The following is a 142,290-nucleotide window of genomic DNA, read 5'->3' as shown; positions in this document are numbered from 1 at the left end:
ATGTGCGACTGGTCAAATTACTTTAACAGTAATATTCCTTATAACATTCTTCACCTAAAACAAATGAATCTGTTAAATAATCAAGTCAAACTTGTAAAATCTGTTTATTCACCTATTTGTTCATTTTATAGATGAATCTGGACATTATGTATGACGACGAAAATCCCCATTGGGTGAGAAGTGGACAGATGAAGTGGCAGCTGAAATTTGGACAGATCACTTCATCAGAACTGCCAAAAATGGAAACCCAATCTACACAAAATACATGGATTTAGCACTATAAATGAAATAATATGGATTTTTTAGATGAAATATTATTTGGGAGCGCACTAGGAAAGTTGAACATTCCATCTTGTGGATTAAAAATTAAAAAGCGAGTCATTATTATTTCTTATATTTGTTTTTATATAAATGAATTCAAGCTAAAATGATAATGATTCATGAGTATAATTTTGATTGTGGATTTGAGTGAAATTTGTAATATCTGTGGCGATTGTGAAATAAGATTTTTGTTTTGGATTTGTATTTTGAAATTGAATAATCCAATAAATTCAAAATTGTAGTGGATACATTTTTTTGGACTCAGAATAGTGTGTGAATTAAGTTATGATTTTTGAATAACCTCTAGACTGTGCATTACAAATTAAGGTTTAGAGCAGTTTTGGGCGAATGCCTGTTGTTTTTACCTGGATTATATCTATTGTCTATGAATAAATAAATAAATGAAATAATAATAATTATTGTAATGCATATTCAAAGACTATTATTATTTTCTGACTTCAATAACTGATATACAGTGAGGAATTAGACATAATTAATCTAAAATAGTTATTGTGGAAAATAAAGACCTACCACTGTAGGATTGAGCTATTGTCAAGATTCAACATCGATTTCTGGTAAGCACATTCATAAGAATATAAGACATCATCAAAAAGTTATCATTTTAATAGGAAAATCTGAATACAAATTATGAAAAATATGGAATATTTTATCAGAAATTGCAGTTAACCAACTGCTGGAACTATTTATTACTTAATAATAAATGTTTAATTATCCAATGAAAGCTATGTCGCCAACAACAGTGAAACTGAGTCGCTTGAATGTAGTCTGAAGCATTGGTCCATAAATCACAATATTAGACTTTTATCTCTAACAGCATTGCTAAATAGCTACTCTTAAAACAAAAACATGCTTCACCAATCTTCCACATGATGCAAGATCGCTGCTCAGAACCCCCCGACCCCGAGAAGTAACTCTGTACCACCACTCACATCTTCGTTTGGAATTGGGTTTAAAAAAATGTCCCGTTAGTAGCCTTCTAAAAAAAAGGTTTGTTTAATGAAGGTTTTTTTCAATTCCCGTTTGTATACTTGAAGAAATATATTCGGAAAGGTTATGAACCCTTAGACTATTTGTTTAGTAGGACTTTAGACTATTAGTTTATTTATTCCTGTTCCTGTGTACTCTTTATACAATGTAGACTGTTGCCTACTACCATCAGCCCTTCAACATCTTACCATCAATTGAATGATTTATTACTTCATGTTGATGAAAATGACTACATTGTGTGTGTTGAATCTTTTTTCAAATTTCACAGTTTGAACAAAGATTTTCTATTAGACCAGGGATTATTCTTTCGTTCACCTATATTGATGTCGATTATTTACTTGAAAGAAAAATATTTGTGATTGTGAGATTCACAGGGCAGGATGACTAACACAGAATTGTTGCAAAAAATTGGTGGATATAGGGAGATTCGAAAGAACAATTTGGAAAGTGTACCTTCCCTAACACCTTGTCTAAATTCACGAGAAAAAACTTCTGATAAAAGCCAGACTGAAACTTCTTCAGGTATGAAATGTTTCCATTGTATTCTGGTTGAGTTAAAAATACCAAAATTTAAAGTTATTTTTAGAATTTCTTTTGTAGAAGTGGTTGTAGGATTTTGTCAAATGCTATACTTGTGTAGGATTTATTGCATTAATTGGGAAATTGTTTTTATGAAGATTAATCACGTTTTTTGTCGATAATCTTGTAAAGGGAGGAGGCTCTATTACACATCGAATCGATGGTACATAGACCCTCCTTATGATAGGTAGAATATTTACAGGAGGTTCTATGGCCCATCGAACCTGTGAGAAGGTGTGGGTTCACGTCTGAAGATTCCGTCATAGTTAAGTAAAGTGTAAATCAACCTATCTTGCTTGTGAACAATGTTAAGCAGTTCGTTATGCATAATTTTTTAGATGTCAAAAAACTCGAATCATGGTATTAATCACATTCAACAGAAGATTTCGCTATTTATCATGCGGTAATTTTGTAAGGTTGCAATCTAATTTCCTAGATGTATTTTTATAAAATAGTTACAACTTTCTTACTTTATTATAAATGAATAAAATTTGTAAATTTAGATTATTTTGTCCAGGATTATTATTGGCATGAATAGTGTATTATTGTTTAACGTGCATTTATCTGTTATCTGTTATCTGAATAGTGTATTATTGTCTAACGTGCATTTATCTGTTTCGTCCACCCATTTTCAGTTTGGGCAAGTGCTTATCATTATCGTTGGATGATAAGGGCGATAATTGTTATCGCAGAATTGTAGTTACTGGAAACGATGATGAAGGAGCCCCTTTCCTCACTTAATGTATTTGGATCATTCTGACTCCTAGAATTTGGCTTCTAGACCAATTTCTTATATTAGCCAAGTAGCGCTCTCATTACAATCTGATGTTCAAGAGCCTCTAGTCTATACATTGGCACTCGAGATCATTGGAGTGTCACAGCACATTAGTTTAGTTTAGTTTATTTCATCCTGTGATCTCCTGTGAAAGGGGTAAAAGGATTTGTCAATTTTTCACTGAAATTCAGTTTCCCAATTTAACGAATCGTTAGAGTTGAAGTCGATTCTCTGGTGCCAGCAAAGTGATCGTAGAACTCAGAAATGGAATAGAAGCAATGCTTTACCAGCTCCCTCTTCAACTCCATTCTGAATCTCCTCGACTCCAGCCCATTCATGTTATCCGGCAAGGCATTATAAAGACTAATACCCAAACTCCTAACCCCCTTACCATACAGTGTGGTTCTATGCTGTTCATCTCTGAGATGGTGACGTTTCCGTGTGTCATAAGAATGTATCAAAGACCCTCTAATCATATTATTTTCGTTCTTTTTATTGAGACAAATACATTCTAACATGAAAAGGCTTGGAGGTGGTAGTATTTCTAGCGTTTTGAAATATGGACGGCAGCTTGTCCTCATTATCTCACCCATCATCACCCTTACAGCCCATTTTTGTAATCTAAAAATCTGGATTGACTCAACAGAATTTCCCCAGAATGCTACTCCGTAAGAAATCAAGGAATAAAACAACGCGTAGTATACATTTTTCAAATTATGAAAATTCAACAGAGACCTTAAATTTCTTATTACAAAAACCGATGAATTCAGCTTCCTTCGAAGATATTCTATGTGAGGTCTCCAGGACAATACATTATCAATCATCACATTCAGAACTTTAACTTCTTTAATACATTCAATTTTGTGGCTATGTATTTCCAGTAAAGCGCTTTCCGCTGACCTGAAGCTTATCTCCTTCATCTTTCTGTAATTCAAGGCCAACTCGCTCTGAGCCTTTCATCAAGTATTTTAAGAGATGTGTTACAATCCAGTTCCATATTATGCTAGTTTCTATTCTTCACCACAACACTTATATCGTCAGCATACATGACACAATCGGCAGGACCTAAATAAGAAGGCAAGTCGTTAATGAAAAGGATGAACAAAACAGGTCCCAAGATCGACCCCTGAAGAACACCAGATCGTGCTTTCAATCATACCGAATAATTCACTTGTTGAACACACTCCAGCTCTACTCTCTGAAATCTATCTGTAAAATAAGAATCATTGTCCAGAACAACCTTCAAACCCTACAAATTTTTTATCAAACTCAGACACCAAGAAATTTTTACACCTTCAAAATAATAGTATTTTTCAAAATTAATTTCCACTATAGACTTCTAGCTCCTCCTGCCCATTACAATTTCAGGTCACCAATAATAAACCAAATTCCCCGGTTCAATAATATTTATGGAAAAAGATCTCTGCTCTACATAATACCTTTCCTTTTCAACAAACTACCCGCAAACATAAGAGACTACTCAAAAACGGATGTAATGATCTATGTAATAAACAATCCCAACTTGATTTCAACCCAGTGAAATCGAAATGAGAATAAAACACAGTGATAATAGTACTCTAAATTCTGAAATAAACAATAAATATTTATTATCATTATTTGAATAATAATTTCTAATAGGCCTGCGTACGATGAATTTTCTTTTTCATCTTTCAAATAGCCTATTCCGCTGGTTTTAAATTATTATATATATGTTGTAAAGTCACTGCCGCCAGCCTGAACGACTAATAATTTAGTAATATTAATATTGTATAAAATACTTCCTACTTTATTCCTTCTTTTATTCCTTTTAGTTCTTAATTAACTCCTTATTTATCATGCTTATAATAATGTTATTTATCAACTCTATTACTCTTACTTCTGATTATTATGTTCTTTTTTATTTTCTCTTTTTTTATTATTGTAATTCCTTTTTTTTCATTTCTTGTATTCACGACAAATAGCCTAATTTTATTTTATTTGTACTTTATTTTAATTTAAAGTTGTGAAAATTTTGTTTTGATATGGCACCTGCTGAAAAACCCATGGGTTTAGCAGGACCCAACATTGTAAAAAATTATTTTCCAATAAAATTGATTGATTGATTGATTGAACCAATCAGGACGTGCAGTGGGCCATACTAATTGTAAGACAGTGATACTGATACAGTAGTAACTGTAGTTGATAGGGCTAACCAACATATAAGCACCGCTAACGCCAAATTACATGACTGCATCTTCCAATTAGTTAAGGAACATGAAAGGGTCAAAATGCTGTCTTTACCAGATGAGTATCGCTTTGTAAATCATCCAGTTCATTATTTATCTATTCCATGAAAACATAGAAAGGCTCACAGATAAACTCCAATACGAGCCTTAATGACATATTTGATAACATTACAATTAACATACAAAAAAGAAAACAAAAGAAAATAATATCGCACTTCATTTAATATTTACGATTCAGTATAACTAATAAGATTAGAATCTCGGTATTTGGGTTAGATTCCGGAAAGTTAGTAAATGGGTGTAGGATGAAAGATATGTATAATTATACAACGAAAGAAGAAACAGTTGGAAAAAGGAGAGTTAGTAGAGCTCAAAAATAATAATTCAATCATCAATAATTGAAAACATGAGCAGCATGAGTTTTCACAAGATTTTTTGAATGTATTGTAGCGGTCATAGAATGGGGGGGGGGCGGATCAAGGAATGGGTTTAGTCTATTGTTCTATTTAGGTAGAAATTGAAATGGTGAGCGGTTCTGACAAACGGTATTTGAAATAGCATATTAAGTCTTGGTCTAATGCATGGAACTAGGAAATTTTACAAATTTATGAAATCTGGCATGAATATATTATCATTTAGAATTTCATATAATAACATTAACACTCTAATGGATCTTCTAGTTTTCAATTTTTGTACTTTAAATGTTGACCTTAAGGTTTCAGTGGAAAAAGCTATTGGACAAAATGTATTGTACTTTTCGAAATAAATATACCTCAATAATTTATTTTGAATGATCTCCAAATCATAAACGGCAGTGCTCTGTGATGACTCTGTACTCATCACCATAGTAAGGCTGAGTTGAGGTTATTAATCATATATCACTTAGATTGGCATCTCCAACAACGACCCCATCTTGGTTTGTCAATACTATAAATTCCAAAAAAAAACAGTGCGGCAGAACCTCCCCAGTCTACATCTGCTTAAACCGAAGAGTGACTGAGAGGACATATTGACCTGCCACTGCCTTCTCCACCGTTTCAGTCAGTAGACTCCAAATGTGATCACATCAATAAGATTAAGATTAAGATAACAGCTGATTATGATTGCATCTTGGCAGACAACGTGAAGTTACCGGCCAGCTAGTTCAAAGCAGATGACAGCTCAGTTCAGTAGCAATAAATGCTTGACTGGTGAGTGCAAGTTAGCTTTGTCAAGAATATAAACACACTCCAATCACAAAATACAGTGTCTAACTAAGTTGCTAAAGCCACTATCCAGTCATCTAACACTTTTCAAACCGATATAAATAACCTACGTGAAAACTTACAAAATTCACAGTGTTCAGAGCCAGTGAGCCATCCCAGTCTATGTCTCCTTGAACCGAAGAGTGATGCTTTTCTGGAGGGCAGAGGCGGTGATTCTTCCTGTTGCCGGCCTATGTGGAGAAAGAGATGGTCGATGTGCCAGCCGACCCTTCATCATCATCATCACCACCCAGTCCACCTCCACCACTGTAGTGCTAGAACTAGAACTAGAACTAGAGATACCTCCCATAGTGAGTCCCAGGCATTGATGGGGTGTGGGAAAATGTCCTTAGAGGCACGAACACCAGCGGGAGACCTCACTGAGACAACTATTGTCTATTCTGCGAAGGAGGTCGACAGCCTCCCGGATCTGTAACCGTTACGTTTACATGCTCATAAATAACCTGATGCTCTACCGGCTGAAGAAAACTTCCATGGACAAACTTGGTGAGTCCGTTCCTTCATTACAAACCAAATTATAAGGAACCCTTAGGTGTATGTCAGTTTACACACAACTCGTAAGTAATTGTTTGGTAACACATTTATTGGTTTCGGCCACAATCAAAATAGGTACTTTAGCCTTTCCTGTGTTATGAAATGCTTGCAAATGTCGCTCTTTGGATATTTTGGCCGTCCAGAAAATGTCACATGAATGTAGTCACATGTTAACCCATGTATTTTTTTTTTTTTTTAATTAGTTGGATTATACTGCTACCATACGTCAATCTTGGCAGAGGTGACCACAACACCCTAGGCTAGGCGATTACTTATGTATCCAAATATAGTAGTAATTTAGACTTAAAACTTTGATGAACTGCTTGAATAGTGAATTATTCATTCATTATCCTCATTTTATTTGTGAAAGTAACATTTGGTTTATTTCTATACTTCTAAATTACTTCTATACTTTTCAAAATATTATACTTTACAAGGGATGCCGGAAATCTGCCACCACTTGACTAGTATTACAGTATTGATATATACAGTATATATTATACAGAGTGTTTAACAACTGCCTACCAATACTGTAGGGCATTGTTCCTGGGTAACAAACATATCTAAATATCATATTTAAATTGTCCGCAAGTCTTCAGTTTCACACACAGCGGCCATTTTGTTTTTCACTTATTTTTTCTAAATAATGGTTAAACATACGAAATTGAAACTTTGCACAAGCATTTTTAACATTTTTAACTAGACAAAGCTACAAAAAAAATAATTTTCCAAATTCATGAAACAAAATGGTGGCCATTTGAAATTTTGTTTCTTAAATAACTCGAATCAAATCAAATCTTTATTTGTCCCAAAAACATAATTACAATGACAAAAATGGTTATAAATAAAAAAAATAAAGTACAATATAACATGAAAAATAAAAATACCATTAATAGGGTTATACATAACTATATTAAAAACGGGAAGTCCCTGCAAGGTTCGAGGAACCTGAGCGCAGAGGCCGAGTGTTCAATGCTTAACAGTACAAGGAAATAATAATGGGATATTATTAAGAAATAGGGAAAAGAAAAAGTGAGTGAGGAAGGGAAGAGAAAGAGCAGAGTGAAGGCATAGGGGAAAGTGAAGAATAGTTGAAAATTACATAAAAAACATGAGAAGTCTTTATACTAAGCTATGAGGAAATTAAATTGCCAAAATTACATTGTTCGAGAATATCCATGTTTGAATTTCAATTAGCAGTTTTCTATTTAATTTACTAGTGATGAAATGGTTAGGAATAACTCATAAACCTTGATTTAACACAAAATTTACAAGAATAACTTTTTTTAGTAGGTAAATGGCAAGTTAAAATGTCCGGGCTCTAAAAGCTATCACGTTATTTTGATTGGATGACAATCAGAGTTTCAGCACTCGTTTATAAATGGGAAAGCTAATACCATACTTCATCAAAAAAGTGTATTATTCTACAATATAGTATTTCATAGTCAAAGAAGAGACATCGACTCACATGCAGCGCTAGTGTCGTACTTGGAGTTGAAATCGGCCATTGAGGGGGCAACCTGGAGATGATTACATAACAAACCTTTGTACTCTATAATATTACAAATATATATATATATACATATATATATATATATATATATATATATATAATATATATATATATATATATATATATATATATATATATATATATATATATGTATATTATATAATGGTTCGTGCTAAAATACCTCAATGGCAGCCTTCAATTTCAAGTAAGAGCTAGCATTTGGGAAGGAATAGGCATTGTGGGTCTATACCTCTTTAAGGTCTTTGTTCATAGTATGTTATAGTACATTATAGTATTTTAACAGGTCCGTTAACCATAGCATCCACATCAGATCCATTAAAAGAGATTGCTCAAATAATTATATCACATGAATAACGCATCAAATCTTTGTAGAAGTGGTGTTATTTTGAAAAATGTCATTGGAAACTAGAATCTGATGATTGATTTATGAGTTCTTGTAGATGAACACCTCGTGTGGCCTCACCCTATTTCTGTAATTCTAACATGATAAATGAGTACACTGTCTCAATCACTGATAAAATTATCATTTATAATTCAAGAGCATAAGCCTGTTTCTTGAAAATTAGATTATGAGTTCGAAATAAGGTCAAGTCACTTTTTACTTGTCACTAAATCACAATTTTTTGTCCGAAAATATAGCTTTACTTGAAATTTAGAATTTGAAGATTGAATAAAAATTAATTCAATGTTAAAAACATGATACAACTCTTCAGCATGGGAGTTACCTTGTTGCAAAACCATCTATGATAATAGCTTCTTTCATATTGAAAATTCACTAGAGGAGAATAGATATTTATAAATAATTACCTCAGCAGTAGACTCCTCATTGCCATTATCAGCAAAGATTTGGTTGACCGCATCGAAAATTGGCTGGTTGCTGGACTGCTCCTCGTCTTAAATCACATTTCTATTGTCACCTGAAATAAATAGGATTGTCCAAGTTCATATCACTCACATTGAAAATCTTAGTATAAATTTTCAAAAATGATGTAGATCTAAGAATATATATATATATATACCTACATGGATATATGAATTAGATTCCTTCTAGGTTTCAGGTAATTCGTGTGGGTTCTTCGTTGATAAATAATTAAATATAATAATACGGTATAGGTTAAGTACCGTACCTTGGATAGATTTATCTTCATCTCCATCATCATCATTATAATTATCATTCAGCGCATACTAGACATTGAATACTCATGTAAAACTTATCTGGAATGAATTAAAATTGATGGAGATTACTGAGATATTGCATTTAGTTAAATGCTAATGAATGAATTATTATTATTATTAAACGAAAATCCAAATTGAATGCTGTAAATCACCCCGAAAATTTGGATTTTTGTTTAATAATAATTATTAATTCATAAGCATTTGAATAAATGCAATATCTCAGTAATTTTCATCTGTAGACTGGCTGGCCGCTATGGCTTCGTATAAAGTGGGCGGTGCTGTACAGAGATTGTAAGTTTGGTGTAAGGGTAAGCATTCCTGACCAGCAATTAGGAGAAACCGGGTTCGATTCCCGGGCTGACAAATAATTTTTGAATAGTAGCGCTCATTGAATTTCCATCTAGCTCTTTACCCTGTTGTCAATGTCTGCAGTAGCAGAAGTCTTCGGGGTGATTTACTGCATTAAATTTGGATTTTCGTTTAGTAATAATTATTAAAATTGAATGTGTAGTATACCAGATGTTATGCAAAATACATGATATAAATTAGTTATAATATTATATAGTTTGTTGATTTGGAATTACTCTCTCTCTCTCCTACATGTTATGATGAAGATTACACACGTTAAATACTCAATCTTGATATTTATTTTATTCTAATATTCTACATGGAGCAGTCTGTGAATAAAAGTCACAGCAAATGTCAACCATTTGACGGAGCAACCGGAGATTGGATTTATTGGCACGAAAGATTCAAGATTTTCCTACGAAATGGAAACATCAAGAACTAAGACAAAAAGCGAGACTTACTACTTGAGAATCTCGGATCGCAACCATTCAAGATAGTTTTCGATTCTATGCATCCGACCCCCATAAACAACATTGGATTTAATGATGCTATGGAATTCTTAAAGAAGCACTACACGAAACCACAAGCACCTCTATCCCAGAGAGTTTGTTTTTCTCGACGATTCCGGAATGAAGGTGAGACCATAACTCAATTTGAACTAGATTTAAAGTTTCTTCCAGGAAATTGTAATTTTGGTGATAATCTAGATGAACGTTCAAGAGATCAGTTCATATTGGCTATCAACAACAATAGTTGGCAATTGGAGTTATTGAGAATACATGCATCAACACAAACAACTTTCACAAAGATAGTAGAATCAGCAAAATTGCTAGAAACTTTTAACCTTCAACAGCAAGAAATTAAGAACAGTTCTACACATTTTAATACAGTGTAAATTTCTGATTAACATTAGGCAATGGAATCTAACCCTCAAAAGTAAAACGAACAATATGAAAAGAAATCGAACAAAAATTGAAACAAAAATACACATTGTCTCCGTTGTGGAAACCGGCGACATTCTGATGGTGTTATGTGCACTGCAAAGGACAAATTTTGTAAAGCTTGTGGAGGTAAGAACCATTTTGCTAGAGCATGTCTAAAAGTAGAGAATGCTATAATTATATGTTCAATATCGGAAAGCGACAGGTTATCGTCTTCTATTGATAAATTTTCGCGAACCTGATTTATCTGTTTGTCTTTTACAATTATAGCATTCTCTACTTTTAGACATGCTCTAGCAAAATGGTTCTTACCTCCACAAGCTTTACAAAATTTGTCCTTTGCAGTGCACATAACACCATCAGAATGTCGCCGGTTTCCACAACGGAGACAATGTGTATTTTTGTTCGATTTCTTTTCATATTGTTCGTTTTACTTTTGAGGGTTTGTTTTGAGTCTCCAACCAGTACTATCTCGTCTGCGCCTGTCAGCTCAGAGACGAATCCCACGAAGCCGGCGTGCATAAGGACAGCTTCATCGATGAATACTCGCTTATATTTTTTGTGGCAGCCATTAATTAGAAACGACGTCACGGTTCTGTAATTTGAATTGATGATTGAGTTGAATTCATTTCCGTGTTTCTCCTGTATAGTTGATCTTATTCCTTTGATTGCGGCTCTTGTTTGAGTTAGTATGAGGTCTTCCATTGGTCGATGTTTATCAACAATTAGATGTGTTTTTCCGCTCCCTGGAACTCCATCAATCGATCTGATTCTTGGTATCTTGCATCGAGATATATCAATTTTCGAAACAGCATCCAGCAGTTCCTCATTAAGCATCACTTGAGTGTCTCGACTAACCATAATATATTTTTCATTGGTTATAAATCTGCGAGAACTGTTGTCAAATGATACGTAAGCTCCGCCTCCCTCCATACTGAATCCCATTCTATATTTTGAAGTAGTTGGTGGAAGGAACATTTTCAATTCATTATCGTAAACATTCATACTCCTCAATTCAATTTCTCTGAAGACCGACGATGAAGCATGAAGATTTTCGGTTCAAAGTGTTAAAAGAGCTTCTTTGAAAATATCTGCGTTTATTTTATCATATTGCTGTAAAAGATTTTTCAATTCAATCATGCAATTTAGAAAGTTATGGTGCTTGCTATCTTCTGGTAGATAACCTCTTGGGCATACTTTTTCTTCTGGCCGATCTGGTTCTGGAATATTGAGAAAATTCATGCTGTTAGTGCCCCTATGATAAAATATATATTTCAAATGATTAGTTTATAAGATAAAACTGAGTAAATCAATTGAGGATAATTCTGCTAGCTGGCTGAATTCATCTATGCCTACGACAAGTGGATAATTCATTGATGCCCATTCATTTATTTCCAATAGCACTTTTTTAATTTCTTCTAGAGCATTATAATCATTCACTGGCAACAAGTAATTCCGAATTAATTGTTTACTGTCAGGCGTGTTGATTGTTTTCAGTAAGATCGCCGAGCATTTGTTTTGTAGACTAATTGGCTCAAGGCTACACCACTCCTTTAGCGTCAGCGATTTTGACTTGAGTACGTGCGAGAATCCATCTGAGACTCGAATCTTATTTTCTCCTACGTAAGCAAACAATAAATTAATATCGGAATATTCACCGTAATTCTGAATTAATGATACTGTTCTACTTTTTGACGTTTGTTTATTTACATGTAGCTTATTTATCTTTTTAGAGATTTTTCAATAGTCGACGGCTCTCTTCTATTGATGCTAGGCTTAATTGGAGTTTCATTTTTCAATATCCTATTTTTCATTTTTTAAGCAATCCCATAGTTCGTTCTATCAATAACTTGTTGCAGTGCTCTTCTATAACATGGGCATTTTGCGTCATTGGCTTTATGATTAGCTGGCTTATTATTCTTTTTACAATTTACACAAGTTGGAATTTCCTTTTCGGAAGGGCAGTTTTTAGAATTATGTCCTATAACTGAACAGTGCCCGCATACATCCTGTAGACCTGAACGTGGATTTCGACGTGATAGTCTTAACGGAATGCTGGATTGCTGGTGGTGTTTCCTTGAAATCAATTAATAATTATACCTGCCACAAAACAGAAAACAATATTCTACAGAATGATGGAGTAATAATTTATGTCAAATCCGACTACTTTGTCGAAATAAAAGAAATTGCAGTTAGGCAAGCCAACTGTTTGAATATGCATTTAAAAATTGGGAAAGATACTTTTGTTATAACAGCGTTATATAGATCTCCATCACACTTGGACTTAACAGAATTTCTCATTGATCTGAGGCAGATTTTGGATGATAATGGGAAGCATTTTCACATCGTTCTAGGAGATTTGAACATCAACACAAAATAACCAAATCAGCACAGGCAACTGGAAGACTATGATAATCTACTCAGTGAATATGGATTCCTACATTGTATGAAGAAGGCAACTCGTATTGGAAATAATAGCGCTTAATGTATAGATCATAAATTCTGATAAACTTTAAAAAAGATATAATACCAATAGTTTTCCCAAATTCTATCACAGATCATTTTACAACTATTCTGGGAATCAAATATGATGCGGTGGAACACAATCACAACAGAAGAAAACAATACTATGAAAGTATTGATTATAATAAACTTTCATTAGCATTAACGAATGAGACCTGGAATTCCGTGTACCTGCAGGAATGCGCTGATAGTGCTTTGAAGAGAATGATAGAAATACTGAAGAAATACACAGAAGAATGTAAAGTTATTAATAGAGTATCGCACACAAAAAGAAAAATTAAGCCTTGGATTACAAATGGATTAATTACATCAATAAGGAAGAGAGATAAATTACACAGGCAAAGCAGGAATAATACAGCGAATCTACAGCTTAGAGAGTATTATAGAAGGTACAGAAATCTACTAACAACTGTAATAGAAAATGCGAGGAAACAATACTTTTCAAGGCGATTTGAAACTTCCAGCAACTCTAAGCAAACATGGGAAGTAATAAGAGAAATAACCGAAGTGCAACGGCCAAGAACACAAATCCACCAAATCAACTTGGAAGGGAGAGAATTGAAATTGGGAGAAGATGATAAAGATATGGCAAATTCTTTCAATGAATTTTTTATTCAGGACATTCTAAATAGCGATTGTAATGGCGCAGATGAGCATGCGGCAGCTGATCAGATAGTCTGCCGGTCATTATTCTTTACACCTGTCAGTGAGGACGAAATGATAAAAATCATTAATAATCTTAAAGCTAATAGTGCACCTGGACTCGATAATTTAAAACCAGATTTTTTCAAACAGAATAATACTATACTTGCCAAACCTTTAACACATATTGCAAACAGAATTTTTGAGGAAGGTGTTTTTCCACAGTGTCTTAAGGAAGCTGTCATTTGTCCAATCTTCAAAACAGGAGATAAGAAAGATATTGCTACAGACCCATATCATTACTCAGTACATTATCAAAAATTTTTGAAAAGTGTATCAAAACAAGACTGATCAGCTTTCTTGAAAAAAATAATCTTCTATCGCCAAACCAATATGGTTTTAGATCTAGTCGCAGTACAAATGATGCTATCCACTATGAGACCACTCAGATTGCCGATAAAATAAACATTGAAGAGAAACCATTAGCTGTATTCTTAGATTTAAAGAAGGCTTTTGATACGGTGTCACATGACATTCTTCTTTCAAGGCTTGATAACTATGGAATAAGAGGAGTCGCATGGAATCTTTTCAAGAGCTACCTATCAAACCGAACACAATGTGTCAGAGTCAATGGATGTATAAGCAACAAGCTGACTGTAAAGTTTGGAGTGCCACAAGGAGCAGTACTAGGACCAATTCTTTTTCTTCTCTACATAAATCCATTATGCAACATGGAAATAAATGGATCAATCACCACCTTTGCAGATGATACTGTTATACTGTTCTCTGAACCGACCTGGGAGATGACCTGGAGAGAAGCCGAGACTGGACTTCAGAGGGTGTCTCGCTGGTTGGCTGAAAATCTGCTAACATTGAACCATGAGAAAACCTTCTTTCTGACCTTTTCGGCGACTCAACATGGACAGCCAACAGGAGATGAGATAGTAATCAAGAATCAACGGAATAACACTTCATACACAGTTCACAGGAAACAGTCACAGAAATACCTGGGAGTTACTAAGGAATCTTCTCATCACCAGTGTTGCAAGGAAGGCACTATACCAGAGACATTTCAATCATTTAGCACCAAAATTATATAATCTACTCCCTGCAAACTTTAAACAGATTAATCTTCCTAGAAAGTTCAAAGCAATAGTACACAATTGGTTGATGAGCAAAGGAAGACAGAACATAGAAAACATTATTTCAAATAACAACTAACCACCTCATGACTTACTAAACACTAACTAATTGATAATACACACAAAAAACTAACAAAACCTACTCTAGAACATGGTACGCCATAGTGGAGTAGGTCAATTTCCACACAGAAAAAACTAAACAAGTAGAGAACACATTATAAAAATCTTTTGTAACTAACTATTTTTATGTAATATTGTAATTTATCTAATATTATTGTAATTGATGTTGTAGTTTTAGTTTTTTTGGGAAATAAACATTTATTTATAAGAACTCTGGAAAAAGGCTGTAAAGTAATGGTGAACGTTGAACTCAACAACAACACAGTAAAAATGCTGTATGATCCAGGCGCTGCGTACAGCATTATTAACGAGAAATTATGGGAAAAAATTGGAAGTCCCACTCTGAAACCGACAAGTAACCTCACGGCATACACAGGGATTGACATTGAAACACTTGGAGAAACACATATAAATATCAATGCTTTTGGTGACTCCAGGAAACTACCAGTAATTGTTATAAAGAAAGATGACATACCTTTGTTTGGACTGAATTGGGTCCTCAAATTCAATCTACCCATACCCGGTGCTGAAATATGCTCAGTAAAAAAACTGTTTTTTTAACTTTTGAAACTGATGAAGAAGCCAAGTGTCTGCAATCAGATGGTGATAATATTATGCTTAAAGAAATAAGATAGAACATTACTCCCGCAATTATAAAACAGGCGTTTCCAGCAAGAGTTTTCGAGGCCTCATCGCCGCCTCCCATGCTTACGCAGTTTTAAATGTCCAATAATGGAATACCTTACCATTTTAAAAATTGGACTGCCTTCTTTCAGCTTCAGGCCGCTCCTATGCGCGTCGCAGCAGAAATATATCCAGTTGCTGCATACATACCTTCTCAAGCGCCCCAGGCGTACGCACCGATGATGTATCCAAACCCGCAGCCGGTTTACATCTCAAATCAATATCCGCAGCGGTACCAGCCTTTGCCCAATCCGAAGATGCTCACGCAGCAAATGCCTTCGTTGACAACGGCACGGACACGCCTTCGCCGATGTCCGCCCTACTTTGTGCCGCCCCCGGCTGCCGGCGACTACTACATGCCCCAAGTCCCCCCCTACTACATGCCCGACCAGTAATCCACCTACGGTGCCCCTCCTGTCATGGTGGCCGCCATTCCCGAGCAGCCAGCGCTGCAGTACTGGCACCTCACAAGAAAAACTGAAAAAGTTCCTATTCGCTCATACAACGACCCCAAAGTGGACAACAGGAAAAACACCCGCTTTTATGATGTTCGGTCGCTGCAAAATAGATCTATTGCTACCAGATGTTAACGACAGAGTAGACGATAAGTTAGTTAGACAAGGGAACAGCAAACCGAGAGTCAACGTAAAGGTGTTTGGAGAGGGTGATGGTGTATGGGTGCTAGACAGATCAGGCAAAGGCCATAAAAGGGGAAAAATCGTTAAAGTAAATGGACCATACTCCTACCTAGTGAATGTTGAGGAAACGATCAGAAGATGCCACGCAGATCAACTACGATATGCAGATTGAACTTAAGAAGAAAGATGGAAGATGTAGTATACCAGGTGTTATGCAAAACACATGATATAAATTAGTTATAATATTATATAGTTTGTTGATTTGGAATTACTCTCTTTCCTACATGTTATGATGAAGATTACACACGTCAAATACTCAATCTCTAATTGATATTTATTTTATTCTAATATTATACAGAATGGGCAATAGAAAGTTGGTAACTATTAGATTTTTGAAATTGGGATTATTGGGACTATTGAAAGTACTATTGGATTTTTAACTCACCTGACAATAGAGCGTCACAATCATAAATATTTGTGAATCTTTCCACACTTTTTTTTATTATTAGATATATCACTCTGTCAATCGTTGGGTCCTCTCTGAGCTCATTTAGAGGACCACCACCTGAAAGGAATGTTTAGCCTGTTAGTTATTTGGTTTATCAGTAAAATATAAAAAGAAAACATGAACAACTTATTCAAATAGAAGGATGAAATGAAAGGAATTTAAACAGGATGAGTAGCAAAGTACAATGATTAACGTGACTACGTGACAATGATTCATCCTGAGACAGTGATAAGTGAAGTTTTGTGGTGAACGATGTTCAAAAAATATGTAAATTTCAATCATAGGTTATGGTACTTGAAAGAGAATCAAAGCAGGAAATCAGAAAACATCAACCCAAATCAAAGAACCATCAAATCTGGAATAAAATTCTACAAGAAATCAAATTAGAAATACGATTCTCATATGTTCTGCTACAGAAACATATATACCTAATTCAAACAACAAACATTAGGCCTACTAAAAAAACAAATACGAAGTACGAAACATAACTTACCTGCAGCATGTTTGTTGCTGTTTATAATCGTCATTGTTGTTTTGGCCTTTTTCTCATATTGTCCCATAAAATCCTTAATGAGCACACTTCCCTCTGAATATAGTCTGTAGTAGCATTAGAGATGAAAATTCTCCCTCTTCCGAACTTGTACATCCTGGAGACCGTATGTTTCATAGATAGGAACAAGAATAAATTCAGAACTGGCGCACATCTCCACAATTATAGAACAAGACGTAGGGAAGAGGGAAGAGTTGCGAGATGATACACACAGGACCACCATGTATGAGAGAGGAGTAAAGAGTGCTGGGATTCGACTGTACAATAAATTACCAGCTAACATAAGAGGAAATACAGGACGTAAATTCAGAGTATTGATGAAGGAGCAGCTTTTGAGCATTTATGCATACTCAATTGATGAATTTGAAGCACATTACGAGATAAGTTAGGTTGCTAAGTATTATTATGTAGCCTATATATTTTTATGTAATTTTGCTATGTAAAATAATTGAAATACGACTTGATTTGAATACCGTACATATTATCGAAATATCCAAATACCCCTTCCGTGGGTAATGAATTGGACGAATAATAATAAAACTCTTGAGCAATTATGAGCCACTGTTGGAACTTTGCCTTACTGGACACAGCATCTGTTTTTTTTACTTTAAACTATTTTTTAGTATTTTTCAGTAAGATTCACCAGATGCGCTCATTCACTGTTCATGAATGTTGGGTCTCTTTTTCTTTTGATAATTTTTAGGCAACACGACATTGACAGAATGACTAGAAGACATCCTGTCATCCTGTGGCTTTTGAAATTTTACTATTTTACTTAGTCTATTATTTACAAAAAAAAATCTATAGAGCAATTGTTAAAACACTACAGCCTAAACTGGACGTGCGATTACACCTTGAATTTAATAAATCATACAACTAAAAAAATCTGCACTATAACACTTTGTATTTATTACTATAAAATTTGTACCTATCAATTTGGTCATCTCGTGGTTTCGGAATCTAGTTGGATAGGATTTTCTAGGTTAGGTTTTACTTTACATGCTTAGAGCGTGAAACAGCAGCTTCTCTTTGTCTCAGAAACAGAGTAACGGCCAGCAACAGTCACAGTTATAACATAGTTATTCAAAAGTATTCTTTGAGTATCTATAGTGAGGTCCACGTTATAATGGTAGTATACGATTTGCAATGGTGTTGCTATCCTTGTCTGTCGTTCAACAAATGTGAAAGTTAGGGGTTAGGTTTTATTTAGGTTATATTTAATAATGTTTTATAAGGATAGGTTAGGTTTTTGCTTCAAAATTGCAATATGCTAGAAGGGGCTAGGGTCTAGATAGAGTTATGTTTTTTGATGTTTCAAAAGTAAAAGGATAGGTTAGGGGGTTAGGATTTTGCTTTGAACCACATGTTTATGTTTTGTTCTAAAGATGACGAATAAATTCAAAGTATTAAATGTGAAAGGGTTAGAGGTTAGGTCTTATTTAGGTTATATTTAATAATGTGTTATTAGGATAGGTTAGGTTTTTGCTTTGAAATTGCAATATGCTAGAAGGGGCTAGCAGGTAGAATAATTTTTTTTGATGTTTCAAATGTGAAAGGATAGGTTAGTGGGTTAGGATTTTGCTTTGAAAACTAAATTATTAAATGTGAAGGGGTTAGTGGTTAGGTTTTTTTGGATTATATTTAATAATGTTCCATAAGGTCAGGTTAGGTTTTTTCTTTAAAATTGTAATATGCTAGAGAGGGCTAGGGTCCAGGTAGAATATTATGCTTTTTGATATTTCAAAGGTGGAAAGATAGGTTAGGATTTTGCTTTGAAATCGCAATATGCTGGAAGGGATTAGAGGTTTTCACAAATAGTTATGTTTATTGATGTTTTAAATGTAAAAGGGGTGGTTGGGGGTTCGGTTTTTGTTTTGAAATGACAATATGCTGACTTAGTTATAGTGTTTTTTAACATCAGTTTAATAACAACTGTTATATTTTATTAATTATATTTTTCAAAAGTACTCTTCCTTTCATTAAATAAAATGATAATATATTGATTATTATATTGAATCTAATGATAAATCATCATTGGATAATAATATCTTCATCAAATAGAATGACGATTGGCTCCAGTTACAGTGCTCGGTAACCATCATCACGAAGAACGTTACATTCAAAGAACTGACTGAATGGAACGGGAAAAACCCGTTGCTAACGCATGCGCGATACGGTGCTGTCTGAGACTGAGAGTGGTTTGTCGTGAAACAAGTGTCATGGCGGCTCAGGTTCACTCTTAGACCAGTTATAGAATATACACGTTGGGAAGTCTAGCCTCTGATGCCAACAACTACTTCCATATCACCATATCGTGACGTCAGCATCGGATAGAAAACTATAGGGAACTATAAATACCAGGTACTCGCAATCGCCATTTTGAGTCACAGAAGAAGGAGCCAAATTCAAATTACATCCGTATACGCTATGTTGTATGGTTTAGGACAGAATTTATATTGACATCACTGAAGGACTGAAGCGGCTTATAAAATTGATGAGAATATTTTTCTAACAAGGATACATTCAAAAAATGAACGTATTGTTCAGAACAAAATGAAATGATTTGTATAAAATTAAACAAAACCCGGTACCATACAAAACTAGTCCAGCTGTAGTCTTTCAACTTTGTGCCTCAACATTATTAGTTTTGGAAAGGTGCAGTCTTCAGAAAAAAGTTTCTATCAATCATAATTAATAGTCTACTCACTACTGCATGGATTATTATTAGATGTAAAAATTACCAATACCAGAGTAGGCCAGTAAATTATTCATATCAGTCCGATTTTGGATGAGAAAAAGATATAGGCCTAGGCTATACTACTGTAGCTTGCACAAGCTTAGAAGACTCGCCGTTACTAGTGTATTGTAATAGTGAGTCTTCTAAGCCACTAGGATCGGTATTTTTTTAAGACAATATTAATATTCATTATAGAGAGTTCATGATATCAAGGAGAATTTGTTACTAGGTAGTGATAAAATTGTAAACCAAGCTACTGCTCAGCTTCAACACTTACCTATATTAGGTACCTTATAATAGGTATGGTAGCCTACAGTTTGTAAGTTCACATTATAATATTGTCAATTATCAATGCAACATTGTTTTGAGATAATCAATTGGTAAAATAGAAAAAGCTTTCAACGTGGTGAGTAATAAATTTTTGTGAAGTACCTGGACAGTACCATACCCAGTGTCTTTGACTCATGAAAAACAAATCAATATAATAATGCTCACAAACAGCTCATGTAAGAGTAAAAATAAGAAAATAGACCTTTGCAAACAGACCGCATCATTGCATACCAGTCAGAATCAGCAACCATCAGTGATACCATATGCAAACGAGGCAAAATATGTTGGCATTACTCTGGATACCCAGCTTCGGTGGAAAAACCATGTTAAGAAAAAGTTGGATGAGCTCAACCACAAGTACAGTAGAATGTATTGGTTGATATGAAGAAATTCAAGATTATCAACCTACAATACAGACAAATTCTGAGGCCTGTCTGGTTGTATGGTGCACAACTGTGGGGCTGTACAGCAGAGAGCAATATTGGCATCATCCAACGATTCCAAAACAAGTTTCTTCAAAATGATGTCAATGCTCCATATTTCATCAGGAACGCCGACCTTCATAAAGACCTTCAGGTGGAGACAGTCAAGGAGATGATTGTAAAAACAGCAAGGACCTATGAAGAGGCTCTACATCACCACCAAAATGTTGAGGCAATCCAGCTTTTGGACAACTCAACATTAATGAGGAGATTGGAAAGGAAGAAGCCAACAGATCTGGTGTAAACCATCAGGAGTGCTTAGTGAAAGTGGAAAAAATTAACATATCTATTTAGTGCAGTTATTATGAATGAGCTAATTTACAACAAGGAGAATCTATTACAAGACTCTTCTTGTAAAATGAGTTGAAGTAATTATTTAGGATAGAAATAAACTTATCGTTTGTCCTAGTACTAATAACAGTGATATTCAATTAAAAAAATAATTAAACTATTATACAAGACTTTAATTGCTCAAACACTTTCAAGAACCTTTTCAAAAAACCAATAATCTTGAAACTGAATGTTGTTTGAAACTGATGACTTAGCTCCACTAATGGCTACAGACCTAAAATTACTAATCTCATTTTCTTTGCTTGATTTATAAATAGGAGCGATTTTAGCTTCTTTCCAGATAAAAGAATTTGATACTGAGAATTAGAAAATATTTAATTGAATGCAACGAAAGATGAGGAGAAGAAAAATGCTGGTCTGATACATTACGCCATTTTGGTTGATGAAGGAAAAAGGAAAGAGGTTTGCAAGAACCCACATTGAACGACAACACATTGATGCAAAAAGTGTAAGTAAAAAACATCTAGACACAATAGGAATACTCCAAAATAATATAAAACTATGACAAAATATACAATAAAACTAATGTAGGAATATAATATGACCAAAGCTGATGGAATTTGTGAACTACAAAAGACACAGTGGAAGTGAGCTAATGACAAAGTGAATAACACACTAACGCAACAAGTTGGGACAGAAACACAGTGCATAGTGCGAAATCTGACATAATGAATTGTTCTTTCACGTGATGTGTGGTTTTTTATCTATACTAGAAAAATATCAATGATGTATAGGGCAGAAGTGGTAGGTTTGCATAATTTTAAAAACCCCTTAGAAAATACCCTTTTTTTGAAAATTCGTAGCTCCAGAACCAAAAATGGTAGAATCCTGCGCGACCACTCAATTTATTGGAAATCTTATTCTCTCCAATTTTGTTAGGAATGATTTTTCTTGAGAAACTCAGGGTTCACGAGATAAAATGGAAAAATTGAAAAAAGTCTGAAATTTTGAGGGTTTTGGGGGTGAAGCCGCCCTCTGAAGTGTCAGCAAATCTTAGATTCAAATTCAGTGCCCCAAAACACATATAGAACCATCGAGAAAAATTCTTTTAGGGCTGTTTTCTGAAAAACGACCATTGACTGGACTACATTGTAATGTGGACCTCACTATAGTGAGGTCCACATTATTATGACAGTATTTGATCAACTTTGGTATTGCTATCGTTGTCTATCATTCAACAAAGTCGGTGGTACTATCCTTTTCTAGGTCCACAGCAATGCCAATTATGTTTATGACAATATAGAAATATAATTAATTAATACAGAGAATTGGCATTGCTATTCTTCTATCTTTATATACTGCCATTATAAAATAAACCTCACTATATATATCCCAATCACTGCAATCCATATGGTAGCCTACAGTTGTTTTCCACAAATCCTTATCAGTGAGAAGTCAGTGGTATTCAAGTTTTATAGGTATATTAATAATAACATTGGTAATATCAATTTTGTCCAAATACTTTTTCAACCAGAGCCATTGATAATGCATTTGCTTTTGATAATGCTTAATCATTCATAAATAATGATGAGAAAATACATAAATTGGAATGACATAATTTGAATTATGGTCAATCCAAGATGGCTAGTGCGGGAAAAAAGTGGCGACAGAGTGTACCAATGCGATATCCTATTGTTTCGTCTCCACGTCCACGATCCTCCATGGTCTGTTCAATTGTCTGTTTTGTTTTTGTTGGTTCTAATCTAAACTTACTTCTGTTTCCAAGTTTCCGTTGAATTCAGTTAGCCATTATAGCTTTATAGCCAAATAGCCATAGCCTTTGCTAGTGAAAATTCCATTTATTTTGTAAAATTGTATCGCTTTCCTGTTTTGAAGTTGTGGTTGGCTCAATATAGAGAGGTACGTCAAGCGATTATTGTTCTTATAATATAATTGTAATATACCAATGAATTAAAATAATATTGAGATTTAGGCTAAACTGTCCTAATATTTCATCTACATCTACCTTACTTGATTGAAAACATTTGTTTTAACCCCCAAGTGTCATTGCAAATGATTTCAAAATAATTGGTAGGTCTATAATTATTAATGTTTTTTAAAGTCTCATTTTATTGTGAAATATTCAGATAGTATTAATAGTTCACCCCCATCACAAAATCATTACAAATTCCTGACTACGCTACCGTACTAAGTTATGAAATGCCAATTCTAAAAAAAGTTTTCTCACAAAACTTTGTACAGCATGTGGTTAGGCTATATCTACATTGAATCATCATATTCTTATTCTCTTGTATCAGATATTTTAAATTCATATTCGAAACTCACACTACCTATCTAAGAACTTATTATGACCAATAAAACCTAACGTGCAAGGGTAGCATAGGTCTATTTCATTACACACTGAAATAGTATTTAGATTTCATTAAGCTAGTTACTAGAGATCACTTACTTAGACAGTTAGACTACCTCTGGTGACGCCCTTTAGCGTATTTAGATTAAGTCTAGTTTAAATTAGTTTTAAGTCTAGCGGTAGTTGTAGTGGTGAAGCCGGCAGCTGCTGCGGCCTAGCGGATAAGTTAGTATTTAGATTATTCTATCGCATAATCGTCAGTTGAGGTTGTCGGTTTGGATCGGATGGTGAAAAAACAGGATCGTTGCTGTTTTTTTCGATTGTTGCCGTTGAAATTCAATTTTACATGTTCGTCGTTGTGTTAAAATTATTATCAATATATTAGCTGTCCCAAGTTGGGGAAAAGTACAGTTTTTCCTTGTTATTTGTGAATATATAAATTGAAATATTCAACTAGTGCGATCGGACTTTGAATTGTACAGCAGTGTAAAGTAATAGTCAATATAGTAAAGTTATCTTCCAAGCAATTTTCGGACTGAGCAGTAATTAAATTGATGCCAGAATTAACATACATCGGATAGGGGTAGCAGATGTACAAGAGAGGCCAACACCTTTTCCCGACTCCATCTTGTCCTGCCACAAACCTAATTCCAATTCCTGGATTAAGTATTTAGTATTTGAAGAAAACTATGTGCTGGTGAGTAACCAAATAAGTCACTTCTGGTATAAATTTAATGCTGAAAATATTACTTACTACATTCAATCTATTAATTATTGCCCTCGTTATTCTAGCATATTATCATTCAATATTTTGCTCTTTAATTTTATCGACAGTCCTCTGCTCTTCCTGTTGGACCGGATATGAACCCAATTTGTTTCAAATTTGTATTTTTTTCATGCTAGAATTATTTTGCGTTACAATTCTAAGTCCGTATTGTACAATTATTTTCTTGTTAGAGAAAGCTGCATGTCAGCGATTGTCGACTTCTTTCATTGAGCATAGTTGCTAGCCTTGCGTTCAAGCAATGCTTATCGCATTATCGCAATACAATGGACTTCTTTGTTTCAGATAAGTTATCTGTTTTGTCCAGTTGTAATAATAACTTGTTCATCGAATCGTTTTCTATTCTATTGAAAAATTAAATTGAATTACAATGGAAACTGCTTCTGATGAGCCGAAGCTGGCTTCGCCAACTGAGGTATCATTGCAAATAAATAAAGCAAAATTAACTCAGCTATTTTCAAGAGTTCAAAGATGTTATGATTTAGTTAAGTATGTAGGAACTAATAAAAAAGTTGCTAGTCAATTCCTCACATTGCATAGATTGATTCCAAATACTGTTATTGAATATGAAAAAACTGAACTTCTTATCAATGAATTCGAATTAAGTTTGAATGATCAATTCAATCCAGCATTCAATGACAGTTACTTGGTTATGGTAGCGAAAATATATGAAACAGCTGAACTTCTTCAAAAAATTAATTCAGTGCCTACTGTCAAAGTGCAATCGGCACCGACAACCTCACCTACTACTGTGTCAAATGAATTACTATTACCGAAAATTTAGTTAGCAAAATTTAGTGGTCGTCAGTCCGAATGGGCTGTCTTTTATGAGTTATTCAAAAATCTCGTTCATGAAAATAAAGCATTGTCTGACCAACAAAAAATTCAATATTTAACATCAAAACTTACAGGTGAAGCATCCAATATTTGTAGGCATCTCCCTATCGTAGCTGCAAACTATAGTTTTATTTGGAATGCTTTAGTTAATCGCTATAATAATCCAAGAGCTCAGTTGGAAACCTATTTCGATGAGATTTTTCAATTCAAAGGGCTTAAAGTAGAAAGCAGAGAAGGTTTGACTTCGGTATTAGACCGATTTTGTAACTCTGTTACTGCTGTAAAAAGATTGAAAAATAATGGGCTTGACAATGCTATATTCTTACATTTTGGTTTGAGAATTCTTGATACTGTAACTCGTAGAGAATTTGAATCATCTCATAGAGATAAAGAGGAGCCCACTTATAAAGACTTTGTAAGTTTCATTGAAAAACAAGTTTGATCATTTTCGATTGATAAAAATAAGGGTGATAGTTTTCATAGTGGAAAAGCGTTAAAGGGCTCATCAAACTCTAAGAATTTCCCAATTCAGTCAGGAGATAAAATTCCTAGTGATAGTCGGGGAAAATCTCATTGTATAAGCTGTAAGGGGAGTAAACATAAGTTGACAGATTGTGAGTCATTTTTGAAACTCTTGCCATGGAATAGATTTCGTCTCATAAAAGAGAAGTCTTATTGTCTAAAATGTTTAGTGGGAGGTCACTCAGCTCGTGAGTGTAAAAGCAATGCTTCCTGTACTCAATGCAAAAATTCACATCATACGTTGTTGCATTTCGATTTCAAAAATCAATCTGAAGAGAGTGGTGTTAGTTGTTGTAGTACTAAATTGGTAAACAATGAGTCTGAAAATGATAAAACTATTGTTTTATTGTCTACTGCTATCGTTCTGATCAGAAATAAGAGAGGGCAAGAATGTCCCCTGCGATTTCTTATCGACTCTGGTAGTGAGAAGAATTTTGTAACATCTCGTGCATGTTGTCAGCTAGGCTTGTATATTAAACCTGTCTATTCAACTGTCACTGGGTTTGGCGGTCAATCAAGTAAGGTTCAAGGTCGAGCGTCGTTCACAATTCGTTCTCACGCTGACACTACATTTTCGTTTGCTGTTGATGCATTGGTAGTTGAAAAAATACTTGACAGATTACCATCTCGTGAAGTTGATGTAAGTTGTCCTACTTGAAATCATTGAAATTGGTGGATGATAAATTTTTCATCCCTGGAAAATTGGATGGTATTTTGGGTGCCAAATTCTTTCCCAATCTTATCAATAATTACCAATCTCATCAAGAGGTAGGTTCAGTCAAATTAGTTGACAGTAAACTGGTTTTATTGTTATGGGTCGAGCCCCAGTTTTGAACTCGTCACAAAATAAGCAATTCAATAATTGTTTGCTCGTCTCTAGTCCACCTTTTAATGACCTAGTACAGAGGTTTTGGGAGGTTGAAGATTGTCCTAAATCGGGGAATGATCTTAGACCTGCCGAGTTGGATTGTGAAAATAAATTATGATGCAAGCGCTAAAACTACAACTGGTTTGTCATTGAATTCGATTCTCCATGCTGGTCAGAAGTTACAGACAAACATTTTCGTGTTGCTATTGAATTTTTGTCTTTTTGCAATAAATTGGAGTGACAGGTGATTTGAAACAGATGTATCGTCAAATATTTGTGAGTGAATCTTGTCATGAATTTCAGCAGGTGTTATGGAGATTTTCGGTAGACGATCCTGTTGAAACCTATGAAATAAATTGTGTCATATTTGGTATCACTTCCTCTCCGTACTTGGCTTTGAGAACTATCCATGAGTTGGTTGAGAGGGAAAGCGATAATTTTCCGGAAGCTAAAGCTCGCATTCCTATTCCTACAGATATGTTCATGGACAATTTGGTAACGTCTGTCCCTTCTGTAAGTGACACGAAAAAATTGTGTAGTCAGGCCAAAGAGCTGTTTAAAGCTGGTGGATTTGAATTGACTAAGTTTGCGTCGAATTCGGAGGAGCTGATGACATGTCTCAATGATAGTGAAAGGTCCTTGTTGTCCAAAGAATTCAATATCGAAAATTCATTAGCCATATTAGGTATAGAGTGGCAACCATTTTCCGATTCGTTTCGTTTTTTCGTCTCACAGGGTCACTCTATTGCCACAAAACAGAATATATTATCCGCTGTGGTGCGAATCTATGATCCTCTAGGACTAGTGGCTCCTCTCACATTGTTTTTGAAATGTCTTATAAAAGAATTATGGCATATTGGTTCAGATTAGGATGAAAAACCGCCTGATTCTATTTCATCTCAGTGGGAGATATGTCAAACAGAATTTCAATCTTTGTTGAATTTGTCCATTCCTTGTCACTTAGGAGTATTTGTTGGTTCCAAGATTACATTAATTTGTTTTTGCGATGCAAGTCAGTCTGGCTATGGAGCTGTGATCTATTTGAAATCACAGGAAGAAAAATCCCGCCGATTGTTTATTGCGTGGTCTTAAACCAATGGATCTCATTAATCACGAGACATGGTGGACAGGACCCCACTGGTTGACTATGGAGGAAAATCACTGGCCTGTAAAATTTGAAATTGAAGAAATAGAGTGTCCACCTGAAATGAAATCTTCAAATGTTGTCACGGTTGTTCAATCTGAAAGTGTTTCAGATAATGTAATATATAATTTGATTGAGAAATGCTCTGACTATCAACGTTTGCTTCGTATCATGATACTAGTATTGAAGGCAGTGCAAATATTGCCAAAAGCAGGTGAACTGGAATTCGATGCAGCGGAGAGATATTTGTGTAGAGTCGTACAGAGAATTCATTTTTCACATGAGCTCGTTCAACTAAAAAAGGGTAAAGATTGTGCCCCCAAATTTCAGCATTTGTCACCATTTATAGACAAGGAGTTAATTCGAGTTGGTGGTTGTTTGCCGAACTCAGACATGGATTTTGACAGCTGTCACCCTATTGTCTTGCCTAAGAGTGATCCTTTCATCACCCTTCTTGTCGATCATTATCATCAAAAAAATTGTCATGCTGGTCCTCGTCTATTAATGTCGTTAATAAGACAGAGGTTCTGGATATTTTCTGCTTGTGTGGTCATTCAGAGTCGTATTCAAAAATGCAATAGGTGTTTCCGATGTCGGCCTAGCGTAACACCTCCCAAAATGGGTGATTTGCCTGCATGCAGGGTACTCCAGAGTAAACCGTTTGGACAGTGTGGTGTTGATTACAGTGGGCCTGTACGCATCACAATGGCTCAATGCAGAAATCCACTCATCCTCAAAGCATACATTTGTCTATTTGTTTGTATGTCAACAAAGGCTGTGCACATAGAATTGGTTTCTGACTTATCTACACTGATGTTTCTTTCAGCATTTCGCCTATTTTTATCTCGACACGGACCTTGCCGTGTAATTTATTCCGATAATGGTACAAATTTTGTTGGTGTGCATGCACAGCTGGTACAGTTAGCGAAATTATTGGATTCGTTGGAATTTCAAAATACAATTACTAATGAGCTGGCTGATTATCAAGTGGATTGGAAATTCATTCCCGCTGCTTCCCCAAATTTCGGTGGAATTTGGGAGGCCAACATAAAATCGGTCAAGTCGCATTTGATAAAAGTGATTGGCGATCAACTATTGACCTATGAGGAGATGAATACTGTGTTGGTTCAAGTGGAGGCGGTGTTGAACTCTCGGCCGTTGTGCCCTTTGAGTGAGGATCCGAACGAACCTCTCACATTAACTCCGGCTCATTTTTTGTAGCTGACACTGTTGACGGCTTTTCCAATGAAGGATGTGACCGATATTCCCGTCAATCGTCTCACTCATTACGAACTCATCGACCAGCTTGTTCAATCGTTTTGGAATAGGTGGAGAAAGGAGTATCTCCATGAATTACAAGTACGTGGAAAGTGGTCCAAGTCATCACCTCCTCTCACTGTTGGAACGGTTGTGATAGTGGATCAGCCTAATCTACCCCCATTGAAGTGGCCTCTAGGAATCATTGAGGAAGTGTTTCCTGGAGCCGATGGTGTCATATGTGTGGCAGTAGTACGTTTAGCTACTGGTCATTTCAAACGTCCTGCCACCAAATTGTTTCCATTGCCCACACAATAATTCTTAGGATAAGAATTATTGTTCGTTTTGTTGTGTTAGCATTTTTTCTTTTGTTGTCTTAATTTTCTTTCGGTTTGTTTTGTTTTGTCTAGTTTTGGCCAAAGTTGTGGCTGAAAACTACGGTTCAGGGTGGCGGGAATGGTGACGCCCTTTAGCGTATTTAGATTAAGTCTAGTTTAAATTAGTTTTAAGTCTAGCGGTAGTTGTAATGGCGAGGCCGGCAGCTGCTGTGCCCTAGCAGATAAGTTAGTATTTAGATTATTCTATCGCATAATCATCAGTTGAGGTTGTCGGTTCGGTTCAGGATTGTTGCTGTTTTTTTCGATTGTTGCCGTTGAAATTCAATTTTACATGTTCGTCGTTGTGTTAGAATTATTATCAATATATTAACTGTCCCAAGTTGGGGAAAAGTACAGTTTTTCCTTGTTATTTGTGAATATATAAATTGAAATATTCAACTAGTGCGATCGGACTTTGAATTGTACAGCAGTTTAAAGTAATAGTCAATATAGTAAAGTTATCTTCCAAGCAATTTTCGGACTGAGCAGTAATTAAATTGATGCCAGAATTAACATACATCAGATAGGGGTAGCAGATGTACAAGAGAGGCCAACACCTTTTCCCGACTCCGTCTTCTTCTGCCACAAACCTAATTCCAATTCCTGGATTAAGTTGGTATTTAGTATTTGAAGAAAACTATGTGCTGGTGAGTAACCAAATAAGTCACTTCTGGTATAAATTTAATGCTGAGAATATTACTTACTACATTCAATCTATTAATTATTGCCCTCGTTATTCTAGCATATTATCATTCAATATTTTGCTCTTTAAATTTATCGACAGTCCTCTGCTCTCGCTTGTAATTTGGGCTATCCAACCTCTTTTAACTTATTTTCGGGAATCTATGATCTGGCATTACTAATATTTTTGTTAGAAACTAAACGTTCAAAGAATTTAAAATTGTCCAGTGTTCTATCAGTTTCCAGGCGTACGGTAGGCTATAGTGCCCGATTTAGAACGAATAATCTATATTAGGCCTATATTAAAGCTGCATCTATCTATCCATATTATATTGAAGCTGCAAATGAAAAAAAAATCATAGCCAACACAGCTTTTTGTCTGGAAAAACCTTCCTTAAAATCAGTACTAAGAGGGCACACTGGAGGCTACAGGAAAACCTCCAAATCTGGAAATTTCATCCCCTGGGACCCCCCAAAACTTTTCGACATATTTAAATCAACTTCATACAAAAAATACTATGAAAGCTATTTTCTCAGCTGCCGGAGATCCATGAATAAATGTCCATAAATAACGGCGCTATTTATTAAATATTAAGATTCTACTGTACACCTCTGAAATTTCGTATTTTAGTTCCGCCACTTCCCACTATGACAGATTCAGCACTGGAGAGAGTTCGTTTGGAGGAGTAAAGACATATTGGAAGTCTAGAAGTGTCTCCCCCACCAATTGACCATTGCTACAAGTGAGCAACAAAAAGGAGGGAGAAAGAAATGACAAAAACCTCTGTCTCCATTCATGATTTCTGGTTCTGGAACAATGAGTCACGTTCCAACCAAGACACGACAAAGTATATTTGGCTACTACGTTATTGAATGCTAGAAAAGGGACAAAGCTATTCTCATGAGTGCTGCTCGTATCTTGAAATGCAACATTCCAACCTATTTCACACCAATTTGAACAAAATCATTGCTAGATTCTCTATTATATCAGTAGGCCTATAACTGTTATACAGTATGTATAAATCTGTTATACAAAAATAATTATTTATATTGATGACTCTTGGCCTTGTAAATGAGCAAGTAACGAAAAATCTTTCATAACAGGCATTTGTAAATTTAAAAATAAGCTAAGTTCTTGTCAGGTTCTGAATTGAAAAAAAAACAAATTCAAATTCAAATAAAATTTATTTCCCTAAAATAATACATTGAAAAAATTATTAGTTTTGTAATCTACAATCAATTGTACAATTCAAGTCAAATCTAAATCGAATTTTTAGCATTATAGCAATATACATAGGCTACAGTTTACAATAAATCAAACTTGCATTAACAATAAATCAATAATAAATAAATATACAAATAAAATGAAATACACTATACTGTTACTAGAACTACTATTACACTAGAAACTGAAGCTACTATTATACCCTACAACTTCAAATTTATAAATATCAGAAGAAAACTTTTCTTTGTGAGTTTTCTCAAACACAAAATGTGTGCGAGAAGTACAAACTCATTACTTGTTTTAAAATGGAAAAATTAATCTAAAAAAGTATTATTAATAATAAAAAAATAATATAAAAGAAGTAATTGAAAATATATTTCTATGTATTTTAAATATATATTTCAGCGGAAGTTGAGACAGATAAGACGATAAAATATTTTGGTCTTCAAACAATATTACGTGAATTTTGAGAAATAATAAGCCTAACTTCTTCTTGTTCTCCTTCTTCTTGTTCTCCTTCTTCACCTTCTCCTCTTTCTTCTCCTATTCCTCCTTCTTCACCTTCTCCTCCTTCTTTTTAATCTTTTTCTCATTCCTCCTTCACCTTCTCCTCCTTCTTTTCCCCTTATTCTTCTTCTCCCTCTTTTCCATCCACTTCTCCTCACTCTTTCCGTTCTAAATCTTCTCATTCTCCTCCTCGCTCTCACTCGTTTCTTTCTCTTTTTCTCTCTGCACAAATGCCCTTACCGGTGCAATGAACAATGAAAAATGAAGCTTTATTACTCAAATTACAAATGGAGATATATTGATTGTTATGGTTCTTGATGAAGGAAATTATGGATGTGTATCAAATATTAGCTTACCTTTTGGAAGCCCAGTATTGAATTAACGCTGTTCCTCTTCGTTTAAGCGGTTTCGCGCTAAGTTTCAATCTGCGTCCACTTTTGTGTCTAAAGCGTCAGCTACTTTGATGAGGCTTTGGCGTTTCGTCCATTTTTTATGATAAATAATTTGGTCGCATGCACTTCAACATTTTTATAACATTTCACGTAATTCGAAGTCAATAGGAATAGAATAGAAAAAGTATTATTCACTAACAAGGATTGTCTAGAATAAACAAGGCAAAACGTTTCTATAAATGAAAACCCATAGTAACTTATCACAAATGACTGGATGAACTGTCACTGTCACGTTTCAACGAACTAATAAGTCACACATGGCATGGATATGGCAAAAGCTAGCTGGAATTGAGAGACAGAGAGAGTGTAACAGACTTCTCATCTATTCCCCTCCCATTCCCACTCTTTCTTGTGGTCATTCATTCAATTCATTCATTGATACACTGCTGGGCAGTCTTAGTATGTAAGTAGTAGGTGGTGGGGGTTATGTTTCAACAGTAGAGCTCTCTGGAGAATAACCCTCAAACTAGGTTGGCAATGTAACGGTTCATTTTTGGTTCAAATTTGCAATTTAACGACTCAGTTTATTGCAAAACTATTAGGAATTTGAACAAAATTCAAACGGATTTAGATTTGTGTTGTTATTCTAAAGGTCACTGTATTTTCAAATTCGTTTCTCGATGCTTCTTTTCCAAAATAGCAAATTCATGTTTAAATAGCTAAAATAAGAAAAACTTGAAGAAATAATGAAATTATGAAAAGCATATGCTCTCTGTAAAAGCATATAGTTGAGTCCTACGAACTTTCAAGGAAATAGTTCAATCCATTCTTGAGGTATGAGTGTAAGCAATATGCTTACTTTTCAGCTTGTTAGGTGGGTGTGCAGTAGAATCTTAACCTACATTGTCCTCATGGGACATGATTTTGTTGTTCGGAAATAGCCGACTGCTTCTGCCCACTCTTGAATCAATTAGGCTACATGTTTACAAACTGAAACTAGCCCGTTGGGCTCACCAGTCATTAATAATTATTAACCCATTATTGTTAGGGTTATAATATAATTGCGCGTAGCTCACTTCTTGCTTTTAACCAATATTTTCACTTGCAGTCCCATAATATTTTCAAGTCCCATAATTCCAGGAAAATTAACACTTGGCACAGAGATGTTGTGGAATTTCTCCATATTAAGGTGACTCAGCCTGAACACTGATGATGGTGCCAAGTGCATCAAAACTAGTTTGGACTCAAATAAATTATGTGGAATTGACAATATCCTTTCATTTCACCTTAATTCCAGGAAAAGTTGGAATAACAATGGAGTATCTCTTAGAAACAATAAACATCAATGAAAGCACTAAAACTGGATTGAATCTTGCAAAATAGCTGTGAATAGCGGTTGATGGTATAGTGTACTGTTGCAGTATGTATGTGCTATCTGATGTCAGAGACGCAAAACGTGCTTTCCGGGGCATGAACAGCTTCAAAACATTATAACTGACAGCTATATGAAGTTTCAAGACAATAGGGCTGAATTTTAAATAACTAGAACAAAAAAGATACAGGCGCAGAGCTCACCTGTAGACCAACGCATTATTAACAATAAAATTAATTATAATCACCTTCAATGTGTTACAATAATGCCAACAATTATCTCTCTTGTGCGTGTTTAATGGGAGGGGTGTGTATGTGATATGAAGATAACTCTTTAGGCAGCCGAGACCGACGAATTAACGTGTCAATTGTTGGCAATCTGTAGTACTTATAATAAAAGTAATAATTCTTATTTTCTATTCTCTAATTGTATAGCACACTATATAGCACATGCTAGTTTCCATACAATTCAGAAATAGTAAATTTTGATTTAAGTAGTAAAACCATGAAGATGTGAGTAGGCTACACTGATATAAATATACAGTAGAATGATTTGATAGCATGCCAATTGAATGAATATTATTGTATTAAAAGATGGGTTGAATTTTGATGTAAAAGTTAATATTACTATGGTTGAATTAGTTTGCTCACACATAAATTATTTACTCGAAAACTAAAGAGAAACCGGTGTAAACCAAACATAGGCCTCTGTAGGCCACATGTTCTCTTTTTTCATGTTAATTTAATCTATAACAAAATTCATTTTTGAATCTCGTTCTGCAATGTTGAAAATAATTGTTTGTTTCACATTAGGTACTGATAAGAAAGTTTTATGACATGGATGTAACAAAAAATGCTCCAGAGCATTGTGGTACAAGGCATAAAAAAGACTGAAGAATAATTTAATTGAAGAGGATAGTACAAGAACAGATACTAGCAGAGTGTTTTCTTCAAAAGTTGGCAATATATCTGTGGATAGCTGTACAGTCATAGTCCTAATTGTAGTAGTACAGGATATAGTTGGTATGATAATGATGATTTGTTAATGAAAAACTCAATTTAGAAACGTAGGAAACCGACCTATATCCATGCCAGGTACAAGTATTGATGTTGGAGAAATATTACTTTCAATCCAAATTCTGATACTGAAAGTGGAAGCCCTGAATATTATGTAAGTTCACTTGAAAATGAAATCCCCAGGACTTGTAAAACTCTTGTACCTAACAATTGTAAATAAAACTAAAATTTTACAATTATGTATGAAGAAGATAAGTAATTTTCTCTAGACTTATTTAATAATAAACTCTCTTCTTGGTCTGTAAAGGAAAATGTAAGTCATGAATCTGTGAACAAATTTTGAAAATATTGAAAAGTGTTCCAAATTTAATATTGAGTCTATTTCAGTATATTTAGTGTATGAAATGATAATTTGGAATAAATTTAGTACATCGTGTATGAAACGTCTGTTTGTTATAATACCTTCCATTCTTGATGTTCTGTTTCGATTTGTATGATATATAACCACTTTTGGTTTTGATTCATCTTATAATATTTTGTACATTTGAATCACACTTACTGCTGGCGAAGAAGTTTCACTTATACCAGTAGTGCCTTTTTATTATGTCTATAAGTACTGATTGTATATTGTTATGGCAAATAAAATCTTATCTTATCTTATCTTAAACAGTATGCCTGATTATGCTCGCACTTGTCCATCTCGCTACAGTTTGTCCATTAATGAATAGAGAATATATTCATTTATTCAGGTATTGTGAATAGATTGAAAAACTCTCTAGAATCTATTAGTGACCTGTATTCTGGATTGTCACAAAGCATTTTCTGATCAAGTATTAGTATTTAATCGAGAATATTTTCCAATACAATTGATTTGTGCACAATTTAAAAAAAATTTACTTAACTTTATTAATCGAGAATGGTTAGAGGATTATAGAGTTCAATCATAAAGGAATATGTCAACAGACTAATAGAAATATTAGTGAGTGATTTACTATACTCTATGTTAGAAAATTATGTCATGAAAAATCAAACATGTCTGAAACTCCAACAGATTCTACCACTACTTCTACAAAATTGTAATCAATAATTTGTAATAAACTAAGACAACCAAATTAGAATAAGAAGTCATTGGAAATACTATAGCAAATAATAAAATATGCATTAATAATATTGTAACAATAAATAACTGATAAAAAAAGTGAAATCAAGAAAAGTTTCGAATTGTATCAGTATAAGTTACTACAACAGTTTTGTTGAGTTTATTTCAACTACAATACTAATTTTGATATTTTTATTTAGAAAATAAGATATGATATTACGATTTTAAGTATGTTATATTGTAATAATCCCTTGCAACATCATGATAACTGCATCAAGAATTAATTTACTATGGAATATTGAGCAGGTAACATATTTCAACAAATTTTACCTCTACTTCTACAATACTCAAGTCTACACACAATTTGTGATTCACATCAATCAAAACAAACAATATAATTGAAAATATTTAAAGGCCTACCCATGTAACAATCAGAAAATTAATCATTCCAATAGAAAAATAGAAAAACTATGAAAAAATCTAATGCTATTATTCGATGACAAGATTATTGGTTCCTACAAAAAGGAGTACCTACTTCACTTTGGATATAAGACTAATATTATGATAATAGATCCTTGGTGGAAATCACTAGTATAGTATTGTTATGAATAATGTGCCAATAGAAGTGAAATATTGAGTACTTTATTGAGTACCTGTTGATTACTTCAATAAAATGGCATAATGAAAATGGCTGCTTGAGGGCAGATACCACTGCATTAGCCACATCTGATGGGTTCAGAGTCTCCACACTACTAGAAAAATCAAATTTTCCATCAAAACTTTGACAGCATCTGATGTGATATTGACAATGCGGCCACTTTTCCTCTCAGCCATGCCTCCAACAACAGCTGCCAGACAATTGAGCGATCCCTTGCCATTCACATCTTCCATCTTGCACCACTTGACAACGTCGCAGTTCTTCATCACCTGATAATACATGCAGTTCCCATTGTCCACTAGAATTTCAACTGGACCCCAGCACCTTTCAAACATTTTGACTGCATATTTCACCTCAATTGTGCTAGTAACATCAACCTTCTTAGCGAGCACTTGGGTAGCTCCAGCCTGCTCGAATTTTTCTTTCAAATTGTCCAACTTCTCCAAATTTGTATCAAACATTGTGACCTTGGCATTGCACAGAGCCAGCTTCTCAGCAATGGCGGCTCCAATATCTGAGGAAGCTTCACTCACCAAAACTATCTTACCGCTCAGATCTGTGTCAATCTCTGCACTTGCTTCTGACTTATTGGGACTATTAGCGGCCACAGGAATGCATCCCAATTGGTGGAGATGGTCAAGGTATTTGCTATAGAGCTCAGCATCGGCTACCGGGTATGTCACCTTTCTCTTTTCAATGAAACAATTCAGTCTCTCTCTTTTCAATTCAGCCAGATTGGTGAAGTAATTTTCATTCTTGGCCAGGGATTGAAGTAGATGTGACAGAGGTTTCAAGTCTTTGTTGGCATGCACTTGTTTGGCCCAGTCGTTGTAAGGCAGTGATTTCAAATTGTAGCCTCTTCTCTCCATTAGTTTCCACAATTCCTCACATGGAAGCTGGTCATCATCTACAAAATGGAAGATTTCCCCCATTATGTTATTCAGATCCAAATACATCTCCACAAACATTTCTTGCACAAAATCAATTGGTGTCATTTCAATCTTCCATTTGATGTCAGGCACTGCCCCAGTTCTGATGACACCCTGGATCATGTACAGAGTGAAATCTGACGGATTACAACTGGCTCTCTTAGTACTGCCTGATAGATTGCCAAATCTGTAAACAACACATGGCAATCCAGATTTAGCAGCGAGCAACACAAGTTGCTCGGCCAGCCATTTAGTTTGGCCGTAACCACTTTGAAGACGATCCACATGTGCAAACATGTCACTGTCCTCACCGCAACCCAACATACCATCGGCAAATACTGCTTTTGAACTTATGTAGTGTATAGGCTTGACTTTGTTGTGTAGAGCAAACTGAATGATATTTTTGGTGGCCTTCACATTATCTTTGTAGAGCGAGTGAAAAAGAAATATCAGATTGACTTCAGCTGACGCATGAATTATAAAGTCAATTTCTGGTGCAAGGAGATTGTAGGCATCATCTGAGAGGCCCAGATTCAGCAGAGATATGTCACCATCAATAGCAATAATTCTCTTCATAAGAGTTTCATCGACTTCAGGCAATCCAAAACGTTTCTGAGCTTCCATTGCTGGGCATGTTGGACTCTTCCAAACAATGCAGTATATGAGACATGAGGTTTGTTGAGCAGTTCACTGATCAAGTGTGATCCAAGAAATCCTGTTCCACCAGTTATTAGAATATTTCCAAAATTTCAATTATTTTTCTTCAATTCCAATGATTCCCTGAAGGCTCTCAGTTTGGAATCAAGGTCTGAGGAGTAAGACATCTGAATGGAGTCCAACTCTTCAACCAACTTGATAATCTCACTGCTTCCATTTCCCAGCACAAATTTTGCCTGACTCTGTACAGTTGGGTACAAGAATATTGAGCTGGTGTCCAGTTGAGCTGGTATCCATTATAGAGCTGGTGTCCACCCCTCAGTGGTGTCGCAATGACCATGTATGTGCAGGGTGCGGTCGCTGAGCAGGAATCCCCAGTCGCCGATCCTGTACAGTCTCTGCCCCACACACGCACTCACATTCGCCAGTCGCTCTATCAAGTGTGTCGCATTCAGGCCAGTGTTGGTTCAAGTCCAGTGTTGGACTGCCTATGTAGATCTCTCCAGGCTCTCCAATAGCTTTGATGTTTTGGTGTTCATCCATGATGACAGCATGAACCTTTGGAAGCAATTTACCCACGGGACAATATTTTCCCGCCTTTCCTGTTGCCACTGATAGCGAAATATCAGAAATGGCCACATCAAGACACTCGGAAATTCTGTAGAGGTTGAGCAGTTGTATCCATGGCAACAAGTGTTTTGTTGTAACCACTTCTCCATGCAACCAGATTCGCCTGACAGATTTAAGCTTTTCTTTCAAATCAATAATGTCTTAGAGTTCCAAAACACCTTGCAGCAATGAAGGAGTGAACAGTACTTGAGTTATTTTATAACAATGAAGGTAATCAGCCAATCTCTTGGGGTCTTGGATTACATTGTCAGTGAAACTGGCACTGAGGCCGGTGTCATCTTATTGCAATAATCATTCCATTTGATATATTGATAATATGGAAACCCATCCAAGTCAATTACATGACTCTTCTCCATTTTGTGAAAGCGATCAACTAATTTTGTTGTGGAACAGACTGTGATTGGTGTTGCATCTTCTAGCACAGAATCCAGTAGATGCTGAGGGTAAGATACCTCGAGAGACAAGTAGGCTGCTCCAGCTTTCAGTATGCCCAAAACGGAGACAGCATACTTCCAAGATCTGTCCATTAATATTCCAACCACCGTATTCACTCCGACTCCACACTGTCCAAGTTTTACTGCTAAACAGTTGCTCCAATAATCAAGTTCTTTGAAGGTCATATAACATATGCCATAAGCAACTGTCACGTTATCGGGAGTTTTCCTCGCTTGTCTCCGAAAAATCTCATGGAGACATCCTTGGCTCTCATAGCTGTACATATCCATTTTCATCAGATCAACCATCCAGTGGATTTTCACACCAAAAAATCATTCACTCGAGTTGCCAACACTAGCAATTTCCTTCACTATTGAAACTCTCCTTAATTCATAAGGATGCTATAGTGAGGTCCACGTTTTAATGGATACGAGAACAGCTTTGCTGATTCTCTGCCTTGCCAGATTATATTTCTACATTGTTGAATAACAATCTGGTAGCGTAGTGGAGATTCACAGGTTTCCTTCCATCTGAATTAATTATTAAAACATATATAATGCTGCTTAACTAAAACGCCTTTTACAAGAAAAATATTGTCCATTTCCTAATCACGGCCTCGGCCACATTAAGGTTAAGAAAGACAAGATCATGAATAAAATTGAAAATCAATAATTGTTACCCTTTCTAAAACAGTCATTAACGACAATTATTCTAGTTAAGTGATTCACAAATCTATAATAGAATATAATAAATACAATATGTCAAGAAATAAAAAAAAATTCAAGTACAGTATCCTTTTTATAAAAATCACATGTTTCAACATTATGTCAGTTTCAAGTGAAAATGTGTTTGAAAAGTACAAATTACATGCATACTTTACATTACATTAGGCCTAATATAAATTGGAAATCGACTGGAGAATCCATGAGAGTATTAGAGTATTAGTATTCAAACACAAATATATATATATATTTGAAGATAATTGATCTGTACACAATTTCAAGGGAAGTTGTACTTGACAGTACTTGTAGTTGGATATCATCAAGTGGGGAAAGTACATTATATGAATTGGAACAAAGATGATTAGAGACCTGTATCACTGAGGATAACGATTCAAAAGTGAGAAATTTTGAAATAACCCTCTCAACAGGAAGTTTGGGTAGCCTAGACTTATCTAGAGTCTGCTTCAGTTCTTTGTAAGTACAATTTTAAAACAGATTTGCTAATTGTTGCATGAATTGAACTCTGACTGGGCTTTTGGCCACACCACTGGTGTGGACGGCAGGGGTTGGGAGGCACAGGGGGCACGAATCCCAACAGCATCAATGAAAAAGAGGCTGAATTCGCTGCTTCTGCTGCGCAGGCTACACCAACTGCTAGTAAGGTTACTCAAATTTTGATTCAGTTTTGTGTGTCAAGCTGGTGAAATTTATCAAGTGTCAGGATGAGTTGAGAGCAAATGGGTTTTGAAGGCAGACATTTCAATATAAAAATAAAAGCTTTTATCTGTGATGTTCCGGCAAGGTCATTTGTTAAAAAAATCGAAGTTCATAATGGATATTTTGGCTGTAACAAATGTTGTCAAAAAAGTGTCTGTATATGTTTTGTTTTTTAAGAACCAATAAAGAATTTTGAATTCATGAAAACCCATGAGCAATTTATAGAAAAAGCAGTTGAACATTATGTTAGTGGAACAATTTTGTAAAATATTTTGAATATACCAGGTGTAATAGTGTGAATATTGAGTGGGTGTTATTGTAGTTGTTTGTGTGAATCTTATATTATTTTTCAGGTTTTAGAACTGAAATGAACTTTGATTCTAACTGTATGTTGAACCCTGCGTTTTTAGTGTGAGATTTGATTCTGTTTTGTTTGAATTTGCTAACTTGTTGCCCAGTTATCAAAATTAAAGCAATTTTCGTGCATTTTCCAAGTGCAGTTTCAATTTCATGTCGAAAAAGCCACTGTATTTGAAAATTGTACGAGCATTGACCTTTTTGCAGCTTTGGCTTTTCCACTGGAAGTTATGCTCAACGCTCGTGGAGGGGGAATAATTTTCAGTGAAAAGGCCACTGTTGGAATTGAGACGTAACTGGGAAAACATGTAACGGTGTGCGAGCCTCGGTCCTCTGAATGGGACCATTTCCCATTCAGAGGGACAAATTGTTATGTTTCAGTTATCAGTAATTTTGATCCAGTTGAATAGGGAACCAAATTTTATAGAGTTAGTAGGAGTAGAATCAGGAAATTATTTGTGCGTGTGAGTTAAAGTATAGTGAGTTTTATTAAAGCGTATGTGAGTGTTTCTGAAGAGTCCAAGTTTGAATATTGTTAAAATGGTGAGTGCCGAACTTTTGTTGTTTTTCTCATTAAGCTCATAATTTAATTTCATAGAATGACCGAGGCCCAAATTTAAATGCAGCCCAATTTTTAAAGTTAGCAGGTTCCCAGAATGTATAGATTAAAAAAATTGAGTATGTCCTTCTGTTCTGAATCGATTACTGAATAACTTTGTTCTGTTTGAAAATTCGACATGTTACCTGACTTTTATTAATTCGTTCTATTTACTTAGAGTTCAATAAACCTGAAGTTAAATTTTATTAGTATTTTTCATTGAAGCTGAAAACAGCTGATTTGAATCGGAACTTCCCCTTTTTATTCTACTAGTAAACTTTAGCAAATATTATAGAACAGAAGAAAAAACAACCCCCTCCGTTCACATTGGTGCCCAGCGGTGGTATAGTCTGCAAGAATGACTATTGAACCACATGTATTCTTATTTATTTCATATTTTGGAAGATTAATAAATAGAGACAAAGTTATATGCGGTTACAGAAATGATTTCAGGTGTGGTGTAGGGTTAAAAATACCTCCACCGGTTACACAGGCTTGGTCAGAGATTTTCCATATAATTTTGTTTTGATGTGATGCTGGACTGTCACCTTTTATCTCTTTATTTTATTAATCATCTCATCTGTAGATTAAATAAAATCAATTGGGAGAAAATCCATTTGATCATTCCCAGTAGTTTTATAAAGAAATTGCTATAATCATAAAATTCTGTATTATTAATTATATACTGTAGGCACAAAGCTACAGTAATTTATCAAATTTATTTATTTTTTTTTTTTGTTGCGGGAGTCAGAGCGATCACGGCACACATAGCAAACACCTTAATTGTGAGGACAGAAAATGTACAAGCTTTTGAAGGTATTTTCCTTATATTTTCAAACTCTTTCGAAGTTGTCATTGAAATGACTCACCTTGTAGATGAATCTCAAGCTAGATCACTTGATCCTTGAGCCTGTGCAAAGGCTAAAAATAAACTTTCTACTGGTGATATTTTTCAAAGTTTCTCGATTTATATATCATTAAGCTATCAAAATGAAAAAATTTCCTCAGGAAAACATTTTTTCCGATCATTACTTTTTACGAGCGCCTAAAGTTTAAATTTTTGGGACAGAACATTTCAAATTCGGTAAAAGATAAATCCATGAGATTCAGAGGATTGATTCTTCATGCTGTTGTTGATCTAGTAAAACAAACATTTTGTGAAAATATAAATTTTTGAGAAAGTTATTCCATTTACCAAAAATGATAATGAAATAAATTAACAAATAGTTATTTGTGCAACTAGTGCGCAAAGTAACAGTTTGCTGCACCGAAAGAAATGTTTACGCACGAGTCGTAGGCGAGGGCGGAATGGTTTCTTGAGTGCAGCAGAGGAACTTTGCTCATGTATTTCACATTACATTCTTCCTACAGTTACCATTAAATATGAGAAGTGGTTGATTATGGGTGAAATGATGGCAGAAATCCATCAAAAGTTTGTCTGTATAATTTTGTTATTAATAACAAATTTAATTTATTCTAAACTTGATAATCCAATTGAAAATTAATAATGGATAATTTATTCAAATTAAGAATTAAATTAATCCAATTAATTTGAAAATTTGAATAATTTTGAGTGAATCTTTATTTCTAAATAGTTTTTCAATCAATCAATTTATGAATGAAAAAATATTATTTCAAATAATGAATAATTAATAATATTCAAAATGTATAATTTAATAAGTTTTTATTTTTATGCATTTGAAAATCAGAAAAAATATTGATAGAACAAATTCCTATTCAAAATACACGCCAAGAATGTCAACAGCGGATTGGGATACGCGTAATACACAAAGTATTAAGAGTACGCAAAGTAATACTTTGCGCACTAGAGCGGAAAAGTGATTCTTTGCATTCTGTAATCAGTGCAGGAATGGTCACTTTTCAAGGTAACTGTAGGAAAAAGTTATTTTTGGTAATTTCTAGCTGATGTGTGGTATGAAAACCACAACTCTTGTTGAAATTTTTTCATCATATAGCTTATTCCCTAATTTCAGCACCCCAACCAGATTAACTTCAATTTCTACTACCTGCATTGATAATATAATATTTTCTAAAGATGATGTGGAAGTTAACAATGGCATTGTCTTTAAGGGGATGTTTTTACCCATTTTTGAGAAAATCAAACCTGAATCAAGGGGGCAAATTTTTTTTGAAAATGAGAAACTTCTCTACCAACAACTCCATTGGCTAGAGCCATCATATTTGTTGTCCTGGTGATTGAACATTCCAACAGAAAAGAAATATAATTGTCAAGAAAATTATAGATCAGATCCATCGAACATCCAACTGTTGTCTACTATATGATTTTAATCAATTATCAGTTTCAACAAATAATAATCATAAACTTTCTAATAAGTACATAACAGGGAACTATAATACATTAAAAATGCCTGCAAATCTCAATTGAATCTGGACAATAAGTACAAGGGATGCTCAATACGTTTTTCCCCAAGTTTGTAACTCATTCATTTATTAATGCCAAAGTTGAACCAAAAATGAAAACTTTGGCATCAAATGTTTCTATCTAAATGTATGACTAATCTGAAGCAAAGTTATATGAAAAATTTATTCTAAGCGGAGAATACATTCAAATACAAAATTATATTAGTGCGGTTTGGGGAATGATAAACGAAAATAGAAAAAAATTGACAACTTTTCAAGTACAATGTATTAAAAGAATGAAAATGAAGCATGGAAAATTCATTAACAGTCATGTACGAAAAATCACATCTTTCAAGTAGGTTAATCATTTTATTGGTGCACTGTTGGGTTGAAGAACATTCACGATAATTTCCCTCTGTCAAAATTTGTCTCTTATTTCCAGCAATCTTCTGACAAAATTCATTTTTTATTACATTTAGAGTCCAAAGTATTGATTCATAAAGTTGTTTTAAATATACACATTAAAATTATTCATATTCATATAAATTTGTTAGAATCTCAATGAAAATGATAATTTCTTGCATTAACTTTCACTCACGATCTACTGTTTAGGTCATTTTTCAAGCCTCAAGATTATAATTTTTAAATGAATTCTATATGGGAGAAAGGCAAATGCAAAACTGCCCATTTCCCACGACATTAATTAATTAATTTGCATCTAAAATGCTAAGAAGAGTGATACTTTTGAAATGCTTAAATAGGTACAATACAATCAGAAAAAATAAAGAAGTTTTTGAACGCCATTGATCAAAAAAATCAATAGAAAATTAATAATGATGTTTACATAAAAATTCACTAAAAAATCTATTGGAAAAATATATTTGGGATCCCAAAGAATACATACACCCTTCAGTGAAAATGTTTTCACATAATATGAGAAACACGACAAATGTTAAGTTAACGTTTAAAACAAAACTCTTATATGGGAGTCTTAAACTTAATTAGGCTTTAAAAAATTCAAGTACTATAGAGGTGGCTTAGTCAAATAGTTCGTGACTCATAAGTTACAATAAACAACACCACGAAAAATGATCAAAGAAATATTGGAAGCAGTTAGTAATTGTGCACAGACTAAGTAAGTTTTCCATAATGTGAGAAACTTCTCACTTTTCACAAGGTGTATAAAGCAAAATGTCAAAAATGTATCTATATCATAGTAATCAACTAATTATCCTCCTAAAATGAATAAATGTTTTATAGTAGCAAGTGAGAACATCAAAATGCATTAAAACGTCAAATGGTAACAACAAAAGCAAACACATAACAGATAAATAGAACAATTAGGTACTATACTAATTCTAATACAGAATTCTCTGATCTCAGTGTAATAATCGTCTAATAAGGCTATTAATACACTTCAAGATTTATTTGGAAAAATTCATTGATTGTATAAATACAATTCTTTGACAAAAATATCTTTAATTTACTTTTAAATTTTGTAATATCCAGGTCTCTGATGGGAGGAGGTAGAAAATTGAATCATTTTATTGCTCTATAGATGAAATGTTTTTGAGTCCTGGTGTAATTGAATTCTATCCTGTGTTATAGGTCTTATCAGTCTGGGGGGACTGATATCGAAAATCATTAGGCTACCATTTACAAGTATGAGCCATGGCTTTGTTAAACCTGGTACTGAGAAGATTGGGTTTCAAATTTAAGATGCACAACCGGTGGAGGGCAGAACCTCAAGGCTCACAAGGTATGTAACTTGAATTAAAAAAAAACGTTATGTTGTCACCGTTTGAATATAATGGAGTTTGGCACTGAGTAGTTTCCAATCTTCCCCGTCTACTGGCGCACTCTAGTGCATAATTGTTTAATTGTTTGGTTTGTAGTTTTCCGTTTAGTCGGCTCACATAACTGCCTCCGTTGACAGGACATTTCGACTCATTCGTTGATTTGCTTGTATTTTTATTAGAAATTATTAATTGTAATTCCATGTCTCCGATCGTAGGGAGTAATAATTGATTTTAAAGTACAGTGAGAATTTGAGTATTTTTTATATTGAAAGTAGTAGTGAATTAATAGTAAAATGGAGCAGCAGAATTCTATACATGATTCAACAACTCTCTGCAGTGCCTGGCTACATCATAAATCATCAGAGGTGAAGTGATTTATTTACATTTCTCTATTCCTTAATTCTTTCCTTTACCTTTTTACCACCCAAACCTATAGGTAAAAATCACTCTTGACTTACAGCATAGCTGGGGTAAGTTTTAATAATAGAGATTTTCATTGCATCATGAATGGATTCATTAGTATTTTTTTGCCAGAATATTTAAAGAAAGTTATTGGGCATCAAACGTAGAAGTCTGTGTTTTTCTACTTAGATTTTTTGCATATTTCAACTTTCTTCTCAAAAACTTCTCACACTACAGCTTCCAGACTAGTTTTATTCAATTTTTCAGATATTTTTCCATATGAATCCAGCATAAGTTTTTCAAAAACTGGTTCCCAAACAATTCAGCATCGGTGTATTTCACCAGAGGAACTGAATTCCGGGCGAAATCTTTCACTCTGTATAGCTCGCTAATGAAGTGTTTATGGATATATGTTTATAAGAACTATTTTTCTTATTTTTACCTCTACTATCACATATTAAATTATTTTACCATAATTATGAATCACCCTGTATAATTGGGCCTGCAAAATTGAATGCCTTAAAATCGAAATTGATATATTTTGTCTTTGCAACGTCATTCTATTTATTGTGCACCACTCTTGAAGGATTTCCAAGTCATAGATAATATTATCTTGTACAGTCTCTTTATTTTTATTGGAATAAAAATGCAATATTGTCAGCAAAAGCCTGAATGTGACCATGAAAGTTTTTTGTAAGCAAATCGTTGATAAATGAAATGAATAAAATAGCAGAGGATACGGATCCCTGAGGTACCCCGACAGTGACTGGAAGAGGCTCGCTGAGGCAGTTGCCCACTCTCACTCCCTGCTCCCTACCAGTCAGGAAGCTGCGAAACCACCGCAACGCTAATCCCCTTATCCCAGCCGCTTCAAGCTACATCAATAAAATTTCATGATTAATAAGATCAAAAGCTTTTGTGAAATCTACAAATAGCCTGGTTGTTTTATTGCCATTATTAAAACTAGAATAAATTAAGTTGGAAAAATTGAAAAGAGCATCTTCTGTCGATTTTCCTCGTTGAAAACCATATTGGCTTTGGGAGAAAAAATTTAATTTGTTGAGATAACGCTTGATCATTAATTTTTCTAGAATTTTTGAAAAAAAAAAACAGATAGTAGAGTAATAGGTCCAATATTATTCAATTCCAAAGAGTTGATTTTCTTATAGATTGGCGTGACAATACTTTGCTTTAATAAGTCAGGGAAAATTCCATCGTTAAAACTGAGGTTAAAAATATAGGTGAGGACGGGTGCAATATAAGGGGCAATCTTTTTAATCAAAAGCACGTTAAAGCTATCAAAACCAGATGACTTTTTTTTTAAACTGCGTATTGTTATCAATACTTCGTCGATAGTTGTTGGCTCTATAAAGAAAGATTGACAGTGGTGATGAAGACCCAGGCCGAGAGAAGAAGGTGCAATATTATCAGGCTGTACAAAATTCATGAGATAGTTATTAACTTTATCATCTACGCTTTGTGGTTCACAGTCTAATTCTCCGTTTTCTAACTCAATCTTATCAAATTTATTATTTCAGCATTCACCAGTTAAGCTGTTTATAATTCTTCATTGCTTTTCTGGGTTGCCATCAGCACAATGAATACTATTAGAATAATAACGTTTTATATTGTAATCAATTTCAACTTTAAGTCTATCATAAAAATTTGTATAATAAGACCGAAAAGTTAAATCATATGGTCTTTTCTTTACTAATGCATACAGTTTCTTCCTTTTCTCTATTTTCCTTTATAGGCTAATCGTCATCCAAGGACTTAGGTTCTTAGCTCTAGCAAGCTTTCTATTAGAGATAGTTGAAGTTTTTGAACATTTATTCACAATATCAGATAGAATAGAATGGAACCTTTCATAACTTAAGTTAACATCATCAATAGAATAAACTACATTCCAATTCATCGTTTTTAGAATATCAAATACGTTATCAATATCCACATATTTTTTAGCTAGGGTTTCATAATTTTTTCCTCGACAGTTGCGAACTAGATTAAATTTCAATCCTAACAAACAATGATAGTAGAGGGGTTTAGATACTTTGAAGCCACTTTTTTGCTTGAAATCCCCTCCCCCCTCTCCCCCTCTCCCATCGCCTGTTCTAAAAATAGATTTTCCCTTCCCCTGCACAAGTGGAGATGAGGGGGATGAAGAGAGAGAAAGAGATATCTCTCTCTCACTCTCTCTCAAAATAGATTTACCCTTCCCCTGCTCCAGTGGAGATGAGGGGGATGAAGAAAGTGAGGGAAAAAATAATTTCCCTTTGAGGGGAAAAATTCCCTCTCTACATCTATACTGACAGATTAAAGTGAATTGAGAAATTCCCTATCTCCTCTCTCTCTCTCTCTCTCTCTCACTCTCCACATCTATTGCTTAATAATCTATTGCTATACTGTCATATTAAAGTGAATCCTTATCTCTACAATAATCTAAGTTCTATAATATCCATATTATGTTTGGTTTCCAACTGACAGTCAAGAGTTCAATCAAACTGTTTATGCTTGTGTAAAAAATTGAGCTCTTTTGCTGTACAAACATCCCAGTCGTTATTGTTGAAGTGTTTTCTCCGACAATATGTAAGTATAATTGGAATGAGCTAGCATATCTAAAAATACTTACATATTCTCAGACCTATTTCACTCGGGGACGGGCTATCTTAATACTCAACGCCTATAGTTACCATGAAACTGTCTTAAGAATATACGATTCCCGCTCGCATTCAATTCCCATGAATGAGAATTAAAACTTCTGATGTTATCCTCATTCAAAACCACTAAATATTCTTTCAGCAACTTAATAGTGTGTTTAAAGTCACCTTCACTATCAATATTGATAATTTTAAGGTGAATTTCACCATTATCGGCAAATGTTACCTTCGTTACTACAAACCAATCATAAGGATAAAATTCAAAACCCCAATCGGCTAGTGGATTTGCTTCTACAGAGAACTCATTGAAACTTCTCCAATCAAAATAGTTAGACATCATGTAAATTTGTCGCCTCAACTGTTTAGACTGAAGTGATGCGTGCACACGCGCGCGCGCGCATGCTACGCTCCCCCTTGTTGAATGTTTCTCCAGAGAAATGACACGTGTGCTACGCTGCTCCCTGCGAGGTGAATGTTTCCCCTTCCCAAATTCTATAGATAAGAGTGAGTTCATATAACTCCTGCATCGAAAAAACCGTTACATTCAATCATAGACACATGAAAAAATGTATAGTCTGATTTATCATCTTGAAGCGGCATGTGTTAGCAAGAAAACCGTTAAAGTTCACTGTGCTTCAAATTTCTCTCTCTCATATACCAAGTGTTATCCTTTCACAAGATTTTATGTTTTCGGAGACAATACAAACCCTTTATACTGGGCTAAACCCATTTTGGTAGTTATAATTTCGGCAACCTGATTTTTGGAAAGGTTATGTTGCTTAGCTTCTATCCAATTCATATTAAAGCTGACACATGCGTATCCACTCACAATATCGTAAGCTATCTTATGGATGAATAAATTAAGATAATCTATGAATGCAGCCGAACATTGCAGTCTCATAACAGACCCCTCTTCCGAATTTTTAATTGCCTCAGCTATTTTATCACGAATGCTTTTCACAGCGACTTCCATCTCGTTTTTCTTAATAAAATCTCCTATATCATTTTTAGTTGCATACTTTTCTGCAATTTGATTAATCAGAATAGCAATAGCATCTTTTGTAATGAATTTTTCAATACCATCCATAACATTAGCTTTTATTGCACTCGCCATTTCAGATAATCGTTTTTCAAACTCTTCCTTTGTTAATGAAGAACTAGTCAATTTCTGCAAAGTAGATTCTTAATATTGCTTATCAATTGACGATGGGTGTGTTTCATTTACTTTAGTAAAAATTTCTGTACTAAGCTGTTTTAATTTAGTATTGAGGTAGTTTCTGTCCAACACCTCCAAATTCTTAATTTTATCTGATATGGCTTTTAATTTCTCATCTAAATAACCTTTATCAACTTTATCATTGTTAATACTGTCCAACTGGGATGAAAAGCTGTCTGTTAAAGTTTTCTCTTCTCCTAGAGCAGATTCTAAAGTTAGAGTTCTCTCTGCAATAGCTTTATCAATATTGGCACTAAAATTTTGTAATGAACTCAGAATATGTTCTCTTTGAATTATGCTCACACCGATATTCTTAGTATTTTCCGAAATGAGTTTGGTTATTCTTGAATCTAAATAAAATTTCACAGCTTCGCTGATTCCTTGCTGATTTATCGATTCAATTATTTTCTGTGTTATCGAGTCAATATCGCACGTAAGATTAGCACTACTAGGTGTATCAATCTGACCGAATCGATGCAAAGACATCGTAACACTAAACAATTAGTTTTGCTTCTTTTAGCTCTTCAATTATAGATGCAATCTCAACATCATGTCCAGTGTTGCCAGAAGCTTTTGAGGAATAGAGTAAATTTAATCTTTCCACTAATTCGTCAAAATTATCAAAGTATTGATAAATTCTATCATGAGAATTATTTTTTGCAAATTTCAATAAACCCTATCCCTTCTTTTTACTAATTTTTTTACTGGGAAATAACTTCTGAATCATTTGCGATTTAATTCCCAGATTTCGTTTTCTTATCTCTCTCTCTTCTCTCTCTCTCTCTCTCTCTCTCTCTCTCTCTCTCTCTCTCTCTCTCTCTCTCTCTCTCTCTCTCTCTCTCTATCTATCTATCTATGTATGTACGGTATGCATTTGTATGTGTAGGTCTATACATGCATCTGTGAACATATATGTGTATGTTTATTTTTCTTCTTAAAAATAATAATAAACTATTAGACGGTGCAGTACTTGATCAAAATCCAATGCAACTCGGTCCCCGCGCACAGGCACAGCCCATGCGGGGACCTTCCTCCTATTCAACAGTTATTTGTGCTAACAGCAATAATAGTTATCAATGTTTATTAATTTAACAGTCACAGTTTTTGTTAATCATGGTCATGTATTTTTAGAAATTTTATTTTATATACATTATAATATCAACATAGGCTACTAGGCTCATAGTCATGTTATAATTCTGTGTATATCTTGAGTTTTATTGCTGCTATAACATGTATTGTCTTTTTGTTTTTGAGGAATAAACAGTTTGATTTGATTTGATTCGTTCAACATACCCTCTTCGATCTAAATGTATGCCTGTAAGTGTTAAGATTTTTTTATACTTATCCAGATCTCTCTGATTATAAAGATTCAAATTCGGTCTTGAACTGAATAATAACTCAAGTAGACCATGTGTTAAACGAAATCTTTCATTATAAATATCTATATAACCGTTATCGAATATTACTTGCTGATTTCCAATATAATACACATCATCTTTAGAATTGTATGAAATTCCATAACTAATTGAATTATTCAATTTTTCCGCATGAAACTTTTTTAGGTATTGTGACAGCAGCTCATCGTTTTTACTAGAACCAAGTAAACTGTTTTCAAATTTAGTTGAGCTTAAAAGATTCCCTGTTGAACTCTCATAGCTTTTATCATAACTCGACTCCTCATCATCAATCTCCATACTCTCTTCTTCCTCTTTTACTTCTTCCTTTTTTGGTTTTACACCATGATTAGAGTGGAAACTAGATTTGTTTTTTCCCAGTTCAATTATGGGCTCTATCAACGGTGAGAGCGTTTTCCTATTGTATTCCTCCGATCGTTTTTCAAAATTAAGTAAGCTTTTATGCTTGTCGCTGATTACTTTTCTCAATTTCTTAATCTTATCGATTAAACCAACGTTCTTTCTATTCAGTTTTCTGCTGCATGTTTTAGACAACATGACTGTACAAAGAATTAATCTCTACTGAACGGTAAGAAACGTATCAAGCAAATCTCGGTACTTGCCGCTATTAATTTCACACTCGGTCATAATAGTTACAAAATTATGAGGTTTACGATTCCAAACTTTATGACAAAGTTTACTGAAATCTTTATAAGAAATATCTCCTCCAACATGATCTCTGTGAATTAATTTGAGACTCAATAAATCTATCTTGAAGATTATAATCATATTTGCATTGTCCCTAGCGAAATGTATCTGTGTAGCTCCATAACTCTGAATTAAATATGCCGTGTCAATATTACGATGTCAGCCCATAGTAAAATATTCTCTTATTTGAAGTACATGATTAAGTTGTAAATCGTCAAATATAACTAAAGAATATTCTGATATTTTGTTCGGGTGAGGTATAGATTCGGAATTGTTGTTTATATGAAATTCAACATCTTTCATTTTTGAAAAGACTTTTCTCAAAAACAAGTACTTATCTTGATACTCACTCTTCGTATGCAAGTATATAGTTTTAAATCTCAACCCATTCTTTGAAAAAATTAAATTAAATAGCAAATTGGTCTTACCACAGCCTGAAGAGCCTATTATAAGGATCCTTGCATTATGAGGTAACAACTTACCATTTTTACACCATGTTGGGATTTCTTCCTGTCTTATAATATTGTTGAAATTCACTATCGGGATATTACTCATGTTAGACACATGTACAGCATGTGATCTGATAAGGAACTAATCATTTTTTGTAAGTTATCAAGGGGGAGGGTGTGTGCCACCCACCACATGGGTGTCTGAGCGTGTATGGGTTATGACATCGGAATGCAGTCGACATGTGCTCTCTGTCACTCTCCCCTTTCACAGCAATGTACTACCAAACTGATAGAAGTTTCTCACTTCAATATATCGTTCCCTCTCTCTCCCGCACCCTCTTTACGAGAATGCATCTGCTGCTCCTCCTTATCTAAGCCTTAGCGAAAGCAAATTATGAAAATGAAACTACAGATTGAAATGAAACTGAGAAGCATTTTTGATAAAGACGTATTATATTTACACCAAATCTTTGTGACATTTACACTGAATGGAATATATTATGATATGATATTACAATAGATTATTTTTCATCTAATAGTTGACTTCTACTAATATAACTAGGTGTTAGCAATCCTTTTTTGTCACGCTTTAATATTTTTTCAATCAGATATACTTGTCTCTCCAATTCGTTTAATTGTGTTTTTTTTAATTTCTTCTCCGTAAAACCTACCACTAATTACTTCTCCGTTTAGATCTCGCAAGCTGTATGTTACAGGTTGAGAAGGGAATATAGAATGAATCACAAAATACTCTGTGCTCCAATTTATGTTATAAGATTTATTGAAAAAAACCCTTTTCTTTGAGATTCGTACAACATCTCCTAGCTTAAATTTTGGTTTTGAATTTTTCAATTTATATTGCCTATTGAATGCAGAATTCAAAGACATTAAAACACAATTTCGATCTTTTTTCCTCACATCTTTAGGTTTCATTCTAATTGAAGTGTGCATTGTTGCATTATAATCGCGAACCAAACTGTCTAACTGCGATATCCAGTTTTTGGTTCCACGTTCAGTTAAATATCTATAAATTTTTGCTTTTATTGTTCAATTAAACCTCTCAACTATGGAAGCTTTCTTATCGCTAGAAACATGGTAATGTTTAATACTGTATCTATCTAATAGCGCTTTAACTTTTGAATTAAAGAATTCTGTTCCCTGATCTGATTGAAACAACTTAACTCCCTTATTTTTAGAAATAATTGTTCGAGTGCATCAAATACAGATTGACTTGACTTGTCTTTTAATGGTACACAATATGCGAATTTTGAAAAACAATTAATAACAGCTAAGATATACCTATAACCTTTATTAAAACGTGATAAACTGCTTATCTCAATGAGATCGACTTGAAGCAAGTCTTTTTCACTTTTCAACTCATATTTGCGAGTGGGATAGTTGACACGTGGTATGCTATGAAGTTCTAACGCTATCTTAGATCTAATAATATTAATATTAACAACACGAAATCAAAATTAGTGGTGATGGATGATCGTTGCAGGACATACTGAGCAATCAGTTCAGAGCGTTGTTGGCACTCTATAATGTCCAAAAGGCGCAAAGTGTCCACACCGTTCTCTGCAATGTATCTCTTATCGTCATATGGACTCAAGCAGATTTTTGCACATTCAATCTGATATATGGTGTGATTATAGGACCTCATCATATTGAATTTTTCAATGTGTTCACAACGTTCAATCAACGATTTCTCATATAAATTAAAATTAAGTTTTCTACATTTCACTCCGGTCTGTACACCCTTTGCTACACATTTATTTACAGGTTCTTCATTCTCATTATATACTAAATAAGAGTAAAGTTTAGATCGAAGCCCTATAAATTTGTGGATGGGTTTTGAGGCTGTCTCATCCTTGAACTTTCCTACAACTTTATTTCTCTCCATGGAAAAGCAGGGGTGGTAAGGAGGGTAGTTACTAGTGTTGAAAAGGTTCAAATTTTCTTTAATCAACTGATACACGTCCTCCACTTTTACATTTAAAAGAAAACTATCGGTATCGGTCATAGTTCCAATCGGTCCGAGTTCCATCGGTCAGAGTTCCACGCAATCCCACGGTATAATTTTTTGTAATTTACAATAGAAAAAATCATACATATGGAATTTACTCAACTCCAGTATGGAAAACCCGGAATAGACAGGCTTGTTCATTTTTAGTTCCAACTTACGAGAGAAAACCGCGATCACGTTCGGACTAATTATTTGCCAGCATTTGCATAACGGATTTGAAATGTACTTATCTAACCGTTTTTCATCTGTGATAATTTTAACATTGATATGCTTGCGAACTGATTGTATAGTTTTTCCAAAGATAAGATTACAACAGGCCTTAAAGAAGGATATTTCAAATTTATTTTTCGTGTTCTGTCTATTGCGGATATTGAAGTCAATGTAGCTTTTCAGCCAGAGAGATTGGGAAAAGCTAATTACGCTATGTACTTTCATTAATTGCAAACCGAGCTGAAGGTAGAGTTTTAAATTGAGGTAGTGGACAATGTACTTTTCATGGTCAAAAAGTGTGTTCATGAGCTTTTTGGTTCCAGTTTGACTGTTCTCATTTGTTTGATAGTTTGACAGCAATTCGTGTGGAGGTGTTTGGTAGAGAGGCGCAAGTGGGAAGCTGGCATGCTTATCATGTAACTCTTTCAGATACTTGAGATCGCATTCTATTACATATCCAGTTTCTGAATTGCTGTCCAAATTCGCGAAATCAAGCTTGGAAATTTCTTCCTCTGTGAGGAATCTGAAATTTCCAACAGGTAAGTTTTGGCTCATAGCTTCCGAGTATAAACTGTTTGCATCGATATAAAGAAGATAATTACTCGGTTTTGAGGGGTCATATGTCTCAGGTAGATGTTTGTTATTCGCCTCACAATAACGTTTACCGATAAATGAGACCCCGCCCCTCATCACCGCCTCAAACATGAGATGCATGTCAGGATGAGTAATCAACTCTAGTTCAACTTTAGTATGTTTCAACATGCAATTCCAGGTAAAGTGTGCGAGGGAAACAAAATGAGTGACATCAAGGCTGTATGAGCTAAAAAGTGTAGACCTCATAGATTCAAAAACTTCCGCTAATAGCATCACATCCAAACATAAATAGAAATTGTGATATTCATCGAGCGATTTCAGCTTGAATGTCGAGAACAATCTTTGTGCATGCTCATATTCTTCGCGAGACAGAGGTGTATCAGTTAAATCATTATGAAAACATTCGATGGGAGGAAGTGATGTTTCTGCGAATTTTTCGGGACAACTCATGTATGAGTAAGGATATATTCCTTTTTTCAACAAGAGTTGTCTGTGTTCGCGCGGTGGGTGATGAAACACTGAAAATAAACGTTCAAACTTCTTTTCTATGTCTGTACTTTCTACCAAATTATGCACCAATACTTCCAAGGATTTGTTCATAAACTTGTAGGAATCTAAAAATTTAATTTTGCCTACTGAAAGTGTCAAAAATCTCTGTGACGTATTTGTGATACAGGAAATTTCTTTTTTGCATTTACCGAGCACTTTCAGAATGAAATGTGAATCAAACCCAGAGAAATTGTGAAAATAACATGAAATGTACTCCGGAGTACGAGCCGATAAATTACATGAAACGTGTGCCACACATAGGTAATTTCCGGTTTCATGCGCATGGTGACGACATTTAATATCGGTGTCTAAGAACGGTTCGGCGCAAAGCCCACAGTTTACTGAATTTTGAAATTCGCGCTCTTGACTTTCAGATAAATGTTGCATCAGAATTTCACGTTTCATATCCTCATACAAAATGTCGCCAAGATCTGTAATTTCCTGAAGAAATTTCTCCATGATTTTTTCATCTAAACTACTCGATCTATGGAGTACAGGTCCGTAAGCGATTTCCCCGTTCACATCAATAACAACAAAACAATACCTGCAGGGAATATGTCTTGCTGTTTTCTTTGTATAGCTATGAGTGATTTCATCCAAATCGGATTCATCATCATCATCATCATTATTATCGATATTAACAACCTTAGTTTCTAAATCCGCGTAAATGGTATACTTTTTCTCCAACGTGGCACCTAGTTTCTTAAATTTAATTGTGTCTCGACATTTAGGATATGAAACACGCTGTGATTCAAACTTGGAACAAAGCTGTTCATGTTTCATCAAATTTGCTTTGCCATCACAATTTTCAGATTTGTTCGATATAAATCTATGAAAACAGAAATTACAAACGTGTACTTGACCCTTGTGTTTTGAAAGGTGAGAGAAAAGGCACGATAATCTGTTTTTCCTGTTCGCGGTATTAATTAAACAGAAATGCGTTTTTCCTGCATCAGCTTTCAGCATTAAAAGATTAATTTGGTGCTTATGAGTGCGGAAAATGCTCATGCGGTAGGGGAAAAACTTTTTGTTGTCATACGCGATGATGTGAATTGCAATATCCGGATTCAGTATTTCAAATTTCTTAATATCGCGTGTCGTCACCGGAAAATTTACACCCCGCGTATTAAGTGTGTGAGCAAATTTGCTAAAATACTTTACAGTCAAGCGTGAGTTCCTTGGTTTCTGATTGAAATATGCAAGGACTGACCATAAAAAGCATTTTTCGTCAGACAGATTTTTGACATTTATAATACAATTTTTGTTTTTAAGAAACTGCGGTGTTTGAATGAAACTGGATGTGAATATTGGATTAAATTTAATCACGTTCACATCCAGTGAGTCAATTTTCTTCAAAACCCAACCGCTGCCATGTTGAACAAAGTTGTCAAAAGATGACAGGATTTTTCTTATGGCCAACATGAAATGATCGTTAAAATCTTCATAATACTCAAGCACGTTTAGTGCTATGTTGGAGTAACTATGAAGATTTATGTGAGATGAGACAGTCTCACTAACCTCATCATCCATCACCACTAATTTATACAATAAAACATTCAAGACAATGAACCATTTTACATTGCCATCATGCCGTGCCGCATGCTCTCTGATTATGTCGAAAACATGCCATTTCGATCTCTCGATCACGTTCTCAATGCTGATTTGTTTGGGATCCTCAATGGTTATATGATGGCGGACTGCGCTGGAATTCACGCCATGTACTCTTTGTTCCCTCGGCATGATGATGATGGTGATGTTAGATTCTGAAAAACGAAAGAATAACGATCAGTATGATATAGAATTAGAGTGATAGAGTACAACTGCATGTTTTTAAATCAGTTGTGAATTGGCATTGGTAGAAGAAGGCTGTGTGAAAATGATATCTCAAGATCACATAATGTTGCATGAAAGATTAAGATTATTATCTTTTGATAAAAGATGGACGAAATCTTCTCCACATTTGTTCACGGAAAACATGGCGAAAGAGGGATTTATATTCGCATGTGTGCCAGACATTGTGTGCTGTGTATTTTGTTCAATTTGTTTGGGAAAATGGGAAGAAAGTGACATACCAGCAATAGAACATGCAAGGTACAGTCTGAACTGTGCATTGAGAAGGAAAGATAATATAACAATTGATGAGGAGAATTTCGATAATAATATTCTACGCCAATATGAAGAAAGATATTTAACTTTTAATCGTGTAGAAGATTCATCCGTTCAAGGAGAGTATTTTGAAAAGTATCATCTACATTGTGACTATTGTAAATCAGAGAGAGAAATGCATGGTATATAAACAGAAGTAATGAGAGGAAAATTGTCATTTACATCAGAGCCAGATTTGAGTGTACTTCACTATGGTACAAGATGAGTTCTCCATCATCATCATCATCTTTCATCCTCCCAGATAGCCCACCAGCCCATCGGCATATCCTCAACTACTGGCAACAGAAAGCTACCCTTGCTGCCAAGTCGTCCGCTACTGCACCCACTCCTTCTCCACTTACCGTGGAACCACCATCGCTGGGCGAGATCATGCTGGGAGACAGTCCGCTTCAACGTCTGGCTCCACCTGCTACCTGGGCACCGCAGCGAGCGGTGCTAACCACTCCATCCAACAAGATCAAGCAGAAGCAGGGGAAGAGGAGGTTGGCGTTTGAGAAGCCTGAGGTTAGCGGGGAAGAGGACGAGGAGACAATCTACTCACAAACAAAGGTTAGTTTCAACAAATATTATTAAGTTGTATGTGTACAATTTTTTTTTTTTTTTTTAACGATTATGGAAAAAATCTGTACACATACAAGCCTTTGATTATTATTATTTGATAGCAAGGAAATATTATTTGAACTGATTAGAAATTGAATTACGAGATATTAGTGTTTAAAGTAATCGATCATACATAAATTATTCGATAGCAAGGAAATATTATTTGAACTGATTAGAAATTGAATTACGAGATATTATTGTTTAAAGTAATCGATCATGCATCAATTATTTGTTAGCAAGGAAATATTATTTGAACTGATTAGAAATTGAATTATGAGATATTATTGTTCAAAGTAATCGATCATGCATAAATTATTCGATAGCAAGGAAATATTATTTGAACTGATTAGAAATTGAATTACGAGATATTATTGTTTAAAGTAATCAATCATGCATCAATTATTTGTTAGCAAGGAAATATTATTTGAACTGATTAGAAATTGAATTACGAGATATTATTGTTTAAAGTAATCAATCATGCATCAATTTTTTGATAGCAAGGAAATATTATTTGAACTGATTAGAAATTGAATTACAAGATATTATTGTTTAAAGTAATCGATCATGCATCAATTATTTGATAGCAAGGGAATATTATTTGAACTGATTAGAAATTGAATTACAAGATATTATTGTTTAAAGTAATCGATCATGCATCAATTATTTGTTAGCAAGGAAATATTATTTGAACTGATTAGAAATTGAATTACGAGATATTATTGTTTAAAGTAATCAATCATGCATCAATTATTTGTTATCAAGGAAATATTATTTGAACTGATTAGAGATGGAATTACGAGATATTATTGTTTAAAGTAATCGATCATGTATCAATTATTTGTTAGCAAGGAAATATTATTTGAACTGATTAGAGATGAAATTACGAGATATTATTGTTTAAAGTAATCGATCATGCATAAATTATTTGATAGCAAGGAAATATTATTTCAATAACTGATATTACTCACTTTATGTAGAGAATGTCTTGTCAATCTGATGATATCAAGTTGAGATTATGACAATAATCTGTTGATCAAAAGTAGTTGATAATCTGATGTAGAGAATGTCTTGTCAATCTGATGATATCAAGTTGAGATTATGACAATAATCTGAAACAAATTATAATAAGTTACTAATCAAATATTTTCCAACAGAAATGTGCTGGAATGGAGGACAACTCCTCCATGGTTCCACTACTAGAGGTGGTGCGGCGAGGGAAGGAGGATGACATGGACTTTGTAGCAATCGTTAATAGACCCAGGGCTAAACCGTGGATGCCTCTCCGCGAGCTGGCAGAAGATGTATCATCTTGGCTCGTGAGGAGACAAACCACCACGGCAGACGGATAATATTAAAAATAAACATTTCATCCACGAAGAAAATCTCTGAAGTATATCTACCTCAGAGATTTTCATCCATAATTTCTCCTGCAAAAGTTATTAAATTTAATGCTAATTGTAAGAATTTAGGAATAGTGGTGGAGCATGTCACTGCTACATGGACTGACATTAAGATTGTTAAAATTTAACAATCTTATTCTCATACCATGTTGTGGTGAGATGCTTTACAAGTAGTAGTAGTATATAATGTAGTGATTAATAATAAATTGTGTATATATTTGATAAAGAATTGTTTTCAATTCTTACCTGTTGTTGTTGATAAGTTCACAATGAATAGTAGAAACACAGAAGAATGGTTCACCTTTCACCTGCTTACACTCTGTTGTGAATGATAAGTAAAGAAGCTGAGCTCCCCTTTTATAGTTTGTTGCGAGCATGCTCAGAGGCTCAGTAGTCTTTGCTACTACACACACAGACACACACACACACATACAGCCAAGCAGGTTCGGTGAGTTGATGCATCGCTCCCTCCCACATCTGTTTTGGCACGTGTTCCTACAGATATGGGCGGGCGCGATGACATCATTTCCCCCCTTTCAAATTGCATTCACCTTTTCAGATTTGTTATTTGAAATAATATTCTTATCATTCGAGCAATGTTATAAGCACATAGCAATCTGATACATGGTGTGAATTCATTTCCAACTCGATTGAAAGTTAAACCAATTCAATTTTCTTCTGATTAAGTTGGTGTAATGATTAATTAATTAATTAATCTCAGTTAATGTTCAACCATTGAGTTGAAAGGTAAGAAAATGGTATGTAGGAGAAAGCAAAGTTCGAGGAAACGAGGTAAAGGAATCTTGAGTTCAGCGGCAAAAGTTTTTAAGGGTGTGTCAGATTTGGCAGGTAATGTCACATCAACTATTCTAAATAAGCTAATTGACAATCAGCAAGATGAAATTCACATTCCTGGATACCAGTGGTGTGGCCCTGGCACAAAGGTTAATGAAAGGTTAAAGAGAGGTGATCAAGGTATAAATTCATTAGATAGAGCCTGTAAGGTACATGATATAGCATATACATGAAATAGCGATAATAAAACTCGAGCGCTAGCTGACAGGGCTCTAGCGAACGCAGCGTGGGACATATTCAAAAATCCACAAACACCCCTTGTCGAGAAAGCACTTAGCTATCTTGTTACAAACGTCATGAAAGCTAAAGCAGCGTTTGGTGGGTCTTTGAGAAAGAAGAAGAAGAGGAAGAATGAGAGGAGAAGATAGTAATGATATTAGACGCAAAGCTATAGCTCAGTTGAAAAAGCATATTGCAGGAAAAGGGTATTTTTTGAAGCCTTTTCCTCAAATAACTAGTGGGGGGAGAGTTTTAATCCCACCCTCTTTATCACCACCACCACCACCTTCATCATATGGAGTGAGTTTATTCCCCCAAAAACAAGTTATGAAACGTAGAACAACAAAGAAGAGTAGGAAGAAGAAGAAGAAGACATGAATATTGAAGGAGAATTGAGTAATTATGATTTGATTGATTGGTCGAAATTATTACAGATTCGGCTAAGAGGTATATATATGCTAGATGCATTACCCAAAAAAATTCTAAAAAACAAGAATGCCATTGTGAATTTAGCAAGGGAAAGCGAGGATGGCACACATTGGGTTGCATATAAAAAAGTCGGTTCCAATGTTTGGTATTTTGATCCAATTGGAAATTTACAACCACCATACGAATTGGACAAATATTGGAAAAAAGAAATTGGAGTAAATATATTTTATAATGTAGAGCACATGCAACCATTAAATAGTGATTTTTGTGGTCATCTTACGTTATTGTTTCTTGCAAATCAGTTGTAATTAAGTGTTTGTGGTGAACACACACATTACAAGATGGTTGTTATTACATTAAGATCTAACACAAATAACCTCTATGAACATTCACAAGAAATTATAGAATTGGATAAAAATCGTGAATGGGAAATTGGATTGATTAATTTTTGTAGCTACAATAGTATTGCAAACGTTAACAAAGGAACAAATTCCAGCTTCAAATATGGTGATAGATTAATTGAGCTGGATACGGGTGCATATGAAGTTGAGGATATTATAAAATCTTTAAAGAATAAATTGAATATTGATGAGAAGAAGAATAAACTTATTATACGTGCAAATGCAAATACTATGAAGATTGAAATTCATTCTGATAAAGCTATTGATTTAACACATACTGATTTGATTGGTAAGACACTTGGTTTTGATAATGTTGTTTTGCAACCAAATAAATGGCATTATTCTCAGCATTTGGTTAACATAACAAGCATTGGTAGTATTGTACTCAAGTGTAATTTAGCATGTGGTAGTTACTCTGACAGAAAACAAAAACATATAATCTACAAATTTTTGCCAAAGGTTCCTAGCAGCTTAATAAATGAAGTACCATCACCGATTATTTATGTACCTTTGAATATGCATCGAATTCAAACTATTAATGTAAAGGTAACAGACCAGAACAGATCGTTTATTGATTTCAGTGGAGATACAATTACAATTAGGTTGCACATACGTGAAAAACAAAAGTAAATGTAATGGGTTATCTTGTTTTCAATCCATGTTCAAATAAGTTGTGTACACACAATGTCATTAGAGAGACAAACATGAGAGCGTCAACACCTAAAAACAAACGTGCTTTGTCGGCTAAAAGTGTAAGAATATTAGAAAAGTTAGGTTTTATAGTTGATTGGCGGAATGTTAGGAGGAGCAGCTGCAATTAGTGAAATTCTGGACGTGGAGACAGACCTTCAGTTTTATAATGATATAACCAAATTCCAATTTCACACTCATACAGTTTATTCGGGGCAGGAAATAAAAAACTCTGACGAGGCATGTATTGGCATAAATTCTTTAGATGTCTATTCTTTACCTTGCAAATCATTTATATTTATTGAGGGAACAGTTAACTGTACAAAACCGGGAACAGAGCCAGCTGATCCACCAGTTGCAGCAGACTATAAATTAAGCAGTAACGTAATCGGCAACCTTTTTGACGAAATATGATATGAATTAGCAGGTCAGCAAATTTCTAAATCAAGATTGATTGGATTAACATCCACAATTAAAGCTATATTGGTGAAAAATACTCTCGATAAAAACACATATCACTTGGCTGGTTTTGACAGAGCAGGATATGAGCTAACGGATAATACATTCACTTTCTGTGTACCGCTGAAATTAATCCTCCCGTTTTTTTGAAGATTTTCAAAGAATAATTTTAAATTTGAAACAGGAACTCGTCTTATTGAGGTCACCGACAGACCTAAATTGTGTTGAGTCTGCAACTGGAACAAGCGTTAGTGTGAAAATTACAAAACTGCAATGGAGAATGCCCTACATAACTTTAGAAGATCACATAAGACTGAAATTTTTGAGACTGCTCGATGCTGACACTCCACTGAAATTAGGTTTCCGGCATTGGGAAATTTGTGAATTACCAAATTTGCAAAATTCACTTAACCATTCTTGGGCAGTCTGCACCACATCGATTTTTGATAGTCCAAAATATGTTATAATTGCATTTCAAACTGATCGTAAGAATAAAATTAAAAAATCAATATCTAATTTCAATAGCTGTGGTATTTACAATGTTAAAGTATATTTGAACAGCGAGTATTATCCATATGAAAATCTGCTAGGTAAAAAGGAACTATTATACCGGATGTTTTTGGATTTTGCGCCCTCGTATTATAATCATTCAATCAATAGTGAACTCGGAACAGAAATTGACTTTAAAACGTTTTGTGATTCAACACCGCTGGTTGTTGTGGACTGTTCACACCAAGCAAGTCATTTTAAATCATCGACAGATGTTTGTATTGAAATGGAATTTAATAGTGCAGTACCTACAAATACTTCCACCTATTGCGTTTTAATTAGCGATTGTGTGATGGAGAACACACCTCTGATGAACATGGTGAAAGAAGTTCTGTAATTTTATTGATAGAGCGTACTGTGTACAATATTATATAAGGTGTGCACTCTGACAAATTTGGTTCATTATCAGTTTCACCTTTGAACAGGTAACATCTAAAATGTCCTATTCTTTGTGTTCTGATATTTTGGACAAAGCGCAAACTCAGTCTATTGGTATCCAGTGTGATCTTGATTCTGATAGTTTCTATTATGAACCAAGGTGCAGCACACCGATCCAGAAGCCACAGGAGGTGGGGGAGGAGCAGAAACGGGAAGAGGAGGAGAGGGAGAAAGACGGAGGATTCGACGAGCCCACCGAACAGAAAGAAGTGGACAAGCAAGCGAGTATGAAAATTGCTACAGTTGATCTTCACTGGTTTAAACAAGATTGTAATCAAATTATTGTGAAAGAACTTGCCATAATTGATCAATTTAATAATTATATTGTATTCCATTTCAAATCACCATTTGCAAAGACAGAATTGAGTGCAAAATTGTATAACGATGTAACATGGTTAGAACGTCACTATCATAAAATAAAATGGGAGGATGGAGATTTAGAATACACTGACTCATTAATACGTGATTACCTTGTAGGTTATGAGAAAATTTTCACAAAAGGAACTGAGAAAGCAAAGTTTTTAAGAAGATTACATACTAACGTTCAATGTATACCAGAGGATTTTGCAAAACCCGATTTCAGCTTTTTCACTAGTTCATGGTGTTATGGTGTGTGTAACATTCATAAAAATAGACCAGATGGACAGTGTGCTTTGTTCAGTGCTCAACATTATAATTCTTTGTTGTTTAAAAATATGTATCAAACAAATAATTTCATGTGTGAAAACAATCGAATGCAAAGTATGAAAATGGCTGTGATGTACACGGATTCGCAGAAAAGAAACTTTGCTCGTTATTGATTCTTCTACAACGGAAAAGAGATTCAGTGCGTTTATTGCATGCATGCATTGAGACTGCATAAAGCACATACATGTTGTCTGTCTGCAATTAATGAAGAAAGACAACTTAATTACTCTATAATAGTGCCAGCCTACACTTAGTTTTGTTCATTCGCTTATCATGGATCCGAGAAAGTGGTTGGCTGCTGACAACGAGTTGGAAGTGAGGTTAAAAAACTGTATTGATTGGTATGATGAGTATGAAAGTGCAATTAGGAAATCAACTCGTGAAAATTATAGTTTGGCGAAACAAAAGACATTTTTCTAAGCACGGTTAATTTAAATGACATAAGAGACTATCTATGTTATTATCATCCTCATAATTTGTGTATAGATAAGTTAATTAAAATTGAAGATGAAATTATGAATAGTTGTGGTGAAATGTGTAAATAAACTTTTTCTGTGTTCAAATGATTTTTCATTCCAATATCCCACTCACTTTTTAGTTTAGTAGCCGGTCAGAGCTAGACCTGACAACAGCAATGCGTGTGCTGTGATCTTTTTATACAAGTGAGACATGAGCCCCTTCAAGCAACTGTTGTTCCTAATAAGTACAGCATGTGCACGTTGTCAATTTATAGAACAGAGACACATGTCAAACATCTGGGAGAGCGTTAACATGCAGTGTTATGGTTTTTCAAAATTCAAAAAATTAACTCATCTCTTGATGGGAATTTCATTTAACGAATTTGATTCAATTGCGATAATATTAAATTTTCAACAGGATGTCAAGATGCTGATTTACCGTTAACAAAAACAGAAAATGTGCACTTTCCAATTTTATCTGAGATATTCGAATTACTCGCGGACATCTACATTATGATTGTACAAATGATTCGCCATTATCTGTTGTTAAAAATTCCGATGAACTTTGGAAATGCTTGTACGATATTGCAGATAAAAAATGTAAAAGAACTTAGATCATTGACCTCTCTGTAGAGATATGGATTCACTTTAATCTGTCAGTATAGCATTAGATGTAGAGAGAGAGGGAATTTCTCAATTCACTTTAATCTGACAGTATAGATGTAGAGAGTGATAGGGAATTTCTCAATTAACTTTAATCTGTCAGTATAGGATGTAGAGAGGGAATTTTTCCCCTCAAAGGGAAATTATTTTTTCCCTCACTTTCTTCATCCCCCTCATCTCCACTGGAGCAGGGGAAGGGTAAATCTATTTTGAGAGAGAGTGAGAGAGAGATATCTCTTTCTCTCTCTTCATCCCCCTCATCACCACTGGAGCAGGGGAAGGGTAAATCTATTTTGAGAGAGAGTGAGAGAGAGATATCTCTTTCTCTCTCTTCATCCCCCTCATCACCACTGGAGCAGGGGAAGGGTAAATCTATTTTGAGAGAGAGTGAGAGAGAGAGATCTCTTTCTCTCTCTTCATCCCCCTCATCACCACTGGAGCAGGGGAAGGGTAAATCTATTTTGAGAGAGAGTGAGAGAGAGATATCTCTTTCTCTCTTCATCCCCCTCATCACCACTGGAGCAGGGGAAGGGTAAATCTATTTTGAGAGAGAGTGAGAGAGAGAGAGATCTCTTTCCCTCTACTAATGATCTGTCACATACAAATCAAATATTGCATGTGTGAAACAGTTTTTTTGCCTATGTTTGATAAAAATATGATCAATCAGTGTTCGAGACATTTCAGTGATTCTAGTTGCTTTATTAACTATGGATGAAAAACCATTGTTCTCCGTTAAACTTAAATAGTTACAAGAAGCATTTTTTCCATCTAATAGATCGATATTTACATCACCCACTACAATTGTATTAGATGTAAATTGATTAATTTTTTATTCTAATTCGGTTATAAATCTGATTTCAGTGAATTCTTGAAGTCTGTAAACACAAAATAGTTTAAAATTGTGATTTCTAATTTATACATCCAGTACAAGAGTGTCAGCTGTTTTCATGCTATGGACATCTCCTTGTGTAGCACATACAGAGTTTAATGTGTAGCATATCACACCGCCCGCTCTATATGAGTCGTTGCAGTGAGCAAAAATATTGTAATTTGGGATATTATACAATTCAACTTCATCAGAATTGATTCATACTTCACTCAGAATTATAAACGTGACAGGGTTTCGAATTTGAGAAAATTCAGCCAAAAAGTTATTGAAATTTGTCGCATGCTTCTAATATTACAATAAATAAGTGTAAAAATGTTATTCTCTTTTAAATTATCAATTTCGATGTAACATTCATAGCATGTGATTATATATCAATTTCCTATAGGACTGTATTATAGAGAAAATATATCTTTATTATTATTTATTAATTGATTTATACAATAAGTTGTGACAATTTTTTTATAGATCAAGAAAACCCCAAATAAATAATTTGGCTAGATGGAAATTTTCTACCTAAACTATAGCTCTAACAATGAAGGCAGAGGCAATTTAGTATCTTGTGATAAAATTACTTATCAATGGTTACCATTATAGATAGCAGCATCAAACCAAATCTCTCTATTCAATTATATGTTTATATTATTTATTATATTAATTGTTATGTAATGAGTAGAATTTTTGAGAGGAGGTGAATTAATTAATTTTTATTATACCTCATGATGCACCAATCTAAATGATTGAACTTTGGACTCAATGGCGTGATCAGACTGAATTTTCATCAGGTTTCATTTTTTCTAGAAGTAGGGGTATTTCAATTTTCTCTAGTGTGGGAAATGGACTATTGCGTTCTAGAAACTAATTGTGCATAATACAGCATATTCTTTTGCCTCGTGGAGAAAATACTGCAATCTTGTGAGGCTAGGGTATCGTTCACGGACGGCCGTCGAGCCAGTCGGTGATGGACTCTTCAATGAAACGGTTAATCTCAAATCACGAGAAATAATTAGTTGAGCAATTGTTAGGTTTTCGAGTTTTATTGAACTTAGTTAATTGTATTATTTTGCGTGTGAAAGCTAAAGTTTAAACCAGAGTCGAACTTAAGATATTAACAGACGAATCTATGATTTCCAAAAAGGGTCTTATCCCTAAAAATCATGAAATGAGTTAGCTACGGTACTGCCATCAACATTAATTTCTGCGTCTATTGGTGAAGAGCAAAAATTCCAAAAAAAAATCTTATCCAATAGAAATGGATAAGAAAACTTTAGCAGATGTTCCAAAGCACAGCCTTATCCATTCATTGCATGTTCCAAATTAATGTCTTATCCACAATTTTCCAAAACAAGTTTTCTCCCTCATAATTACAATGGCGATCATAGGAGGGTGTTCCAAAGAAAGTCTTATCCTTTGTATGAGCTCGTGTGCACAAGCTTGCTCTCTATAAAGTTATCTGATTCATTCCATGAGAAGGTGTTGTGTTGAAAACGTGTGTTGTCTTGAAATCACTGAGTGGAATTTCGAGTTTTTATTTTCAAATTAATGTTAAGATTCTTTCTAAGATGATTCAAGTGATTAATTAGACATGGAAGGACAGGACCAGAACAAGAAAATAGAGAAATCTGATGTTGGAAAGGCGAGGAAACGGCAATTCAATGAAGAAAACTGGAAGAAAACGAAAGCTAAATTAGCAAGGTAAGCTTCCCCTTCACTCTCATTTTCAAATGCATCAGTGTAGCATTCTACTTATCATTGCTCTTTCACAATAAATGACTTCTAGTTAGTTGAGAATAAAATACATTAATCTATCATTGCATTAAATACAACAACTTAATCTACAAATTCCCAACCAAGCCTCTAACTCAAACTGTTACCATAGAGAAACAATAGCGTAAGTAGATATCCCATGGTATAGGGCGTTTATGTCGCAACTTTTACTGTTATCTCAAGCCGATTACTGTCGATTATTGTAGATTTTTACTGTTTTGACTGGGTAAGAGTGTATGAATGGCACAATATGAGAGACTACCAGCGTCATAAAGCTTCATGGGAAAAGAACTACGTGGACTATCAGCTTGAGATAACAGTAAAAGTTGCGACATAAACGCCCTATACCATGGGATATCTACTTATGCTATTGTATCTCTATGCTGTTACTTAACTTCATGAAACACCATCACATTCATAGGCCTACCAGCCTACCCATCATAATTACTGTGCGTGATTTTTCTTAATTATTCACCATCACATTAATTAATCATTTTCCATTTTGAATTATTTTCCAGAAATTTAAATTTGAGTTTAAATTTCAGTTTTCAGTGTGATGCCCTGATAAAAGATGGTCTTAAAAATTTTGCACTAGATCAAATTCTATGAACTGAATTGAGTTTGAAAGATATAATTTATGCATCATTATTGATTTGCTTTTGATATTGATATTACTTGAGAGAACATTATTATTAAAAAAATATTCAAACTATTTGCTGTCACTATTGTAGGCTCCTTACAGTCACCCTCCTGTAAAGGAGGTTTCCTCCTTTTACAGTCATCCAAAAAATTTAATTTTTTTAAATTCACTATTTTATTAAATATTAATGAAATGTTTTTTTTCTGTTTCAGAAACCAACCAAAAGGACAACCACGGATGCCAAGCTGTGGACACACAAAAAGTGCTTCCTACAAATGCGACCAACTGTCTAGAAGGGACATTGAACATTTCCATAGAATAATTTATGCAAAGCCAGACAAAATCTACCAAGACTCCATGATGTTGAAGTATTGCAGCGTGTCAGCACCCAAAAGAAGCCGCGTGGAAAAAGTGGGAAGTTCGAGAAAAGGTATGGCTGTAACTTACTCTGTCAAAAAAGCGACCCATGCTCCTGGAGTTCCTTCATCAGTGCCAGTTTGCCAGAAAAGTTTTCTTGGAATTTTAGGTGTATCAAAAACAAAACTTCAAAATCTTTGTAAGAAACACTACATAAAAGGTGAGGCAATAGAAGAATCAAGAGGGGGTGACACTAGATCCAAAGCTTATAAAAAAAACAGGATTCAATCAGTGAATTCATAGAGAGTTTGCAGCCCCTTGAAAAGCATTATTGCAGGGGTAGATCATCTAGATGTTATTTATCATCTGATTTATCAATTAATCGGCTATGGCGTATTTACATTTCCCAATGTGATGAAACATTAAAGGTACCAAGAGACTACTTTAGGAAATATTTTAATAACAACTACAACATCGGCTTCGGACAACCTGCTACTGATTTGTGCTCTTATTGTCTCGAATTGGACAATAAACTTAAAGTTGAGAAGAGTGTAGAAAAAAGGACAGAATTGATGACAGCTAGTCGTGTCCATAAATTGCGTTATAAACAATTTTTCAAGGCTTTGAAATCAGAAGAAGATGGAGCAGTCACGATTTCCTATGATTGTGAGAAGAATCTGGTTCTTCCAAAAGTTGAAGATCAATCTGCTTATTATAGCCGCCAGAGGTACTTCTGGAGATCCTCTGGATGAAAATCATGTTTCAATCTATACATGGTTGGAAAATGAGTTTCCAAGGGGCTCAAATGAAATAGCTAGTGCTATCTACCACTCATTGAAGAATTTACCATTTGAAGAAAACACCAAACTAGTTCGACTTTTTTCTGATGGCTGTGGAGGCCAAAACAAGAACTCCACAGTTATTGGCATGGCTTGTAAATGGCTCTTATGTGATGCTCCTACACAAGTTATAAACATGGTTTTCTATTACCCAGTGACAGGTCATTCTTTTTTACCTGCTGATCGTGTATTTGCTCAAATTGAAAAGCGTGTGAGGAGGAAACAAGAAATTCTATTACCAGAAGGCTACCATGAAATATTCCAAGAAAATGGTACAGTGTACACACTGGGTGACAATGATTGCGTAGTTTATGACTGAAAATCTAGTGTTAATGATATTGTGTTGAAGCCTGGCCAATGGCATTTTAAATTTAAACCATGCAAGAGAGTCTACTTGCATTGCAATAGGAAAACTCAGAAGGTAACGGTCAGAGGGGAAGCAACTTATCGAATGGATCTCAGCAATTTCAAAACTATTTTGAAAAAAGGGCGGACACCGGCAGAGATTCAGCCAGGAAGAGTTTTGAGAGGCACTACCCTAAAGCCTGCTAAAGTGAGGGACATAAATTGTCTCCTATCAAAACATTTTGGCAGCTCGTGGTTGGAACAGGAAGATTTGATCTTCTACAAACATTTGTTAAATGATGTGCATGACCCACAACTTGATGGTGAAATTGAAAATTGTAACAATCCTGATGAAACTACCTATGAATGTGGTGAGCCAGATGACAATGATTGTATGTTTGTTTGAGTTTAATTATTTCCGCCACAATTATTTTTTCTTATTGATTTCATTCTCTACTGTTCATTCAATCTAAATTAATATATAAATATTATTATCTTTAAATATAACTTACTCGATTTATGTCATACATTATTTCAATATTTAATGTGTTTCAATTACATTATGCAAAATTATTTCAAGTGTTTTAGAATTTTCCAAACTGCTTCTTATCCACTATGAGCTGTTCCAAATGTTTCCTTATCCACTTCATTATTAAATTATTTATTTTCTGCTCAAGACAGTCTAAAACTCTTTATTGATTTGTAATCTATGATTCAAGACATTATTATATGAAAAAAAAACAACTTGAAATTCCAATCCTAAATACTCATAACAGTTTTTTGTGTTTCCTGAAAAAAATGAAAAAAGGATATGACTTTTTTTGGAAATCATAGACTATAAAATATAACTTGAGGTTTCGTGGTAACATTTTGAGTGTAAAATTGAAGGTGTAAACCAGAGTCAGACTTGTGATACAAACTATAAAATCCATCTTTAAAGTATCGTGAAAATAAAAAAAAACTTTGTTGTGCTTTTTGTGTGAGGTGAATGTCGGTCAATAATCATCCAACCTTCTGCAAATAACCGTGAGTTTTTACCAATTGTATGTTACATGCCAATTTTAAGTGAATCTTTTACAGTTACCTCAAATATTTGATTTGATTGCAGTTTGTGAGCAGTGGCGAGGAGGAGAAGGCTGCTCAGCCCTCCTGGGCGGGGTGGGGGAAGGGTCGCCCCGACGCTCCTCACCACTACTTGTAATGTGGTGGGGAAAGGGGAACCCGCTCCCCCATCCCAACGGATCCTAGGTGGGGGGCGCCTCCATAGAAGCACAGACGGTCAGTTGAAACATTATTCTGAAATAATGTTCATTAATTGGTTGACACTAGTTGTTTGCAACTATCACAAACGAATTGCTCATAAGACAACCGTCATTAACAGTAGCATTTCACCGTTAAATTTGACAAAGTGCTTGTGAACCCGGGCCCATGAATAGACGACCTATACATACAAGTGAGTGCTCAATCAGGAATTTTAAGTAAAGTAATTTCAAGTAAATTACTCCTTCAAGTAAAAATTGAAAAATCAAAGTAACATTTTTAACTGTTTTTTACTAGTTAGTAGTTCTGTGAACAGTAGACCTCGCGCAGTTATAAATCACAGCCTCCTCTTATTCTGCACATCAGAGTAAATCCTGTCTGTATGTCATGTCAGCGAGATATCGATGTGAAAACGGCAAATTGCTGTTGCGTTTGGTGTATCAAAAATGCTAACTTCCTTCAAGACAACTGACATCAGGTCAGCCCGAGTTGGAAGCAGATAAAGGTCGAGAGAAAATACCAATGTGCCTAGCATACATTGTATCCAATGTATACTTGGAATACAATGCAAAATAAATGAAAATATAAATCTCAGTACCCTTGTAAATTATTTTGTCACAACATGAATCTCAAGTGAATCACTTGAAAATGGCATTAGTGTCCGAAACATGTTGTGACAAAAACATTTAAAGGGGTACTGAGATTTATATTTTTATTTATATTGAAAGTAACCCTAAAGAAAAAAGACAATAACATTGGAAAATACTATATTACATTCAGTTATTAATTGCATGCGTCATTGCAAGCAATTAATAGTGCATTTAATACTGCAAGTATTACCTCACCTTCAAGTATTATATATCAGATTCATATCTCCTGTACTACCAAACATTGCTTGATTATGTAGTGCATTTTGGCAACATGTAACTAAACTAATAGTTAAATATTATTATTAATAGAAATTTGAGTGGCTTTTCTTATTGCTACAGTTGAAATAATGTCGTATGTTGTATTTGTGAGCAGCAGGGTTCGCTGATGACATACCAGTCCCTGATTTACAAGGATGCGTATGCCGTGGATGGACTCTGCGGTCGCATGTTTGTATTTGTGCAGCGTGGCGAATACGTGTTGCAAACTCTTGTCAAAAATCAAAATGTGTGGAAAATTCCAGTGTCCTGCTCCACCAAGGTCATCTTTGGCGGCTAAGAAGACGTTTGGTGAGCTCTCTTTTTTCTCTATCTCTCTCTCTCTGTGTCGCTCTACCTCTATCTCTCTCTTCCAACAACTCAAGTTGCTGGAGTGGCAGAACCCCACCGAAAATCCGGGTTCCTTTAGGTCCTTAATCCTTTATATCCCACATTCTTAACTCCTCACCTAGCCCTTAAATCCTACCACTCGAACCTTTCATAGTTTCCACTTTCCTCTCAATCATGTCCATTGAAATCATTTCATTCCCCCATATGATTCATCATCATCTATGGATGATGCCCCATATAAGCTCGGGACATGTGCAGTGGTGTGTGGTTTGTGGACCTACAGTTTGAGGTGGGCTCCGAACCACCGGGAATGGCTTTGTTGATCAATCTATCATCTCTAACCGTGAGGAATGGTTATGCAATACCACGAGGAATAAGTTGTCCAACATATTTAGTTTGGCTCCAAACCATCAGAAACTATTGATTATACTTGATTGCATGGTAATATACTCCTGTTATTTATTATACGAGGACATGGTATTGTATTAACTGGACATTTTGAAGGCAACGAGAACTTGAGGAACAGAGACCTACTTGAGGTTCGACTAACTGAAACCATTCCACCCGGCTGCTGATTCGTAATCAACTGAGAACGTGATGAAGTGAATGTCAGTCGATAAGCATTCAACCTTCTGCAAATAACATTGAGTTGGCTAGTCGAGTTTTTTCTAGTTGTACGGTACTTGCCAATTTCAAGTGAATCTCTTACAGTTACCTTAAATATTTGATTTGGTTGCAGTTTGTGAGCAGAGGTGAGGAGGAAAAGGCTGCTCAGCCCTCCTGGGTGATTCAATACATGTCTTATTATGTTATTTCTGATTGAGCTGACATGACATTATGTCGAAACATGTCGTGAATAATAATATAAAGTTGAAAAATGGTTACCTACATTATTTTTTACATAAATAGGAGAAGCCTTCCCAAAAAAAGTGAAAAATCCTTTGTATGTTCTGATCTTTTTTCTCACATTCAAGTATTTTATATCAGATTCATATCTCAAATCCCTGTCCTGTGATATACTGCCAAACATTGCTTGATTATGTAGTGCATTTTGACAACATTTAACTCATATGAATTAATTATGAATAATTTTATTTGCCAAAAAAAAACAAAATACAAAAAACTTTACAAAAAATAAATGTAACTAAACTAATAGTTAGAACTACTCTTCGCTGTTTAAAATTGTGTTTGTATCATAATAACCTGTAATTTCTGAGTTGTTTATTCATTGTTATTGGTTGTTAATTTTATGTTAAAAGCTGCTCTGCTAGTTCAGACGTGATTTCGTAAATTTCCTATACCTTACGTGTAGGCTATAAGCCAGTTCTTATCTTTATTGTATTATAGATATATGATTCATTCATATGTGCGACTGGTCAAATTACTTTAACAGTAATATTCCTTATAACATTCTTCACCTAAAACAAATGAATCTGTTAAATAATCAAGTCAAACTTGTAAAATCTGTTTATTCACCTATTTGTTCATTTTATAGATGAATCTGGACATTATGTATGACGACGAAAATCCCCATTGGGTGAGAAGTGGACAGATGAAGTGGCAGCTGAAATTTGGACAGATCACTTCAACAGAACTGCCAAAAATGGAAACCCAATCTGCACAAAATACATGGATTTAGCACTATAAATGAAATAATATGGATTTTTTAGATGAAAATTTGGGAGCGCACTAGGAAAGTTGAACATTCCATCTTGTGGATTAAAAATTAAAAAGCGAATCATTATTATTTCTTATATTTGTTTTTATATAAATGAATTCAAGCTAAAATGATAATGATTCATGAGTATAATTTTGATTGTGGATTTGAGTGGAATTTTTAATATTTGTGGCGATTATTTAGAATAAGAAATTACGAATATACGAATTTAGAAAAAGTGAAATACTTGTTTGTGTACTTAACATAAGTCGTCTACTTGTGGAAAGCCTGATTAAACATAATTTCAATCTTTTTATGACTACATGCCAAAACCCATTGATGCTGTCGACAAAGTGAAACAGCCTGGATGTCTCGGACTGTCAACTAAACCTATGGAAAGTCGAACAACCAATAGCTTGTCTTATTTATGGCCAAGAGAGCACGAATCAGCGGTTCCTTTTAAACCAGATGCCAGGTACCAGAATTCTGATAACGAGATGTGTGGTGAGACAACACAGAAACTGAGCTTTAAACCATTCGAGCCTCCGAAGAAAGAGGTTTTTCCCTGGCAGAAAAAACCATCCCATTCCAGCCCAAGAGCTAAAATGTGTGTGGAGACTATCTATGGCAATAGCTTCTTTCCACCTGGACAGTTCGTCGAAGACACTGCCTGTTCAGGCTGCTATTGTGTAGAGGATGCTGAATGCTTTGATACGACCGACAATAATAAGCATAAGACCAACAAAAGTGGTACCATATGTCCGGCCTGATATGATCCTATTCGGGATGGACCCAGACTTCAAGCTACTGAATCATAATTTCACAAGAAATTTGTGAGAGATCTCGTCGAAGGCTGCATTAGACCGCGGTGTAATAACAAGGATCATAAAAAAGTCTCAATAGTTGAACGCCAAAGTAATTCATTTCATCATTAGACCGAGTTTCAACTGTTACAACGTGTTTAGAGAAAATGAAAATTTAAAATTCAATTTCAATTATTGGAATCATCTAACTTTGAGGAAAAACTATATTGTGGGGTCAAATTTATTGTTGTTTGTGTTTGAAATACATGTGCGATTGTGTAAAGTATTACTATGCTTTTGGATATCGGCCCTTTATAAAAATGGCTCTATTAATTTGTTACTGCAATAACAATGCCTTCTAAATTCATTTTGGAACAGTATTTTTTTTAACTAGGTTTATAGTTTTCCAGATAGAATTATTCCATTATTATTATTATTACATAGCTCATTATTTCATATGGGGATATCAATATTATGTTTCGATAATATCCCTGAATGGATATCAAGTTTTGACATGAATATCAAATATTAGAAGATTCACAATTTCAGAACAACCCTATGCATGAATCCATGTTAGCTGTTGAAATAAATCCCCTTGATGGCTTGGGAGCAATTAATGTTAGTCATATTTGTGCAATTTATGAAGGCCGGAACAAGAGCTTGTAATTTATTGTTCGACAAAATTCTGAGGAAAAGGGTCTCTCAAGATAGAACCCTAAAATTTGTTGAAAATTCTAACCTGATGTGACAATAGAGAAGGTTTCAATTACGGATTGCTTCCAAAAATTGAATGAGAATGTAATCACAATTGGATTGAAACTTCAGGAATCACGAGGTAGACGGGATTGAATCTATATTCAATCCCCAAGGATATGATAAGGTCATAGATGCAATGAAAATTCTTGGGCAATTTGATCCATGTACAAACCAATTCCATAAGCCAACATTGGCCAAAAAACCGGTGAAGCAATCCAAAAATGCACCATGATAATGAGAAAGAGCTGTGGCCGTAATGGTGACGAATTGAAAAAAAGGATTTGGATGGCTTGTTAGAACTTTACAAGGCAGACTGGAGTAGGCAGATTTCAAACAATGCCTTTTGCTTTAGTGTTTGGTCAGACTCCTTCTGAACGAGTCATATCAATTATTGAAAAATTGGGCGCTAACTTCAGTCTGAAATTCTGATAAGATTGAATGAAACAAAAATGTAATGGGTCTTTATATGTACAGGATAAATTATTGTCTATAACATGGAAGTAATAGTGGAGGTAGATAAACCTCCCAGAAAAAAAGGAGTGAGATACCTTCAACCTGCCTAAAATCCTGATACCTAAATCCTGCCTCATTTAAACCAAAATTGGTGTATGCAGGCAATACCACACCAGTATCTAATGACACAATTTACAAAAATTCGTTTATGAAATTCGATCCGAATGCTATCCGCAGTAGCAAAGGAAAGCCATGTCTTCCAAAAGGTAGCATTGTCACAGCTGGAGACTTCAGCTCTGATACCACATACAACATGAACTACAGAGAATGGAAAGGGTACCACCGCCAGCCAAAGATCTACCCTAGAGATCACTGCCTGATGGTGGAAGGACCTCTCCAGGATATGACAACTAAATAACATGACTACATGCCAAAACCCATTGATGCTGTCGACAAAGTGAAACAGCCTGGATGTCTCAGACTGTCAACTAAACCTATGGAAAGTCGAACAACCAATAGCTTGTCTTATTTATGGCCAAGAGAGCACAAATCAGCGGTTCCTTTCAAACAAGATGCCAGGTACCGGAAGTCTGATAACGAGATGTGTGGTGAGACAACACAGAAACTGAGCTTTAAACCATTCGAGCCTCCAAAGAAAGAGGTTTTTCCCTGGCAGAAAAAACCATCCCATTCCAGCCCAAGAGCTAAAATGTGTGTGGAGACTATCTATGGCAATAGCTTCTTTCCACCTGGACAGTTCGTCAAAGACACTGCCTGTTCAGGCTGCTATTGTGAAAAGGATGCTGGATGCTTTGATACGACCGACAATAATAAGCATAAGACCAACAAAAGCGGTACCATATGTCCAGCCTGATATGATCCTATTCGGGATGGACCCAGACTTCAAGCTACTGAATCACAATTTCACAAGAAATTTGTGAGAGATCTCGTCGAAGGCTGCATTAGACCGCGGTGTAATAACAAGGATCATAGTAGAATCTCAATAGTTGAACGCCAAAGTGATTCAATTCATCAATAGACCGAGTTTCAACTGTTACAACGTGTTTAGAGAAAATGAAAATTTAAAATTCAATTTCAATTATTGGAATCATCTAACTTTGAGGAAAAACTATATTGTGGGGTCAAATTTATTGTTGTTTGTGTTTGAAATACATGTGCGATTGTGTAAAGTATTACTTTGCTTTTGGAAATCGGCCCTTTATAAAAATGGCTCTGTTAATTTGTTACTGCAATAACAATGCCTTCTAAATTCATTTTGGAACAGTATTTTTTTTTAACTAGGTTTATAGTTCTCCAGATAGAATTATTCCATTATTATTATTATTACATAGCTCATTATTTGATATTGGGGATATCAATATTATGTTTTGATAATATCCCTGTATGGATATCAAGTTTTGATATGAATATCAAATATTAGAAGATCCACAATTTCAGAACAACCCTATGCATGAATCCATGTTAGCTGTTGAAATAAATCCCCTTGATGGCTTCGGAGCAATTAATGTTAGTCATATTTGTGCAATTTATGAAGGCCGGAACAAGAGCTTGTAATTTATTGTTGGACAAAATTCTGAGGAAAAGGGTCTCTCAAGATAGAACCCTAAAATTTGTTGAAAATTCTAACCTGATGTGACAATAGAGAAGGTTTCAATTACGGATTGCTTCCAAAAATTGAATGAGAATGTAATCACAATTGGATTGAAACTTCAGGAATCACGAGGTAGAAGGGATTGAATCTATATTCAATCCCCAAGGATATGATAAGGTCATAGATGCAACGAAAATTCTTGGGCAATTTGATCCATGTACAAACCAATTCCATAAGCCAACATTGGCCAAAAAACCGGTGAAGCAAACCAAAAATGCACCATGATAATGAGAAAGAGCTGTGGCCGTAATGGTGACGAATTGAAAAAAAGGATTTGGATGGCTTGTTAGAACTTTACAAGGCAGACTGGAGTAGGCAGATTTCAAACAATGCCTTTTGCTTTAGTGTTTGGTCAGACTCCTTCTGAACGAGTCATATCAATTATTGAAAAATTGGGCGCTGACTTCAGTCTGAAATTCTGATAAGATTGAATGAAGCAAAAATGTAATGGGTCTTTATATGTACAGGATAAATTATTGTCTATAACATGGAAGTAATAGTGGAGGTAGATAAACCTCCCAAAAAAAAGGAGTGAGATACCTTCAACCTGAAATTCCTGCCTCATTTAAACCAAAATTGGTGTATGCAGGCAATATGACACCAGTATCTAATGACACAATTTACAAAAATTCGTTTATGAAATTCGATCCGAATGCTATTCTGAGTAGCAAAGGAAAGCCATGTCTTCCAAAAGGTAGCATTGTCACAGCTGGAGACTTCAGCTCTGATACCACATTCAACATGAGCTACAGAGTTTAGAAAGGGTAACACCGCCAGCCAAAGATCTACCCTAGAGATCACTGCCTGATGGTCGAAGGACCTCTCCAGGATATGACAACTAACCGACATGACTACATTCCAAAACCCATTGATGCTGTCGACAAAGTGAAACAGCCTGGATGTCTCGGACTGAGAACTAAACCTATGGAAACTCAAACAACCAATAGCTTGTCTTATTTAAGGCCAAGAGAGCACGAATCAGCGGTTCCTTTCAAACAAGATGCCAGGTACCGGAAATCTGATAACAAGATGTGTGGTGAGACAACACAAAAACTGAGCTTTAAACTGAAATCATTGAATCATCATTGCAGTGTGCAGTCCTACAAGTTGGTTTAAAAAATGTAATAGAAAATCACTGATTCCAATTATAAATAAGTTTTATTCTATCTACACCAAACTTAATCAATTTTTTTCCATTTACAGATGTCGCAATATGATGGCTGACAAATCGGAGGTTGGAAAACTTGATAAGGAGCCCATCCAAAGTGTGAGCGGAAGCTGTGATTTGGACCAATCACAAGAAAGCAGTGGAGAACATGGAAGGGCATTGGGCAATACAGCATCACCGGAACCATAAGTGGGATTCACATTTGGCCATCTTTTAGGCGGGGTTCACATTGGGGCGATATCAGCGGATTATTCAAGGCTGGGTTCACAGCGGGCGATATCACCCACATAACACTTACTGAAAAATATTTGAAATGTAAAGGGATGATATAATAGTATATTTCGCACCTAGGGCCGAAAATGAGACTTTTCTGGCTCGAAATCGGTTTTCAAGTCCGAGGCCGTAGGCCGAGGACTAGAAAAGATTGAGAGCCGGAAAAACATTTTTGCCCATGGTGAGAACGTTATTTTTCGCCACACAGAAAAATAAACAATATATATATATATGAGAATATTTGTCTATTATAAGCACTTCCGAAAGCAAAAGTGGAATATCATAGCTCTAGCAAATCTGAGGTAATCTGAATATCAAGAAATTGTCCAAGTATTTTTATTTTTTATTCTGATCTGTCTAAATAACCTAAAAGATTATGTTAAATTATGTAAGAGGTTGAGTTTATACTTTTTATTCTTCCAAATGACAATAAGATGATATTATTATAAATGTTTTAATTATTGAATGATAAACACAAATAATGAAAAGTTTTTGATCAGCTGTTTCAGCACACTTGAAATTTGGCCAATCTGAATGTCAACGGAAGTTTAGGTTAGAAGTTCTATCCTACTCTGAAAATCGAATTATTTGAATAGTTTATAATATATATCTTATCTGTATTTTATTCATCCAAATAAAATGATAGTATATTATTACAGAATACTTTATTGAATTCTAGAAGCATAAAATGATTCCGTTTATCCACCATGTTCCGTGATAAACGCTGTACTAGGAGGTTTGAGGTTAGATTCTATTATACTCTGAAAATTGAATTTGAATAGTTTATAATATCTCATTTGTATTTCATTCATCCAAATAAAATGATAGTATCTTATTGCAAAAACTTTATTCAATTCTAGAAGCATAACCTTATTTCGTTTCATAAACTATTTTGTAAACACGTTCACATCAAATCAGAATCAGCTGACTTCAAGGTTATTTTACAGCCCTAGGGCCGTAAAAATTTTACCGGCCTGGTCAGAAAACAATCACTTTTGGCCTCCATATGAGGCACGTAAACCAGCTCATTACATCCAAGTGGGGCAAAAAAGTAGTTTCAGCTTCTCTTCAAAAAGATAAGCAAACTCAAATAATGTAGAGAGATGAATTGACTGCCATGAGATTCCATGTGGAATCACACAGCAAATAGCCATTTCGTTTTTGAGATTCCATTTGGAAGCAAACAACTAACAGCCTTTCTGGCCATGAATTTCCAGTTGGATACTCAAGTTTGAGATATCACGGACTTATTTTCAACTCATTATACAATTTATGCTTTCATGCCCCAAACAAGGATACATGCAAACGATGTGATGAGTATAAGTTAAGAAAAATATTCCATGTGTCTTTAGAAGCAATACAATGTCTTGACAATGACCATGAGCTCCAGATAAAAATTGAGGATGAAAGTGCATCTTATAATATGCATCTTCATTTACGTTCAAAGGTAAATTTTCTTTCTTTTCTGTAAATTTATCATTATGATGTAAAAGAAGAGCAATCCCTACAACTACCTCCAATCAGGCATCTATCTGTGGAATTTGAACTGTAAGGCAGGTTAGGTAGGGTAGGTTAGCTGGGGTACGTTAGGTAGGGTAGGTATAACTATGAGAACATCAGTGTTCAGTGTTCAGGTTGTTCCACTTAGTAAGCTACTTCAGTTCATTCTTGCAACTCAAATCAACAGCAAAAGCTACATAGGCCTAGTGCATTTTAACTGTAGCCTTTATTATTCTGTTCTCTATTGTTAAATAACTTCAATTTGATTAGTATAAGTATTCTAAACCTATTACCTCTGATTTAATATTTCTATTAGAGTGTGAATTTTGTTGCTCACCACCAGCAGTTATCAGCAGTTATCAGCAGTTATCAACAGTAACCGGTAGCCATCATGACATTTTGTTGGTGTCACTTCTCTCTGCTCATCTCTAATCTGCTCATACACAAGTACAATCATTTGCAATGCTGCTCAACGTCCCAGTTCCATAAAATCCATTTCTCAGGAAATGTCAAGTCGGCCTCGCATATTGTTGGGTTTGAGGGCTTGTGCGTGTGTGGGTAGCCGCTGAACAATAAACTGTCAATGTAGTGGTGGGGACATAATATTTCAGTGACGTAGAGACGTTGAGACTTGGACTCTGTGACATAGTAGTAAAAAAAACTGGTTTGACTCCTAGGTATCTTTCCATACTACTAATACCCTAATACCCTACAATATCTTGGTAGGGTAGTCAAACCAGTTTTTTTTACTACTATGTCACAGAGTCCAAGTCTCAACGTCTCTACGTCACTGAAATATTATGTCCCCACCACTACATTGACAGTTTATTGTTCAGCGGCTACCCACACACGCACAAGCCCTCAAACCCAACAATATGCGAGGCCGACTTGACATTTCCTGAGAAATGGATTTTATGGAACTGGGACGTTGAGCAGCATTGCAAATGATTGTACTTGTGTATGAGCAGATTAGAGATGAGCAGAGAGAAGTGACACCAACAAAATGTCATGATGGCTACCGGTTACTGTAGATAACTGCTGATAACTGGTGGTGAGCAACAAAATTCACACTCTAATAGAAATATTAAATCAGAGGTAATAGGTTTAGAATACTTATACTAATCAAATTGAAGTTATTTAGAATATTTCAGTGACGTAGAGACGTTGAGACTTGGACTCTGTGACATAGTAGTAAAAAAAACTGGTTTGACTACCCTACCAAGATATTTCAGGACAAGATATAATGCTATACCGGCTCTGCAGGACCTGGCTCTCATCACTCTGTCTCCCTCTATTTGTTTCCATCTCTGTTCCTCCTTCATACCACTCACGAACATGTGTTGATTCCATAACAGTACCATTGTTTCAACAACATTACATTTTTGTTCATCAACATTAGAAAAATGACTCGGCGAGCGATCCCTCTATATATACCCCAACGTTTTTAATCCAGAAGAGTGGAGGCTTCTTCCCTATTATTCACACAATAAACAATCCAGAAGTAGCCAGTTCTTTCTAGAAGACCCTAGAGATGTAAACAGAAAAAGGTGACTCAGTGCCATAGACAATAGGGACCTGTCAATCATCAGCCACCCTGCTGCCCCATTCTGGTGTCGCATGCAGGACCTGGCTATCATCACTCTGTCTCCCTCTATTATTTGTTTCAATCTCTGTTCCTCCTTCATACCACTCACGAACAAAATATATAAAATATTTTGCTATTAACTAGTATCAATTTTTTTTTTTATTTTTGCATATCTATTCATTTATAATTCAAGCGCAACTCATATTATTATGATTTGGAAAGGAATAATTTTAATAAATATATTTTCTCATAATAAGTTAATTTAGTATTTTCAATGTTAAAGCTACTTTGCATGTTGTATAGTTATCTTTTATATTCGTTATCATTGTTATTTATTAGAATTACTATATTAGTATGCTAATTTTTATTTTCATTTATCTTGTTTTGTTGTTTTTTCATGTTTCAGTATTCTTTTACTTTGTACTGTTATCTTTACGAACTCAGAGTTAGCGCACAAGTCTGACTTTGCTGTCTGTGCCAAAGATTTATTATAATTTACATTTTGTCTTATGTATCTTGTATTTGGCAAAATAAAATATTCTATTCTATTATTTTCAAATTTCCTAGAGATATCTTATTAAATTATATTTCATTCACGGTAACTTTTTTTAGCAATTCCCTCAGTTTAATATTCAGTTCCTACCATCCTGTCTATATTATAATCTAGAACATTAGAACTTTATTATTTATTTTACATTCCAAATCCTGAAAATCATTATCGTTATTGAAAAAATATTGTATTGTAGACTTGGTGGAAGATTTATACAATCTACCGTCATAGTTATCTTGAACAGAGCATTTCCAGTATTATAGCCTATCCAATATGAAGCTTTTCCACTAGTATGTGATGTAATGTACGACAGGACCATACTAAGATGTTTGACTGATCCTCTCGAAGCACTCTCTGTATAATCACAAGTCAATATGCGCTCATAAGCTCAATGACAATAAATGAGTTGTCAATAAATATTAATATCATTAAAAAACAGTCTTTTCCTTTATGAATACTCCACCAAACTCCTAAACACCCAAAACGAATGCATCAACAAAATTCTGCAACCAATCAAATAATTTGAAGATGATGTAAACACTGCAAACATTATACGTGTGTATGAACATCAAATTTCCCAATCTTATAAAATGTATGTTAATAAAAACAATATAAAACATGAAGTAGGTACCCTTTTTATTTAAAACATTTTAAAACTTTAAAAACATTTCAATAACTAGTTCCGGACTAATATATTTAAACTTGAAAATGGCCAAAATAGGCCGAAACTAGTTGTTGAAATGTTTTGAAGTTTTAAAATGTTTTAAATGTTTAATTTTTGGGAGAAATAATTTATGCATCCATGTTCTTAATAAATACAAAGGGTACTTCATGTTTTTATACTGTTATTTTTATTAATTTCAATAAAGTAGCCCATATAAGTGAAGTGGTTTTATAAAATGTAATGTATATTAACCTGGTATTGCAATCGTATTTATGTGAATACCACATAAACTATTTGTGTGTAGACTATAGACATGTAATTTACTTATCATTTACGAAAAATCCACGTGGTTTTTCAAGCGCATTTTAAAAAAATACTCATCCTGGATTTATCAAATTTTATATTTCTCTACGCAAATTAACGCATGTATAGACATACATTAAATTTATGCATCACTTGCCGGTAGGCTCGCTTTGCTCGCCTTATTCGTCTGGACCCCCGAAATCATCCAGAAATGAGAACAGGAGACTCGCTTCGCTCGCCTGAAATCTTCATTTGAGCTTGCTTCCTCCCGTCAAATACAGACTTTTAGGCTAAATTAATCACCAAAGTTGACTGAGACCACGCAGGAATACGCCGATTCTGGATGTAATGCTAGCGAACTTATGAAGCTCCTACTATAAAAAGTTTTTAGACGCTAGCTGAGCCTCTGTACCGAATATGAACGTTTCCTATATCCATTGAAACAATTTCAACAGGATTGAAAAAATATCTGTTCATTTTGATTATGAATATAGTTTCCTACTTGAAGTGATTAAGATGTGATAATTATTGCATTTCTTTGAAACAAAGTACCGAATATGTACCGAACTTACAAAACATACATTACACTCTACTTTAAAAATCTAGGAGAATGCATTGAAAAACTGTAGAAGGAAGCAAAAGTAGCACCGCCATTACCCAAACAGAAATTGTGTAAACTTTATTGAGTTAGACATAAGCTCACTCATCCCTGAAAACCCTTTGGCAGAAGCTCTCTTACACAATCTTTCTAGACTAACTGAACCTCTGTAGAACCTTTGTTCCAACATATGCCCATCTAAAAGTGTTCTGTTCATTTTTTCTCGAACAAGCTGGGTAAAGTTGAAAAAAAACGTAGCTGATTAACGCTGGAAAGCACCAAATTTGGGTGTGTCTTTCGCGTAATTTTCAAGTCGTTCAGCAACAACACCTTATACAATATTGTACACCTTAGCTGAGCCTATATGTACTGAATTGGTACATTTTCTCTTAATTAGTTCTTTCAAAATCCGATGAAACGCATGAAAAACGCTGGGGAACGTAAGGAAAATTTCAAGTCAATCAGTTAATTATGAATTGAGTTATTGTGTTCACAGACACACACACACACGCACGCACACAGAGAACAACACCCAAAAATCATGTTCTTGGACTCAGGGACATTATGTAAACGTATAGAAAACTAGAAATTGGGGTACCTTGATTTTTTTTCAAAAGAACTTATCTATGGTAGTAGGTAGGGCGAGCAAAGTAAAAATGGCTATCAGAAAAATAAGAGGTTGGAACATATTTTGATATAGTCTAATAAGGAGAGCCCACGGGTCCTCCCACCGGAAAATTTTGTAATTTAAGAATTTTAAAATTAATTTTACCATAAACGAAAACTTGGTTTGAGAGGCAGTTGGGTGTAGTCGGAATTTTAAATTGGTATTGTAATTATATGAATTGTTGTTGGTTTTAGAGAATCGACAGTCATTAATGCTGATTAACAATTGAATTTTCACTAAAATAGGATTAAAACTTTCTAATGAGCATAGAAAATTTGTTTTAAGGATTTTCTCTTGAAGTATCCATTCAACTGAGTGAAGACGGCTCATTGTAATTTTTCTGTTATAAAAACATTAAGGGTCGTCACAGTGAAAGATTTTAGCTGATTTTCATCAGCTGGTGGTTTGATATTAATATTATTAAGCTTCAACTGAATTTGTTCAGCCGGTAGTGGTTTAATATTCCGTTCAAACTGGCACTTTGCAAATGACACTAAAAGTGTTATAATTAACAGTAAACCAATCAACTATACGTTTAACTTTTAATAGATACAGTATTAGTAGATAGGTTGAAATGCTATTTCCGGTTTCCAGTAATTGGTCAAAATTTTAGGTTGACTCCGCCCCCCATATTTTTTGGATCCAGCCGATTCAGACCTTATATGGAGTCGGCACCAGTACAATTAAGCCATTCTCAAGTGATGAAATAAATATAACTATAATTAATTTCATTCATTGCATTACTATAGTGAAAACCGTCGATAATTTTCACCCATCTCGTTAGGCAGTTTATAACTAATAATATAAGTAGGCCTATTACAAAAAAGTTTTTCGCTGATGTTCTCGAAGATGAAGAATGACGTCGTGAAGATTGATAGCAGTTTGTAGAGATGATTGCTAAAGAGTAGTTTCTATTTCACTACTCACCAGCAGCCAGAAGTTCTTGTGACGTGACTGGAGCGTGTGGAATAATATTGAAGAAAAGTAGACAATCAGCAGATTGAAGGAGTAAAGTTTTAGAGTTGACAGGTGACAGTAAGATGTTGAATCAAGGTTCTTTGCACAATACTCGGGGAGAAGATTACCTTTCCAAGCATTTACTTCCACAAGTGCAAGGAAGATCTGAAAATATCATTACATGGATATCAATCCACACGTTAAATGAGGACAATATATAGATAAAAAAAATCCACCGAAGCAGAAATTGTTACCATATTTACAGATTCGATTTAGAAATTGTATGAGTTTAGAGTATCGGTAATATCCCATTCTATTCCTAATGAAAATAAACTACCGTATTGATTATTAATAGAATAAAGAGTTTAAATTAACATTTACGTGATGGGAAATACATGTTTGATGCATCATCAGTTCTAAAATACCAAACTGATTAACTTCAAATTTTGCATAAATATTCTGAATCTACCAAAGATGGTTATGGGCTTATTTTATTTTCATTAATTCTAATTTAATAATAGAAACAAATGGTATAGCCATTTTGTAAGTTAGAATATTTATTTTATCAATCTGTATTATTTTATGGCAAAATAAATGAATTTGAAATTTATTCAATTTGAGACTCGAAGTTTATGTAAAAATAAAACCCCAATCGGGTAGTCTCTCTATAGACTGGATCTCTAGGTCTTGACAAAAGACTAAATTTATTTTACAAAATTACTGTAACAAATGACCAATAAGATGATAAGTCTGTATATTTTTGTGTGAGTTATCATGTCACTGGCGCAACTTACTTGCCGTGAACTTTTCACCTCCCAAGATAGGACTATAGGCCAAATATCCCTTCAGAACACTGTACCTGACAGCTAATCAAAAAGTAAAACAAAAACATACCATACGATCACCGGTTGAGAGTAGAAGGATAAGGATAATTATTAGAGAGAGACTCTGTCATTGATCAGAAAAGCTGTACATTTTTTTAGATCTATGGATATGCACCTCCACTTAGATGAAGATTGATAAAAGGTGTAGTGGTGACATGTATTACATTATATATTATTACTGATACATGTATTCAGTTTATCCATGTATTCAGTTTTTGGAAAAGAAAACTACTTCAAATGAACTCACCATTCTTTAAAATGATGATTTTGTAGTATCAGAAACATTTTTCTTCTTAGTATTTTTGAAGAGCGTACTGTGATGGTTGTATCTTATAAGTAACTGATACAAGAGGTGAAGGTAATTATTTCTCAATCCATTCAGATATCACGGAAGATCTGGAAATAATAAATGAGAATTTAATAAATGAGAACACACACAATAACACTTGATATTTTATCATTATATAATGTTCATTATTCTCCATTCATGAGAATATTATTTCATTGACTTGAGCTATAAGACAAAAGCAAAACATGATTTAAGTAAGGAAGAACAAGATACATTATTTCTTTTCATTGAAAGGTATCTTCGTGTATAAAATTTGAACAATTATTTTCTATACATTATCACAACCTTTTTTTAACGTTTGAAGTCATTTAATCATAAACTGTATTAATTATACATTAGCCACACTATATATAATGTCAACAATATATAGATGACTAATACAAAATTTCAATGAATAAGAATTAAATTAATAAGTTGATTAATAAGAATTGAAAGCTCAACTACACAGTACTAAAGTAACTTTCCATTGTTGATTTCGATTGTAATATTTTCTAGAACCCTCAGTTGAGATTGGAATAAAAGAGACGACTGCAATTAAATTTCATTACTTTGATAAGTCATAAGCTTGTGCGGAAATGTTTAATAATAAGCTAAAAAATCACCCAAAGCATCCTAGAACGTTGCTTGCAGCTAAAAGGTGGAAGACCCCGTGACCAGAACTATGCTCTAATTTAAGTAAAAAAAAAAGAAGACCACTCACCAGACAGCTGACTTTAAATCTTTAATCAAGTCTCGAAAACAAACAAGGAACAGCGGAAACCGGCTTGATGTATGAATCTCAAAAAACACGGTATTGCGTTGAGTTGGGATAATGAATAAGAATATGAGTAAAAGAGCAGGGCTCTCGAGTCAAAGTGCATGGAAGATCTGAAAAGTTAGAAATGAATTTTTAGGTCAGCAATCATCTATTTGAAATAATTCTTACATGAGAATTCAGATAGTTATTTGAAAATTGTTTTTAAACAACAATGAATAAACACATATCGAATTGATTATGTGTCCGATCCGTTGCATTTTATAATGGCTACAGTATAATTTTTCATCCAGGAAAATATATTTACTACACTATTTTTGTTTGTACTTTACTTTTTAATCACTGATTATTATTTTCTGATAAAACATAAATTCACAAGTCTCAAGTCTCACAAATAATAAGCATACTCATTTTTTCACAAAACCAGTAGGAAGAATGATTGGAAACTTTTAATGGAAAAATGATAAAAATGAATTCTCACTTTTATTTTTCAAACATGAAAAAAGTGTAAGATACTTTGAAGAATTGTCAACATAGTACTGTTGTATGCTGATATTATCAGGGGTCTGATATTATTATATATATATTACTGGGTCTGATATTATCATAATCTAGATTTCACAAGGTAATTTTAATATAAATTTCAACATATAACGAGAATCTTCAGATAATAATTATACTGTAAATGGTACTCACCAAGCATTAGTTATTCATTCATAAAATGACTATTTCAAATTAATCAATCATGACGATGTAATGTGGCCAGAGAAACAAAATACATTTTCGTATTTTCCTATTCTGAGATCTGAAAAAGATAAATTATGAATTATTTTCCCAACAAAATTTACATAGCCTAATCCAGGGGTCTCAAACCTTTTCCATCCAAGGGCCACATTGTTAATTCTAGGGAGGCTTAGAGGGCCAATAAAAAGGATGTACGTGGAATTTGACTTTTGGGCCACAAACGACGGGGGTTTTGAGGGGTGTAAAATTATTATATTTCCATTAAAATAATATGAGGAGTTTTAAGTAGGTTTAATTAAAACACAGGAGGGAACAAACCAATTCATTACATTTCAATACAAAATCAAATTTATTGAGTGTAAAAAGGTCATAAGAAAACTTGAGAATGCATGAGTTTAGCAAGTTAAACAAAATATGATAACTCTTTCAATAGTAATAAGACCAACTTGACAATACACGAATTTACAAAAAGTTACCAAGCTAAAAGAGAATACTTATTTTTAGTGAGAATATTACATTTGTTTTCCACTCAATATGTCCGCCCATTTAGGATCAAACTTTGTGGATCCAATCATTAAAATTTATTTCAAATGTTCATCTGATAAGGAAGATTTGTATTTGGATTTAACAAACTTCATTTTTGAAAATGTCTGCTAATACTTGATTACTTGTAGGGAGATACAAAAAGAGAAAACATAGCTTCAGCATGGTTTTTTATGTTTTTAAAGTCTTTTTCTGGGAGAGAACTGTAAAATGGAAGTAGGTTACCTTTGTGTAAATATATTTTAAAAAATCTGTTGCAATAACTCTTGACTGGCCGGACAAAATCCATCCGCGGGCCGTAGGTTGGAGAGCCCTGGCCTAATCTTTACAAATCATCTCATTTTTGTTTATTCTTTTATCATGATAATATTGTTTCATTCACTACAAGCTACAAGATAAAATCAGAATGATAGAATTTATTTAGTGAGTTTGAACAGAATAGATGATACGTTTACAAATGGTATCTTTGTCTATCAAATTGGAAAGATACTTGATAAGAATGATAACCAAATTTTATTTTGACAATTGAAGTCACTCAAAAGTGCATCTGTATTTCATTACACATAAAGCCAGTTTTGTGTATAACTGAAGTAAATACATATTCTATCCTATAAACATACTTTGAAGTGCTCTCTGACCGAGATGACTATATGTTCTCTAGATTGGAGAATGGATTAATGAAATCGATCTAGATGTATGTTGTGTTGGTTCTTCTATTAAGCCAGTTACACACACATCGATTTTTGGACGTGCGATTTTTTGCCGTCCTTATGAATTCTATCAGTTTAAACAAAACTTGACAAACATCATCTGTTCAATCTAATAGAATTTATAAGGACGGCAAAAAATCGATGTGTGTGTGACAGCCTAATTCATACAAAATTGTCGGATAAATTTTATGATGTAGATAATAACTATACTTAGAATTCTATAGATAGGGCTACTATATTATGATAACACTAATAGAACGGGTTGGTTAGCCAGAGTAGACACGGAACTGTTTGTGTTCTAAGACAATGTATACTGATTATAAATAAATTACTTGGTAATTAGCTTGATTCAGTTTCTTTTATTTTATAAAAGATTTAACATGTCCTACATCAACCTAGGACACTTTCAAAGGGTGTAGAGAGATATTTGATGCTGTATTTCTACATCATTGACAGCTCAAACTATGGAGTGAAATTTTTCCTCTGTATTGAAAGTTTTTAATGCAATTTATTAATATATATTTTTATTAATATTTTTAATTTGTTTAATATAAAGATTGATAGTTGTGTAATTTTTTTGACAAACATTAACTTATATGATTCTTACCTTTTTTCTTCAGATTTTATTCACGATTTTCTTTTAATTTTTTTTCAATAAATTGTGGATTTAGGTAGAACAGAATATTAATTTCCACTGTATTATTTGTTCAAGAGAATCTGAAAAGAAAAAACATGCGCAATTGAGTAAGGAAGGGCTCTTTCCTGTATTTATATCATTGATAAGACCGGTTGGTCCTTCCCCAATCATTTTGATGAATAATAATAAAAAATAAATAAGGTCAAAATCATTAAACCTATTGGTTTAATCGAAATAGTTTGGGTTAATTAATTCTTGCATAATTTTAGAGATAATCCCAAGAGATGGAATATATTGCAATAAATAATATAATGCCAAGCAGTTTCCCTTTCCCGGCTTTTCAAAAATAATATAATATATTGATAAATTGCCTATCCAAAATATGTTTGTGATTAACAAACATATTTGTTAATGAACAAACTTATTTATAATTTGTGTAACAAACAAACAAGTTAGACGCGACTTTCGGGTCTGATTACAGTAATTGACTACCTATCTATTCTCATGACAAAAACGATTCCCAACACGCCTCCTATATGAACAATATACTATACACTCATAAAAAATTATTACAATACGTGAAGCGAAAACACTACTGATGATAATAGAGCACCACGCGAGCAAAAGGAATGGTACCAGGCACCAGGCTGTCATTCAAGAGATAAACAACATTTCAACTGTATCAGCTACTGTACGCGACTGTGGTTCGTAGGCCTAATCAATACTACCATTTCCAACACAACTTTATCGAAATCTTTATTTCGGTATTTGCCAGTTAGATTATATGTTCATGATTCTGCAATGGTTTGCCGGGACTTTATCAGCACTACGAAAATAATAAAAATGATAGCGTTTCTAAAAACAATTTTCTTATAGGGCTACTATATATTGAAATTGAATGAAAATCCTCAAGTACCCTTTTTATGTGTTATCAATTTACAACATGCTTTTGACATGTTTGCCATTTTCAAGTGTAAATAATGTTGTGTTGAAATAATTATGTTATGTACATAAAAACATTAGTGTTAATATGAATATTAAAAACATAGAAAAGGGTACTGGAGGATTCCTATTCCATTTCAATTTAGCATTTCTTATATAATCATTTTTAAATATAAATAAAAATATAAATCTCAGTAACTTTTTAAATTATTTTGTCACAACATGTTTTGGACATTAATGCCAATTTTCAAGTCTTGAAAATATTTTAATATTCATATTTTAATATATTAATATTTTTATTTACATATTAAAAGTAGTCCTAAAGAAAAAAGACAATCATTTTTAATCTTTAGTTTATCATATAAATTATTTTAATAGCCTGGTTTCTTAGTGCTAGATCACGATATAAATAGAGCGTTTCCTTTCTTTCTATTATAATTATTGATATATTTTTATCATCCAAGGACTTATGGATAAGGACCAAGGACATCCAAAGAGGTTTCCATGCTATAGCAGCTTCTATTTCTATATAGTAGCACATACAGAGATGTGAAGAACATCACACCTCCGACCTCCCGATCTAAGGCTAGGCACACACCATTTAGTCAAGACAAGACAAGACATGATCAGACACAATACTTGACACTGATTAGTCATTGCAATTAGACATGTCTTCATAAGCAACTATGTCAAGTATTGTGTCTGATCATGTCTTGTCTTGTCTTGACTAACTGGTGTGTGCCTAGCCTAAGAGTTATTGCAGTGAGAAAAAGTATTAAAGTTCGGGATATTGTACAAACTAACTCCATTATAACTGATCCATACAATAAAGCTAACTGGGGATTTAATTCGAGGTTTTTAAAATTTTGCCGCATACTTAATATAACAGTAGATTAGGGTGAAGAAAGATATTATTCTCATTTACATGATCAGTTTTGAAAAATGTATCTTTCAATGAATGTAAGTGATCGTTTTTCGTTTACGTTCATTCAGATATTGAACTGAAGGACATGAATAAAACACAATAAGAAAATTTATAACTAAAATTATGGAGAAGATAAGCATGCTTTAACTAGAATACATTTCATATAAAAATTCTCTGCCTATTCGAAATAATGTTATCATTTATATACAAGAACAAGAATGGAATGATTACACCTACTGAATAAAACAATAAAATCATTACCTTATTACAGGAAATCAATATTAACTGAATCGCTCGTAGTCCTCCGATACCTACAATAAAGGCTCACATGTGGAACGATAGCTTGAAGACTGGAACAATTTATAATTTCCGTGGGCCAAGATTGCTGCTACGTACATGCGCCACCGGTAATAGACTATAGTCAATTACTGAACAAGAACATGCATTTTGAAAAATTCGGATTCAAAACAGGCTACCGTACTTCAGTCCAGAGCACGATTTGGAAGTTATCGCAAAGCAGCATGAACGTCTTATCTACACGGCTGATTCGATTAGACTGAACTGAATCATAGTAGGAAAATATTGTTTTTGATAATTTTATTTGAAAAAAATGTTATAGCTCAGCCTCTGAACAGTGGACACATCTCTGCAGCTAAAGATGTTTTATATCTATTGTAGTAGTTTCAGTTTTTTTGAGGGGAACATTTAACATTTATTTCTTTATTTATAACTAACACGAAATCATGGTCCTGAATATATGGTATCCGAAGTGTTCAATGTACGGTAGTGAGAATGACAATATAATAAATTATTATTAATCTCAACTATAGAAAAATTCCGCAACATCAGCATGATTTCTGCCTAAAAATTCTATTAAAATATGCTTTTCAACTCTTTCATTCTCTGTGATATTATACCTGATTCACAGGCTATATTGTATATTGACAATAATTGACTAATGTATACTAGGCTTACTACGCTCGCCTACTAACCAGCTTACTAACCAGTCTCTACAGCTGACCCTTATTGACGTGGGCGATCAATATATTCAATGGAATTTTAAAAAATAGACAACATGTTTCAAATATTTGGTCGGTACTATACCGAGGAGAATTAATAGAATTATTATCTATAATATAATAATGGAAAGAATAGGCTTTATACACGTACAAGATATGACGCATCATCACGTCTGAACTACTGGACTGATTAATTTGACATTTTGCGCACATCGATTCTTAATTTACCGAGGATGGTTATAGGAATGTTTTAAATTCTTTATTATTTTAGTAGGTCAAGTTTTCAGTTTGTCAATATTTTAATTAGACCCTTGCGGATCACGGATTACTTGCTAGTATAGAATATAATGGTAGATTAACAAAAAATACTAAGAGTTTTAAAATATAAATACGGCAAACTATATTCTACTCATTCGAGTCAACAACCTTATACATTGTTTACAGATCATGAATATTTAACCAATAAAAACTGAAAATTGAAGAGAATGTATTTGTTCAAAAATTGTTTTAATAATATATCTCCTCATATCAATTTCTTTGTAATACCAGAAGCGTAATTGTGTAGATCGCATTATACACATATTTTCAATCGTACTCATAACTACTGCAAGTTTCATGGCTATGAAGTTATTCGAAATAAATAATCGAAGTTGAAGAGACTTGAGATATTGTCAAAAATCTATTTTACTCTAATAAAAATTATCATTTCACAGGAGCATGCTTTCGTGTGTGGCGCACTCACACATCATCAGCTGTGAGTGATTGTTAATAATAATAAAGATTATTATTAAATAATCATAAAAATTCAAATATTTTATATTGGTGTATCTTTGATTGTTTATTCGTCATTAGTGTGCATCGCCTCTATTCAACTGGCACATGTGCACAAGTGTAATGCTTCTAATGTATAGAATTGATTGCATTCTCTTGTATTTATTTAAAGCTGTTTTATAGATTTATAAAATAATTTAATACAGGTATAGGCTATTTAGAATTCGTTTACTTGGAAAATAATTTAATTTGTATGTATAAATAAAAATATAAATATGAGTACCCTTTTTAAAGTTATTTTGTCACGGCATGTTTCGGCTATATAATGCCATTAGGAAAATGTTCAGAGTTTGGCTGACAATTAGATAATAAAGGGTATCATAGAAAAAGCAGATTCTCTAGGCATGATGGAAAATGTTGTAAGAGTCACCGAGTTCAGAAATAAGCCATGGTACGATAGGCATTGTAATGAATTGAAGAGGGAGTTACGCAAAGCATACAGAAATTATAAAAGTAGAACTCAAGATGTAAGCGCACTAAATCATTTCATGAGCTGTAAAATGTTGTACAAGAGTACAGTAGAACAGAAAAAGAAAGAATTCAATGATCATATAAGACAAAAGTTTAAAAATGTTACAAACGCGAAAGAATTCTGGGGAACGGTACGGCTGGTCAGGGGGAAAAAGAATGCAGAATTTAACCACATTAACTTAGAGGAATGGGCGAGATTTTTTAAAGAGAAATATGAACCAACTACTATTGGAAAGAATTGTATATTCTTCGATGTAAGACATCCACTTATTGATACAGTAGATTTGTTAGAGTTGGAGAATAAACTGAGAAGGCTAAAGAATGGGAGTGCCCGGTGCTTGGATATGATTTCATACGAATTTTTCAAATTTTTAGCTTTCGAAGGAAAAGAGTTGATGATTCACCTTTTCAATTCAATATTAGAGACGGGTGAAATTTCAACAAATTGGTCAACGCTTAAAATATTCTTGCTGTTTAAGAAGGGCTGTAAACTGGATCCCAAGAACTACAGAAGTATAACTATTGCGAATTGTATCCTCAAACTTTTCACCGGCATAATAACAGACAGATTGGCACTGTGGGCGGATGAGTGCGGAATGATGGAGGAGAGTCAGTCGGGATTTCGTAAAGGCCGTTCATGCGTTGACAATATTTTTGTACTGGACACAATAATAGTTAAATATTATATGCAATTTAAAAAAAGGAAAGTATACGCAATTTTCATTGATTATGAATCCGCGTTCGACTCCGTCCCTCATGATCGCCTTTGGCAAAAATTGAGAGCACTTGGCATAAGTAGGAGAATTATTAACATCTTTCAAAACCTGTATTGTAACTTGACTTTAGTACTTGAAAATAGGTCCAAAGGGGTTTATTCTGAGCCAATAGCAATGACTAAAGGCGTGTTGCAGGGAGACCCTGCCAACCCCTCCTCTTTGCCCTCTACACATCAGGTATAGAGTCGTTTTTAGAGAGAGAGGATTGCATGGCCTGAATCTTGACGGCGACAATGATGTGTTAATGCTGCAATACGCCGATGACATAGTCATTCTGGCTGATAGCATTTCAGACGTGCGAAATTAATTGAAATGTTTGGACCAATACTGCAGTAGTAGGTCTCAAGGTGAATGCTAACAAAACCAAAATACTGATTTCCATAGAGGTCGATTAAGCAAATGGCATAAATCCAGTTTCAAGCTCGGGGAGGAAAAAATAGAAATGTGTATTATTATTTAGGAGTTATATTTCAATCTTCAGGAAGATATACAGAGATGTTAAGACGATCAATAAGTAGGGCTAAAGCGGAATCAACAGAGGCGATTAATGTTCTATCTAGAGTCAGATCAGAGAAATGGATAGAAAAGATGAAGTTGTTTGATATCGTTGTCATTCCATCCTGCATATATGGTTCACAGGTTTGGGGTTTGGGTTATGAAGAAGCAATAGAGAAAGCACAGTTATTCTTGTTGAAACGTCTGCTGCTGCTGATCCGGTCGACGCCCAGTTGGAGTGTCACATTGGAGACTGGTAGGCCGAAGCTCAAGCCAAATGTCTTTAAAAGATGCCTGTCATGGTTGATCAAAGTTGTAAACATGGCAGATTCTATAGGTACCCTCATGTGTGTTATCGTCTTCTATTAAAAACAAACTTCGAAGGTAATTGGACGTTTTATATGAGGGAGTTAGAAACTGTTCGGTTTCGAGATTTATGGACGGAATATGGATTTGATGTAGTGGATCTGCTGAATAACAGAAATAGAATCCTGGAAGCGTATTCGGGGAGGATGATGGATGTAGGTCTGACAATTATTCTCAAATGTCTCCTTTGTATAGAATGTTCAATCCTGATTCGGTACTGGGAGAACAGCTTACTTTTCAGCTGCCAATTCGAATGATTAGATGCGTAACACAATTGAGATTATCGGCAAAAAGTACATTCATTCAAATTAATGGTAACATGTATCAAGTTGACCCACAGAAAATATGCCCTGCTTGTGAATCACACTTAGAAACAATTCTGCATTTTCTTCTTATTTGTCCCGCTTATGAAGAAGACCTCAGGATTCAATAAATTGCGCCTCATGTTCATAACATAGTTCAGAACGTTGATCAAATAATGCTTTTATTATCTAATTTTAATGTTGAGAAAATTGAACATGTTTATCAATATACTACTAAGGCACTGGCTAGGAGGGATACTATGGTCTCTGAAATCGTTAGGGCAACATGATCAATAACGATTCTTTTCGATGGAAATATTTTAAAATGGTTATTGTTAATTGAGTAGGTTCTTTTTATTGAAAGTGAAGTCTGTTAACTAATATTGAATTAGTTAAGTTAACTGAGATTGTTAAGTTTTTTGAATTTAGTGGATTTGTTGAACTTGTTTAATGTATTTAAGTTACTGAGTTATTTGAATGTGTTTAATCTATTGATTAGGAATTACCTTGTACCTTTTAATGTGAGCTTGTTGAATGTAAGCAATTCATAGTAATATTGTTTATTGATTGTAATGTGGGTACTTTCATTGTTCGTGGTTGTATGCAAATTTATAATTGGATCTTGTTATTAGTTTGATCTATTGCCGAACATTTTGTTCATGTGGTTTAATTTAGTCATTGTTAGAATTTGTTATACTCAACTCATTTGTATGGTTATACCGTGTACAAATAAAATGATTTATTCTCATTATTATTATTATATAATGCCATTATCAAGTCTTGATGAAATTCTACTTTTCAAGTCGGAAAATATAAATCTGAGTACTCAGATAAAAGGGTACTCAGATTTATATTTAAAAGTAGTCCTAGAGAGAAATTACAAATCAATTTATAGGTTTATTGATTGAATTTATTGTTATATAGAACTATTTATTTGATGCTCTTCTAGAATCATGTGTAAGAATATATATACTCAGGGCTACTTTCTTTTATTCATGAAATATAATTTATAGTACCCTTTGAAATTAATAAAATAATAGAATAAGAATACAAATTATAACAACTAGTTTCAGTGTTCACACCATCGTCAGGTTATAATAATAAATTTCAAATAAAATAATTTATTTAAATAATCAATAACATTCAAATATTTTATATTGGTGTATAAAATCATTTATTCGAAATTTATTTTTATAACCTGACGATGGTGTGAACACTGAAACTAGTTGTTATAATTGGTTTTCTTAATCTATTATTTTATTTATTTCAAAGGGTACAATAATTCGATTTTATAAATGATACTCCGTATTCAAACTTCCTCATCTTCAACTCCAATATTCTAAATATTTATTGTTAAATAAATATTTATCATAATATATGCTTTATATATCTTTAGATCATTCAGCAAGCTTTCATTATAAGAGGTTATCATTTTTGAATAAACTGTACAAGCTTTCAAATTAGATGCTATCAATATTTGTTTTGACTAGCACTAATAGGTGGCACGTTCTCATTTTCGAGCAGGTCAGAAGCAGCGTCCGGTGTGCGTGCAATACGGGCGCTCAATTTCAAATAGTGCGTGCGCCTGCACAACGTGTACATGGTGGGCCGAAACGTGCACGCGTGCATGTCGGTGGACGGCCAGTGGCGCACGTAACAGCTGTTCAACTACCAGTTTGACTGCTTCCGCATGGGTAGTGGTGGCTGGTGGCCTTCGTCAATCCCGAGGATGTCGGCGGTCTGCTGAGGAGGACGAGCTCCAGCCCATGACACCGCCAGGCAGTCCGCTCAGCCCAACAGCTACTATAGTGAGGTCCACGTTATAATGGCAGTGTTTGATTAGCAATGGCATTGCTATCCTTGTCTATCATTCAACAACGCGGATAGCGCTATCTCTTTCTCGCTTGCTCTGTTGCTAGATCGTCTTTTAACAATGTAGAATTAATAATTAATTAACAAAATATTCCAACCTAATTATAAAAATTCATTATGAAATTATTGAAAAATATAATTTCTTGCTTAATAAATAGATTATTTTAAACGAGAATGAACAGTCAACGGTTAAGATTGATGCTTTTCCATATAGCCGCTATGGTACTAAAGCTGGTCACATCCAAAGCATTTCATTCAACTCAGTTAAACGTAGTGAGTCCAACCCAGAATTAATCTTTCCAGCTCAAATTGAATTGGCACAGAACTAATATTACATCAATAAACCTGTATCAGCTACCGTTTATAGAAGACATTGACAAGACAACGATCGGCAACGTTGTTCTCCTATCTTTCTTCACTGCCATTATAAAGTGGACCTCACTATAGCAACTCAGTCCCTAGTAAAGATTCACATCGTCCGGAAGTTGGGATGAAAACAGTAATGAGAAATCGTTGAAAGTGATTGAGTGTGATGAAGATTTAATAAAATAACAATTCGAAATGAAAGAGGACACTGATTGCAGATTGTTCCAAGATCCTGCTTCATAAGCATTGCCCCCTTTTATTATCAGTTGATTATTCAGGGACAATGTTGACTTCCAATCCAAATAAGCTGCGATTGATAACAAGTTGAACCACCTTTGGAAGTGGTATGGGGGGCAAACTTGAAATAATAATATGAAGGTCCTGCTTCAAAGAAATAAGTCAAGAATTTCTTTATGTAATACAGGCGGTGGAAGGCTCCCGTTCTTTGATCCTAAATAATATAATGACCTAATTTATTAAAAAAATAAAACTATTTATTTTGTGCAAGTTGATTTATTTACCCAAAAATAGAACTACAGTGAAGGCATTATTTATTCTAGCTATTGAGGATTTCTATGGCAAGTGGATAAATTAATATTGCTTCACATAGATAAATCTACATAAATTCTCTGCATCGAAAAGGAATTCCTTCCTCACAAGTTGTAACTACAAAATTTAAAATTTTGACAGAAGAAACATTGAACTACTAACTATTGAAGAAAAGTTAATAATAACCTCATCTGATTGAAGTGTGAATGCAAGAAGTGTTGTACTTCCAAAAATGTTGTTGTTTTTAATTCATTATCTCCACTTTATATTCTTAAATATGCTTGATCAAGCCTCCTCGTGAAAATTTACATAATAGCTTATGTTATCGGTAAACTTAGATCTTCAAAATACAGTAGAATTAAAATTTTTTAAATACATCACATACACCTACATTTTACAGCATTTTGTGAATTCATGGTAAATGTTTAAGGTTGGAGTTATACTAATTCATCAATCTATTAGTCTTAACAAGATCTAGTTCTGAGTTCAGAGTTCTTATGTAGTCTAATATTGTACATGTATATTACAATATTGTACAATATACTGTCCTTCTTAGCAAAAAGGCAGCAAGTGATAAATGTTTAAGGTTGGAGTTATACTAATTAAATAAATAATTTATTGTCAAAAACATGAAAACAGTTCATTAAAACAATTCATCAATCTATTCCTCTTAACAAGATCTAGTTCTGAGTTCAGAGTTCTTATGTAGTCTAATATTGTACATGTATATTACAATATTGTACAATATACTGTCCTTCTTAGCAAAAAGGCAGCAAGTGATAAATGTTTAAGGTTGGAGTTGTACTTATTCATCAATGTATTCGTCTTAACAAGATCTAGTTCTGAGTTCCGAGTTCTCATGTAGCCTAATATAGTACATGTATATCACAATATTGTACAATATACTGCCCTCCTTAGCAAAAAGGCAGTGGGTGATAAATTTTTAGGTTTGGAGTTATACTTTTACATCAATCGATTTGTCTTACAAAGATCTATCTAGTCATCTCAGTCACTTAAGCTAAAATTGTAGGTCATCGATACTCAGGCCCTCGGGCTGCTGATCCTGTAATTAAAATTAAAACATTTTAAATCTTTAATGCTATACAGTTTTTATGAAAGCAATAGCGCATTTGAAATTCTACTAAGTGCCGGTTGCAAAAAAGCCGGTTAAATTTTAATCATGATCAATAACCAATCAGAGAAGCATTTTTTTTTAAATAGCCTTCTCTGATTAGTTCTTGTAAATTTAATCACGATTAAAATTTAACCGGCTTTTATGCAACCGGTCTTATGTGATTTAAAATTACGGGAAATTTAATCAAGATCAAGAGAATATGCCCAGGCAATTTAAGAGAAATAATCCCAAAATTCATGAAATCCCCGAAAACATTCCCAGGGACGGGAATTTAGGGAATATTTCCTTAATCTTAGATTGCCAGTTTCAAATGCGCTATTACTTTTATATAAATGTGATTTTTGTGTAAAATTACAAACAAAATTCATTTTTATTAGACAAAGTGGCAATCACAAGTTATACATAACTTGAACAGTTATAGGTTATATGAAAGTGATTGGAATAAATACGTTCAAAGATTTCATATTTTCCTTTTTTGCCTATATATAAAATTTGAGTATTGGTGTCTGAATTGAAAATGTGTTTTTTGTGAAAGAGGTGTTCAGCAAGTTTAGAATAGTTCATCTTGTTTTTCAAAGCTGCTCTTTGCTATTGCTTGCCTTGTTCTTCTATGTAAACCCTTTCAGTCTCAAGGGACACAGCCTATCATTTATGCTTTTCCATTCACCATAAAGCCTTGAAATAAGTAAACTCTTCATTTGTAGAGCTTTAATCAAATAAAATTGAACATGACTTTCTACTAGTAACGGATCAACAACATTTGATATTTATGAATGAATCAATGACAACGAAAACATATGGTTTATCATATCATTCTACCCGGCTAGATTTTCGTGTTATCTTAGGGGCAAGATGACGGAGCGACACAGTGGACTCTTGTCCATCAGGGCGACGAATGTGAGCATACTCTGGGTTTGCCTCAATCAATTCAACTTCTTCTACTGATGAATCTTGCTTTGAATTTCGGTTCATTTTCTTCAGCCAAACTGGTCCTGGGCTCATTAGCCAAGATGGTAGTGACTGTCCATTTGTTGAGGATCTCATGTGTAGGAACATTCGTTCATGAGGGGTGCAATTTGTTGTAGTACACAAAAGAGATCGAATAGAGTGAAGTGCATCAGGCAACACTTCCTCCCATCGATTTGAATCAAGTCCTCGTGATCTTAGAGCTAGTGTTATTGCTTTCCATATAATTCCATTATATCGCTCTACTTGACCATTCCCTCTCGGATTGTAAGGCGTTGATCTACTAGTTGCTATCCCTTTTGAGCCAAGAAAGCTCTTCAACTCAGTTGACATGAAGGATGTTCCTCTGTCTGTGTGAATATAGCTTGGAAGGCCAAACATTGATATTAATGAGACCAGGCAATTTATGACTGTTCTCGCAGTCATGTCTGGACAAGGAAATACAAAAGGGAATCTTGAGTACTCATCAACCATCACCAGTAGGTATTTATTTCTTGTTTTTGATTGTACGGGTCCTTTGAAGTCCATATTAATTCGTTCAAAAGGTTTTGTTGCCTTTATGAGATTTCCTTTTGTCTTCATATACTGTGGTTTTATTTCAGAGCAAATTGCACAATTGGAGCAAATTTTCCTTACATCATCTACAGTATAGGGGAGATTTTTCATTCTGAGCCAGTGGTAGAAACGAGTTACACCAGGGTGACAAAGTTCATCATGGTATTTTGCCAAAGCTGAGTTCAATGTTGAACAACCAGCTGTAATACATATACGAGAGAGTGCATCAGCTGGTGCATTTTCTTTTCCAGGTCTGTAGACTATGTTGAATTTGTATTCAGATAATTCTAGGCGCCACCTTTGTATCTTTTCATTTTTTATTTTTCTATTGTGTTGAGTGCCAAACATGAATGTGACTGATTTTTGGTCAGTGATCAAAGTGAATTGTTTTCGTAGTAAATAGTGTCTCCATTTTCTTATAGACTCCACAATGGCATAGGCTTCTTTCTCAACAGCTGAATGCCTGGTTTCACTTTGGGACAAAGTTCGTGAGAAAAAGGCTACTGGTCGAGAGTTTTGTGTTAATGTTGCACCAATTGCAAAATCTGATGCATCTGTCTCAATTATGAATGGTACATTTTCATCAACAAAGAGCAGTACCGCGAAAGCAATTTCATTTTTCAACAATTCCAAAGTTTCCATCTGATCTTGAGATAGAGGGAATTTCTGTATGTGGACAAGGGGGTGAATCTTTTGAGAAAAGTTTTTAATCCATCGGGAGTAATGAGCCAGTAATCCCATGAGTCGTTTCATTTCTTTAGCATTTCTTGGGGGTGGAAAGTTCATGAGTGGTGCAAGGCGTTCTGGGTCAGGTTTAATTTCTCCATGTTTTATCTCATACCCAAGGAACTTCAATGATTTTTTTGAAAATTTACATTGTCCAATTCGGGAACATTTATGACAAGTCTTTCCTATTGCAGGACATTCTTGAGAATTTGAGTGTTTTTTATATCCGCAACGTTGGCATTGAACGGATTTCTCTACAATTGCCTGTCGATTTTGGGTTACAGCATTAACATCTGAGAAAGATTCACTCAAGCTTATGTTTTTATTTTCTTCAACAGAGTTTGTATAACAAGTACTTTTAAAGGAGTCGGCATATGTTTTTGCGGATTCAAGAACACGTGCTTGGGAAACGGTTTCTTGTAGACTCAAATCTCCTTGTTGAAAAAGTTTCTCTTTAATTTCAATAGAACATAACCCTGAAACAAGAGCATCTCTAATATGCTCGTTTTTGTTTTCTTCGGCTGACACTCTAGTGAAGTTACATGATAAGCTTAATCTTTTTAGTTCAGAATAGTAGTGATTAATGGACTCACCTATTTGTTGTTTTGCATTAGCAAGGCAGTATCGTGCATAAATTTCGTTCTTTGGTTTAACGAACATATCTTCCAACATGGATATAGTTTCTTCATATGAAGTATAGCTTTCCACAATTTCGTATAAAGCAGGTGATAAGAAGTTTACCAATATTTTCATTTTGTCTTTGGTTGTCGTTCCTTCTAAGAAATTTTCGAACGTTTTTTTCCAATGTTTCCACTCTCTCTCTGCCGTAGGCGAATCTGGGTCGATAGATAATTCCTTTGGCTTGAGAAACTTGTCAATATGTGATTCCATCTTATCTTCTTCGTAGTTACGGTTTTCAATCGTTTTTGTCTTTTTCTTTGTCGTCATTTTATTTGATTAAATTGAAATAAGTAAACTCTTCATTTGTAGAGCTTTAATCAAATAAAATTGAACATGACTTTCTACTAGTAACGGATCAACAACATTTGATATTTATGAATGAATCAATGACAACGAAAACATATGGTTTATCATATCAAGCCTGTTCCACTCAATCCAGATCTGTCTTCTGAACCACTGTATAGTAAACTGAAATCTTTCTTATGTATCCTTCCTAATCCACTCTAACTTATTTCTTTCAGTTCTATAATATCCAGGCTAAACTTTGCTGCTTTGATCACTTTTTTTTCTATGTATCAAATCTATCATATCAAATTTGGATAGCAATCCATATGAAGGATAGATGCGATATTACCGATTTTACTGGTTCATTTTACAGTTACTATATAAACACAGTTTGGCCATTGACTGTTACGCTTTTGATTAATACTATGGATCTTTCAGAACTGTAGAATTCCTTACAACATTATAAAAAAAAGTCAAACTAGAAAAATATGACATTATCACTAACCTGTGCACTGAAACGTCCGACCGACTTGTTTCAATGCGGCTCAGGTCATGTGGCGTAAGGAAGATGAATTGAGCTGAGCTTTGCGAAGCGTATTCGAGCAGCATTTTCAAGATAGTATTCCTGGTAATCACGTCCTGTGAAACAAAGACCAATATCAGATTGCATTATTAAAAACAACAAGAGCTAGTTTCTCGACATGAGAAATTCTATAATCCCTAAACTGTTGAAATGGGAATATGAGGTTGCGTTATTAAGGCTGTTCGCTACACCTTTTTATTTTTATTTATATTGGATAATCTTTTTCAATATAATTATAAAAGTGGCAACTGAAATTTTAAAGCGGTCTAATAAGCGAGTTATGGGTTGTTGAATGCTAAACTCCCATTTCTTTCCAGATCATAAACGGTTTCGGATTTTCCATTGGAGGTTTTTTAATACATTCAGTACATCATTGGCTTTGTTCTAATATGCGTCTTTTCGCGATTAATGCCAAAATAAACAAGTTATCGAATTTACAAAAAATGTTACTTTTTCATTTATGAACGATATGGGGAATTAGATGGTTTAGTTTGGAAAGATACATTTTTTTATTTTTTAAGAGAAGCTCTAATAATATAGTCGAAACCGTTTATGATCTGGAAAGAAAACGGAATCTGGAAAGTTAGCACTTCAACAACCCTTAACTCGCTTATTAGACCACTTAAAAATTTCAGTTGTCACTTTTTCTCTCTCTTATAACAATCTTAACAATTTTATTGAAAAAGATTAACCAATTTAAATAATAAAAAAGTGCACCGAACAGTCTTAAAAAAATAAGAGTTAATTTCCCGACATGAAAAATTCTATAATACATAAACTGTTGAAGTGGGAAATCTCCAATAATTTATTCGAACAAACTTTACATGTGGTGTTACATTTTGGATTGATATTTGAATTTACATTTGAAGTAGCGGTGGCTATTCATTAGGCTAGAATCGAACAACGTTTTTGATTTATCAATACTGGAATTCCATTTGATTGGTGAGACTGTTCCAGTAGCACACGTTTAGACTTATCTATTACTGTTGGTTCAGAGCAGTTGAATCCGTTAAGATTAGTTCTTGTTTGCGCATGTTGAATAATCGTAAATAAACAAACGAAATTTTAGGTTAGAATGAGGGAGCAGATAATAGCTACTCATTCTAGTTGAAATGCAGATGTCTGAACACAGCTGATCAGAGTTACAGTGCAGTACAGTGGTGAGATAGCGGGGAATTTTCCCCGATTTTCCCATTCACTATCACAAGAAAATTTTGCATACAACAATAATATTGGTTCTGGACTTCTCTTCATCCCAACAATATATTAGAAAATCAGAACTACAATATATTTTTTGTCATATTTACTCAATTGCAACTGTTTTCCATGCATCAAATCAAGCCGGTAAACAGCTGTTTGCAAAACAAGAAAACATGTGATTTTCATTACAACATACTATACTGTAAAGAGATCATAAATATGTTCTCTTTACAGTCGAGTATGTTGGAGGACTCTACTGAGTCCTAATAGCATCTGAGTAATAATTAATATACTAACTCAAATAATTAAAGAACTCATTTAAGGAGATTCAAGTTATAAGAACTCATCTGAAATCTTATAATTTAGGCCTTTATTTTATTTGAGCTCGAAGGGTCTGTCTGTCTGTCTGTTATGAACTAGGCGCTACGGGCTAGGTCATGTTTATAGAATATAGTAGCTCGAGCAGCAGCAGGTAATGATTTCTGTTTCTCAGCAATATTATTCTTTCTCAGATAAGTATGACAAAAAATATTGTACGGTAACGTATTTACCGCATTCGTATGATAATTCTGCCCTCAACTACGTTTCGGGCAGAAACAATCATACTTATGCGGTAAATTATCGTTACCGGACTTGTTACGTGAAGTACTAATATTGCAGGAACATCCTCTTTTTCATATCTATATCGACTGGACTGAATTAAGATCCAATGCAGCTAAAGGCATCACATGTCGGCGCATAAAGGGCAGTTAGTTTGAGTTATAATATCTTACAAATACAAATCCGCAGTCAGTTGGATGATAAGTCAGTATTTTTTCCCCTTTTGAACTTCCAATGTTATCCTGTTATATCGTCAAAAAGGACGAAGGTGTGTGTCATTTTGAGTCAAGCTTGATCTGTAAATGACCCACAAACAAACTCATCAACGGACAACGACTCAAAGCTATAGACATAAGTGACCAGTTTCTATGATCGTTTAATTTCAAGTTCAGTATGTAAAACCTGTAAAAAGTTTGAACTGGGATAATTTATGATAATTCAAAGTTGTGGTTTTCACAAGGAGAATATTAATGAATATACTCACAGTAAAAACATCGAATTCGTCCATAACGAAAAAAGGAACAGTCATTGATTCCCACACAGCTATGATGAAAGCAATCGTGGCAAAGGATTTCTCCCCTCCAGAGAGTGACGATATTTCTCCTTTCCTCTCCGTTCCTTTCTCTTTCCCCCGCACAACGTGCATTTTGAGAATTTTATTGTTATTATCCAAGCCAAACGTTCCCTAGAATAACACAAAAACAAAAGTGTTGAATAAGCTGTAACACTAATAGTATAAATAACCATACTATTGAATGTGTTATTTCAGTCATTTTGTGGGAAATGGTTTATTTATTTCCGTTGAAATAACTACATAATAACTACGTTGGAATAACTGCTGATACATGGTGGGGCAGAGCCGATTGACGAGTTTGGAAGAGTAATGAACCGTTCAACTTGGAAAACATTCTTTAATGGGTTCAATTCAGTTTGAAATGTGTTTTTTATTGTTAATTTTTGAAAATTATATCAGTTAAATGGCGGTCATCAGCAGCAATACACTAGTGTAGCGTATTTTTGAAGTTTTAAAACGCATTTTGGCACTCTGCGATTGGAAGGCATGGATCTCTTCTCTGATTCGTTTCTTTAGTTCTTCCACGGTGTGTGGGCGATCTTTGAAAACTTTATTTTTGAGGTAACACAATAGGAAAAATCACATATGCTTAAATCGGGTGAGCGTGCCGGCCACCTCAAGTCCAACCTTAGTGAGATAAGCCGCCCTGGAAACATTTGTCTCAACACATTCATTGAAATGCGCCCTGTGTGGGCTGTAGCTTCACCCTGCTAAAGCCATGTTCCTCAGCAAGTTCTTCCGATTTGGGCCGCAGAAACGTTTGTAACCTTGTCAAATAACGCTGGGAGATGACATTGACGGTGATGTTGCCATTCTAAAAAAAAACTATGGCCAGCACGCTTACCCGATTTAAGCATATGTGATCTTTTTCTAAGGGGGGTTACCTCAAAAATAAAGTTTTCAAAGATCGCCCACACACCTTGAAACAATAATGGGTGGATGGATGAACTGGAGAAAAATGAGTGGTGTTCTTTGTGATAAGAGAGTGAATTGTCAAATGAAGGGAAAAGTGTATAGATCAGTTGTGAGGCCAGCTATGCTGTATGGAACAGAAACATGGCCCACTTCAAAGAAACAGGAACGAAAGATGGAAGTGACTGAGATGAGAATGTTAAGATGGATGTGTGGGGTTACAAGAAGAGATAAAATAAGAAATGAATTGATCAGAGGCACTGTAAAAGTTGGACCACTGGGAAAGAAAATGTAGGAAACAAGGATGAGGTGGTTTGGGCATGTACAGCGACGGGAAGAGGATTATGTTGGACGAAGAGTGCAGGATTTGGTTTTGGATGGTGTGAGAGGACGAGGTAGACCTAGGATGGGGTGGGGAGATAGAATAGCGGCTGACTTGCGGGAGAGTGGTTGGAGGAGAGAGGAAGCATTGGATAGGGCTTTGTGGAGAGGCAGACTAAGAGGAAGGAATGCCGACCCCATTTAAATGGGATAAGGCACAGCCAAAGAAGAAGAAGAAGAACAATAAGAACTAAGTTTCAAACTGAATTGAACCCATTAAAGGTTTTTTTCTAAAATAAACGGTTCATTAATTATAACCCTTCCAAACTCGTCAATCGGCTCTGCCCCACTCTGTATGTAGGGTCCTTCAATTCAGGATCAATGTAAAGTATTTTAATTATCCGTAAAATCTTTGTTGTAGTCTTCATAATTAGACAGTTTTGAACTCTGAGTCCTGCAAGTGTGATTCCAATTAATTTAGTGTAGTCCTATTAACACCCAGTACCATCATGGAGTGGTGTTTACATTCTAGATAATTTAGTTGAGAAGTTTAATAGAATTTAAAAAATCTATGAAGAAATTAAAATTTTAGAATGGGTCGTTTTACATTAAAACTTGTAACTGTAACTAAAATTGAAAACAATCCAGATGTTTGGCATAGTTTGATGAATAATGAATACATATACACAAGAAGAAATTTGACAAATATGAATGCATAAACTCAAATTGTCATCTAAAAGTTACCTGGAGATCACGCTTTTTCAGTACTTCTGAGAACAAGTGCTTTGCTTTTTTTAGCTGTTTTTTCTCACTTATTTCAATAGTTTTTAAATCTTTCCCAAGCTTTTTAGAGGTCGTCTGAAACATAGAAATATTAGGTTATGAAAATTACATTTAAAATTATAATTTACATTCGACAAGTGCACTGTCGTTGGAACAATACTCAATGAAAAATAAAACTGAAGAAATAAAACAAAATAATGTTATCTATTACCCTAAATGGTTTTATTTATAAAAACCAATATCATCACGGCATCATGATCAGTAAACGGTAGAGCCAAGACGTTAGATCAGTTTAGCTCCAACAATAGACAACATTATATCTCAAATAGTTTCACAGTAAGTAGGAGAATGCACACAAAAATGCATCAAGCAAGTCTGAGAATAAAACATATTGCATTTTTGAATAGGGCAAGTTTATACAGATAAAAGTTAAATTAGTAAATCGATGATTTTTTTCACATATAGATACTATAATCTAGATTAAAAAATAACTATGGAAGTTTATCTAGTTCATTATATTTGGTTATGTTTATTTTAATCATTCATCATTATCTGTAAATTCAAAATATTCATAATTTACAATGACCTCGTATTGCCATGTAAGATCTTCCATGTGACATTTTTCAATGAGCATAATAGAAAAAAAAATCGGACATAAGGCCACGATTAACTTCACTACCAAAAATAAAATTAGAAAGCAATATTGTATTTTCTTTTTAGGATTTGTTTATTCATTTGAATAAAGAAAGTAGGAAAGAAACATTTTTTTTTGAGTTTGAACGATTCGGTTAAAAATAGCAAGAAAATATGTTTCAAATATTCCAATGTCTTATGTTGATAATAATAAATGCTCGACTCACAATTACGCGACTCAGGTCGAGAAGAGGCTCGACTCTAGTCGAGAGCATGTGTTTTCAAATGGTGACGTCGCGGAGACTAGAATCGACTGCTCTGAGTGTCACCATTTGGAAACACATGCTCTCGACTAGAGTCGAGTCTCTTCTCGACCTGAGTCGCGTAAGTGTGAGTTTAGCCTTAGTAATAATAATCATAATTATTATTCAAATCAAATTTATTTATTCATTTGAAATACAATGAAATTACATAAAATAGATACATATGAATAGGCTCCCCGCTTGGACAGGTCCGTGTGCGGGGAAATATTGATGTCTTAATAATTATTAAACTATAATAATAATGTCTTATGTTAATTTTGTTTGCTATAAACATTTTGAAACCATTGAATTATTTTCCGGTCTCAGTACAACATTAACTCGCAATTTCTGTTTGAGGAGTGAGAAAGGTATAATATCAAAGACAATTGTTAGAAAAGGCTAGAAACTAGAAAAAAACACCTGTTAACTTACTTTGGCAAATTCCTCTAATCGTTCGAGAGTACTGGAGCATTCACTGAGCCACTGCTTTTTCTGAGTGAATGCTTCCTCCACAACTTCGATTCTATTTTCCTGATAGAACTCTTTCAGCCCCAAAAGCTCACCGTTTATAGCTTTCAGCTCTACCACTACTTCTGACAGTTTCCTGAAACGAATAATAGAGAATTCATTGAAAATACAATATAATCACTAAGTTGAAAGATACAACAGACATCAAAATTGACTCTAAATTGTCGAAGTTAATAGTGGAAAAGACCAATCATCGTTCATGCTGTACATTCAACTTAAAATATTTGAGTGTAGGAAGCGTTTACACTGATTATTTTAAACGTGTAAATCCATTCTATACTACAGCACTGTAGTAAAAATACTAAAATATAGTAAAAATAAAGTTTACTGATATATGTATATTAATATTTGAATTTACATGTTTTGTATATGGTCAAGCACCTTGACCATTGTCCTTTTGTCCTTGTCCATTGACCATTGTTGCACCTTGTCAAGCAGCCTCTTTGAGGTTCGCTTAAGGTAGCTTAATTATTCAATAAACGTTTTTTTCTATTCTATTCTACTACTACGCGAGAGAAAATTACTAGAAATGTAAAAATGCTACAGTTATAATACTCGGATAAAATTCTTGAATGCTGATGGTAAAATAAAATTACACCCATCTTCGGACTACATCAGCTTATGATTTACACATTGTTTCAAAATACGAAAAATCTATTTCACAAAATTCATTATAGGCCTATCATTATTATATTCAAAGTATCAATGAAGCTGAATGGAAAAGACAGTGTAGTATTTCCAAATCAAGTTTATTCCATGGCCAAAAGGAAGAGAAAATTCATTTTTTCCAAGTAACGCATGTCTTTGGTTAGTGAGCATCATATTTTCTTTGTACCTGAATTTTGTTATAAATCATAATTTTTTCAAGAATTCCCAGCAATTCTATTCTAAATAAGAATAAAATTGAGAAACATAGCAATATTTTGATTGTTTGAACTTTAAACTGCGTGAAAGTTCCGCGTAATCTAAACTCAATTCTCATTCAACCTCTTCCGAACTTTTCATCAATTAATTTGACTGTGGGTCAATAATCTGAACTAATCTTCTTCTACTCTCTACTACCACTATATTCATAAGATTTATTATTTTTATTGAAATTATACATCTGTGATCACAATAGTATTGAAACCTGTACTCGTTCTATCCTTTCCTACATGATAATGGTACATTAAATATATAAAATAGAATTATAGTACCCTTTAAAATCAATAAAACAAGAATACAAATTGCAAATACTTCAAGTATTTAAAGGGTACTATAATTCTATTTTATAAATACAAGAGAGTAGCCCTGAATTCATACATTAAAAAAATATATACGTTATGTTTCCTCTCCCAATAGTATAGAATATGTAGAGCTGAGCCAGCATTATGTATTGTCTATTGTATTGAATAATGAATTTACTGCCAAATACAAGAAATATTTTTACAAATAAAAATAATCAATAAAATACAATAGTTTTTGGCGTGACTGGAAAAAGAAGCCTTGAGCTCCATTGTATTGTATCTTATTCAAGACGGGACCACTCAGTCTGAGTTTTTCTGCCGTGATGTACACATGTGTTAATAAATACATTTAAAAAAATACTATTTCATGTTAAATTGACTTATTTTACATTATTTTTTATTGCGAATGATGACCATATCATGATATTTCTGTCTGTGCCTTGGTAATGGGATGAGATGATCAAACCTACCGGCGTGTCTACTTGCCAATGTATAGATATGTCTAACGGCGGGATTTGAACCCACGACCAGGTAGCCAGACTAAAGGGTGCAATGCCCTAGTCATTTCAGCTAACTTGGCTGGTTATTTAATTTTTATTCAAGTGCTATAATATTGTTGTTATTATTCAATTTCAAGAAATTAGGTGTATCAAATTGTTGGCACCCTGAGTTTGTTAGTGATGAATTATTAGTTTCAATGTAATGTTTCATATTCTTACGTATGCAATTCATTTGTATAGTTTCACATTAACTATGGACAAATTTAATTTTTAATTTTTATTTCGCAATAATAACAAAAATAAAACAATAAAAATTATAATAAATAACACTAATTCGGGTAAAATAATAATAATAAAGCCTTTAAATAGAAAAGAGTAACTTTGTGGATCAAAATAACACATTAGGCGCTGCCTGCAAAACCGAAGTTTGAGTGCTGACAGCGAGTATCAATATAATATATTTTATTTATTGAAAATATATTATATTTTCAATAAATAAAAACACAGAAACAAATAAATGAAAAAATGAATATGCTTTTTATTTTTATTTAATGTTTCAGAATTACACAACTTTCGTCAAGTATCACAGCATTGAGTTCACCCACCTCACATTTTCCATCGGAGTAGCTGACTCTTTGGCTTTCACAGACATTTCCTGCAAGCTATTTTCCAGTTCTTCAAGATTTTCTTTCATGGTTTTTTCTTTCTCGATTAGATTGTGGTAATTTGCTCGTAGTCTGTCCCCCAATCTTTTCTTATCGCGGAGATCCTTCTCAGTTGCATCCATCAGTTGCTGAAAACATTTAGTTGTTCAATAATTTTGAGTCATTCTAAAATTAGTTTGAACAAGTGTCTAAATTTGTTCACATTCGAAGTCGAAAGATGAAATATCAAAATCTATTTGATAGTGAGAAATTCTAATTTAATTTTGAACGGATGTGAACGCAGATTGTTGAATGATTAAGAATATTCACCAATATACAGTATGTCCCACGAAAGGTGTAACAACCGAAGACCATAGGTTGGTCCTTTATTTCACGTTTTTGAACTTTTTATGAGTATTCAAACAGTTTGAAGTTCGACTTTGAACTCGACGAATGTACTTTTTTCAACTTTGAACGCTCATAAAAAGTTCAAAAACGTCAAACAAAGGAACAAATTATATGAACCTTATTGGAAATTTCTTCCTCTTTCCAACCATGTCCTTGGAATTAGATTTTGACTGATATTTTATTCTAGTTATAAATTTATTGTAAAAAAGTTATAAAGTGACATTTTTCTTTGCTAAGAGGAATAAGTATACCTACTAGCGGCGAATTCTCCGAGCAGGCTAATAAAAGAAAAGAAAAATCATATTAATTTAGCTAAGACATAATGCGAACAATCAAGTAAATTTCGAAAAAAATCAACGAGACTAATCCATGCAGTTTTGTATTTTACATAACTAAATTTGTAACAGATATATCCGATATTATAACATAATAATATCACTCACCAGTACACTATTTTTTTGTTCCGAGAGCAGACTCTCCTGTTCTCCCAGAGTACTCAACTTTTCCCTAAGTTTTTGAATGTTTAACTCAGCTTCAGCAATCTTCTCGAGAACTTCCTAAAATGAAATAAAAATGAATCAGAATTGAACAATCGCAGGCAAGATCGGCATCTACTTCATCCAAGGAAATAATCCTTCAAAGTGTATCTTTCAATGAGCCAATAGAGCTCATGTAAAATATGAGCCAACAGCCTAATTCAATAACCTTTCTTCTCCCAGTTATTGTGGTATTTACAATATTGCAGTTACTGGACTCAAATAAATTAAGTGAAAGCATTTTGGGAGACTCTATTGAATTTTATCTATTAAAATAAACGAGAGATACTTTAAAGTTGTGCCAGTTTTCTAATGATAGGCAGAAACAGCTGACTATACGATACCCAAATTATTCAGAGGCATAGAGGGCATGCTTCTTTATCAGAACATTTCCAGTGCGAGTGTATCTTATAATATAATTTGCCGGCCAGGTTAGCCGAGACTACAGCTATTTTATTAGATATCTTATACAGCAACTGTGGCCGAGACGACTAAGGGCCGTATGAGCCAACCACGTTTACTTGTAGATATGGCTGCATTTATCATAATGTGCTTCATACGGGGTTTAAACGAACAGTTGACGTTTCTCCGTTTAAAGCGAGTATCTGCCTGCGGGCCTTCAACTTGTTTCACACTTATACGGCTCCATTAGTTTCTGTTCGTTTTTGGTCGATTCCGACAAGTGTGAAACGGTAATTCGGTTTGAATTCAGTACCGAATATAAACAACACCCCCTCTAAACGAAACGGTTTCATCAGTTTTTATTTCGTCGCCAGGGAACGGCAAAAAATGGTGTCTTCCACACACGCTCGGCTCAGTTTCTGTTTCAACCTGATAGCGAAAGTACATCATCAGAACTTAACATATGCTCAGTAAGCGACACCAAAAACAACGTCATATTCAACTACTGATTGAACGGAAAAGTTACATGCGCATGTTCATTATAGTACTGTGTTAGGATCACATGGACTTGTCTTTCAAAATCAGATGATTTCTTTCAAAATCGTCCATGTCAAAATCATTTTGTCAATTTATTCCAGCTGATTTTTATCATTTCAGTTTAATATGTACTGTAGTAGGTTTTTCTGTAATGAATAGTTTGCCAGATGTTGATATGGATGGACTGAATTTGTGAAAACGTTGCACGAAAGCCTCATTCGAACCGAACCGTATACGTGTGAGACGAAGCAAAGCTTCAGGCTTTGCACCCTTCCACAGTACAGTGACTGTAATAGAGTGATTTATAATCTCTGTACACCCTTCTGCTTCAGTATGCTAGCGCTACCTGGTCGTGGGTTCAAATCCCAGCGGAAGGCATGGACGTTTCAACACCCTCGCACTTGCCACTACCCACGCACAAGCTGAAATCCCAATTGTGCAATGAAAGAGAAATCAGTAGTTCCCATATTACTAAACACAGTGAGGACCGGTTTCCGAGCTCGGGATTTGGCCAAGTTCTAGACTTTAAACAGCTGTAGTAAGAAAATTAAACACAAAATAAAATAAAAAGAACATAGAGTAAAGTTTCAGCTATTTTTAATTATTTAGAAATGTTCTATTTCGTCAAGAAAAAACGTTTCCAACTATAGAAATGAGAAAATAGAAACTGCGACTACTGTTATAAAAACTGCGACTACGCCCCGTTTTGGAAAGCTAATTTTCTGACTCCAGCTGTTTAAAGTCTAGAACTTAGCTAAATCCCGAGTTCGGAAACCGGCCCTTAATGTATAGAGTTCTTTATACAGTAACTGTATTTCTGAAAAGGAATACCGGAACATCAATTTTAATGAAACTGAGCCCCTAGGATTTCATAAATCATATAACTGCTAATAATACAGCATTACCAAATTTCAGCTTGAACTTCTATTATGAGTGACTGATCAGTTTCACTTTTTGATAATTTATAACTAAAATTAATTTTACATTGCAAAGAATAATAAAATGAATAAAAAATTCTATCAATTAATGAACAAACTATGAATTGATTTTGTTATTGATTATCAATGTAAAATACATTGATAATCAATATCGAAATCGCTCCTACAAACGTTACCAATACAATTCTGTAATTTTGTGATTGTATAACAAAGTGATTGTGTAATATTGTAGAACAAAGTAAGGTACTAACTTCTCTTTTCTTGGAGGCTTTATCCTTCTCAGTCGCCGACATTTCAATCTCTTTGTTATACAGATCAACACTGGCTGGCTCAGAATCGATCTTCATTTCGAGTTCAAGTTTTTTTTCATTGTAGTGCTTAACCTTTTTTCTCAATTCATCCAATGAAGATTGCGTTTCCGCAATATCAGCTCTCACTGACTTTGTCGCATGTAAGTTCCTATTTTTCTCCTCTTTCAAAGTGAGCACTTCCTGCTTTTTAGCAATGATGGTTTCCTCCAACTGCCTGGAAAATTCAATAAAATGAAATCAAATTATCTAAATAGCAAATCAAACCAAAATAAGAACACACAATTATTTTACTTGAATTTCTCTATCCATTACGAACTGCTGTATGTTACATCAAGTTTTGTCACTAAAATGACGACTAGCAGACTATTGATTGTAAAAATATAAAATTAAAGAGAATTCAATGCCCTATAAGCTCATAATCAGCATGGAATTTTTTCATCAATAATTGAAAAGGTATGAGACCCAAAAATTCAAGTCAAACGTGTTTTTTTTTCAAAAATGTCACACCTTGAGGCTTGTATATCTCGAAACTATAAGAGATATGGAAAAAGTTGTGAGATGAATGTCGCAGGAAATATAGTGATCCTTAATTTTGCAAGAAATAATCATGTCTGTAAGACGCATAGTTTTCGAGATATATGCAAAAAAGCAAAAATGGTACCTTTGAACTTTGATATGGTGAGGACTTTTGATATGTTTACCTCCTTACTACCCTAGAACTGCGGGGTTAAAAATTGTTATCCAAACTTTTCCATACGTTTAGTACAACCCTTCATTGACTAGACTACTTGAAAATTATCTCATCAGTAACTGATGCAACAAGTTTCACACACAAGGTCTCATTCTCCTGTTAAAATAACGAATATTGCTTTCACATTACATAATTATCTGTAGCCTACTTTGTAATATGCACAAGCTCCAAGCTCTCAATTTTTCTGTTTTTCTTCCATAGGCCTGTTTTGTTTTTGTTTTAATTTTTGTTTACTTGAAATATCAATCCTCTTTACTTACCTAAGGTGTTGTGACTGGTTAACTTGTAAGATTTTGGGCACTTTTGTTTTCATCCTCCCAGAATAATATTTGTAATTCGGTGTAGGATAAACGGTATCTCCAGCTGGACTTAAACAATATCTGAGATTGTCAGGGACATTGAATTCGTCTTCGCAGAGCTTTAGAGCACTGGCTACGTCGTTGACTAGAAGAATTCGCTCGATCTTCGCTTCATCAATCAGGCAATTGAGAATATCCGGATCAGAACACTGGATTTGACTGATTAGAGAATGATACTTGCGATGTTTGACTTCATACTGTGAGTAATTGTAGGCCTGCGAACACAACAAATTAATTGAGACAGGACTGTTTGTGTGAAATATCTAGTTAAAATTTCGAAATCGAACAATCTGTAAATCTCATCATAATATTATAACTGTAGAGAACTGTAGGCGAAGGCAAGTAGCATAAAAAATACAATGGCAAATAATATTGGATGAATCTTCTGTGGATGAACAGTAGCCACTAGAAACATACACAATGTTTCCGAACTCCCTACCAAGATAAGATCAGCCTTCATTGCCAAGAAATCTAGGGCATTGTTCCTGGGAAGGAAACATATGTAACTATAACTTTTAATTGCAAATCGATTGACCCCCTCATTTATCAAGATTGAACAAATATTGAGTGAGATATGAATGGCAGCTTTAGTGATAGGTGACCGCTGGAGGTTTGTTGCAATAGTCAAATAATCTCCATCTGCTTTGCTTGTTATTCGCAAACGATTTTAGATTATTTCAAACAATAATAAAACGTTAAATAACTCTCTAAAGGTAGGTCACCTATCACTAAAGCTGCCATATCTCACTTAATATTGGTTCAATTTCAAAATATGAAGTGTCAATCGATTTGTAATTAAAAAAATAATAATTTTTTATTTTCTCATTTTAAATTCAAAGGTTTTTTCGTGATTTGAGAAAAACATTCTAAACGGCTATGAATTTGAGAAATTTTCATAATTTCTGTTGTAGCTGTGTCTAGTTGTCATAAATGTGTGCGCAGTTTCACTTCCGTATGTTCAGCCATTATTTAGAAAAAAATGGTAAGTGAAATGGCGGCTACAAAAGAGCAACAAAAGACTCTCGGAAATGATACTTAGCTGTTTCATACCCACGAACAATGTCCTACAATAGTGGGATGGAGTTTGCAAACACTCTCTATCATTCTCATTTATTATAATTAAATTAATCAGCCTTAATTATCATTGCAGTTTGACAAATTTATAACAGAACTTGTCCGATGGTAGCAAGCATTCAAAAGATACGCTAATGTTTTTAATGTTTTTCAAGTCGGGCTTAGGCCACTAACTAAAGTTCTATTGTAAATTTGACAATATCCATTAATATATGATTTTTCTTATTCTAAGGCGCGGTGCACACAAGAGAAATGCGATATATGGAACGTTAAAGTTTGTCTGTACATACGATTAACCCAGACCAGTGTACACCAAGTCACATGAAACAACATTTCATTTATCGAGTATCATGAAAACGTGAATTGGAGCCGCGTCATGCAACGCTAGCAACAACGTTGCTGAATTTCTTGGTCTGGCGATGATGTCATTCAGCAAGTGTCAATTGCATGATCAAGAGTCTTATCCGTATTAAAAACTGTTTGTGGTACAAATATCGAAAAATTCTTCAATTTTTAAATTCAGCGCTGAAAGTTCTGTAAACCATTCAATTCTCATGCAAAAAGAACAATTATTCTATATACATTGGAAAGAAAAGTGAATATTTTATTAGGCTGATTAACAGTGCTACTGTTTCGAGATTAGTGATTTTCTAATATTATATAATTCTCAATTTCAAAGCTAACCCCTCACACCCAATGTCGTGAACCCCCCCAATCCCGCGATTCTCCGGTGTGCACCACGCCTTAGCCTTTATTATTTTTGCAAAATTTGGAGGGAAGTGAGTGCACACTTACATTACGCACGAATGGACTGATTGACACATCAGGGCCTTTCCTCGGACAAACCCTCTCGATAATTTCGTTGAACACTTTCAAATCGGCCTTATCGTTCAAGCAAAATTGAGAAAGATTCGACTTTAACAGGTTCTCAATAGCAGGAGCCCAGATGGGATCCAAAACTTGTAAATAGGTACCTGGAATTGAAAGATTCATCATGAAATGTCAGCAATTGCTACATAAAACTGATAAAAATATAAGAGATGAAGCTTTTCATACTGAGCCAAATAATATTTTCATTTTGAGTTAAGAATTACAGTAGAATAAACAGAGATTTTTTCCAAGCCACTGGATAAGAAACTATAATAATCAACATAATCGTTTTAATATTATTTACACTCGATTCTCAGGTCAATATTGTTACATGATTTCAATTAGAATTAAATAAAAACAAATAAGATGTATTTTGCTCAAGAGAATTATTCTTAATAATTATCTCCAAGACATAATACAGCATTTTTTCTAGATCGAGTAATAATAACATTGATTAGTCAAAAGTACGACTCCTAAGCCAAGCAGCAACTGAGAACTAAAATCGCACTGAGCCATTTACAAGATAGCAAAGTCAATATTTTTTCTGCAAAGGCAATGTTTATGGATGCAGCCCTGGAAATTTGAATAATGAAGAAGAAGGCTGTTGAAAGAATTGGGATATTTACCGAAAGGGCCTTTGGGCTTCTTCGAGAAACGACCCATTGCAGCTGCTCTGTTGATTTCTTCGACAAAAGTTGGCATAAATTGGCCATACAATGCCAAGCTCTTTCCTTGTTTTAAAAGATCCCTTTCAACTTCACTTTCACCTATAAAGCACAAGAGTAGTCAATCTTTGATCTAAGAAAAACATCAAACTGAATATAAACAAAACAAGCATAGAAGGTGACGAATGATAACTACTTATATCCTAAGCTATATTATTTCATATTTAATTTCAGATTAGTATCATTAGGAAACAAACAAGCTAATGCACCTAGAATACATTCTAGAATGTATTCATTCAATACAGAATAGTATATATAATATAAATTACATGTATAAAATTTCAAGAATATATTCTAGGTACATTGAAACAAGCTATTGGCTATGATTAAGGTCTATTGAAATATCTTTCTATAGACCTTGGCTATCTATTGATCTGCACTCTGTCGGATAATCATAAGAATTTAACTCGTTAACTAGACCACAATACGTAAATTATAAGGGCGAAGTATATAAAGCCCATTTATAATTTTGTATAAATTTATTGAGGATATTTCTTGTGATCAATGATTGTAGCTAATCAACTTTCGTATGAATAACATAGTTTTAATACGCACTCATATAACAAAGTTACTCAATCCATTTGACAGTTGAATTTCAATTTGAAATCATATTATTTACATACGACAGCTGTGATAAGAAAGCCGAAACGTAATAAATTATCACAGAAATTCGAATACAGGTGTGATAACATATCACCATTTGATTATATGTGAATAAATTATATTTAGACACGCTCTGATATGTTAGCATTAGTTGATTGGAAAGAATCGATGTTATGCATATAATGTTACGATATGTAATATGACGGTTTCAAGTGAATCTAAATAGCCGTTATCAATATTCTGTCATTTTAATTGAAAGCTACCATTCATTTTCTTCATCAAACCAATTAACGTTTGGGAATGAGGAATTGATAGAAGACTTACTAAGCTCACAGAATAGCCTTACTACTATTACTGTTTTTTTACACTTGGAGAGAAAATAACAGCTATTTGGCGTTTTTAATGCAGAATCCCTATTGTAGTCATATATTGTAATGTAATGTATTTTGGAAGAATAAATTTCAATTTCAATTTTCGACTGAATATTCTCTCCGTGTGAAATTGTAGCCTAATTGACGGATTACATTTTTTTTAATCCGCTACAGGCGCTTCTAATGTTCTTGAAATCCCCTAAAAAATGCATTCTAGGTACATTAAATTCCACCTACGTGCTCATAGCTAATACCCAAGATTCAATTCAAATATTTAATTATTCTCACCCCAATTCATAGTTACAAGTATTACTTTCACTTAAATCTATTTTACTCGTAATCATTAACGGCATAAGTTATATAATCACTGATAAACTTGGATGGGTTGCCCTTAGTTAATTAGTATCTTGACTAATAAGTTATTAAATAATTGATGTAGTTAATGTAATAAATATTATATTAAAAATAATAATAATATTAATTTGCAAAAATTTGTAGATGGACAAAAATTTTACAAAATTAACAAATTTTGAGATGTTCAACAACAAAGTTCTGCATTACTATGAGTTTTTACACATTAAATAAGTTCAATTGAATGATTCAAAAACATTTAAATTTTACAAAATATTGATGTGGGTATTTTACAAACTACTCACTTATTTTATTTTGCGCTCTTCTGATTTCAGAATCTATTCTTTCCATTTCTGGCGTGCTGTTTTCGTAGGTATCTCTCAACTGACTCAGATGCACTTCAGTTGTTTTCCTAGCAGCTTCCAATTCGTGTATTTTGGCCAATATAGACTGAAGTTGCTGCTTCTGCTTTTGGATCTCGGGTACATTCACACTGCAAATGAAGACAAGTCGAATTCACTCAGTTGCTAGAAAACTATTGAACTGAAATTTTTCTGGAGAACTCAACTCAACTCTCATCTCAGGAAAACATTTTCTAATTTTTCTTGCTGGAAATTTTCAACTCTTATAAAGATTATCCAAGTGATTTTGAACAAAATAATAAATAATAATTATTTTCTTTTCTAATGTTTCCTGGGCATAAGGAGATTGCATTTTACATCACTAAATTTTCTCCGCTGCAACTCACGGGTCACCTGCTAGTCTGTAATAATTCACTATAGAAAAACTAGGTATTTGATTGGGCATTCATCTTATGTGAACTTTGTATCACAGATTATTAAAATAGCACTTGATTAATAAGAATGTAAATAGGCCTATAACCGTCCTCGTTGAATTGAGAAACTTCAAGCTTCAAGTTTATCAGTTCAGTAGTTCGGTCGTAATGATGCGTCATACATGTATTTCGTATCCTGTACATGCAAAAGCCAATCCCTTCATTTATATATAGTATATAATATTAGAATAGCAAGTCAGTTAGGAATTATGTAAAAATACATTCTATCTGATAAATTGACTGATTATTTTGAATACTCTACATCATGAGTAGCATTGAAATTCAACAATAGTATATATACAAAACTTGAGATCCTTTTCCACAATGGAAAAAAACCCTTAAAAATGAAGTTAGCTTACTTTAGAACTTTGTTAGATGCCTCTTCCAACTCCTTTATGTCTTGGTCTTTTCTTTGAATCAGTTGTTCGAGCTCTTTCAACTCTTGCTTGCGATTTGATCTAGCTTCTTCATTGTGCGCAAGAGCATCCTTCTCTTTTGCTTTCCGAGCTTTGACATTGTCCAACTTGCCTGAAGTCTGATCCAGATCAACCCGGATTTCCCTGTAGGAAATGATCAAGTCTTGAGAGTGTGTGCATGTGCTAATTAATCAACAAACATTCAATCAATTGAAATTATTTTATTGATAAAGGTTTAAAAGCAAAAATATATGTAACATTCTAAAAAGAGGCGTGGTTTAATAATGTACATTGAGGATTCTGTCTCGACATTTTTTCCTTCAAGTTTTATTGTAAGAATAAAGTTTAGTCTGAGGCAAGTAGATTAAATTATGTATTGGAATAATCACGTTCCCCTGTGTGGTTTCTATTAAATACACGCTCCCCTGTGATTAAATAACTTGACAGTATATGAACAATATCTTATCTTATCAATAGCTTATCACCCAATATAATATATAATAATAAACTGCTTATTGCCAAAAAGCAATGTATACAAAAGAATTGGTAATTTAGTCTAAACATTGATATTACTCACTCACCCAGCTGTCTGTTATCCTATGTTATTACTTTCAACCCATATAACAAAAAACTAATAACCCATAACCCTAAACCCATATAACCTAACACTGATTACTTCATTGTGTTCAAATAGCTTGATATATAAACAACAGCAAATCCTAATATTTGTCAATCACTACCTACTATCCTAACTTAGTACATCAGTCCTTTCTACCAATTCCTATACTGTTTTCTTATTGTTGATTCACACTAAACGGATCCTATCACAATCTACTTACTTCCTTGATTTCACATTTTTACAGTACTTAATATCCCTTATCTCATTTCCCTCATCATGCTACAAGTTCATCCTAACTTTGCTTGCAATTACTGATTTCAACAAATCCAATTTCCATTCCAAAAAACTCTCCAAATACATCAGTCATATTGAATTCCTCTCAACCTGGAAACTTCTTCAAATACCTCAAAATGATTTATCAATAAAACTCCCACTGTCTGGTATTCCTCCCCAATTCCACCCACCTTTGTCCAAATTCCAGCATCAGATTTCACTGCAGTTTCTTGATATTGTACATGAACAATACACTATCTACCAGCTCTCATCTCAGTCAACTTCTGTCTTTCATCAAACTGATTAAACTTCACAATGATCCTTCCAATATTTGTGATGAAATCTTCAAAAAATCAGATTGTGCCCTTGAGAAATACCGAAACTCTCATTTTAAAAAACTTTCTTCCCTGTACAAATGCCACTTGCAAAGTAACCTACCTCTCCAAATTCATCATCCAAACATAACCCCCTCGCCGTCAGTGACAAACTCAGACTTGACTCACTCTTGAACCTCACCTACCACCACCTAGCCACATTCCCCGCTCCCTACCCAAACAACAATCTAAGTCATCTTCAATCCATCAACAAGACATTGAAAATCCCACAGTCCTCAACTTATCCTCAAGAAACATTTCACCTACAGATAAATCAGTCTTCAACAAGGGTCTCTTTTGCCCCAACTCCCAAGCTCAATGCCATAGACCTTTTCCTTGATACTGGTTACTTCACCAGATATCTCCGATGACAAGTACACTTTAGTGGAAACAACACTTCTGACCCTTCTTGCCCTACCGTACCCGACTTCTTCTGACCAAATCATCAAAAAGCTCGCCCCCAAGTCCAATCGTGAACCCAAGTCTCTCCCAGCCAGCCACCCTGCTGAAATCTTCAATTTACTCCTCAAAAAGTCAGCTCTAATCAGTTTATTGAATCCCTCACTCCAACCCCCAACCTCACACCCTAAGAGTTCAAATCTATCAAATACCTTCGCTCTGTCCCCGTATTTTCATCACCAAAGCTGACAAAACCTCAACTGTAGTCTTACTGAACACCACAGATTACATCAATGAAGCCAACCGGCAACTCACCAACGCTTAACAGTATCAAATCCTTCCTTCTGACCCTACTCCACCAATCCAAAATAAAGTCTTCAAATTTCTAAAGCAATATGGTCCATCTGAAGGCCTCTCGGACTCAGACACTCAGTCAGACATCAACATCCTTTCTCCAGACTCACCCAACACACCACACTTCAATCTTCTTCAAAAAATGCATAAAGAAGGCTAACCTGATCGTCCCATTGTTTCTAGCATAAGAGCCCAACTGAACGAATTTCTTCCCTTGTCGATTTTCACCTTCAACCCATAATTGCCTCCCTACCCTCTCACCTCATAGACTCCTTCCACTTCATAGATATCCTAAAAAACACAACCCTTTCAACTGACCATCAACTCCTCCTTGTTACTATTGATGTGGCTTCCCTCTACACATCCATCCCTCAGTCTGAAGGCTTGAAAGGCCTTGAACATTTCATATAAGGGGGGGATGAATAAATTTATAAACTAACGTTATGAATAAATTTCAATTTCATTTCCTATCCTCACGATCCACCCTCCACCCCTTCAATCACCTTCCTAGTAAACCTTGCCAAACTGGTTCTTACAAACAATGCCTTATAAATATTATCTTCGAACTCAATGTACAGCCATGGGCACCAGGATGGCACCATCCTATGCAAACCTGTTCATGAGCCTCCTTGAACAGAATTTCCTTTCCAAACAAACCCCCTATCCCCCCCCCTTATATGGCTCCGTTGATGAACAACGTAACCACAAAAAAAAGCCTGCTTTCTCAAGTTAATATGAAATGATAGTTGTATTTATTATAACAAAATGCATTGTAATTATACTCAAGTTATAAGAACAGTACAATTATAATCAAAGTTATGTTTTCTCAATAAAAGTAAGGTCCTTGACATGATACCCTCTCCCACTTCCTCAATCAACACAACTCCAATTACTCTGTCTTCTTCACCTGGAATATATCTGAATCCTTCATCAACTTCCTAAACATCAAGGACCTTGACTTTGAAGCATTGGTCAATGTCCTTGTATATATGACACAAAATATCAAGAAATTCATGAAAGACTAATAAAGTAGCTCAAATTACCTCAATTTTAGAGTCAATGCTTCTTCGCTGCTATTTTTGATCTTCTCCAACATTTCATCTCTCTCCGCATCAAGATCAGCTTGCATTTGATGTTTCGTTGCAATAGTTTCTTCCAAAGATGATATCTGGGAAGTCACAAAATTTTCGACTTACACATCTTATCAATAATAAAGTCACTGAGATGAATAACTTCAACCAATGCTTACACTAAATAGCAAATAAATTATAATTATTGATGTTACAATCGATACTCATAATAACAATATTCTGCAAGGTGAATAAACTCTACTTACTTGAATAATATCATAAAAATGATAGTTGTATTTATTATAACAAAATGCATTGTAATTATACTCAAGTTATAAGAACAGTACAATTATAATCAAAGTTATGTTTAACTTATCAAGTTGAACTTACTGATAAATGAGAACAAAACTAATGTAAATTTGACATGAATAAAATACTACATCCACTAGCATTTTAGATAATAAATGAATATGAATTTGCAATTGGGGCAACTACATTTTGTATGTTTTTTTTTGTATGGACATACATTTTTGTATGTCCCATACAAAAAGTCGCAATCATTTTAGCACAAACAAATAAAATATAAAATAATTTTATAGAATATAACTTATTTTTGGACAATTTCTATTCAAATTTGGGAAAGGAACAGTTTTGGGCTTCAAGCCTATTGTTTCTTTCCCAATCATTTATAGTTAAGAATGATATTGTATCTATCAATGTATGAATGAATAAATAGATATAAAATAGTTACATTCTCATTGTTGAAAAATTACAGAATGATTCATAGCAGGAAAGAACACATTTTTTGAAAATTTTGAATAAATTCATCAATTAAATTACTCAAACTTCGATTAATAAAATTAAGTGTTGCAATTACTTACTTTCGCCCAAATGATCTCATTCTCAACTTCTTTTATCCTTGTATCCTTCAGAAACACGTATCTCTCCGCAATTTTTTGTTTTTTTTCTGCTTCCTCAACTTCTCCTTTCAGCTCCTCAATTTGCTAAAAATCATTAATAGAATATTAGAGAATACATTTAGCGTATTATGTATGACAGTTGGATTATGCTTTTATGAACAAATAAACAACATAAAAATGGAGACACAAAAACCTAATATCAAAAAAATTTGCTCGAAGCGTTTCTCTGTGATGACACAACAATTTATGTCGACTGTGTTTCATGTATGTTTATCATTCATATTCTACTGTTATTGGCCAGCCTTAGAAATCAGAGTGTGTGATGCGCTCATACATGTCTCGGGTAGCGCAACTGCACTACTTATAAATTAACGACTTGCTTCAGAGCTCATTTAACATGACATGGGGAAATACCTGAATAGACACGGGAAAATATTTCTCACAAAACATTTGACAACATTCATTAAGCAGGCTGTGATGAATGGTTGAAAATAATTATTCTTCGCTGAAATTGAGGAACAGGTACATTCATATATAGTCGGCTAAACAACTATATTAATTAATTAAGATGGTGTTCTGCGAAGTGCCGGATTCTCCTGTCATTCAAGTGATCGGACTAAGTATGACACCTAATTCAATATTCCTCCCGTGCCGACTACTGATACGACAATCTTTAAAAAACTATCCGTAGATAAATTTGTATATTTGTGTGTAGCTCCCAGTTTCTGTAGACCTACTTCTTATAGAGGAGCTGCTATTTATGTAAGGGACTCTCTCAAGCACTCTTTCTTGGTTGTGAACATTGATTTTCTCTGTGAGTGCAAACAATTTGAAGCAGTGATGATAGTTATCAGCAAATTTGAATTAATAGTTTTTAATCGTACACACGACTCTCAAATTGTCCTCTTTACCGAAAAAAATGTCTGAACTATATGATTTTATCCAAAATAATCCTGAATACTCCAACTTTAGAATATTCATAGCTGATGACTTGAACATTGGCACTAATATTAAGAGATCTACCCACGTCGCTTTATATGTTCAAGTCTTATGACTGTTTTTTGATTAGTCTGAAACTGAAAATGTAGATCTGGCTTTTGGCTCTTTCATGTAGGTGAGAAAGTTGATTGGGGAAATCCATCCTCAAGTAATGTATTTTTGGACATCCGGTCCATTTTTATGACATAGATAATGATGATGTTCATATTTATGATTGATCGGAAATTGAGAAAAATAGAGTGTAGAAGTGAAGAGTAATGGGAGGGCCCTTATAATAATGAAATTAATTCAGTTTCTGTTTAATGGATCAATATTTCAACTTGAAATGCATTATATTTATCAAGCTGTGTACAGGCTACGTCAGTGCATAGCTTTCGAGCAAGTTGAGTTTTATCGATTGAACCCCTGGGAATAAAAAATTACAAGAAGATAGGCCTATTTAATCACATATTTAGATTGAATTGTCGAAAATACAAGTTACAAATGCAAGAAGTAGAGTAAGAGATAAGTTGGTGCTCGCTAACAGCTATAAGTGCCTTCCAGCAACGAGAAGGGACCACTAATACGGGTAATGAAGCGGAATCAGAGGACAATTAAGTATACTGCAGAGTTGAAGGATGAACGTTTTTGAGCCTTTATGGAACAATACCAAGAGGACAGGTAGTGTGGCCCCATCTCGTTTCCAGAACCCACTTTTTCATTAGAAATTTGTTCTATTTAGGAAACTTGATTGATAGAATGCAAATCGAGATAATTTGAGAAATGTAACCAGTAAAAAGTTTCAAAAAGCGTGGTGCACAGCTATGAATTATACGTGAACGAATTACTGAAAGTTGAAGTATAATATTCTATAATTTATAAGTGAAGGTCTAGTCCAATCAGCGAAGCAATATCAACTCTGCTTTACAGGACAAGTCTTTCTATTCTCTAACCATCGCTCATCTTAGAGCATTCCTAAACTATTTAATCATTCTCAATTATGAACTAAGAGAATCTGCTATCATAGCTAAAATTGTCAGCTATACTCAAACTATGCAAAACGAATTGCCTGTGCACAATGAATGATGTTGATTATAAATATTATGAACAGCTTTCGATGAATAGCGTTTAAATGCTTGATACCAATATATTTGATGTATTCAACATTATTCTAATAGATTATGATATTGATCACTACTGACAAAGACGATGGAAAAATATCAGTATATTACTAACGTTTGTGTAATTCATACTCACCTCTCTTTTCCTAGCTAAATGTAATTGTGCTTTCCGATGAATTTCCTTGCTCTCAGCGAAAGATTCGTTGATTGTTTTTGAGAGGGTTGCATTACTATATAAATCATACAACGATTTCGGATCGAATTTCTGGAGGAACGTTCTTGCCACGTCTTGGCTGAGGATACACAGTGGGTTATTAGGTTGAATGTTGAAATGCAACATCAACGAGTTCAACAGCTTGGCATTACAAGGATGATTCTTTCCTGATAAAAAAAATCAAAATTATATAGATTAAAATTATATCCCAAATATTAAAATCATAAAGCGTAATTTTACTTGATTTGCAAGTTCCGCTTTCTCGATGCAATTTGTATATTCAAAAATGAGAATAGCCACAAAAAATATAAAACGCGAAACGGTCGGTCGGGTTACACAAAATGCACCAAGCATTGCAATATTAAATAATAGTTCACCCAAGACTCAAATTTACATACAATAGGTATGTAAAGGTATAAGTATAAATGTAAGTAAAATAATTGATTGATGAATGGGTTCTTCTCCAAAAATTTACAAAGAGAAAATACATCTTATATTAAATTCATCACTCGCACACACTTGTCTATGCTAGTAATACCATAATTATTTCTTATGTCAGAGAAATAACTGTTTCATTTATTTAGTTCATCAGACGCAATCAAGAATATATTTCAACGATCATTTATGACTATCCATTTATTGTATGAATGATGTATCTTACAAGAAAACGCGATAGCTGCAATTTCATGATCTTACAGCATTGAAAACTTTCTCATTTATTTTTATTTACTATAAAGCAGAAGCAAAATTGGAAGAACAAGTTGGAAAATTGTCACCATTACCGCACAGTGACCGTCAAAAAGTAAACCAACTGAACCGTAAAGATACGATGTGGTTATATTTGTCACCATGGATTTGTATGTCTTCTTTCTTTCTCCAACGTGCTACGATGTATTTGTGTCCTGACATTTATTCTAATTCTGACGAAACATCTTCATACGGCAAGACATAAACTGAAACTTCAAAAATTATATACCTTTGCTGTCTCTCAGGGAGTAGTTTGAACCGGAATCTGTTATTCTTCTAACAACTGTAATTTCTGGACCATATTCTTCATATTCGAAGCCATTGTCAGGATTGTTGGAGAGCGTGATCTCCGTGACTGCAGACTGCCTGCCTTTTTTTATGAAATCTGCGGCAAAATTTATTCTATCAATATGGTGAATTCAAATTAAATTGCTTACAAAACAAGTAAACATTAACTATAACAAAGTGGTACAAGTAATCATAGTGAGTTCAAATAGAGAAACTATTAACTATAACAAGGTGAGATTGTGAAGTTAATCATGATGCCTGTCGGTAAAAAATAACTGACGACGACATTCATATATGTCAGTAGTTGGGCCTATTCCGGTCGTTAGAAAAATAAGATGACATCTATACAGTGTTTCCGAACTCCGAGCTTATATTCTAAGGCATTGTTACTAGGTAAGAAACATAACTAAATATCATTTTCAAATCATTGTCCTTAGTTACTCACATAGCTGTCAATTGTTTCTTCCCTTACTATTTTTTCTGAATATGAATGGACATACACGAATGAAACTTAGCACAAACATTTATGACAAACTAGCACTACAAGAAAAATTATGACAATTTTTCAAATTTATAAAATCAAAAGTGGCAGCCGTATAAATGGTTATTTCTTAAATAACCAAAAACCCGCTGATTTTCCAAAATTCAACGAACGTGATAGATGAATGCTGGAATTTGTTGCAGTGCATGCCTAGGCACTGTCTGTTCAAGTCTGCCTAAATAATGCAAAGATCTCCATCTGCTTTGCATGTTATTCGTAAACGTCTAGACATTCAGAGGTCACCAATTTCTGAAGCTGTCATGTCTCACTTAATATTTGTTCAATCTTAGAAAATGAGGTCTCAATCGATTTTTAATTAAATCTACTAAAAAAAATATTCTTGTCCTAATTATTTTGTAACGTCAACGGTTTGAGAATATCAGGGAAATATTTACTACAATATTGATGTTCAACTCACCTTTTACAGATTGGCCACGATTGGTTACAGTCGCCCTCTGGCCAAACCCCAACATTAGGGCGGCAACGATGGCGCTTTTGCCACTACCATTCTGTCCTGTTATAAAATTGACTCTTGGATTCAGGACGATTTCAAAATGATCGTGGCACATAAAATTTTTAACTACGATCTTATTCAACATGTTTATCTGCAAAATAGAAATTATACATTTAATCAATTTGGATTTGTTTCATTAATCAAACGATCCAAATTTATAATTGAAAATTTCAACACAATTTTAAATTTTCAATATGAATGATTGTGTGAATTGTCATGAACTGAATAAATGGACGGTTCAAGTTACAAAATTAAGAAATAAAAGATGTTTTGGGTATAGTGACTGCTATTTTTTTTAAATATTTTACAAAGTGGCGCAGAGAAATGCTATTATAATGAAAAAAAAAATATTAGAAAACGAGTCGATTTCTATTGAAGTGTCACGTACTTATCATGCCGTTCATCTATAATATTATAAAGAAATGAATTGGACTATACATGTACGGGATAGGAAATACACAAATGATGCATCATAACGTCTGAACAACTGAAATGATTAACTTGAAATTCTGCATTAAGATTCTTAACTTTGCGAGGATGGTTATAGGTCTATTCTCATTATGTTAATTGAATAATTGTAATTTTAATAAAACAAATTTATTCAATTTGTGAAACAAAGATCACTTAAGATGAAGGCCCAAACAAATTGTTTTTTCTATTGTAAATTATTATAGTTCACATTGAATGTGATCAAACCCCTAAGGATGTGATTTGCATGCAGCTGCTTACACTGAACGTAACCAGTAACCAAAAAGTGCACACGTTCAGTGTGAGTTTTCGTATTGCTCTTTACAGATTTTGTTTCTCATCGCATGCTTGATGATGCTGCTACGTACACCAAATATGGTAACCGTCCCCTTGGATGCGTATGTGTGTGAGTGCACACATGACCAAAGGTACATATATACGAATCCAAGGAGACACTTTCGTTATCTAGTTTACGTATTATCGACATTAAAAATACCGTATCAAATCTAACACTATAATAATATGATAACTGTACACTGTTCATTTCAATATCAAAAATTTATACTTAATCTAGAAACCATAACCTTCCTTTGACATTTAAAACATTACTAAACAGAACATTATAGGTTATGAACAGTATGTGCGATTTGATATTTTGATGTAGGAAAATTATTTTCAATAATTTCAATATTGATAATATGTACTGCAGATACGGAACTGTAGCCTACTCACATGGCTTAGAGTTGGATACAACTCCCAACAATAGAAACCAAGGGGTGTCTTGTTATCAGCTTGGTAGGCTAACATAGCGGGCAGTAAAGAATAACCAAGTTTAGGCTCTAGTCTACGTTTGTTTTGAAACAAACAAGGCTGCAGTATTCTTATTTCGAAAGCACTGCACGTTCATATGAATCAAATTAATCACATCAGTTATTGTCTAATGTAATAATATCATTAAATACAGAAGACTCTTTAAAATTACTAGTTACCCCAGATTTTGACCTAACAGCTCTAAACTTACCTAGGCTTACACAATACATCCCTGGGGCCATAGATTAGGATCCATTAGCTCATTTACTAACTCCAAAGGTACTCAAACTTTAATTGAACTGTAGGCTAGGTATTGTATTTAGAGTTATGTTTGATGACTGTTGACTGTTTTAAACGTTTGTCTTTTAAATTTGTCATTTTAAAATCTGTTAATCGATACCTGTACCTGCTGTGCTGTACCTGCAATTGGATGTGATTTTTTACAATGTGTTTCTTTCGAATGAATACTTGTTTCCATTGGTTACTGACAAAAGTATCATTGGCTACACAACTATCATAATAAATTTATCTTGGAAATATTTAGTTCTTAACAATACTACTAGAATAAAAACGTAACAATGGGAAAAATCCATCAACTTACCAACAACTTACAACTTCCAACAGAACAGACACATGAAAAAAGTAATCTATGATGATAAAGACATGTCTTTACATATGTCTTTACATGTTTGCAATTTCTATTGAAATAGAAAAGACAATTGCAAAAATATTAATGAGAAGGTTTTCAAGAAATAAAAATGTCCCTAAATTAATAGTTTGTCACAATTCAATATCCAAAGTGGCTGGAGCTGGATTCCCGCTGTTTTCAGAAAAGATGGCCGACCTTAGTAATAGTAAAAGCCGCTCTCTGTCTCAGACAGCACCAAAGACCTTAAAGAGATGCATCTTTAAGGTCTTTGGACAGCACGGTGCAAGTAACGGTTCTTCCCCGTTCCATTTAGTCGGTACATTGAATGTAACGCTCTTTCACATAGTGAGGTCCACGTTATAATGGCAGGGAAGAAAGATAGGAGAAAACGTTGCCAAGTCTCTCCATTTTGCCACTGAGTGTACACAGCTGTTACTCAATTCATCCCATTAAATTTTATCTAATAATAATTATCATTTCCTTGTTAAAATAATCAATTTAATGTCAAATTAATCAAGAAAAAATATTTTTTCATAATTTGATTAAAAAATTTGCTTTCATAACTGAGATCAGATTTTTATTTCTATACAAACCTGAAATAGCGGCTAATTTGAAAAGCTGTGATACAAAAATCTGAATTTCAAAAAAACAGAAATTAAGTTATTTGGTGGGTATTCTATTCCAATTTCTTTTGAAAATAATAGAAAAATAGAAATCCTATTTTAAAATAAGTAATTTCAATGGATTAATTCTGAAATAACTTTTCAATATTATTTATACTGGTATGACTGGGTCTACCCATACGTGTAGGCTAACTGAAGCATGGATGAAGTCTAGGATGGTTAGTTATCAACTTTTAAAATGTCATTTCAGGTATTTTAATTTTTTTGTTTCTCATACGGTAATGTTTAGAAATTATTTAATTGTTTCAAAAATACATTTTATATCAATTATATGACTTGTGTATTCAAGTATTTTGATAGAATGAAGAAAAAAATGGCTTTTTGTGTTTTTGTGTAGTTGAGAAGTTGATATTGTGGTAATTATTCATATTGAATGAAAAAGACTAAGAAATTGTCAAAAGTTTTTTGACAATTTCTTAGTCTTTTTCATTCAAAAAAAATGGCGGCTGAGAATTGTTTGTTCCTTTTTGTACAGTCACTGTCAAAAGTAAAAATAAAATATTCTGGCAAATAGACAACATTGCAAAGCAAGAGAGAGATAGTGCTATCTGTTTTGTTGTATGATAGAAAAGGACATCAACAGTATTGTTAATCGTAGACTGCCATTATAATGTGGACCTCACTATAGAAATAATTCCTTCTACTTTGGCTCAACTCACGCGACTCAGGTCGAGAAGAGACTCGACTCTTCGTTAGGTATACACTTAGAACAGTTATAGAATAGACACGGCCCATTGTATATAAATCATTGATATAGAGAATAAGATTAAGAATAGCGAAGTCCGCTATGATGCCACTGCGCTAGTGTAGCTACCAGAAATTTCGGGCAAGAAGTCGGGTATTTGTATTCGCTGTGTAGAAAAAGAGCCTTTTTCAAATGATAATATTTTTTTATTGAAGCAACAAAAAATATTCAAAGTATGGTAGTTTCATGCAGTGCTTATGGATGTACGAATCTGCATGTGCCAGATGAAAATATTTCTTTTTATACATAAGTATTTTTATATTTTCATCGGTCATGTTTCATGAAGGCTAAGCCTAGTGCCAAATGATCGTTTCAAGGAATATTGTGCTTAGGTTGATTCATTATCATTATTTGCCAAGTAATAAAATATAAGTCTCGGTAATATTATAATGAATATTTTATTTCCATAGATCCAATATAGGTATCCATATTCCATTCCATTAATTTGTCTTATATTGTAATATTTTGTGAACTATGAAAATATTGTATGCTAAATTTGTATTATAAAAAATATTATTTGCTAAAATTGTCTATAAATCCTTCATCATTGCTATTGTTTTATTTTTCCCGTTCTTATAATATGTAGTTATTTATTATCTTATATTAAATATAGGAGTATAGAGTATAGTTAGGTACCTATACTTAAGTTAAAAAACGAATGAGAAACAGTTTCACGAAATATTGTGATAATGGTTAATTTATTATTATTTGCCATCTAATAAAATATATGGTAATATTAGCAATCTATAATTTTTGTTTTATTTTTCCCGTTCTTATAATATGTAGTTATTTATTATCTTATAAATATAGGAGTATAAGAGTATAGTTAGGTACCTATACTTAAGTTGCAAAACGAATGGAAACAGTTTCACTAAATATTGTGATAACAGTTAATTTTTTATTTGCCATCTAATAAAATATACGGTAATATTAGCAATCTATAATAAATGTTTTATTTTCCATATTCTAAATACATGGTAATAGGAAAATATTGTAAAAATGAGATTCATTTGCTAATAGAATGGATCAAAATCTGTAGTGAGGTAGGTTCACTAAATTAGATGTTTGGTCGAGTTAAAAATAAAGTTCAATGAACAAATCATTGTATCATATGGTAATGGAAATGATGAAAAGTTGAAAAAAAATTATATTGAAATCCATCAAGTATGTCAAAAGATATAACGCAATGAAAGTCGATGTTTTCCCATATAAGTCTGTCTGGGCGCCTGACTTCTTGCCCGATATTCAATGGCGACGAGAAATGAAGGAGGCATCATGCTTCCAAACGCTTGAAGGTATAGCTTAGTCATCTAACTATATATCAATGGCCCAGACAGACTTGTATATACAAGTTTTTTTTGGAAATTTTGCATTTTAAGGTTAATACAATAGGTAAAGTGTCCTTCGAACACCAATATTACAGTAAAAATCAGAATAGAATCATTCATCATAATTTTTTTCTTTTCAAGATTATGTCCTAAAGACTCCAGTCATGGAGTATAAGACAAGTCATGTTATTTCATAATAATTCTAACACTAAGTAGTTCAACCTAGTTTAGGTTTGAAAGGAATTCTTGTACACTATAAAAAGCTCTATCAACTAAATATTTTTTAATTTGTTTTTTGACAATCTTCAAATCATCATTACTTTTCAAGATTTGAGGTAGCTTGTTATAAAATTTCCTACCAATATAATCTGGTTTTTGTTCAAATAACCTACTATTGTGACCCATTATATGATAATCTGCTCTGTTTCGCGTATTATACTCATGAACATCTGAATTCTGGATCACACCACTCGTTTTCACATGCATTACAACTTCATATACATACAAAGATGGCACAGTTAATAGACCAAGCTTTTTAAATAAAGGCCTACAAGAGTCTAACCTATTCACTTTCTCTATACATCTGAGTGCCTTCTTTTGAATCTTAAACACCCTGTCCATATTTTGTTGAGATGAATTACCCCATACTAAGATAGCATACCTAATATGAGATAGTATAAGTCCATGGTAAGCAGTTAACAGTAGTTTTTTATCATTCAGCCTAGCAAGCTGCCGCAGGACAAATACCCCAGATGATATCTTATTACATATCCTCTCAATGTAAGGATGCCATGTTAATTTCCTGTCCAATAAAATTCCCAAGAATGCTACTTTCTCTTCTTGGTCTAATTCATTTTCCTCTACAAACACATTTATTTCTCTATCCTCTACTGAATTATATTTACTTTTGAATTGTAGGAATTGACATTTCTTACTATTTATTGTTAATTGCCTTTGCTTCAAGAATTGGACAATTGACTGTACTCCAGTAAAAGCATTTATTTCTAGACTATCTAATAAATAATTGTTAAAGATAAGCGATGTGTCATCAGCAAACAACAGAGCTCTGTGATCTTTTAACTCTTTTGGTAATTGGTTCATATAAGGGTTAACCTTCTAGTCCTGACCCTATCTTTTCCCGACGTTAGTCGTGACCCTGGCTCCCAGGGACCCACTTCTTTCATATTGAATATCTCAATATATTTCAAGATATAATGTTATTCCATGATTCTAATATGTACAAGGGTTATTGATAAACGCAACGAGCACTAATGTAAAGCAGAAATCGATCTTTATTATAATTTTAAAAATAAATTTATAAAACCTTGCATTTTTAGGGTGGTGGAAAAAAACGTTCGGTTATTATTTTATATAAAGTGAACAAAAAATGATAGTGATGAATACAATATTATGGATCTCACATGCAACACTACAAGAAAGATGGGAGTAAAATTGGAAGGTCATAGTCCACTCTTAGGGTAGTTTTTACCCTACCCTCAAGTTCATGTTGCACAATATTTGCAAAACTTATGAAATTATAGTGATGAACATTGGCGTAGATAGCTGTTTGACATTGGAGGGGACGTACTGGGGTGCCTGGGGGGCCTGCCCCCCAGTCAAGGGGGGTCTCGGGGGTGCCCCCCAGCGAAGATTTTTTTGAAAAATAGCTTATTGAAATGATGATTTTTCACTTCAAATCCGTTTTAAATCCTCTTATTTGGCAGTGGTAAATAAAAAAAATCCGAGTTAATGGTTTTAAGTTTTACTAAATACAAATAATTATTTACAAAAAAACAGCATTAGTTGTATTGTTTGTTTTGATTACCAACCAAAGCAGGATAGCTAAATAACCATAAAAAAATTCTCCACTCACAAAACATACAAAGATGTAATTTTTACTTAATAGCTAAAACTGTGTTACAAAGATCAACATGAATTCTCATGAGTAATTACATTTTTCAAAACGAAGTCTTAAATCTTTCTGATTGTAACTCTTGTAACTGTCCTTGTTTGAAGAGGTTTTCAGATACAAAATACTTAGGTAACAATCGTAACATAATAGATGAAATCCTTAAATGAAAAGATCATACTAAATTCTTGTGCGAAAAATTGAACTAATAAAAATGTGTTATCATAATTAAAAACTTGGAAAAAAATTTCCGGGGGACATAGCCTATACCATAGAATATTACGCGTCCCCCGTGTCCCCCCAGGATCTACACACATGGTGATGAATACTACTATAAATCCAGAAACCTACATGAAACTCTACTAGAAACATGAAAAATATATAAGGTCATATAAAGTTTACTTTTAGGGGAGGTTTAGTACCCCTAGGATCACTTGAAGTTCATAGGTTTCACTATCATCCTACTCAGGGTCAGTATACTTATCTTGAACTATGAATTTATTCTCATCATCACTAATGTCATTGAAAGAGAGATCTAGAGGTCAATTTGTCATTTCTTGAGGGTCCGTATCACAGAGACAAGTTCTCACAGAGACAAGTAGTGTTTTTGAACGATATTAGTGTCACAGAGACAAGTTTCATAGGAACAAGTAGTTTTATAAATGGCAGTCTCACAGGAACAAGTTCCCACAGAGACAAGGTGAGTCTCACAGAGACAAGGTGAGTCTCACAGAGACAAGGTCTGTCTCACTGGAACAAGTAGTGTCAGTGGAGCAAGAAGAGGGGTAGAGTCCCATTCGAACAAGTGTAGTGTCACAGAGACAAGTTCAGTCTCACAGGAACAAGGTTGGTGTGGTGTGTTGCCTACACATGAAGATGAAGGCATTCCATTTGCTCTAATAAATTGGATGTCATCTGTTTTTTAATATATATATATACATAAATATTATGGTGACATGAATAGAATAGAATGACTGCCTTTATTTTTCTTAGAAAGCGTCTGTTTTTTAATACATATACATATATATTATGGTGACATGAATAGAATAGAATGACTGCCTTTATTTTTCTTAGAAAGCGAAGTTAGGGCGCAGTCGACCCTCTCTTACACTCAACTCTCTATCAAGTATTATAACAATACGAAGAAATAAATACAAATAATATGATTAAAAACAATAGTTAAGTTATCTACTTATTTAAAATAATAACTAATTTTAAATTATTGAAAAGAAAGAGAAAAAATGACATTGTAAATAATACATAACAATGCTGAATGATAGTATTTTCTGATACTTCATCACTTTAGTAAAAAATAAGACACTACAGAATACAATACAGTAGGCCTACATAGCAACTGAAGTGTTTGCTATACATTTCATTTCCTACTATCACTATGTAAATCTCGAAGTGGATAAGTAAATTACAATATGATTTATTTAAATAGTAAAATAGAATCTTCCTTCAATCAACAAACAACGTCACAAACAACGCTCCTTCAATCCACGTGACATACATATATAAATATATAATTTACATTATGTTAATAATGTGGTGACATCATTTGATGCCAGCTTTAAACGTTTCTCCTGTGGAGAAAAAATGATGAATTTAGTAGACTGTTTAGTGGATCCTAGACATTTAGATTCAAATCTACATAACAATTGATTCCCCTTTCCATCCAGGATATTTGTGGTTTCTTAAATTTCGATTTATTTTCCGAGCGAAGTGAGTTCTAAGATTCAAGTCGACGGTTTTGCATTTCTCTTTATGTTTATATGTTCCGCAATTACGGCTAAACGCAGCAATAGATTACCATGAAATTTGACAGGTCTATTCATTTTTAAATTGTGCCTCGACGTATATAGAAGATTTTTGGAAATTTTGAATTTTAAGGTTAATACAATAGGTAAAAAAGTCTCCTTCGAACGCCAATATTACAGTAAAAATCAGAATAGAATCATTCATCATGAATCAGCTGTCGAGTGGATTTTTAATTGCATGCAATTAATATATCAATGTAACTTAGTAAAAAATCAGCTGTCGTGTTGACTATTCATTGCATGCAATGACGCATGCAATTAATAACGGAAAGAAAAGATAGTATTTTCTCTCGACCTTTATCTGCTTTCAACTCGGTCTGACCTGTTGCCAGTAAGTTGGAGGAGATTAGATTTTGATGTTAGCATATTTTTGATACACTAACCCCAACAGCCATTAGCTGTTTTCACACCGACATCTTGCCGACACAACATACAAACAGGATTTACTCTTATGGACAGTATCAGACGAGGCTGTGTTTTATAACTGCGCGAGGTCTACTGTTCATAGAACTACTAGTCCAGGATTAAAATGTCGTTTTACCAAAATCATCAAATATTTAATAATTCAATACAATGATACATGTACAAATGTAAAGCTGACTTGCACCGAGGTAGAATCAATTAAATCTTAAATAATTTGAAATATATTTCAAGTTTTTAGGCTTCATTAATTCATTGAACACCTATTTTATCATTATGTGTTATCAGAACCTATTAGAATTATGTAGATTGCCTTTAATGAATAATTGTGTTCCATGTAAATGTATTATTTCTACCAAACTCCAAAATAACTATTTCAATGTGACTTTTAATTGTTCAGTCAATTTTAATAGTATATTTCGCACCTAGGGCCGAAAATGAGATATTTCCGGCTCAAAATCGGTTTTTAAGTCCGAGGCCGTAGGCCGAGGACTAGAAAAGATTGAGAGCCGGAAATACATTTTTGCCCATGGTGCGAACGCTATTTTTCGCCACACCAAAAAAAAACTTCCCAATATATAAGAAATTCAAAAATAAATAAAATTCAAACAGCCTATTTTGATAGTTTGAATCTTGGTTATGACAACTTTCACTGTCAATTAATTTCAATATTACTAATTAATAATTTACAATAGTGACAATATTTTTATACTATTAATATTTCGAATAATTGTTTGAATTTTTATAGCTCGCGCTTTGTGCATGGTGCAATATCTCATGGATAGATGGATGAATAGAATTTTCATTACTATTTTGAAATAATGTGATTAAAAATTAATATAATTGCATATTTCACAGTTTTGTCTCAAAATATATCTAAAAAATTGATTGAAATTTAAATTACGGTAACTAATATAAAAAATAGCTAATAAAAGTCGAAATTCATCGACAAAAAAAAATGAAACTGACCGAGGATCGAACCTAGATCATGTTTGTAATTCACTGAGCCTTGATGTGTTACGCCTTTATGCTCTCGGCCATTGGGTAATGTTGATCATAGAGGCCTGTAAGTCAGGTAACGTATGTAGGCTACTATAATATAGTGTATAGCGGCAAACTTTAAGTCGGTTTGCCGGCATTTTCACAACAAAATATTGCTCTGAAAATAGTTAAATCATAGAGAAAACATTCGAAGATTCAATCTTGAGTGGGCCTAATGTTTTCTCTATATGGTTTGATATTGAAGAAAAATTATCTAAAAGTTTTAATAATGAATTACGGAAAAATTACTAGCAATTTTTCAGTCAAGGCTGAGTTTCACCAGTAGGCTTACCTTAAACTTTAGATCTCTGCTGTATTTTCCTATTATTATTGTTGATTGTATTGCATTAAGAAGTGGAATTCGATAATAAAAAAGAAACAATTATTACTCTACCTCACTTTTAAATATTGATACAATAAATTATTGTACTTTGATTTCAAATTCGATTCTTCACTTTTAAATACTTGCGATACGTACCTTTCTGACAATGGACATTGCAGCCAACATTATATTGTTGAGGCTATGGAGATATCATTGTATTCTATTGTTTGATATCAAAAACACAATAATAAATATTAAATTATGAAACAGTAATTCATAAAATATATTATAGACATGATACCGCGATTCACAATACATAATTATATAGATTATTACAGTCGTTATGAGATTATCTCTATGATTTTTGTGAGATCGGACACGATCAGCTGTTATTCAAGGTCATTTTACAGCCCTAGGGCCGTAAAGTTTTACCGGCCTGGTCGGAAAACAATCACTTTCGGCCTCCATATGATGCATGTAAACCAGCTCATTACATCCAAGTGTGGCGAAAAATAATTTTGATTCTGCAATAACTTATACATAAGTGATATCAATGTAAGAAAGAACAGATTATATACTTCTAGATGAATGGAACAATATTGGAAAGATGTTATCCAACGGTATTTGAATACACCCCTGACTG

The 142,290-nt window shown here is 34.0% G+C and overlaps 4 protein-coding genes, 1 long non-coding RNA gene and 1 pseudogene across 19 annotated transcripts; 3 read left to right on the top strand and 3 right to left on the bottom strand.

Moving 5' to 3' along the window:
• Nucleotides 1-23,048: 23,048 nt before the first annotated feature.
• On the top strand, nucleotides 23,049-99,538 carry LOC120354818. Of its 15 annotated transcripts, none has more exons than XR_005573217.1 (5): nucleotides 23,049-23,273; nucleotides 45,499-45,649; nucleotides 71,851-72,020; nucleotides 73,026-73,219; nucleotides 74,754-75,230. XR_005573217.1 is itself a non-coding variant. In XM_039442651.1 (4 exons), the coding sequence occupies exons 2-4, from the start codon at nucleotides 45,562-45,564 to the stop codon at nucleotides 60,007-60,009; spliced, it is 591 nt and encodes a 196-aa protein (XP_039298585.1). In that variant the 5' UTR covers nucleotides 23,067-23,273; nucleotides 45,499-45,561; the 3' UTR covers nucleotides 60,010-60,497. The 15 variants fall into 15 exon arrangements, 4 of the variants coding, with proteins under 4 accessions (XP_039298585.1, XP_039298588.1, XP_039298587.1 ...); XR_005573220.1 differs by having other exon boundaries at nucleotides 23,053-23,273; nucleotides 73,029-73,219; nucleotides 74,754-75,222; XR_005573219.1 differs by lacking the exon at nucleotides 23,049-23,273 and adding an exon at nucleotides 23,945-24,421 and having other exon boundaries at nucleotides 74,754-75,229.
• LOC111061929 (polyketide synthase HetM-like) lies at nucleotides 35,632-38,033 on the bottom strand. The gene has a single exon (XM_039442648.1). The coding sequence runs from the start codon at nucleotides 38,014-38,016 to the stop codon at nucleotides 36,541-36,543; it is 1,476 nt and encodes a 491-aa protein (XP_039298582.1). The 5' UTR covers nucleotides 38,017-38,033; the 3' UTR covers nucleotides 35,632-36,540.
• LOC111044719 lies at nucleotides 67,613-70,546 on the top strand. Its single transcript, XM_039442655.1, has 2 exons — nucleotides 67,613-68,489; nucleotides 69,414-70,546. The coding sequence occupies exons 1-2, from the start codon at nucleotides 68,380-68,382 to the stop codon at nucleotides 69,859-69,861; spliced, it is 558 nt and encodes a 185-aa protein (XP_039298589.1). The 5' UTR covers nucleotides 67,613-68,379; the 3' UTR covers nucleotides 69,862-70,546.
• LOC111064135 lies at nucleotides 77,090-79,807 on the top strand (annotated as a pseudogene).
• On the bottom strand, nucleotides 81,132-93,918 carry LOC111062824. The gene is made up of 6 exons (XR_005573221.1): nucleotides 93,614-93,918; nucleotides 91,456-91,565; nucleotides 89,548-89,656; nucleotides 88,798-88,964; nucleotides 87,996-88,144; nucleotides 81,132-87,029 (listed from the first exon to the last, which is right to left on the bottom strand). It is a non-coding gene; the product is annotated as an uncharacterized LOC111062824 (long non-coding RNA).
• A 1,441-nt stretch (nucleotides 99,539-100,979) lies between the features above and the next one.
• Nucleotides 100,980-133,796, bottom strand: LOC111062074 (structural maintenance of chromosomes protein 6). Its single transcript, XM_039442646.1, has 19 exons — nucleotides 133,332-133,796; nucleotides 131,357-131,543; nucleotides 130,339-130,494; nucleotides 129,285-129,529; nucleotides 127,011-127,133; nucleotides 126,103-126,227; nucleotides 122,984-123,184; nucleotides 122,095-122,282; nucleotides 120,366-120,506; nucleotides 119,665-119,843; nucleotides 117,697-118,010; nucleotides 116,626-116,899; nucleotides 114,405-114,518; nucleotides 113,515-113,702; nucleotides 111,088-111,259; nucleotides 109,682-109,795; nucleotides 107,615-107,815; nucleotides 105,253-105,386; nucleotides 100,980-101,462 (listed from the first exon to the last, which is right to left on the bottom strand). The coding sequence occupies exons 2-19, from the start codon at nucleotides 131,535-131,537 to the stop codon at nucleotides 101,441-101,443; spliced, it is 3,072 nt and encodes a 1,023-aa protein (XP_039298580.1). The 5' UTR covers nucleotides 131,538-131,543; nucleotides 133,332-133,796; the 3' UTR covers nucleotides 100,980-101,440.
• Nucleotides 133,797-142,290: the final 8,494 nt, after the last annotated feature.

This window comes from Nilaparvata lugens, chromosome X (genome assembly GCF_014356525.2).
Source record: "Nilaparvata lugens isolate BPH chromosome X, ASM1435652v1, whole genome shotgun sequence".
In the NCBI taxonomy this organism is placed as follows: Eukaryota; Metazoa; Arthropoda; class Insecta; order Hemiptera; family Delphacidae; genus Nilaparvata; species Nilaparvata lugens.
Note: the sequence above shows the minus strand (reverse complement) of the source record. Positions and strands in the feature narration are given on the sequence as shown.

Bases quoted from the DNA above. Each gene is read 5' to 3' on its own strand.
- LOC111061929 (XM_039442648.1), bottom strand. From the start codon at position 38,016: ATGGAAGCTCAGAAACGTTTTGGATTGCCTGAAGTCGATGAAACTCTT.
- LOC120354818 (XM_039442651.1), top strand. From the start codon at position 45,562: ATGGCTTTGTTAAACCTGGTACTGAGAAGATTGGGTTTCAAATTTAAG. The intron at 45,650-58,301 runs GTATGTAACTTG...TCATCCTCCCAG, and splicing joins AGAACCTCAAGGCTCACAAG to ATAGCCCACCAGCCCATCGG. The intron at 58,610-59,814 runs GTTAGTTTCAAC...ATTTTCCAACAG, and splicing joins CAATCTACTCACAAACAAAG to AAATGTGCTGGAATGGAGGA.
- LOC111044719 (XM_039442655.1), top strand. From the start codon at position 68,380: ATGGAAGGACAGGACCAGAACAAGAAAATAGAGAAATCTGATGTTGGA. The intron at 68,490-69,413 runs GTAAGCTTCCCC...TTTCTGTTTCAG, and splicing joins ACGAAAGCTAAATTAGCAAG to AAACCAACCAAAAGGACAAC.
- LOC111062074 (XM_039442646.1), bottom strand. From the start codon at position 131,537: ATGTTGAATAAGATCGTAGTTAAAAATTTTATGTGCCACGATCATTTT. The intron at 107,816-109,681 runs GTAACTTTTAGA...GTGTTATTCTAG, and splicing joins TGAAAAAGCGTGATCTCCAG to GGAACGTTTGGCTTGGATAA. The intron at 105,387-107,614 runs GTGAGTATATTC...TTTGTTTCACAG, and splicing joins ACGAATTCGATGTTTTTACT to GACGTGATTACCAGGAATAC.